At 46.0% G+C, this 142,547-nt stretch overlaps 4 protein-coding genes and 1 long non-coding RNA gene across 14 annotated transcripts; 2 read left to right on the top strand and 3 right to left on the bottom strand.

Moving 5' to 3' along the window:
- Window positions 1-20,240: 20,240 nt before the first annotated feature.
- MTURN (maturin, neural progenitor differentiation regulator homolog) lies at window positions 20,241-34,808 on the bottom strand. The gene is made up of 3 exons (XM_081882836.1): window positions 34,264-34,808; window positions 22,942-23,064; window positions 20,241-20,796 (listed from the first exon to the last, which is right to left on the bottom strand). Exons 1-3 carry the CDS (start codon window positions 34,426-34,428, stop codon window positions 20,686-20,688), a joined length of 399 nt encoding a protein of 132 aa, XP_081738962.1. The 5' UTR covers window positions 34,429-34,808; the 3' UTR covers window positions 20,241-20,685.
- A 6,819-nt stretch (window positions 34,809-41,627) lies between these two features.
- Window positions 41,628-58,690, bottom strand: EAF1 (ELL associated factor 1). The gene is made up of 6 exons (XM_081883063.1): window positions 58,556-58,690; window positions 52,903-52,997; window positions 51,438-51,574; window positions 48,679-48,848; window positions 44,942-45,160; window positions 41,628-43,890 (listed from the first exon to the last, which is right to left on the bottom strand). Exons 1-6 carry the CDS (start codon window positions 58,656-58,658, stop codon window positions 43,844-43,846), a joined length of 771 nt encoding a protein of 256 aa, XP_081739189.1. The 5' UTR covers window positions 58,659-58,690; the 3' UTR covers window positions 41,628-43,843.
- A 15-nt stretch (window positions 58,691-58,705) lies between these two features.
- On the top strand, window positions 58,706-73,691 carry METTL6 (methyltransferase 6, tRNA N3-cytidine). Of its 4 annotated transcripts, none has more exons than XM_081883059.1 (6): window positions 58,706-58,833; window positions 62,619-62,995; window positions 65,757-65,891; window positions 67,553-67,723; window positions 69,104-69,245; window positions 72,779-73,691. In XM_081883059.1, the coding sequence occupies exons 2-6, from the start codon at window positions 62,699-62,701 to the stop codon at window positions 72,781-72,783; spliced, it is 750 nt and encodes a 249-aa protein (XP_081739185.1). In that variant the 5' UTR covers window positions 58,706-58,833; window positions 62,619-62,698; the 3' UTR covers window positions 72,784-73,691. The 4 variants fall into 4 exon arrangements, with proteins under 4 accessions (XP_081739185.1, XP_081739182.1, XP_081739184.1 ...); XM_081883056.1 differs by lacking the exon at window positions 72,779-73,691 and adding an exon at window positions 70,769-71,092; XM_081883058.1 differs by lacking the exon at window positions 72,779-73,691 and adding an exon at window positions 70,601-70,752.
- Window positions 73,692-91,812: 18,121 nt separating this feature from the next.
- SH3BP5 (SH3 domain binding protein 5) lies at window positions 91,813-142,103 on the top strand. 2 transcript variants are annotated; one of them, XM_081883001.1, is made up of 9 exons: window positions 91,813-92,235; window positions 97,856-97,918; window positions 113,030-113,158; window positions 129,100-129,264; window positions 130,834-130,964; window positions 134,297-134,339; window positions 135,651-135,870; window positions 137,967-138,224; window positions 140,467-142,103. In XM_081883001.1, the coding sequence occupies exons 1-9, from the start codon at window positions 92,143-92,145 to the stop codon at window positions 140,640-140,642; spliced, it is 1,278 nt and encodes a 425-aa protein (XP_081739127.1). In that variant the 5' UTR covers window positions 91,813-92,142; the 3' UTR covers window positions 140,643-142,103. The 2 variants fall into 2 exon arrangements, with proteins under 2 accessions (XP_081739127.1, XP_081739128.1); XM_081883002.1 differs by lacking the exons at window positions 91,813-92,235; window positions 97,856-97,918 and adding an exon at window positions 112,045-112,098.
- On the bottom strand, window positions 98,192-112,062 carry LOC309353639. Of its 6 annotated transcripts, none has more exons than XR_014161953.1 (3): window positions 111,667-112,054; window positions 107,337-107,498; window positions 98,192-98,380 (listed from the first exon to the last, which is right to left on the bottom strand). It is a non-coding gene; the product is annotated as an uncharacterized lncRNA (long non-coding RNA). The 6 variants fall into 6 exon arrangements; XR_014161954.1 differs by having other exon boundaries at window positions 98,192-98,376; window positions 107,411-107,498; XR_014161955.1 differs by lacking the exon at window positions 98,192-98,380 and adding an exon at window positions 100,317-100,554 and having other exon boundaries at window positions 107,411-107,498.
- Window positions 142,104-142,547: the final 444 nt, after the last annotated feature.

Genomic DNA, 142,547 nt, shown 5'->3' with positions numbered 1-142,547 from the left:
TTCTTAAGGAAATCAGCTCTAGTGCTCACTGGAAGGACAGATCCTGAAGCTGAGGCTCCAATACTTTGGCCACCTCATGAGAAGAGAAGACTCCCTGGAAAAGACCCTGATGTTGGGAAAGATGGAGGGCAGAAGGAGAAGGGGACGACAGAGGATGAGATGGCTGGACAATGTTCTTGAAGCTACCAGCATGCGGGAGGCAGTGGAAGACAGGAGGGCCTGGAGTGCTCTGGTCCATGGGGTCACAAAGAGTTGGACACGACTAAACGACTAAACAGCAACAATGACTGTACCAGTTTGAAATTAAGCTGTTGGGGTTGGTTAAATGCACGAATAAATTTAATAGACAATGTTGTAAGTTTTATGTGAAGACCTCTAACAGATACTGTTATTTATTACATGGTGGTGCTCAGATACCGTCATGTCTTGGCTGCTGCACGTTAAGATGTCAGTTACTGACTCCTACTGCATATCAGGTGTCAAATATTTACAACATATCACCATTTGCTAGAGAGCGGTGCTGTTAAGGTCAAGGTTGCAGGTTCGATCCGCGCAAGGGACAGCTGCATATTCCTGCACGGCAAAGGGGTTGGACTACATGATCCTCAAGTCCCCTTCCAACTCCACCTATGATTCTATTTGCAACCGGTGAGGTATCAAAAGGGTTTGCTGTGAAATATTTCAAGGTGGGCAATGATTTTGTTAAATACACCACCATTGGCACTTTGCGTGTCGAGGTCCCCAAGCCACCCCCCAAATAACTCACAACGCACACTTAATTTTTGTTTAAGGTTTTGGGCATAATTTTGGCCACAACTTTATTTAAATACAAAACCGTGAGTGGTTGTTTAGGCATTGGTTAAGACTATCCGTCCCCCCGCCTGGGGACAGAACTGACTTCCAGGCACCACCGAAAGACAGTGCGGGGGAAAGCAAGTTGGGGAGAAATGGAGCTGAGTCACAGACCCTCAATTCTCATCCGCATGCTCCCCGAAGGCTTGCCGGCCCTAGTCCCATTCCAGGGATTGGACGAAAAGATGGCAAGCCCCAGGATTCCTTTAACGGAATTCCCTTTCCGCAGCAACCATGGAGGGGCAGGCCCAGCCTATCCTAACCCCTCCTCCACCAATTTATAACCAATGCCTAACCGCAACCTTACAAGTTGTGACGATTTGCTACGCAGTAGGCAAAAACCAAATGGCCCAGCCAATCAGCCAGATGGACAAAATTCCCACCAGGCCCCCGCTCCAAAGCAGACGACCCCATGACAGGCATAGCAAGGTCAAAGCAACAACCCCTTACTTTAGGGCGGGTGGGCGGGTGATCCGTTGCACACAGCAAAGAGAAAGCTCCAGGCTGCATGCAGAGTATTTAAACATTTTACCACTCCCACCAAAATTGCAACATAACTTTTACCCCAGCAACCCAGTGAACCAATCACTGCCCCAGGCCATCTTTAGAGACCCTGCCTGGTAACAGAGGGGTGGCTCAGCAGACCCCACCGCAACACGTGCTCTCCATGAAGGAGAACACGCTTTGTCCCATAATCGTTAGCAGGAGCATACTTGCTCAACAGTGTATTATTTAGAAAGAAGCCTTTGCAAAATTAAAGCTAAAATTGCACACACTTTTGGATTATCTGTTGACACATGAGCAAAGAATGTCTTTCAGTCAATGGGTAAATTTGCCCAAACACAAAATATGCTATTGAGCTAGGATGCTGTTGTCAGATTCTTCCAGGTTGTGATTGCTAACGGTATGCCAGCTGTTAAGATATTGTCAAAAGTTCCAGATCTTTGCAAGTCAAATGTGGATGCTGAATAGCAAATAAATCTTCAATGAATATTATCTATCTATCTATCTATCTATATATATATATATAATTTTTTATTAAATTTTCTTTTACAAATTAATCAACACAATCTTGTTCTCATATTTCCAATTTTTTGAACTTCCACCAGCTCCTCCACTGATAATGAATATTATCAGTTCATCTTCGGGTACCCAGAGAACATTTTCCATCAACATTCATCAGCGTACGTGGAGCAGTAGTTTGAGGAGAACACTTTTGGCAAATGAGTTTCAGCTCTAATCTGCACACGGATGGGTCAGTCTGTTGCCCTCACAACCTGTGACATCCACATCATCCCGAGATGTGTTCTGACAACCGACTCACATAGCAACATCAGTTACAGATCTAGCTATGTTACCGGAAGGCCTGCTAATCTTAAAGGAGAACTCAGACCCGGCCACTTTGTCACTAGGAGGACTTTGTATTCTGCTTTGTAAATAACTCCAAACTGAGAGACACTTTTTCATATGGAACATTGTAGAATTGTAGCATTGGAAGGGACGCCAAGGGTGATCTAGCCCAACTTCCTGCAATACTGGAACTTCAACCAGATCATACATACCAGATGGCCACCCAACCTCTGCTTAAAAACTTCCAAGGAACGGAAGTCCACCACCTCCTGAGGGAGTCTATTCCACTGCTGATCAGCTCTTGCTGTCAGAAAAGTCTTCCTTGATGTTTAGTCAATGAAATATACTCTGAGTCAAGAGTGGATTTTATGCTCTTTATTCAGCTCATAGTGGTGAGGAGGAATGGAAGTTCCCCCAGGATGTCTGCTTTATATACATTATTTACACAATGGGCCCCACGTGATTGGCTAATTCTGGGATTCTCCTGTAGGCCAATCAGGTTGCGGATTCACTTCTACCTGGAGCTGGATTGGGTGGCTCCTGTGGACCAATCATACTGCTGCATTGTTCTAGGACCAATCAGACTGCTGCATCTTGGATCCTATTGTTCTAGGAGCAATCAGACTGCTGCATTTTGGATACTCTTCAGCTCAGTACATAACAGTCAGAATCTTCTTTCACCTAACTTGAATCCATTGCTTCAGGTCCTAGCATCCAGAGCAGGAGAAAACAAGTCAGCAGTTTTAAGAAAATGATCATTTAAGGAAATGATCAAAAATAGCCTTCTTAACATTTTGTGGACATTTTGGTTGGTCCTTATGACATAAAGGCGTTGCTGAACTGCGTGTTTTGGAATGTGGGTTTTAAAATGGGTTTCTGTCGTTGTATTCTGCACTTTGGGTAATGTTCCCTGTCTGATTGCTTTCATCCCCCGATGTGTCTCTCTTGGTTTCAGTCAACCAAAGCGTGGATGTCAACTTGAGTCAATCTCCACTTGAGTTAAAGATGGTGCATTGGAACCAAGAGGCATGGAGATGAATGTCAGCAAGCATAACACATCGCTGTGTTGATGACAAGGGTTTGTCAAGGGGGGGAATGAAGGAAATTAATTCTCTTGCAACATATGGGTTTCACTAGCAGGGTGTGTGCTGTGACAGCTATTTGGGGCTGAGCTATGCTTTCTTTTCTATACCCCCACATTCACAAGCTTATGCTTAAGCAGTGGCGTAGCGTGGGTTGTCAGCACCCGGGGCAAGGCAAGTAATTTGCGCCCCCTAACCCGTGGATTTGTGCCCCCTAACCCCCAGATGTTGCGCCCGGTGCGGCCGGCCCCCCTGCACCCCCCACGCTACGCCACTGTGCTTAAGACCCAATCTAAAAATATTTAACATTTATAAAATAAATGTAAATAGCAGCAGCAGCAACAACAACAACACCACACTTCTGCAGTTTTGAAAAGGTTTCTAATTTCATGTTGAATCCAACGACTAATTGTGGGGATCTATTCCTTTCTTGAGGGACGCAGGTGGCGCTGTGGGTTAAAGCCTCAGTGCCTAGGACTTGCCGATCGAATGGTCGGCGGTTCGAATCCCTGCGGCGGGGTGCGCTCCCGCTGCTCGGTCCCAGCGCCTGCCAACCTAGCAGTTCGAAAGCACCTCCGGGTGCAAGTAGATAAATAGGGACCGCTTACCAGCGGGAAGGTAAACGGCGTTTCCGTGTGCGGCTCTGGCTCGCCAGAGCAGCGATGTCACGCTGGCCACGTGACCCGGAAGTGTCTCCGGACAGCGCTGGCCCCTGGCCTCTTAAGTGAGATGGGCGCACAACCCCAGAGTCTGTCAAGACTGGCCCGAACGGGCAGGGGTAGCTTTACCTTTTTTTTTTATTCCTTTCTTGGGGATGCAGGTGGCGCTGTGGGTTAAACCACAGAGCCTAGGACTTGCCGATCAGAAGGTCAGTGGTTCGAATCCCCACAACAGGGTGAGCTCCCGTTGCTCGGTCCCTGCTCCTGCCAACCTAGCAGTTCGAAAGCACGTCAAAGTGCAAGTAGATAAATAGGTACCGCTCCGGCGGGAAGGTAAACGGCGTTTCCGTGCACTGCTCTGGTTCGCCAGAAGCGGCTTAGTCATGCTGGCCACATGACCTGGAAGCTGTAGGCCGGCTCCCTCAGCCAATAAAGAGAGATGAGCGCCACAACCCCAGAGTTGGCGATGACTGGACCTAATGGTCAGGGGTCCCTTTACCTTTATTCCTTTCTCACTGTTCGCGTTATGAGCAAATTACAAAGTAATCCTGCATGATTTCATCCCTCCACAATGCAATAGCATGCCAATATCCACAAATACTTACAATCCAGCCTATTTTGTTGGAGCAGTTACTAACTCCTACTGCATATCAGCTGTCAAATATTCACAACATATTAACTGCATATACTACAAGTGATATTTTAAGAGGGACTGCTGTGATATATTCCGGGGGGGGGGGGCTTTGACTTTTGTTACATGCACTCCAATGAATGGTCTAGACCAGTTTGTCCTTTAGAAATCTTTTAACTGATGAATCTTAAACATCCCCATACTGTGCATTTCCATCTCATGAGTGAAATTATGCTCCTAGCTTGAGATCTAGAATGTAGGCTTAATAGGACCGACTATTTATAGATAAGTCACAGAATGGAAAAGTGGGGAAAATATTGTTGCATGCCACCCCATTCTCTGAGCAACACAAGATTCCTGGGGTTCCAGGTGCTTACCCAGGGTTCATGTTGCCTTTTGGGAACAGGCACAGAGGAGACTGTAGTGTCCTTATGATATATGGTTTATTCACACATATATACACAACCTGAGCCTACGATGGAGGGGTTCACAGCATTAACACCCCAAAGGGTCTTAATTCTCCCCAGCCTTGAATTCAAACATTGTGCTCTGCTTTACTTCTAGGTCTCATACCTGCAAACTCTGCTCTAAAAGCTCAGTCTTTGTCTTTCAAACTACTATATTTTTCACTCTATAAGACGCACCTGACCATAAGACGCACCTAGTTTTCAGAGGAGGAAAACAAGAAAAAGAATATTCTGAACGAAATAGTGGATGTATGATTTTTGTGGTTCATGCTGTGGCCACAGACATGTGATCTGATGGTGAATTTGGGGTGACCCAATGCAAAAATCCTGAGGATCCATGTGGATCCGTGCTTTGTAACCACATTTTTGCACCATTGCAGCCCCAGGAAACATTGGATATGTGATTTTTTGGGTGCAGGCTGTAACCATGGACATGCTATGTGATCTGATGGTGAATTTGGGGTGATCTAATGTAAAAATCCTGAGGATCCATGGGCTTTTACCTCCCCCCTCCCAGACAGCCTCCTTTATCTCTAGCGTCCCTTATCTCTCTTCCGATCCCACCGATCAGCTGTTTCCTTTCAACACTCTCTTCCCTCTTGTTTGCCTTAGTGTCTTTTCCTTAGCTGGAACAGTTTTTTGCTCCTCCTTTTCTTCTAATTTCTCTCCTCATTGCTTTAGTCTTTCTGTTTCCCCCCTTTGCAAGTTTGCTGTCTTTATCTCCCCCCCTCCCAGGCAGTCTCCTTTATCTCTAGCGTCCCTTATCTCTCTCCCTGATCAGCAAACGATCAGTGACTTTGTTTCAACATCCACTTTCCTCTTTTTTTAAAAAAAAAAGCATGATCTGCTTTTTGCCCCTGGGCAATTCATCTCCAGGGACCACGCATTCACTCCATAAGATGCACAGACATTTCCCCTTAATTTTAAGGAAGAAAAAAGTGCGTCTTATGGAGCAAAAAATACGGTTTCTAGGAGTTGAAGGAGGGGCTCCACACATTTCACATCTGGCACACAGCCCTCTTTCCTTTGTTCTCTTAATGGCCCACTCCCCAGACCTCAAAAGGAACCTAGCTGGCTTATATTTTAACACTTGCTGCACCCAGGGGTTCAGAAAGCTAGCCTGACTTGATTAGCTATTAACACTTGCTGGATTTGGGGGTTTAAGGGGTGTCCGGAACCCACAAACTCATAGCAACATTTTCCATACTCTGTTTCCTTTTATGTAAACTCAGATGTTGTACAAAATAATCGTAAGAGTAACATAAGCCAGCAATAAGTCCCTTTCAAGAAATAAATTCGTAATGCCGATAAATAACTTCATAAAGTACCAGGAGGAAAAAAAACTATGTTGTATATTAAACCCAGCAGTAATTCCATCAAACCCTCATTATTCCAACCCCCCACTGCCAGCTTTTATCCTCTTTAGGGACTTTTGAGAGCAATCTTGGCTTTTTGATATTTTTTTTTAATTGGCTTTTTTTTTTCAGATGTCCCAATTGCCCAAGGGTCTTCTGCTTGATATTAGCTACCGAATACATGCCAACCCCTCTTCCATTATTCTTAATTCCCAATTACGATCAGATCATATTAAAAGCGTTTTGCTCATTGAGCCAGTCGGAGGTCAAGCATCAAAGCAGAATGGCTCTGGCGTTTGAAGTGTCTTCAATTACACTCGCAGGACGACTTAGCATAAGGAAGCAGCAGAGGCTGTGCCAAAGACGTCTCGCTTCATCAAAAGCAACGCAGCAGTACATTTGTCCAAGGTGTGTGCCGCTGTGGTTTGAATGATGGTGTGTGCCACAACTGAGGTGTGTGTGGCAGTCCTTGCAGTGGAGGATACTTTGTTGTTGTTGTTGTTTAGTCGTGTCCAACTCTTCGTGACCCCATGGACCAGAGCACGCCAGGCACTACTGTCTTCCACTGCCTCCCGCAGTTTGGTCAAACTCATGCTGGTAGCTTCGAGAACACTATCCAGCCATCTCGTCCTCTGTCGTCCCCTTCTCCTTGTGCCCTCCATCTTTCCCAACATCAGGGTCTTTTCCAGGGAGTCTTCTCTTCTCATGAGGTGGCCTAAGTATTGGAGCCTCAGCTTCAGGATCTGTCCTTCCAGTGAGCACTAGGGCTGATTTCCTTAAGAATGCATAGGTCTGATCTTCTTGCTGTCCATGGGACTCTCAAGAGTCTCCTCCAGCACCATAATTCAAAGGCATCAATTCTTCGGCGATCAGCCTTCTTTATGGCCCAGCTCTTCTGGTTACAGATCTTTTGTGTTATGAAACAAACAGATAAACAAGGGAAGGTATTTATCCTCTCCACTTTCAATTCATAATCTTTTTCACAGTTTATTTACATTTAGTGAGAAACAGTTTTGTCATAGACATCTTGCAGTTGGGGGGGGAGAGAGATGGGGGTATTGTTCTTTCATTCTGTTGCCTAATAATTCTTGCAGGTGGTGCTGTGGGTTAAACCATACAGCCTAGGACTTGACGATCAGAAGGTTGGTGGTTTGAATCCCTGCGATGGGGTGAGCTCCCGTTGCTCGGTCCCTGCTCCTGCCAACCTAGCAGTTTGAAAGTATGTAAAAGTGCAAGTAGATAAATAGGTACTGCTCCGGCGGGAAGGTAAATGGCGTTTCCGTGAGCTGCTCTGGTTTGCCAGAAGTGGCTTAGTCATGCTGGCCACACGACCTGGAAGCTGTACGCCGGCTCCCTCGGCCAATAAAACGAGATGAGTGCCACAACCCCAGAGTCAGTCACAACTGGACCTAATGGTCAGGGGTCCCTTTACCTTTACCTTTATCCGTGGATATGTCCTGTGTGTGTGTGTGTGTGTTTGTGTGTGTGTGTATAGATATAGAGATAGAGATTAGGGGGTCCCAAGCTTGGTTGGTTACAAGTCTATGATTCTTTGATCTTTAAAAAAAATGTTTTCCCCCCCCTCTTTCTATACAAAGAAAGTGGGGCAGCAGCAGTAGGTGCATCTGGGGGAAGGATTATATATTACTGAACAGCAGTCCTGAAGGCTATCATCTCGAGCTGCTGGGAAACAGAGTTTGCAGCCCTCCTGAGTGGTATAATTGACAGGCGTTAAGGCTAAGTCACAGCAGGAAGAGACAGATATTGCAGGGAGAGGGCTTAGCAAGTGTCATTCCCTTCGCCCTCCTGCCATGCATTTCTCCTCTTCCCTTGCCTCCTATCATCCATTCTGATCGGCTCTCCCAGGGACCCTGCGTTTGCCCTCCTTGTCAGAGACCCAGCCCTGGGGAACAGGAACTCAAGTACCCTGTCATTCGACTGTCAAGTCCTGTATTGTTTCTGAAACGCGAAGAAGAGCCAGTGTCTTGATTTGGGCTGCTCTGGAAGCTTCAGGCACCACTAATTGGAAATCCTTCGGGTTTACCTTCGCTTTTGCTCCCCAGAAAACTGAGATCACAGGGGTGGGGAGGAGAGGCCTCAAAAGAAGCAGCTGGTCCCACTTGCCCCCCCACTTTCTGAACTGTCACTAACACATGCTGTTATTTTTCTTTCTCAACCACAGAGAAATATACTTTGCCCCCTCTGTGCCTCCTCTCCCATTATTTTTATTATTATTCTGGTGCTGCCGATGTCTGTGATGGAATGATCAGATGGTTTTCCTTGTCTAACCAGAGACCTAGTCCAGCACTTTAACCACTGCGCCTCACTGCTCCTACCTTCCAGGATTCTGTCTGGCAAATAAATAAATGATTGACAAGCTCTTGTGTGTCCCCTGCCCAAATTTATTGAACTTATTTTCAATGCTGTTGGCATATACCGTATTTTTCACTCTATAAGATGCACCAGACCACAAGACGCACCTAGTTTTTGGAGGAGGAAAACAAGGAAAAAAATACTCTCAGAAGCCAGAACAGCAAGAGTGATCACTGCACAGTGAAAGCAGCAATCCCTCTTGCTGTTCTGGCTTCTGGGATAGCTGCGCAGCCTGCATTCGCTCCATAAGACGCACACACATTTCCCCTTACTTTTTAGGAGGGAAAAAGTGAGTCTTATAGAGCAAAAAATATGGTACTGTATTTTTCGTACCATAGGGCGCACCGGACCATAGGGCGCACCCAGTTTTTAGGGGGGGAAATCAAGAAAAAAAAATCCCCCCCAGCCCCAAAGAGCAGCGTACAGGCTGCGCACAACCTCTCCCTGCCGGAGGGGTTGCGCGCGGCTATGGCACAAGCCAAGGCAGCAAGCAGGATGGATCCCGCTCGCTGTTTTGGCTTCCCCTTTAGCCCCGTGCAGCCTCTCCCTCCCGGGAGACACTGCGCAGGGCTTTCCTGGGAGGTGGAGGGATTCACCCACCTCCCGCAAAACTGGCAGAAGCTGCGCAACTCCTTTAAAGAGATCGCGGCTTCTCCTGGCTTTTCTGGGAGGTGGGAGAAGGGACTGATGCGGCCAGTCAGTCCCTTCTCCCTCCTGTGGAAAAGCCCGCCAGAGCGCACGGAGCTTGTGTGCAGCTTATGGGGGCTTTTCCCGCCTGCCTCCCCCCTGCATTCGCTCCATAAGACGCACACACATTTTCCCTTGCTTTTTAGGAGGGGAAAAGTGCGTCCTATGGTGCGAAAAATACGGTATTTCGTTTGTACTGCTTCATTTTGGCTTGCGATGGCTTCCTTCGGTGTGCTCTTAGGCTCCCTCACAGATCAGTTGGTAGCATATGAGATTCTTAATCTCAGGGTTGTGGGTTTATGCTCCACAATAGGCAAAAGATTCCTGCATTGCGGGGGGGGGTGGACTAGATGACCCTTGGGATCCCTTCCAACTCTCCTGCCACAATTCTGTGATTCTGTTCCTCCACTGCAAACCTGCCCTTCCGTTTTTCCTGCTTTCTTCAATACAGCGACAATAGTGTCTGAATCCAATGGCGAAAATGCGTCGGGCAGTTGTTACCCCTCGGCCAGGTAAAATCCAGCGCTCGATGAATCGCCAAGCGACTGGCATTGATTCCCCTGCGGTTGAATGTGGCCCGTGCCGAGTGAAAACAAGCACAGGGAGGTCCTAGGAAGCTTGATGTGAATTGCAACAGACAGTGACCCCGGTTAACAAAGAATATTGTGGCATCAAATAGCTGGGGCGAAAATTCAATGCACTTCCATGGAGTAAGCCGCCGAAAATATAGCTTATACTGACCTCTAGAGGTTGACAAGAAATGTTGGCACACAACATTTCCGTAAATGCCAGTCTGGTGGAGGTCTCCGTTCAGTTGCTGCAGAAACAGCAGTGACCTTACAAACCGGCCGCCTTATTATGAAATAAGATTTGGAAATGCATCGAACGTCACCCTGTTGAATCTCTTTGGCCTCTTGATTAAAGACCTCCATGTATGATATATTCAGTGTAGAAACAGGAGAGAGTTCATTCGTATTGCGTTCCAGATTTCTCAAATTTGGGTCTCCAGCTGTTTTCGAACTACAACTCCCATCATCCCTAGCTAGCAGGACCAGTGGTCAGGCCTGATGGGAGTTGTAGTCCAAAAACACCCAGAGACCCAAATTTGGGAAACACCAATTGGTCCTATAAGCCCAGTCTTGTCTACACCATGCTTATAGAACTGGATCCTGCCAGCGGGCCAGATCCTTATCTCCCCGCACCTGTTAGCCAAATTGGATAGGTGAGTAGGGGCCGCCCACCTGTCAGTCACCTGACACCACAATGCCACCAGGTAACCCACTTTTCCCCTCCCAGTTTGAGAAGGAACCCTGCGGGGTGTTTTTTAAAATTATTATTATTAAAGATTTTATTGTTTTACAGAAGTATGTGTAATGTCTCCCGTATTTTTTCCATGTAACATTTTTACAAATCAGTTTCTTTTGTTGAGACATTGGAGAGGGGAGGTGTGGAGGGGGGGAAGATGGGGGGGTCGGGCGGCGATGTTTCTATTTTGCTTTATGTATGTAGGGTTTGGTGTCAGCGTTGCTCGTGCAGGTTCTCTGCTGTTCATTTGTGTTCCTTTGGTGGTGAGAGAGGTTGGGGTTGGCCTCAGGTGTCCTTGTTTGTTTGTGATTGGCTGTGGTGATCTTTGTTTTCGTGAGTGAGTGGGGTGGGTGGGTGTTTTGGATCAGGTTAGCCATATTGATTCGTATGCTGTTGGTGGATTATTGTCATTGTCTTGTTGGGCTGTGTATGTGATAAAGAGGAGCCATACTGGGGTAAAGGCGTCTTCTTCTGTTTGTCTCCATGTCAGTTTCAGTTTATTGGTTAATTTTTCTAGTAGGGCCGTTTCCCACACTATTTGGTACCATTGGTCCATGCTTACTCCTGACAGGTCTCTCCAGTGTCTGGTTATGGTGTTTCTGGCTGCTGAAAGTAGGTGGGTTATGAGTTCTTTGTGGTGTTAATGGGCATCGTTGTCTTGGAAGATGTTTTGTAGGGCCAATTCTGGGGTGTTGTCTAATACTTGCTTAGTTAGTTTACATACCATATTTTTCGCTCTATAAGACGCACCAGACCATAAGACGCACCTAGTTTTTGGAGTAGGAAAACAAGAAAAAAAATATTTTGAATCCCAAAGCCAGAACAACAAGAGGGATCACTGCACAGCGAAAGCAGCGATCCCTCTTGCTGTTCTGGCTTCTGGGAAAGCTGCGCAGCCTGCATTCGCTCAATAAGATGCACACACATTTCCCCTTACTTTTTAGGAGAGGAAAAGTGAGTCTTATGGAGCAAAAAATACGGTATTTCTTGTATGGCTGTTTTCCAGAATGACCTGACTGGAAGAATCCGAGACCAGAAAGAAGAGGAATATCAGGAAGATTGGAGGAAATTCAAGGACTATTTGAATAAATATTGTAATATTAAAAATTAGAAGTTACTTGAAAGTACCGAACAGGTTTAGGATTAAATTAGGATTTATCTAAATAAATGGGATTTAGAACTAAGAAAAGTGAAGAAATTTGATTATAACTGGAATGCTGTTGTTAATAATGATATTGGAAAGCTGTTACATTTAGATACAAGGAAATTCAGAAGGGAGGGACTAGAGGAAGTCAAGTAACATGTTTATAAGGTTGGATTTTTAAATAATTAAGTTTGTGTTGTTTATCTGTTTTTTATATAGATGTACTTTTTGTTGTTGTTGTTATGGTTTGTTTTTCTGGTTGTGCAACGTTTGTTGCATTTTGTGTTATAATTGTAGAAAACTTAATAAAAAATATTGGGGGGGGGGAAACAAAAACAGAGTAAGGCATGGTGGGTTAGGCTACCCAAAGACGTCCTGGGTTACTGTGACCGAGCAAGAGAGGAGAAGCGGAGTATGGGAGGAGGAAGCAGAGGTAGGTGGGCTACTTGCAGGGATCCCATGTCTTGCACAATAATAAAAGAGCTTATGAGGCTGGGACTGTGCCAACTCCAATATTATAACAAAATTGTCAGGCTGCTTCCAGCGACTTCCATGGCTGTTTGCCTGGGAAAGTACAAAGGAAATGTTTCTTACTGTCCACTTTTTATTCAGTACTTACAGAGAGAGGCTATAGAACCCAGCCTCTTGGATAATGGCGTGGTCCCGGGTGAATCTCCACCACCCCTGTCTCTCCCGCTTCCTCACTTCTACGGGTGCTGCTAAGTGCCCTCTGTCTTAGAGCTCTTTGCTTTCCTACTTCCAAGGCTCGCCAGGTTCTGGGAGAGGTGGGGTCTGGAATGCTTTCTAAAGACGCTGTGTCCGTCAGCTGTTGCTGACCGGTGCCCGGTGCTTCCTCGTTGTCACAGTTCGTTTCATGGGCAATCGAAGTCCTGGCAGGGGATGTCAGGACAGGGGGCAAGATAGTGGGGTGGGAGCAGGAACGGGGGTCCAGAAGCCAGGAAGCCAAGAGTCCAAGGGTCAGAGAGCCGGGAGTCACGAAGCCAGGGGTCCGAGGATCAAGAAGCAAGGAGTCAAACACAGCAGAGCAGGGAATGTGCTGCTGTGGCAAAGAGCCGAAGGGAAATACTGACCTTATAGCCCTTCCTGGCTCTTGCCACCAGTGCTGTGAGGTACCAATCGGCCTCACCTGTGTGGCCGCGCATTGCCTCTCCAGAACAAACTTAGGAAGGCCCCACTCCTGCAAAGTCCTATTGGTCACAGGGCCTGGCTCCTGCAGGCACACCTGACACTCCTCCTCTTCTTTCTCAACTTTCCTCCTCATCTGCCTCTGAGCTGTGACCTCCTTCAAACCCCTGTTGTAACTGTCTTCCTCCTCCCGGGAAGGGTCAAGCTGGGGAGACAATCTCCACCATTCCTCCTCTGCCTAGTCCATGAAAATTTACATGGCAACTCTATGGGGCTGAGGACAGCTCAGCCACCACAAAGCATGCAGGGATAGGGCTGAGGTCCCCAATATTTTTTTATATTTTTTTTATTCAAAATTAAAACAAAACATATTATCCAAAAACATATCATCCTTGTTTCCCCCCCCATTTTTCCTTCCTCCCCCCACAAAACCCACCCACCCCCACCCCCGACTTCCCTCAGTTCCTGTCTTTGGTTTCTCTGAGACTGCTGTTTTCTGCATGTTACAAAGTTGTATAGATCCTCAAACTATTTAGCTGATTATTATCACTAAAAAGTTTGTGAATGTTTATTCAAAACCTGCCAAGTTCAGGAGTCCAGTTCACTTTGTTGCATCTTCAAATACTTTGTAAAGGGTCCCCATTCATCTTTAAAGTCAGAGTTATCCTTGCCCCGTAGCTTATATGTCAGTTTTGCCAGATCTGCATAGTCCGTCAATTTTTCTTGCCATGATTCTTTAGAGGTCCCCAATCTTGAGGGACCGGCCCTACCAGGCCTCCCCACAGCAGCAGCAGGCCCCACTGAGCCTCCCCACACTGGGTTTCCCCACGATAGTGGAGGGCCTTGCTGCCCTCCCCGCTGTGGCAGAGAGCCTTGTTGGGCCTTGTGACCTCCTTCCAACATGCATGACATCACACGTGTGATGTCACACACATTCAACGAACCGCTTCAATACTATGCCAAACTCAGTGGCTCTGTATAACAGCAGCTATAGGTAGGACCTTTCTCAAACTGTATAAATTTGTACATGGGGAAAAACACTGTTTGATGTTGGTCTCAAGAGCTTATCCCTCCCAACTTGAACCTTGGCCATTTAGCGCCACTAAAAAAATATGAAAATGAAGCATGCTTTGGCATGTCTGCCGAACGTGTTTCCTATGCAGAGATTATCACTGCATAGGAAAAAGTGCAACGCACAGAGATGGCTTTGAATTCTCGGAGGTGGAGAGGGGAACTGTAGCATGAAGAATCTGACAAGCACTTTGATGGCAAGTTTTTGATATTGAGCTACTTTTTTAGATTTGATGGCCAGGCAGCAGGGAGAAGGCAGTAATGGGTACGAATGCATCAATCAAAAGGGCACATCTTTTATTCAAGTTACCATTCTGGGGAGGCAATCTTTCAGATTTATAGCCCCCAAAAGAAACGCGTCTTTGAAGAAGGAAATGCAAGCGCCAACAGATGCCCTACTTTCAGCGTGGCAAATGGTTCTCTCTCCTAGCAAGAGAGGTGCTGTTGCCGTTTTCACATGCCATGGTGCTTGGATCAATATCTGCATTAACCAAGTTAAATATGGAATCTTTTGGATTTTTTTAAAATGAGACTTTTACGGCCTAATTGCAGAGCCAAGGCCTTTGACAGGCAGCGGTGTCTTTACATCATCGTCCCGTCTCAAGACACAAAGGGAATTTCGGGAAACTCCAGCCGATAATTTTATACGGCACTTCTGCCGCCTTCCGTTTGGTGCTATGAACATCAAGCCATTTTTCACACACAGACGGACAAATGTCTTCCATAAGATACACTGGCTGAGAACAGATGGCCACTTAAATGCATGCTGGCTGCTGAAAAACACACCACACGGTGCTTCTAACGCTTTGGTCTGACCATTTATTGATGGAGTTACGCTGCCTCTCCTTTGGCCCTTGTCCCCGTCGTTTCAAACTGGCAAGGTACTGGTCTCCGTTTCACCGGAGACTACAGGCAACCCATTGGGCTAGCACTGTCTGGTGGGGCAGCTTTTAAGCACCATCATGTGTGGGATATAGCCAACTGTTTCATTCTGCTTAGCCCCTGGGCTTTGGCCGGTGAGAATACTATCCAGGCTTACATACATACACTTCAGGTTACAGACTCTGCTAACCCACAAATAGTACCTCGGGTTAAGAACTTTGCTTCAGGATGAGAACTGAAATCGTGCTCCTCGAGTTAAGTATTTAATTCGTTCCGGAGGTCTGTTCTTAACCTGAAACTGTTCTTAACCTGAAGCACCACTTTAGCTAATGGGACCTCCTGCTGCCGCCGCGCAATTTCTGTTCTCATCCTGAAGCAAAGTTCTTAACCCGAGGTACTATGTCTGGGTTAGCGGAGCCTGTAACCTGAAGCGTCTGTAACCCGAGGTACCACTGTAATTACATACCTTTCTGAACATGCGGAGTTGTACAGGCCAGGAATGGTTAGCCCAGTGGGGTGGAGCTGCAGGAATAGCCTGCCAGGAGGGGGAAGACGAGGTGGGGCTGCGCGATTGTACCAGCAGCGCCAGACTGATTTCCTGTGCAGCCCTGGCCTTGTCCCTCCTGAAAATCATTGATGACGCTGCCAGGTGCCTAGGGTTGTGGCTCCTCTTCGTCAGGTGAGCTGCACTTGAAGCAGTGCGTAGGGGCAGGCCGATGCAGGACATTTTGCTTCTTCCATAGAGGGCAGACATCTGAAGGCAGCCCTGTTTAGGGAAGTTTTTAATGTTTGATGTTTTATCATATTTTTAATATTCTGTTGGGAGCTGCCCAGAGTGGCTGGGGAAACCCAGCCAAATGGGCGGGGTATAAATTATTATTATTATTATTATTATTATTATTATTATTATTATTATTATTACTACTATTATTATTATATACAAAATATATTTGGTTATTGAGAAAAAGAATATTCACATGTGTATATAGTGTTACCTTGGTTTTCGAACGTCTCGGGAAGTCGAATGAAACACCAAAACCCCAGAAGTAACTGATTCAGTTTTTGAACGCTTTTCGGAAGTTGAACGTGCTACACAGCTTCCGTATTGAGTTTTCCATAAGTAAATGCTTCTGGAAGTAAATTCTTTGGTTTTCAAACGTTTTGGAAGTCAAACTATCTTCCGGAATGGATTACTTCGGAAACCAAGGTATCACTTTATTAACATATGGTCATGTAACAGTTATTTTCTTTTAGTCTTGCTCATTTACATTTTTCTTTTTTCTCATTCTTTTATAAATGAAATTCTTCTAATAAAATACTTTTAAAAAAGACATTTTGCTTCTTGAGGCAAAGGGCAAGAGGTGCCACCTCCCTTTTAATGGTGAGTGAACTGGCAATTAACTCTTAATTCAATCCAGAAGGCAGCAAAGTAATTTAGGAGATGCTGGGCAGGCTGCATGGTTATCTCATGTTGCCTAATGATAGGACCGGCCCTGAGTAGGGGTGCGTTTATGGCAGCCTCTTCCCATCCCCTAACACCATTTGAAAGAGATCAGCTCCACCTCTGTGTGTTGCCAACGGTTTAAAAACTTTTGTCACTCCTATGTATGCCGACAGCTTTCTGCGAGAGTCACCAGAATTAAATTTCTGGTTGCTGCTGGCAACCTGAATGCTCTTTGGGGACCCTTGCCGATGAGATTAGGCATGCTATCTTTGCAGACCACAGGGTGGCTGATGGAGTCAGTGCAGCCCAACTGACTCCCAAGAACAGCATCTGGAGTCTGCAGCAAAGGCCAGCCTAGCCCTATAATGGACCAGCAGGCACCTGTGACATATGTTTTGCATCAATAAAACTATCTGATCAATTACAGGGCAGCTGGTTTTGCTATTTTTTTAAAAAAGGTTTTTATTAAGGATGGGCTCTGCTCTGCAAGCCATGGGCGATCAGGAACCATCTGTTTCTGAGGGTGAATTCACAAAACAAAATTATTTGCTCCTAGACACAAGTAGTCCTGATCTGTGTTCAGAAAGCCCCTCATTTGGGGCCCTTTCTCACCTCCTCGGCTGTTACTTGATGACTCTATATATTAAAGGTAAAGGACCCCTGGACGGTTAAGTCCAGTCAAAGGCGACCTAAGGGGTTGCAGTGCTCATCTCGCTTTCAGGCCGAGGGAATCGGTGTTTGTCCACAGACAGCTTTCTGGGTCATGTGGCCAGCATGACTAAACCGCTTCTGGCACAACGGGACACCGTGACGGAAACCAGAGCGCACGGAAACGCCGTTTACCTTCCTATCACAGCGGTACCTATTTATCTACTTGCACTGGCATGCTTTCCAACTGACAGAGCAATGGGAGCTCACTCCATCGCGGGGACTTGAACCACCAACCTTCCAATCGGCAAGCCCAAGAGGCTCAGTGGTTTAGACCACAGCACCACACATGTCCCTGCAGATTCCATATGACCTGCATGTGTGAACAACATCGGCTGAAATGAAATGGATGCTTTCCAATGGGGGCAGCTATCCAGGATTTCAACTGTCAATCATCCAATGTGTAATAATCAAAGACAAGAGAAGACTAGGCTCTCCCTTGCTGGAGGAGATAATGGGCAGTCATCTTTGCATCAAATATGGAGTTGAAGTAGAAGACTATGCACCCCCACTTCCCAACTTTATCCTTCTACGTCAGGCATGGCCAAACTTGGCCCTCCAGCTATTTTGGACAACAGTTCCCATCACCCCTGACCACTGGTCCTGTTAGCTAGGAATGATGGGAGTTGTAGACCCAAAACAGCTGGAGGACCAAGTTTGGCCATGCCTGTTCTATGTATATGGGCTCAGCTCTTTCATATAGCAGGAGGAAGTGACCCACTTTGGGCAACACCATGAAGGGAATTAGGTGAAAGTCATCTCCAGGCCATTTTTTAAAGGGTGTATTCTGCGGCATGCCATGATGTAATAACAGGGCATTAGTGGTTGATTTAGACTGGATTGCTCACACATAATTATGTTTTATTAGTTGTTCTGGGATACTTCCCCAACATTACTGCGTGACTGCCATGCAGAGGGGAACTCTTGCACCACAGTACCCTGAACCAGGACCTCCAGATGCATCGTCTCTTGAGATACAAGTCCCCGGAAAAACCAACCCCCTTTTTATACCAGGTGGGGCACAAGTTGGGAGTGAATGAGAGGCCACTGAATAAGTGAAGAAGCAGCTTCAGGCTGCTTTTAAGAGCTTGTCACTTGTCAGAAAGGGGTTCGAACTTGGAATGGGTAAAAGGATTTGGTTTAGTTGGAGGTTTTGTTAGGTTATTAACCACCCCAAGATCTATGGGTATAGGGTGGTATACAAATTTAATAAATAATAATAATAATATTAATAATGTCAAAGCACTTTTGTCGGATGAAAGATAACCCCGGCCCTGCAATTCCAGCCCAACTGGTGAACTGACCACACATCTGCTCCATATTATGGAGGAGCATTCAGACATGGGGTATAGTGCAGTAGTTTCCCTGATTCCGAACTGCCCCAAATTTCATCACTTTTCAGGTCAAGGGGGCTGCAAAGGATTTTTCTCTGGAATCAAGCAACGCAGAAATGTGTGAAACATGCACTGTATTCTGTTAAGTTTTCTGAAAGTGGCTTTTGCATTGTGTGAAAGCTCAAATATAATTTGGAAATTAACAGGAAGATGGAATAAACGGCTGTGTGAACGCAGCCCAAGACAGCATTTGTGCATCTTAATTGCGAAGCCTTTATTGCTCACTATTTTGCAGCCTGATCACATGTTGAAAGGATAAGGTTGTGTGGCATGGTCCCCAGACCACTGCCTGGAAAACAGAGTGTCTTCAAAACCAAATAAGCTGTTCTAAGCAAACTCATTCAGCGATGGATTTGTTATCTCACAGATTGGCTCCCATTGGTGATCAATTGCCTATGGCAATTAGATACAATGATCTGCGGTGGCCAATCATCTTACAGACTGATGGCTATACACTCCCACCGAAGTGATAAATGCAGTTATCAAGTGAAGAACTTCCAAGTGTGAACTTAACTGAGTGTAATGAACCACTGTTCTGAATAGACAGCATGCCACAATCATTTTGCACATAATGGAAAGAAACGGTAGAAATGTACAGATGCTGTTTCTATCTCCCGTGACTTCCAGTTAACTTTGGCTGTTAATCGTTGCTCATTTGATTAAAAAGAGTGAAGGAGAAATTAGGTATTTATGAAGGAGAAGGTAAATTTTTAAAGAATTTAGGGGATACTAGTTATCTGACTAACCATTTCCTGTGCAGGCAAATGATTAGGGAATTCCTCTCATTGCTGATTTATTGTACTGATAAATGTGGATTTGTGTCAAAATGTATTTTTAATTTATATTAATTTTTTGATAAAGCAGTATTTGGCTCAGCATCTGCTGATAATAAAATTCATAACCATAATATCTGAAAGCCTAAATATAAATCTCTATTCTGACCAACATCTGTAAATAAAGTGCTTTGGGCACTTAGGAAACCTATTATTGTTGAATTATTATTATTAGATCAATGCTGATGTGTTTTGCAAGGAATTTCCACCTAATCCAATTATCTTTGTTCAAACCTTAGGGGTTCTTCTGCATTTATCACTGCTAAAACAGCACGAATTTAGAGATGTGATTGAACTGAAGCTAAGCACTTAAGAATCTCAAGCCCAGTGCAGATGTAACATTCCCAATCTTGTATTTATGGCTAGAAGATAAGAGTGGCGGTCTTCCTCCTTCACAAATTCTCTTCTCCCTTCCTGTGGTAGTTTTAACCATGGTGCATCCTTTTGCCTGGATAAGAACTAGCCATGATGAATGGCAACCAGGGTAAATTTTAACCAGGGTTGGCAAGCCAGCCTCCAACCCTGGTTTAAAGCCAAACCATGGTCAGCACACAGCCAGATATAATACTACACCAGTGTTAAACCAAACAATGGGAAAGAGGGTGGTATCCAGGCTGAAGAGGAACAAGAGTAGGGTAAGTAGTGCTTGCTAGGTGCTTGATGATGGGCCTCAACGATATCATAGTTAAAAGTACATGTTTAAATCTTTCCCACTGAAAGCAAGGAGATTTTAAAATGCTTCATTTTGGCTCGGTTGCGCCCTTTGCTGGAACATTAACCATTCAGTACATTAACTAATAGTCTAGTTCTGTTTTTAAAATATATATATATATAATAAAAAGAGAGATCTCTAAGACTGAAAGTGCAGATTGCATTTATTCTCTGCATGGATGGTCCTCTGTAAGGTCACGCAAGTACTTAACACACCAACCAAATAGTTCCTACATTCAAATCACATTCACGTCAGTGAAATGTTAATTCTATACAAACAAATAAAAAAATGATAATAATTAAAACAAAACAAAAGACAAGTCAGCAGGAAGAAAAGAAAAACCCTAGTTCTAAGTTAACAATGGCAGAATGCTACTGAGACAACACCATAGAAACCTCACTGAAGCAGGAGTTAAATTCAGGCCACTTCTTAGCAAAGCTCATCACAGACTTTGAAAAATATTGTTGTTTTCTTTAAACTTTGGGTTTGGGAGTCAGATTTTCCAGTGTGATGCGTCATTCAAAAATGCTAATGCGGAAGCATAGCGATCCCACCTGGTAGGATAAAATATATTTCAATTCCTCTGAAAATTACTGCTGACTGACACCCATCTGCTGGTGATCGGCTTCCGCCTCTTCTTCTTCCACATCTGCATTATATTCTTCAAACGCATCATCGTCTACATCTGGAAGCCCCAATAGCTATTTATAAAGACGACAGAAATAAAATTGTGAGTGTAATACAAAAGGGCAAAACAACCAGGCAACAGCACTGATGTTCTAAGTCCAAGAACAAACTGAGGATGCGGTTATTTGCAACACCACATAAAAGCATTTAAAATTGGGTGAAAGAGTGTAGTAGCTCAGTGACTCGTGGGCCAGAGAGGGCCAATTCACACATTAGGCAGCAGTTGACTTGGTTTGTTCCTGAGATACTTATATCAATAAAATGAGCCCAGCTCCACCTCCCTGAATGAGCACACCTGTAGGATGCTGAAGTTTGTAGACACCTCTGGTTCATTTAGTTTTCACACATCTTTGGTGTTAATAATAATTTAAAATGTGCAAAGAAACCCAGGCACATAAACCTCCTTTCTTCACAGCAATGGGGGCTGCCATACCTGTTGAGGGAAATCTTCCCTTCAAGAACTTTAGATACCAGAGTTAGCTCTGCAAACCTGGAGATCTGTTGATAATACTGGGCCATTAGTCTGACTCTAATGCATTCATGCAGCCTTGTAAATAAGCCTGCAGTCATTACTAGCCTGCTAGGTGCTAGGCTGTGTCTCCAGCAGAAGTAGGAGGAGGAACTGTTATGCTAGCTTCCCAGCAGGTGAGTTCACGGTTGCTTACCAGGAGGGAGACAGGTGGAGCAGTTAGCACAGTGCAAATGCACTATATTGCTTCCTGTAGAGCTCTTGCACTGTGCTGACCTCCCTGCCGCCTTGCTCCCCATCCCAGTAAGAAACACTGACTCACCTGGTGGGAAGTTAGCCAGGAAGCCCCCTCTTCTGCATACAGCAAGGAAACGCAGCACACTTAACAATGTAGTGAAAAAGAAAGATGACATCTTTCAAGGGCTGGTGGAGAGAGGACAGATCAGAGGGTTGGATCATCAGACAACCAGCAAACCAAGTGGACTGGAGGAAGAGGAAGAGAAATCCCTCTGCCGACGCCGCCACCAGCCTGTTCACTTGTTCCGTGTGGAATTCCTGGTTGCCTGTAGCTACCAGGTAAGTTGTTAAAGGCAAGGTTGTGTTCAGAGCAGGATAAAAGGTGAATGTGACGTCCACCCTTAAATGGCACTGCTGCCCATTCACTTTTAACAAAACTAACTTCCACGTAAGTGAGTTTTGGGGTTGTGATATTTTGATCACCAGGCTGGAAGCAGCCCTATGGAGAGCATCTAATGCAAGCCCTACAATGTCAAGATTGCCTAGGGTTAAACCATAACTGAGAGATGCGCATTCGGGGCCAAGCTGGACTCCAGCTCCCATCAGCTGCAACAACATGTCAGCAACATCTTTAGGGCACCCCTGTCATACAGGATGGGTGCAACTAGGGCTCCCTCTGTGCTTCCATCCTGCGCTACTCCAGACATATGAGAAGCAGGGGAGATCACATGGCAGGGGCTGACAAGAGAATCACTTCCTGTGGCTGTGTGCACCTAGGGAAGATGCCCCTATGGAGAGTAACCACAGTTGTCCCGCTGACCTGAGGTTCCTAGTTTAGCATTACTGGAGCAGCGCAGGCAGAGAAAGACTGGGGAACCTGAAGCTCCACCTGTGGTTGTTGGACACCAAGTCCCATCAGCCTCAGCTGCCATGCCCAAAGGTCAGGGGTGATGGGAGATGAAGTCCTACAGTCTCTGGAGGGCCACTGCTTCCTCATTCTTTGGACGGAGGAGCAACACACCTGATTCTTCTTAGTGTAATGTTTTCTCAGGGGGAAAGAGCATGCTCAGTTCTCCACCCTTTTCAATTTCAGTATATCGTGAAATTTCACAACAGAGGTGCCAGGAAATAATTCTACATCAGAGTCTGCCAGCACAGCCAACTACTCTAGTTCTTTAGATGCTGCATGCTGAAAAAAATAAATAAATGTGTGTATCAATTCTCATATGGGATGGATGGGCCCTTTTGAGTTGCTTTCCGTCCCAGCTGGGAATGTCTGTTTGGAAAACGGGAGACAGAAAAAGAAAGCTCTTAAAAATAAACTTACGCTTATACACATTTATGTGTGATGATGGGAAACAATCATGGAAGCGTGTGGTGTTTGTGGTCTGGCGTGTTGAAAACAAAACCTCTTAATGCAATAAAGCCAAAGGGTAAAAAAATGGGCACTTACAGGTCTGAATGATTTGAAGACTTTTTCCAGTATTTCATGCAGTGTCTTTTTACCACAGGAGGAGATGTAGTCCTGCGCCAACTGCAGGAAAGGCAAGCAGTCCTCGCTTTCACTCCAGACGTGCTGCAAAGGCAAGCCACGACAAAGCAGGGGTTAATCGTGCTGGCAGGCAGTGAAGTTTAAAAAGCAATAAAACTGATATGGAGAGATTCTGGAGCTGTAGAGTGATCTAGAGAGAGCTGTGGGGAGGAACAGGTTAAAACCCAGGGGCCTTAACCCAATGGCAGCCCCCATCTAACTCTCTGCTGTCCAGTGGCTATGTGGTTGCATACAAATCCTCCCTCTGCCATAGACTCAGCGTTGCCACAAATGTTTGAAGGATTTCTACTCTGCTCTCCAGCCACATGGTGACTTACAAAGAGCAACAGGGAGAGGGTCACTGCCCTCAGGCTCATGACACAAAAGGAAAGGGGATGGGGAGGGGAGAGGAGAGGAGGAAAAGCAAGCTCAAGCACCAAGTCAAAGTAGCAGAATTGTTATATTGGGTGGTGCCTCCAGACTGTCAGCATTTTGGAGGAAGGAGTCAAGAGCATATCAGAATTTTAGGTTTGTGCACCTAAAATGGATTAAAGTGCTGTGTCACCCTAGCACAGGGGTGCAGAATCTCTCACCCACTGCCCAAAATTGGCTTGGCCCGGATCCCAATTTGGCCCATTTCCCCAGCCCATGTTGAAATTCCCTGGCCCTCTTCATGCTTGCTGTGTTACCCCAGAGGTGCAGAAAAAGCCACCATTGATCAGTGAAGCCGCTGCCCATCAGCTGACAGGCAGTGACTTCAAGTCTGATCAGTGGCAGCTTTTTCTGCACCTCTGGGGTAACACAGCAAGCAGGAGTTTGCACACACTTCCCCTGCGCAATGCAGAAGCTCCTGCATCAGTCCTGGACCTCCCTTCCCTCCTACGCTGGCAGCCAGGTGTCTTGGTGAGCAACGTAGCTAATGAGGAGAGCTGAGGGCCAGCACCAGAGGTTGGCACTGACAGGCACCTGCAGAAGCCACAAGTCTCAGGATATGGTCCGTGTGGAGATATATCGATCTTCCCTGATCGATGGGGCCGCGACCTCAGACAGCTTTACGATCCCAATCAATCATTTACAGCGGTCCGGCACGCTTCCGCTGCGCAATAACTCCTGCTGTCTCTTCTCAGTCACGGCTTGTAGCAGAGTAGAAGCACAGCGTGTAAAGCAGCCTAGTTTCCAGGCAAGCACACATAGACAGGTGTGTCTATTTACAGCTCTTTATTCAAACATTACAGCATTAAAGTCCGTCACTCTTGGCCGCCATTACTCTCTCTCAGATACACAGAGAGTACGTCTTTCTCCCCTCAGGATTACAGGGGAACTGAACAATACAGGGATTGTCCCGCCCAGCTTCTGTCTCCGCCCAGCTGTAAGCTGACGTCAGCAGGTGACACACACCAGGGGAATTTAACCAGATAAATTCTGAACCATAACAGTCCGCTGCCCATCCATGGAACCAGCAGTCCTGCTGCACCTCCACCTTGCTCACATGACCTCTGCGACTCCCATCATCCCAGGCTGCTGGGGACTGTGGGAGTTGTAGTTCAATGCTATATATGAGGAGCCAAGTTGAAGAACATTGCTTGCCATACAGACTGGCTTCCAAAAAAGAGGGCAAGGAAATGGGGAGTGGTGTGGTGGATGGGAACTAGCTCCTTAAGTCTTCTCACTGAAAGATCCCCAAAATTTGAAGGCAGCGTTGGGAAATGACCAGGACGTGATTGGGCAGGAATGATTCCCTCACAAAGAATCATCTTGATTTCTCCAGCTTTCTGATTATCCACCCAACATTTTACTCACATTATAATGTCCCCTCCAGTTATCACACTCAACCACCCTTTTATTCCCTATGCAACTCTCTACTTCAGATATAAATTCACATCCAATATGTCTGGGACAACACATAGCTACAGCATTGATCTAGCCACACCTGCAGTCTTTCAGAACAAAGAAGCAGAATGTTAATTAGTGCAGGCACTTAATTAGGTTACAAACTGACTTGCTGGTAGGGTTCAAAATGCAGAGGGGCTAATCAGAGCCAGTGCGGTTCAGTGGATAAGAGTGCTGGATCAGGACTCTGGAAACCAGAGTTCAAATCCCAACTCATCTGTGAAGCTCAGTGGGTGACCTTGAGCCAGTCAGTTTCTTAGCCTCACCTACTTTGCAGGGTTGTTGTAAATGTAAAGCAGGAGTTGAGAGACATGTGCACTACTTGGAAGAAGGCTAAAATGCTATTAATACCGTCTATGAAATATCTATCCATCCATCCATCTACCTACACACACACCCTCACGTTTGTGTGTCTCCATCCCTTGGAAACAGAAGGCCTGTCTTATGTAGGTCACCTCAACCTCTAACAGCCTCCTGTATCCAGGAGTAGCCCCAAGCTAAGTACCTGCTCACTTAGAGGAAGTGCAACGCTATCCAGAACAGGCAACCACCATACCTTCCAGATGAACGTGAACTACCTGTCCACAGAGCCTCCATCTTTCTAGGGTTCAAACTCAGCTGTTGGCAGATGTCAGCTAAGTTAGCTGAAAATATTGGCCCTGCCTCTGCACCAGGGTGGCAAGCCCACCATAACCAGGTCGCATGTTGTCTCCAAAAGGAGACAGATCTAAAGAGGATTAATTTCAAAGTCGTTTCTGAAAGGTTTGTTACATAAGCACATTTGCAATGAGATTCCCAATGATAAAAGCATATAGGTATAAATAGCTATTACATAAAATCTGTCCTGTATTGCCAGTATCAGCTCTATACAGTTCTATAGTCAGCAGAAGAATTGGGAAGCAGAGATTTTCCTAGACTGGAACATCTCATGTAATCTTTGCATGTCCGAGTTTGCCTCCATGAAAAATGCTGCATCATGGATGATGCTGAACAAGTCTCCCTGAGGTGCTATTTTCAGTTTCTTTAAGGATTCCTCCACCCACCCCACCAGGCACCATCTCCATTTCCATTGGTACAATCTGGAAAAAGGCTTTATCACTGGCAAATGTTTACCACTCAGTTCTGCTGATTGCATAAACTGGCTCTAGGAGGAAAGCAAGCAATTATGTGTGAAAACGAGACAAAAATCTCAAGACTATGTTTTGAACAACGTCAATATATTAACTTTTACATGTCAAGAACCCCAGATTTTAGGTCCAGGGCATCTGCACATAGAATATTTCAAAGTGGGACGAATCAGGTTACCCCTACTCTTCCTGTAAGCGTTACAGTCTAAATATATGGCACTCCCCAGGTACTTTTTCAGTTTCCAGTTTTTCACAAGGAAAAATAGGTGTCAAGCTATTTTTTATTAATACTTCATTGTGAATATTAGAACATTTAAGTTTGCCAGCTGCGACATATGAGCAAAATCAATTTCACGTCTCAAGCAAAATCCAAAGAACAGAAAGAAAATTACACAAGGATCACATCAAAGACCTAACTGAAAGCACGTTATACAAGATCATACGCAAACATTATTTAGCAGAGTACACAAACCCACACAACTATGAAATACAACAAATGCCACTCAGTCTCCACCCCTAGATTACCATGGTTTGGAGGTCAAGAAATGCCCTTTACTGTAGTCTTATTTCTTTGTTCTCCCTCTGCTCTAAAGTATTTCCATCCTATTTTTTGGAGCTAACATTCTTATGCATTTGCAATGGCATTTTTGCAAGCCATGGTTTGCTCTAACTGCAGTTTGCAACGTGGTTAGAAGTGGGTCTACAAATTATGCAATGCTAAACCATGCTTAGCTCTAAAAAGGGAAAGAAAGGGAATTCACAAAGTTGGAGGAGGGAAGGTGGAGAGGTATGAGACCCCACAGACCACCTCTGCTTTGCAAACCATGGCTAGGCAATTAGAAGACTCACACTACACTGTGCCCAAGGTGAAATAAATTAGGTAAATAAATTAGGTTCTCTATTGTACAAAAAGTTTATGAGACGCCTTAACAATGACCCATATTAAGTACCCTGAAATACCTAGAGATAGTTAGAATTCTTCATGTGGCACAGAAGCTCTGCTAGAAAACAAAATGGATCCCAAAGTGCCAACAGAAGCGGGAACTCTGTTAACATGTTGAATCAGACAAGCTTCATGCTACATTGAAGTCTTTGCCCATTGCATGTCCCAGTCTAAGCTCTCTGGCTCATCTATCACCTGGGGGACGTGTGCAAAGGGAGTTTAGCTTCATTCACGTCCAATTCACAAAGGAAAACTGTCAACCCAGTGTCAGAAAGACTTAACACTACACGGATGTAACAGGAGGCAGTTTTGCTAAGCAACCCACTGAAAACCGAACACAACTGCAACAGCAAAGTGAGAATAAAATGAGGGTTGTGAGAAAACACACACAGAACTTTTGGCCCTTTATGAGATCACTTTTCCTCTTACAAGCTGTCAGATGAAGTGTACTCTGCAAGACTACACGTCTTGTTAACTTCAGCCGACCTGAAATTTGAAATAATCAGTGGTGCATGCCTGTGTTCCATAGAAAATCTTCCTTTTCTTCTCTGAAAACAAGACCAAGACAGCTTAAAGACAACCTGGCAGCTTTAAGGTTTCTTCTCAAGCAATTCAGGGCTCATGAGTGCTGTTTTTTATCTGATTACTTATTTCTCTTAAGCCCACCTATCCAGCTTGCAGACAGCAGAGTTCTCTTCATGGATCCTAGAGCATTTGTGCAAGAACATGCTGATACCAGTGGTTCAGCACAAAGAACATGGGCTGGATACAGAGTTTATCATGTCTGAAACACAGCTATTGAAATTAACAGGACTTAAGGTAAAGAAAATGCTGTGTGAAATCAAAATTGGTGTTTTCATGAATGCCAATAACTCAGCTGTATAGTCTATATTGTACAAAAGCTTTAACTGCCAGTGGAAAAGGTAAGGGGGGGACCTAGACACTTGAGGGGAATCAAACTGAAAATTGGGTGGTACATGATAACCTTTCATAACTTCTGTGACCCAACAGCAGGGTCAGAATCTTCCACCTGCCTCTCAGAAATGTGTGTGGCTGGATATGAACTCCAAACATTATTGGCCATTGGCTAGAAAACTACAGCTGCCAAGACCTAAGCAACACATGAGGCTTGTAATGTGCTATTAATTTTTATTGCGAATCTGTAAAATGATTTCCAACACCCCTGCTTCTGTTGCAATGCTGGCGTTTGATGGTAGACACCTAGTCCGTGTTTTCTTTTGGTTATTATTATTATTCATTTCATTTCTATACCGCTTTATATTTTTGGTTGGTGTTCTATGCTTGATCCTGTTAGTTTTATATTTTGTTTGTATACTTAACTACTGAAACTTATTATTATTCACAAGGCAGTGTTTCTATATCAACTCTCATGTTGCAAATGCACACTTAAAAATGCAAACAAACAAAGCCACACTCTGCTGTTGTTGTCTGGAAGCACTAATGTGATGCAGCTAACTACCCAGCCAAGGGCAGGAATAGCAGAGTTGGGCCAGCAACAATCACTATCCCATCTTGGCAGGGCGAAGAATGAAATTCTCAAATGGAAACACTTGGGATGGGAGGGTCAATAGCAACACCCGTCTACATTTTCACAAGCCATGGTTTATGAAGGGCCAAAGTCCCAATGACACCAGTGAGCAAGAAGACAGATCTAGCATGGAGAGAATGAGTGATATAAACATGCAAGTGTGCATAGGACCCAAGATGCTGCAAGAATGGAATGTTTTAGAGCAGGCATGTCCAGTTCCCAAGAGACTGCGATCTACTCCAAGTCTTTAAAAAAACTGACAGTGATCTACCCATTGTCACTGGAGGGAGGAGGATCGTGGGTGGGGTGGGTGGATTGCCCAGAGTTGCTGAGCTTTTTCTTAAGGAGAATTGTACAGAGTTTTTAAGCTTTTCCACCCATAACTTTTTGTACACGATAAGGATCCCGTGGTCTACTGGTTGGACATACCTGTTTTAGAGGGTAAGGTAAAGGTACCCCTGACCGTACGGGTCAGTCTTGCCAGACTCTAGGGTTGTGCGCTCATCTCACTCTATAGGCCGGGAGCCAGCGCTGTCCGCAGACACTTCCGGGTTACGTGGCCAGCGTGACAAGCTGCATCTGGCGAGCCAGCGCAGCACACGGAACGCCGTTTACCTTCCCGCTGGTAAGCGGTCCCTATTTATCTACTTGCATCCGAGGGTGCTTTCGAACTGCTAGGTTGGCAGGCGCTGGGACCGAATGACGGGAGCGCACCCCACCGCAGGGATTCGAACCACCGACCATGCGATCGTTTTAGAGGGTACTTGTGCTAAAAACAGCATCTGATCTAGTTTGGCACATACAATGCTTCAGGGACGAAGAGGAATAGCTCTTCATGGCTTCAACATGTACAGAATGGTCGTGTGAATTGGCAACGAGACATAAGCCTTCAAATCCATGTCTTTAAGGCACAAAGCAGCCCAGATGTCGTTCTAGCCACTCAGTTGATTATTTTATTGTAAGACTGTTAATCAACCAAATATTTATTTGGCCTGGCTGCTGTTGTGGGGTTTGTTTGTTTGTTTGTTTGTTTTTGCTTCCAGTTGCCAGAAAAGCAACAGGCAAGGTTGGTTTTCCACCCTTCAGGCAGTTAAAAACACACAACAAAACTATATAACTTGGAAAGGATGAGACAGGTTTTGTGTGAACTCCTTTGGACCTTCCAAAACCACGACATCACCCTTAGATTCACAAAACTCCCATTAGGCTTTCACCCAACTCCAACAAGGCCCACACTTAGCTCTGCCCCCTAATCCCAAAGGTCCACTTAGTGGTTGAACCTTCCCAGGAACCACAACTTTTTATATCAAAATCTGGCAACCCTAGCCAAATATGGAGCCCTAGTTCTTAAGGAAAACAACTGTAGGCTGCTTTCCGTTAAGCAGATCCAATGTTTCAAAACTTTCAAATGAACTTTACTAGACAGAACTGCATTATCATAGCAGTAACCTTTTCGCCTGCTCTCCATTTATACCCTGCAAAAGCCCTGGCAAAGTGCCTAGTGTCATTGAGAACGCTGTCCTGGGGCCAGTTATTATTATTATTATTAAAAAAAAAAAAAATATTATCCATTTACATCTATGAGTAATTCCTCTCTTTGGGAATTCAGAAAAAAGTCTAGAAACTAGGCTGTGATAATTGGCAAAGTCTCCAATTACACTAAAAAGCCAAGGGCAGGCGTGCGAGAGACCTCCCATCTCAGACTGTCACAAGAACATAGGAAGTTAGTTTCTACTGAATCAGACCATTGGTCCATCTAGCCCCATATTGTCCACACTGACTGGCAGAGGCTTTCCAGGGTTTCAGGCAAGCGGACTCTCCCAGAGCTATCTGGAGATGCCAGAAATCAAACCTGGGACTTTCTGCATGCAAGACTGATGCTCTACCATGAGCTACAACCTTTCCCCAACTGTGCTGTACTGTACAATGTTCCACAGAACTGGCCCAAGACCAACACTACACCATGCTAGTTCTCTGAGTCTCAAGCTCTCTTTTAATTATTTTGGCCTTTTCCACAAAGGGGCTTTCAATGATCAGCTTGTCGCGAAAAGAAATTGCAATGAGGTGCAGCACGGCTTCTGAGTCATGGGCATACTTACAGAGTGGCAAGCCCTATTCCCCCACGGGAATGTACTTAAGACAGCAAGGCTTTTCCAGTGAAATTTATGTGGCCCACCTTAAGCCCATGGGAGATGATGAGCTAGAAATAAAAACCCAGTAATTCCCCTTAATAGATTAGATGCAGACTTAAGCCATGCTCCGAGTAGGCCCATTGAAATCAAGGAGACTTGCATTAGCCATTGCTAAATTAAGGCCTAGTGAGTTCAATGGGTCTCTTCTATACACAACTGAGTCTGGCGCCACCAACTCAAAGGGCCACATTCATGCCATACATTTAAGGCACTATGACGCCACTTTAAACAGTCATGGCTTCCCCCAATGAATTCTGGGAGCTGTCATTTGTTAAGGGCGCTGGGAGTTGTTAGGAGACCCCTAGTCCCCTCCCAGAGTTCCCTGTAAAGAGGGATTTATTGTAAAATGACTTGGAGAACTGTAGTTCTGTGAGGGGAATAGGGGGTCCTAAGTTCAGCACTCATAACTGGCTACAGCTCCCAGAATTCTCTGGGGGGGAGCCCTGACAGTATCACAGTGCTTTAAATGTATGGTGTGATTGTGGTCCTAGTGAAGGCCCATTCATTATTTCTGCCAGGAAAAACATAAGAAGCCACCACCTGCCTGGATTCTGCTGCAGCCAAGAGGCTGCCAAAAGGGAAGAAGAAGCAGCGGAATCCCCTCAGAAAAGAATTTTCTCTAGATCCTCCAGAGTAACAAATTTAAGATATTCGTCTCAGGAAGCCCCTTGTGGAACTAAATGATACAAGGTTGCCCCTTGGGGAGAGGGCAGTTATCCTACTGACTCCATTTTATCACAACACATTCTCCACTGGATAGGGTGATAGCAATGCACCCATGCTATTAGCCAAACTTCTGATGGAGGTGAAATGGGGCAGACCTACACTTTGCTGCCCCATCCTTTGGTACCTGCCTTCTGAGAGAAAAACAGCAGATTCTGGGAAGAGGTTTTGAATATGCTACCTACAGGGCTGGCTCTTGATTTCAAACCACCATCACTCAACTTATTCCTTTCTATTACTTCTGTGGACAAACACCGGCTCCCTCAGCCCGAAGCAAGATTGAGCGCCGCACCCCAGACTGGACTTCACCATCCAGCAATCCTTTACCTATTGCCTTTTAATTCTGGCCAACCTGCCAGTGACCACAGGAAGCAGACTCCATTTTGCATATGATCTGGAAAGGACGATGCTTCCAGCAATAGGAATCCTAAGGATTGGATTCTCTGCCCTTTCCCTCCTACATCATCATCCCACGCACCCACAGTTTCTATTCTTCCTGTTTAGTAGCAGTAAGTGACCCCGTCCTTGCTTACATTGCTGCAACCCCAGGCCTGCTAGGAGGTCTTTTCCTCTAGCAAGCCATGCACAGAGCGATGCTTGCAATTTTCCCCCAGCCCACCCCCCAGGGTAAATGCAAGGCAGGAACAACATGGGAACTGTACCCTTCAAGGCCTGGCGTTTCCTCTGGGTGAGAAGGATGCACAACGCTTTCAGAAAAAGGAGTACCTTGAGCTTCACTATCAGATCTCTGGAGCGTCAACGCTCTGAAAGATGGAGATGCCCTCAACAGATCACGTGAGATCCGCCAAACACAGCCCAGCCACGGGACTCAAGACTCCTGGTTTGCTGACCAGTTCCTATAGGTAAATTCCAGAATTGTCTAAGATGAAAGGGGAACCGCCTGACCTCATACCTAGGTTACACATTGCTAAGAGGAGAGACACTCTGCACAAGCTCAGAGGTGCTCTTCTCTTGTTTACAACAGAAGATCAGTTTCTGAGCTCTGGGCACAGTCCTGTGCCTAAGATTTCAGGTTAAAACTGCAGAGTGGAAGGAAAGGAGGACCTTTTTCTGCCTCCCCACTTCCAGCTACTCTCTGAAGACTGGAGATGAAACCCTCTTAAGAATATTAGAGGAGTGGACAGGGAAAGGACTGGACCATGTGAAAAACAAACACAGTATTTTTGCTGCAGTTCATTCATTTTCAGCTTTGTATTCTTATTATTAAAAAAGCACACCTAGACGTTCCATTGTTGCGCCCGTAACCTTGGTTTCAGGTGCCACTGGGCTCCTAGTTTTCATAGCTCCATTTCTAACACAGCCCTTGGGGTCCCTTCCAATGCTACAATTCCATGATTCTAGGAGGGGAGAATAACAACGCAGGTTTCCTTGAGCTCCTTGGAGGAAAATACTGGCTGGAATTGAAATAAATAAACATAAGGCCTAGGGGTCAAAAGAAGCCCCAATGTTTTAATTGTTCTGCTGCCTGGGGGGTTCCTTTGGGAGCAAGGATGAGATATAAAAATAAATTAAACAAGGGGCCAGTGCTTGCCAGAATAAAAGGATGCACACCTTGAGGCAGATGATGCCAGCTCTGAGACTCCTTCCAGGTGGGGAAATCCATCACTCCCAGGCAAAGGAGCCAATGTTAACCTCCTGGCCCAGGCGAAGATAATGTGAGGCGCAAATGCACTTGGTGACCAAAGTCCCCCCCCCCACACACCTCCAAAAGCAGATGAAATTCCAAGTGCTGTGAGTGTGGATGGCCAGACTGGAACCATGAGGAAGGCTGAAAAGGCTGAAAGGCCCAGAAGGGCCAAGACCCCCTTTTCTCTCTCTGTGCCCCCCCCACCTCACTATCAGGGGTGCCAACTTGAATTAAATATTGGAAGCGCAGGGAAGCCCCGCCCTACATAACTGATCCCATGACACCACTCTAATAGCAATGCCCATCAACAATATTTCAGATATTATTTTTTTTGGGGGGGGGAGCAAAGACACCTCAGCCCTATGGTTTCCAACATGGGGCACACGCCCCACAGGGGGGACAATTTGATTTGCGTTTTTTGGCGGGGGGAATTTGAGAATGAGTTATTAACAGTGAACGGCCTTTTAGGCTTCCTCCATGTGAACAATTCACTTCTTGAACAGTGGCGTAGCGTGGGTTGTCAGCACCCGGGGCAAGGCAAGTAATTTGTGCCCCCTAACCCGTGGATTTGCACCCCCTAACCCCCAGATGTTGCACCCGGTGCGGCCGCCCTCCCTGCACCCCCCACGCTACGCCACTGTTTTTGAATAAAAAGAATTATATGGGGGGGGAACGCATCAGGATTTTAGAGATGCTTAGGTGGGGCATGGCCCCCCAAAAGGTTGCCTCTGCCCCTATGTGTCTTGGCTCCTGTGCCCACTCTTAAGAAAGAATCCCCACCAAAAGGTGAAAATAAAATAATAATAATAATAATAATAATTTTTTGTTATTATTATTGTTATTATTAGCAGTAGTATTAGAAAAAATCTCCCCTAAAGAAAAAAAGAGACACAGCAGGGGAAAGAAACAGAAAGGGTCTCCCTGGTCTCCCCCCCCCCCATTATTTTTTGTGCGTCTTAGGGGTCAACTCCATGGGGCTCGCGAGGGGGGGGGCTCCCAAAGGGGAAAAAAAAAGTTGACGTCCGTGGCCATTCAAAGCGTGTCGCGTCACCTGATGGGGCGGGGCTGGCCTGGCCTGCCCCCCCCCACCTCAATATTTTATTCCAGTTGTGGGTGGGGGAGGGGGGAAAGGACACCCCCTGAGGGGGGGGTCGTCGCCTGCGTCTACTTACGAAGCTGTCCCCCCCGCATCCGTTGTCCGGGCACAGCACGTAGAAGGAGACGCCCGGGTCGGCGTAGAAATCCATCCTGCGCTCCGTCTCCTCGGTGGCGATGAGCTCGAAGGGGGTGCGCGAGCACCATTTGTCCGCCGCGTCCGCCAGCTGCTGGAAAGCCATCGCCTCAGGCCGCCGCCGCCTCAGGCCGTGTGTGGGGCTGACGGGACCCGCTTCCTCCTCCTCCTCCTCCTCCTCGGGGTTTACTCGGCCGGAGCTGCTCCTCCCTCAGGCGCTGCTGCTGCGGCCGCCGGGCTTCGCATTCCCGGTTTACATGCTGAGGGGACGACGGCCGCTTTTCCCACCCGCCACCCGCCCTCTCTTCTTCTTCTTCTTCTTCTTCTTCCTTTCCCGCCTCAGCAGCCCGGCATAGGGGCTCCTCGCTCGCTCCGCCTCGGCCGGATGCGGCCGGATCCTGCTGGATCTCGAGGAGAATGAGCCGCCCGCTCGCCCCTCTCGGGTTCGGAGCCTCGGCGGTGCGCACGCGCAAAGGCGCAGATAGCGGGGAATAACGGGAACGAACGGCCGTTCGCGGCGGCGGCGGCGACGCGAGACGCGGCGGATGACTTTCGCCGCCTGAAACGGGAGACGCCCTCAGAATATCGCGCAGGGCGGCAGCCCAGGGGAAGGCGGGGCAGCCCCGATCCTGCAGAAACGCCGCGGTGGTTTTCCAGCCGCGCTCCGAATTCTGCTAAGGCAGGGGCTGAAAATAATCCAGAGGAGAGCGGAACAGCAAAAATCCCAGGCCTAGGTCACTTTTTGTTTCAGCCGTGTGTGTGTGTGTATGTAGAGAGAGAGAGGTGTGTGTGTGTGTGTGTGTGTGTGTGTATTTTGATCTATAGGTCAATTTGTTTCAGCCATACATATACATACACACACACACACACACACATATATATGCAGTATGTATGTATGATTGTGTGTGTGTGTGTGTGTGTGTGTGTGTAGAGAGAGAGATTTGTGTGTGTGTGTGTATTGATCTATAGGTCAATTTGTTTCAGCTATACATATACATATATACATACTGCATATATATATATATATATATATATATATATATATATATATATATATATATGCAGTATGTATGTATGAGTGTCTGTGTGTATACATATATATATATATAGAGAGAGAGAGAGATTGTGTGTGTGTGTGTGTGTGTGTATTGATCTATAGGTCAATTTGTTTCAGCCATACATATACATACACACACACACACACACACACATATATATATATATATATATATGCTTTCGTAGATTTTCACGGGTACAGCTAATGACACATTAGCTGGGAATAAATAGGGACACAGTAGGGACGGGGGTGGCACTGTGGGTAAAACCTCAGTGCCTAGGACTTGCCGACCATATGGTCGGCAGTTCGAATCCCCAAGGCAGGGCGAGCTCCCGTCGTTCGGTCCCAGCTCCTGCCCACCTAGCAGTTTGAAAGCACCCCTAAGTGCAAGTAGATAAATAGGTACCGCTTTCTAGCGGGAAGGTAAACGGCGTTTCCGTGTGCTGCGCTGGTGCAGACTCGCCGGAGCAGCTTCGTCACGCTGGCCACAGGACCCGGAAGTGTCTCCGGATAGCGCTGGCCCCCGGCCTCTTAAGTGAGATGGGCGCACAACCCTAGAGTCGGACACGACTGGCCCGTACGGGCAGGGGTACCTTTACCTTAATGACACATTAGGGACGCGGGTGGTGCTGTGGGTTAAACTACAGAGCCTAGGGCTTGCCGATCAGAAGGTTGGCGGTTTGAATCCCCACGACGGGGTGAGCTCCCGTTGCTCGGTCCCAGCTCCTGCCAACCTAGCAGTTCAAAAGCAGGTCAAAGTGCAAGTAGATAAATAGGTACCGCTCTGGCAGGAAGGTAAACTGCGTTTCTGTGTGCTGCTCTGGTTCACCAGAAGTGGCTTAGTCATGCTGGCCACATGACCCGGAAGCTGTACGCCGGCTCCCTCAGCCAGTAAAGCGAGATGAGCGCCGCAACCCCAGAGTCGGCCACGACTGGACCTAATGGTCAGGGGTCCCTTTACCTTTACCTCTGCCGGAAGCAGTATGAGCTCCACCCTGATGAAAGAATGTGTTAAAATGCGCAGTGCCCCGTGTTGGCTGGCCAAGATCCTCACAGTTCTAGAAGTGTGTAGGTGCACATGTGTGCAGAACTTAAAATAAAAATTGAAGTAGTAAGATGTGCTAGTTAGGACACTTAGCTAATTTACTCCAACACCAAACTGCTCTTACAGCTGACAAGGAGCCATTTAGGCGCCAGTGCGCAGTGTTGCTTTCAGTTGCCCCCACAAAATTCCGGCCGAGAAAGGGCCAATTTACAGACCAGCAGGTTGGGAAGCAAAGCACTTCAGGAATAAATTGACTAGGTTAATTTGGCATTGGCTTCCTTGGAAGTTTTCAAGAAAAATCTGGACAGCCAGCATGCTTTTAGGACATGGCATGATTCATGACAAAGACTATTCCTAGTTCATTCGGTGAGTTGTGTCCAACCTTGATGCACGATAAATTCTATTATATTTCTGGGATTTGCAAAAGGCACGACCCAACAATATATTCAGCTGACACAGGAACCTAGAAGCTTCCACAGTCCAGACTATCAGTTCTCTGTGCTTCCATAGTTTCTTTGACCAGGACCTCTCTAACGATACTTGAGTCCAGATTCTTTCTTTTTAAAAGCTTTTTATCTATACATTTCATTAGTTTTACCATCCATTTAATATTTCAAAATTTGACTTTCTTCCCCCTCTTCCTGCAGCTCCTTAAATTTATTTTTTAATATCTTCTGCATATCCAAATTCATTTAACTTACTCATTTAATTATCATCTTTAAATATATACTCTTATAAAACGGCAGGTTGTTACAATAATCCTGCTAATCTTTTTACCTGTTTACAATTTATCCTTTTTTCCTCATTGTCTCTTCAGTGTTGGCCCCAGGGGAAAACTTTCCAAAGGAAAGGTGTTTGGATCCTGCTCCCACTCATTTTCCGAGTCTTGCAATTGTCTTTAAAAAAAAAAATTATGGTTTTCAGGTTTATATATTTCAATAATTTAAATCCTGCCAATCTTCTTATCTGTTTACAATTTGTCCGTAAATGTTCCATAAACCATTTCCATTCTTTTATAACGAAGTTTGTTATCTTGATTTCTTATTTTTCTGGTAAGTTTCGCCATTTCTGCACATTCCATACGTTTTTGTATCCATTCTTCCTTTACTGGGACTTTTGCTTCTTTCCGTTTTGGGGCAAGGAACATTCTTGCTGCTGTAGTCGCATACATGAAGAAATTTCCATACAATTTAGGTAGTTCTATCCCTGTAATAAAAAGGATGCGGGTGGTGCTGTGGGTTAAACCACAGAGCCTAGGACTTGCCGCTCAGAAGGTCGGCGGTTTGAATCCCCGCAGCGGGGTGAGCTCCCATTGCTCGGTCCCTGCTCCTGCCAACGTAACAGTTCGAAACCATGTCAAAGTGCAAGTAGATAAATAGGTACCGCTCTGGTGGGAAGGTAAACAGTGTTTCCGTGCACAGCTCTGGTTCTCCAGAAGCGGCTTAGTCATGCTGGCCACATGACCTGTACGCCTGCTCCGTCGGCCAATAAAGCGAGATGAGCGCCACAACCTCAGAGTCGGTCATGACTGGACCTAATGGTCAGGGGTCCCTTTACCTTTACTTATCCCTGTAATTCCCAAAGGAAAAGCTTCTGGGTTTGGGTTTTTTTATAAAAGTTATTTTGAACATCCTTTTCACAACATTCAGATTCTCATGGGCACATCAGAAACAACCCAAGGTACCTCTGGGCTAGCAACTTCGAACTATGTATATATGTATGTTTGTACCTGCTATATATATTGGATTTTTCTGTCTGTCTGTCTGTCTGTCCATCCATTAGTTCTCTACAGATTTGGCTGCCTCTAGAGATATTGCTGCTAACGTGGAATAAGAGTTCCTGAGGTGGGGGCAGCGGTCTTTGCTGATGCTCAGGCCCCCTCCGCCATTTTGAATCAAGATGGCAGACTAAAGCATCACTTTGCCTGGGGGGGGGGTGAGTGGGCATAACTCACTTGGAAGGATATATAGGCCAGTAGCCTATATTTCCGCACTTTGCTGCACATTTTGCGAGTTTAAATCCCACAAGATTCTCTCGCCATTTAGTACTTGCATTTGCACATTGCCGGGGATGCGCCATTTGGTGTGGCACATCTACAGTTCCCTTATTCGTTTATGGCAACTGTTGCCATTATCCTCACGGGGCAGTGAGCCCGACAGTGCCTTGTGCAAAAAGGAAGCAGTGGGCCAGACAACTCGATGGGGCATCGTAGGGGACGTTCCCCTGGTGCTATGGATGTCATTTGGGGTGACCCAATGCTTATTTTATGGTGCACAACTCCCTCATTCATAATTACAGACTGAGGTCATTGCACAGTAATGTGCTTTGCGCTAAAACAACACCCAGAGTAGGATGGTATCCCATCTCATGCATGGTGATGTATGAAATAGGGTATTATAATTTGTATTTTGAGGGACGCGGGTGGCGCTGTGGGTAAAACCTCAGTGCCTAGGACCTGCTGATCGCATGGTCAGCGGTTTGAATCCCTGCGGCGGGGTGCGCTCCCATTGTTTGGTCCCAGTGCCTGCCAACCTAGCAGTTCGAAAGCACCTTCGGGTGCAAGTAGATAAACAGGGACCGCTTACCAGTGGGAAGGTAAACGGCGTTCCGTGTGCTGCGCTGGCTCGCCAGATGCAGCTTGTCACGCTGGCCACGTGACCCGCAAGTGTCTGCGGACAGCGCTGGCTCCCAGCCTATAGAGTGAGATGAGCGGACAACCCTAGAGTCTGGCAAGACTGGCCCATACGGGCAGGGGTACCTTTACCTTTACCTTAATTTGTATTTTGAGGTGTAGGGTCAAGTAAACTACCGTATTTAGCCTATTCATAGAGTCATAGAAAGTTTATAGAGTTGGAAGGGGCCATAAGGGTCATCTAGTCCAACCCGCTGCAAAGCAGGAATCTTCTTGCCCGACGTGGGGCTCAAACCCATGATCTTAAGAGTCTCGTGTCTTTACTGATTGAGCTATCCAGGTGTTCATACAGCTCTTTCTTGAATAAGGAACTGGCACCCAACTTTAGCAGCAAAGAAAACTGAAAAGAATGATAGCTGCAACCTATTTTCCAGGTATAGATATGGGTGGGGGAATCACATTCAACCTTATTCAGCACTCTTGGTATCAATATACCATTTTTGATGGTGTGTGCCTTTTCCCACACGGGAGCCGCAGAAAGAATGTAGTTGGTCAGTGGAGCCGTGGAATCAAAAAGGTTGAAAACCTCTTATGTAAGAGATGTGTGACAGCTCATTAGTCAGTCTTTGAGTCTTGTGAAGTGAGTTGGGAGTTTGTGCTATGTCTTTGAACTGCTGGAGCAACAGAAAAGAATCTACTTGCATATATCTGTATCTGCAAAGACTACAAGCTGTATGTATATAATCAGTGTCCGGAACTGTATTACTGAAGCCTGATCTTCTGCAGCAGTAAACGATTTAGGACCTTAAGCTGCCTCTGTTTGGTGACTGGAACGAGCGGCAACTTCCGCTATGTGGGTATCTCCTCTCAGAGAGAGGGGTAGCTAGATTTCTGGGAGTGATCAGAGTCCTTAAAAACAATGTATCCCAAATATACTGACACCAGTGGCCTTCATTCTATGAAAACCAAATCCAGTTATGTGTTGGCTGGCACCCTTGAGATCCCTTGCCGCTTGGGAGTGTGGTGTGCATGCAGCAATATATTAGAAATATGCGAATTGTTTGGGATGGACAAGTGGGGAAGCTTCTTGTTACTCAGAAATAAGCACACAACTTGCATGGCTGAAGTTCATTTTTTATTTAAATAACACTTTAAAAAGAAAAAAAAACCCTACAAAATTTTACAAGGCATATATATATATATATATATTATTTACATATAAATGTAAACCTACTATGTCTAAACTAATGATGCAGATAAATCTGAGGCACAAACTGCATCAAAAATATTAGATCATACATCTGAGTTCAGTCCCGTTCCTATTTTATTCCAGTAACATTTGAAATAGTTCTCAATTCTCTACATAGTCCTGCCTGCTAACTCAGTTGGCCAACACGTGGCTTATGAGAAGCATTAGGAATCTATTCAATACAACAGCCTTTGTGCACAAGGTGTGGACCATAAAATCTCTGGAAGTCCCTCAGTCTTTCCAGCTTTGGGAGTACAGTCGTTTCAATTCCTTCAGATTACTAGATGCCATTACCAAATCCTACGCCTTGCAGCAGAATCCATATCTAAGCCAACTTGGCCACGAGCCCAGCCAAGTTGAATCTTTCTTACTTCCATGTGAGTGCACACAGGACTGCAGCCTCAATTTGTTTGCTTTTTTATTTTTCTTCTGTTAGTCACAAAGAGGGACAAAAGCTTTGCAAGACACTCTGAAGTACACCTAAGGTTTCATCTCAAGCAGTGGCTGCATATTTTCAAGTCTATCTTTTTGCAGGCCACAAACTAGAAGCTAACAAAGCAAGGTTCTGCCACATAGCACCCTCCACTTCTAGTACCTAAGTTTCTAATTTCTGCAGAAATTGCGGTACATGCACATTCCAAAAACATATGAATGCTTTTTTTCTGCCCTCTTTTCTCAAATGCATAAGAAAGCCAAACGTGTGAACAGTGCTCATCTTCCTCCTAGTGGATTTAATTTGTTTTATAGTTGCGTACAGTGGCGTAGCGTGGGAGGTGCAGGGGGGGGCCGGCCGCACCGGGCGCAACATCTGGGGGTTAGGGTTAGGGGGCGCAAATCCATGGGTTAGGGGGCGCAAATCCACGGGTTAGGGGGCACAAATTACTTGCCTTGCCCCGGGTGCTGACAACCCACGCTGTGCCACTGGTTGCGTAACATTTTAAAGCGATGCATCCATCTTCCTCCAATTCACATCACTTTTGAAAGATTACAAGAAAGGCATTCAAAAGAACGACTTGCAACCCAATCCCACCCCTGGTTGTAGCTGCAACAAAGGTTATAGCGTCTTTCCACGCGAGGCAAGAAGGACAACCCTAGACAGTTCTGCTCTCCTTGTCTCTCAAAATCTCTCCTACCTATTAGCAATACGATCAGCCTACTGATTCTCACAATAGGGGCTTCCTGCCTTGCTTTGAGAGAATGTTTAGGGACTCGCCTATTCAAAGACGGAGGTGGCTGAATTGGAGATGCAACATTTCTGGAAATTTTGAGGCCCTGGGCAAAAGCAGAAATGGAAGGAATGTGGAATGAAACATACACGATACTTTCCTATCAAACCCAAACTTACTTTACTGCTTTAACAAGATAAAATGTGTCGTTTAGAATGTAGTTAGCATCTAAAATGGTACTGCTTAACACATTTTTAAATTCGAACAGCAATCCTATGCACGTTAACTCAAAAGGAAGACCCACTCTTTGAGCAGAGCTTACTCCCAGGTACACAGCCTCAAAAGTATAAATAGCTTACAGTGCAATCCTAAATGATATAGTTCTACTGAGGAGTAAGCCCCAGTGAGTTCAATGAGTTGTAGTATCTATCGCCAAGCTAGAACAAAGGTTGCCAGATGTGGCAAGCAGCAATTCACAAGGAACCCAAGCCCCAAGTGCTCCTCTTGTGTAGATGGCAACAGCCTCTAGGCACAACTTCAGCACAACAGTACCCTCCCCACCTGTGATTTCTAGCAACAGGGATTCAGAAGTATGCTACCTCCAACAATGAAGACAGCCATTGACTACTGGGCACCTGGCTTCTGATAATGCCAAAGCTAAGTCTGGATAAATCAGAAAAGCTTTATACAATTAGTTTTCTGCTTTTCACTGCAACCGCTGTACCATTTGCAAGGCAACTCTTCTGCACAATGCGTGCCACTTATTAGGAACAAATACACAAAGGATTGTGTCCACTGTTCTCTGTTAAACCACACAGACCGGCAGGTGGAACTTTGGAGAGGCTAAATCTGGTATGCTATGGGTAGTTCTTGTTCTGGGGGATTCTATGCTTCTCATTTTGAAAAGTTATGGGTCTCAGCAATCCAGGAATTTCACCAAATGGGGCAAGTTTCCAACACAAGTATCACTTCTATAAGTGGGAATTAAAGTCCCCCACATGTGTACAGATCTGTTTCGCTATACAGTATGTTCACATAACATAAAGCACTGAATAGGAATGGGATTTCCTTAAAATCTCAATATCAAGTTTATGTGCACAGATTTTCCCCCCTTCTAATTTTCATCTTGCTCTTTAATCTTGATGGGGTTAGCTTCCCCCACCCCTGCGCCGGTCCTGCTAAAAATGCCACCAATTATTTCCCATTATATGCATTATTATATGTATATTCACTCCAGATTTCCTAAGGCAAGCAGCACATAAACAAGTACATACAATGATGCATACAACCATATGAAATACATATGCATTAATTTACTTAGATAATTATGATGAAGTGTACTGAAGCATAGAGATTGATGCTTTTATGTACATCACACTTTGATATACCTTTTTTTGGAATATTATTAGTTGGGCTTGGCTTGGGCATAAGTGGGTGCTTAAGGCAAGAGGCAGTCCAAGACGAGCAAAACTGAATGGGGTTGAAACTGCCCAAATCAGTGTATAAAACCATTCAAATACATTCCTCCATTCTTAGTGCTGAGTGGTGTGGGTTTCTACAGTGCATATTGGCCAGCAGACCTATGTGTGATGGGGCACAGGTATGTGGAATTTCTTACATGGAAGTAATAAAAGGCATTGTTAGGTTTCCTATTTGTACAGTCGCAAAAACTTAATCGGCATACGATCTCTCAGCAGTAGTAAGAAAGCCTTACAAGTGAGTCCACAAGTTATTAGCCTATGCATAGTTCTACTAAACTCTCTGCCTACACATACCTCTATCAATCACTTGTGTCATACTGAGAACCTCAAAAGGAAAAAAACAAAGAAAAAACATCCCAGTTCTTTAAATTCCCTTGCCTGGGTGAAATTTGTATTCATCACAGGTGACAAGACTACTGACAATTAACGCCTGCCTTAATGCTATTTGACATCTTTGCATACAAATGCTTGAAATTTGTACTCCACTTCCTATTTTGTTTTTAAAATGGTAAACCTGAGTTACATCTACCCCAGAGAGAACTTTTGCTTTATCTTATTGGGGTACACAGCCTTTCCTAACAACAAGAATCATACTGGAGTACACCAAAATTACAGAGCGTCAGCACGTTAAGAGCACAGGTCACTGAATTAAGACTGGTATATTCACATCCATTAAAAAACTTTCAAAAAGATATACACAACATACACAATTTATACATAAATAAACAGAGTATAAGCCTTGCTTCAGGAATATTTGTTGCCCCCTTCACCTTCAAATGCCACTTACAGCTGTGTCCTGTGAGCTGGCTTCTATCCTTGCATCATTCTTACTCCTCAGGAGATTGACATCTTCACGTATTTGCAACGGAAAACCAATGGAGAAACCTCATTCTAATCATCACTGTCACTTCCAGATTCACTCAACTGCAAGTCATTCCCTGTATTTAAAAAGAGGAAGTTACAATTACTTGTTGGCTGTGATCTACCCTGAAAAATTGCTGTATTTGACCTCAAATACACTGGGGAGAAAAATAGGGCGTTAAGCTGAAACACACTAATTCTAGATCATAAATATATTTATTTTAATGAAATTTATGTACAGGGCTGCCACTGTCGTTGACCTCTGCTCAGCATTCACTGGCTTAAGATTCACTAGGAGTCTGGAGGTGGCAGTGACTCATCTGCCCTGCAAACTGGTAGCTTTCAATCTACTTGGCTATTGGCTTCGTGTAGCGTTTAACATTTAAAAAAGAATAAGCTCATTTGTCTCATCGCAGACTTGGCCCAGCAGATGACAGACTGGAACAGCAGCACCCATTTTCTTCAGCAATTGCTGGCACCAGTTTCATTCACAGCTGGAAGAATTTAGACCGAGTTTGCTTTGAGGCCAAATTGTGAAATCATATCACTATTTGCAGAGAGGGGCCATGAAATCTATGTTAATTCTTAGTTATTATTAAGCATTTCCTTATTTATTTATTTTTAAAGCAGCACTTGGGCACCGTAAAAGAGGCAGGAAGCAGTCTGGTTATTTCTATCCACTCACACCCCTAATATGCAGCTCAGTAAAGTCAATGGGTTGCCACGGGACTTCTGAACTAAGCCTCTTTACAATGTGAATGAATGAAACAGAAACAAACCTGATTTTGTTAAACCCCAAAGACCTCCATCTGTGTAGATCATGCTTGACCACTTGCTGAATGATCTGCATTCAATTGTGGGCTAAATACAGACCCATACATGTAACTGAGCCAGACACCATGTTTTATTTAAAAAACAGAAATGCTAGCTTCAGGAGAGAGCAATTTAAAAAGAAAGAAGGAAATTATGAGAAAGGAAAGGACTGGGTACCACATCTCCTTCTCTCTCAAAGCCGCTTTTAAAAGCCAGCACTGTGTCTCAGTTACACACCTGTGTATCTAATGTGTATTTAGACCCTTAGAAAGTGCATGTGATATAATAAATACATGCAGAAGACAAGAAACTTACTGAGAGTGCTCATGAGCTGATTGCTTCCTTGTGGCCTGCTGGTTCCGTTGGCAACAGAGTTCTTGTTGTTACCCGGCTGGGAAGGGGAAGGGTGTGCAACGTCATTCCCATCGCTGCTCGAGGTTTCATCATCGCTCCCAGAAGAGCTCTCTGAATCAGACGAGCTGCTTCCGCTGCTGCTACTCATCTGCTCAATTATTTCAACCTCGGCTCTCAACTCTGGAACAAAGGGACGTTTGCAAGGAGGTCAATAAAGGATTCCACGGGCCGTTGACACAGACAGCCCAACCAAACCATAGCAGAACGTTGAGATCTGCCCCCCAAAATCTAAAAGCATCTTAGATGTTGTGAAGATCTGGTGCAGAATGTGGCTGCCAGCATTTTGCCTTGCACCGAAGGACTTGCATATGTCACAACCGTTATTTCAGCAGTACGTTTGCTGCCTATTTGCTTCCAGGCCCAATTTTAGATGTTTATCTTACTTTAAGCCATTAAGAACCAAATACCTGAGGGAGTGCCTCTTCCCATATCAGGCAGCTCCTGTCTGAAGATTTTCTGTAAAGGCCTTTCTCCAAATACAGTGGTGCCTCGCAAGACGAAAATAATCCGTTCCGCGAGTCTCTTCGTCTAGCGGTTTTTTCGTCTTGCGAAGCAACCCTATTAGCGGATTAGCGCTATTAGCGGATTAGCAGCTATTAAAGGCTTAGCGGCTAAAAGGCTATTAGCGGTTTAGTGGCTTAGAAAAAGGGGGGGAAAGTGAAAAAAATCGCAAGACTCACAAGACGTTTTCGTCTTGCGAAGCAAGCCCATAGGGAAATTCGTCTTGCGAAGCGCATCGAAAAACGGAAAACCCTTTCGTCTAGTGGGTTTTTCATCTTGCGAGGCATTCGTCTTGCGGGGCACCACTCTACTGACTTTAGCAGAGATATGGTATGAGTTAGCAGAGGGCCTTTTCTGTGGTGACTCCCTGACTCTGGAATGCCCTCCCTAAACAGACATTGCATTTTTTTCAGCACAATGCTAGCTGTTTCCTGTTTGCCCATGCACTTTTGATGACATGGTATACACAGAAGTCCAAGTGAACCGCATGAGGCTTACTCTCAGGTAAGAGAGGCTAAGACCATTTGGATCCCTTCCAGTCGGGATTCATGGGACAGAAACTGCCTTGGTCGCACTGGTCGATGATCTCCGGCAGGCTAGGGACAAAGGTGAAAGCTGTTTCCTAGTTCTGCTGGATCTCTCAGCGGATTTTGATACCATCGACCATAACATCCTTCTGGACTGTCTAGAGGGGGTGGGAAATGGGGGCACTGTTATACAGTGGTTCCGCTCCTTCCTCCTGGGCCATGTTCAGAAAGTGGGGGCGGGGGGAAATGAGTGTTCAGACCCCTGGGCTCTCACTTATGGGGTGCCTTAGGGTTCTGTCCTCTCCCCCATGCTTTTCAACATCTACACGCAGCTGCTGGGAGAGATCATCAGGGGGTTTGGGCTGGGTGTTCATCAGTACGCGGATGATACCCAGCTCTACCTCTCTCTCAAATCAGAACCAGTGAAGGCCTGTGTGAGTGTCTGGAGTCCTGTGTGTCTGGAGGCGGTTGGAGGATGGATGGCAGCTAACAGATTGAGGTTGAATCCTGACAAGACAGAAGTACCGTTTTTGAGGGACAGGAGGCGGGCAGGTGTGGAGGACTCCCTGGTCCTGAATGGGGTAACTGTGCCCCTGAAGGACCAGGTGCGCAGCCTGGGAGTCATTTTGGACTCACAGCTGTCCATGGAGGCGCAGGTCAATTCTGTGTCCAGGGCAGCTGTTTACTAGCTCTATCTGGTACGCGGGCTGAGACCCTATCTGCCCGCGGACTGTCTCGCCAGAGTGGTGCATGCTCTAGTTATCTCTCGCTTGGACTACTGCAATGTGCTCTATGTGGGGCTACCTTTGAAGGTGCCCAGGAAACTACAATTAATCCAGAATGCAGCAGCTAGACTGGTGACTGGGAGCGGCCACCAAGACCACCTACATTGGCTCTCAGTACGTTTCCGAGCACAATTCAAAGTGTTGGTGCTGACCTTTAAAGCCCTAAACGGCCTCGGTCCTGTATACCTGAAGGAGCGTCTCCACCTCCATCGTTCTGCCCGAGGGCCTTCTGGCAGTTCTCTCGCTGCGAGAAGCCAAGTTACAGGGAACCAGGCAGAGGGCCTTCTCGGTAGTGGCACCCACCCTGTGGAACGCCCTCCCATCAGATGTCAAAGAGAAGAACAACTACAAGACTTTTAGAAGACATCTGAAGGCAGCCATGTTTAGGGAAGCTTTTAATGTTTAACAGACCACTGTATTTTAATATTTTGTTGGAAGCCGCCCAGAGTGGCTGAGGAAACCCAGCCAGATGGGCGGGGTATAATTAATAAATTATTGTTATTACTATTATTATAAGATTGCTGCCTTCAGGATTACTGCCTTAGTCATAATGTTTAATTAACCTGCTTGTGCTGTAAATTGTTTATACAAATCTTATTTATTAGCTTTATTTTTGTATTTATGTATATATGTAAAGGTTTTATTTACACCTTTGCACACTACCTTGGAATCTTTTTAATGAAGAGCAGTTAACAAAAAAATGCATTTTTTTAAAAAAAATGTAGGGATATACCAGAATATGGTAGTCTGCCAACCACTGATTAGAAAAAATATATTAGAAAAGAAATGTATTACACATGATAGCTCTTTCCCTTCACTGCAAAAAGATGGACTAGGCAAGTATTTCAAGTCACATTTCTACAGGTTTCTAACAGATCTGTCGACTACTTACCTAATTGTTTTACTCTGACAAATACTCCAGTGTATCAGGGAATTTGAATTCTTATGTAATGGGGAGTCTAAAATAGGATTAAATACTTTTTCCACTGTCTGCAGTTCAAATAAGAGTGAACTGTATTTTGTTTTGCTCTGAGCACTTAAACTGGCTTACTAAGAAGGGCTTGTCTTTGGAAATGCCAACTGACCCAAAATACTAATGAGACTTAGATTTTACCACGGCCTAGCCACTAGTTTCACACTGACAATATTTGTTCATAGATAGGCAAATCAGTAACAGAAGCTTCATTGCGCAGCTAGATATTTTGGGTGAAACCAGTACAATAAATTAGCATTTTTTTTTTTAAACCTCTGAAATATAGGTGACGTATCATGACAACAGCATAAAATTTTATTTGGAAGGCTACTATTTAGGGGCAAACATACAGCGATCGTTTTACTGTCAATATTCTACCAAGCTTTTGAGTTTTGCAAGACTTTTTATACCTTCTTTCAGACACAACTGAAGTTCAGTGCCTTTTCAACTTTTTGCAGAATTAACTTTACACGAAGCGTATTTTAAAAAGCTAGATGATCATTTTTAAACCAGTGCCGAACAGGTAACCCAATTATTCTCTCGACAAACAGAAGAGAAATCACTGGGCCCACCTTCACCTACTTTATGCAAGGACTTCAAAGTTCTGTAGACTAAGAAATGCAACTTTGGCCTGGCCACTTTAGAGCGAGGCCCTCTGCCGCCAATTTTTAGCTGAAAAGCAATTGCTGCGGTAAGTTCTACTGTGGATGCCGTCACATTATTCAGGGTGAGAAACAAATCAATTTCCACAAATCTGTCTGAAATGGGACGCAAAGAATAAGGAAAACTGGATTCACAGCAAATCCACTGAGAATTCTCAAGTATTTTTACCGTGAAGTTACAAAACTATACCTCTCTTAATGTCATCCAGCTGAGGCTCCGGGGAAGGATTGTCTTTCAGTGGGGAGGTCTTGGGACCCACTGCTGGTTTTGTAGGAGCTCTGAACTGGGTAGAAGAAGGTTGTGAGGCTCGGGCCGATTGCTGTTCTATCCGCGCCTGGATTTTGCTGCTGCCTTCAGCTCTGAAAGAGGATTTTGAGCACACAGATACAATGACACCTCAAACACAACACCTATGCATCTTCTCAACTCCCTCTCTCCCCCTCCCCCTCTTCCACCCTTTCCAAAATGTCTGAAAAACCCCAAATTCTATCAGGATGGTGTAAAACCAGTAACTGTACGATCCAAGCAAATTTCAGACCTGTATATATGTCAGCACTTTCAGGGAGAGAATGAGACCTAAGCACTTGCTCAAATCTACCAAGGAAATAAATGGTCCTTTTAAAAGTGAAGAGACAAAACGAAACACTGTCCAGATGTAACATTTGCATCTACTAATTTCTAAAGGCCCCCCTATCTACAGAATGGACCAAATTCAAATATGTAGCAATAGCAAATGACATGGCTCTTTTTTAGACTGTACCACTTTGAGGATTGTATATATCACAGGTAGGCAACTTGCAGCCCACGCTTCATTTTTAAAAAATTGACTTAAAAAAATCATACACACAGCAAAACGAAGAAGCCTAAATTAACATTGCCTTCTACCGCTAAGAAATAATAATGAAAATATTAAAAATACATTTACTACCCCTTTTGAACTTCTATTCTGGTTACAATATATTACTACTCTATAAGAATCTATTATATCCTTTGCTGTCCCATATTTTATTTCCCAAATTCAACCTAACCCTCCCCCCCCCACTGCTTCCCTTCACCTGTGTGATATCTTCCCATCCTAACATTTTTTCTAGTTGCTTTAATAAAATAGAATAACATGAAAACTGTTAAATTATAATGACTTCTTTTGTCCTTACACGCTTAACAATTGCCTATTAAGAGTTCTGCTTTAACACCATATTTCTTCATGTATTCCCCTATGCATTCCCATTCTGTATAGAATTTTTGATTGGAGCAGCCCCTGATTGCTGCAGTCATTTTTGCCATCTCGGCAAACTCACAAATCTTAACTTGCCATTCAGTCATTTGTGGTATTTTTTCTGTTTTCCAAGATTTTGCCATAAGTATTCTTGCGCCTGCGGTTATATACAAAAATATATTCCTTTTGTCCTTGGGTATGTTGTTTGTTAATAAACTCAATAAATATGGCACTGGTTTTTTTTTTAAATAGAGCTCCAGCCCACACTTCATTTTCTGTAGCCCTCAACACCTGAAGCTGATCAATTCCCGTATCTGATCAGAATTCCTCCCTCCCTGTTCTTTTCTTGGCTTTTGAAGTGTGCTCCCTACCTTCTACAGTATTTCATTTCAGAACAAAGCTGCAGGTTTTTTTAATTGATTAGTAAAAACTGATTTTAAAAAACCCATCTTCCCTGGTTGTACGCCTTGGGGAAAATAGCTTTTTCCACCGCTGTCTATTAATTGGTAGGCTTCTGCCATGTGTGTGTGTCACACTAAAGTAAGAAAGGAATTACTTTCATTTGTTTTCCAGAACAGTACAGTGGTACGTCAGGTTACATACTCTTCAGGTTATATACGCTTCAGGTTATACACTCTGCTAACCCAGAAATAGTGCTTCAGGTTAAGCACTTTGCTTCAGGATGAGAACAGAAATCGTGCTCCGGCGGTTCGGGAGCAGCGGGAGGCCCCATTAGCTAAAGTGGTGCTTCAGGTTAAGAACAGTTTCAGGTTAAGAACGGACCTCTGGAACGAATTAAGTTCTTAACCCGAGGTACCACTGTAACTGCATTGGATCTCATATGGACTATACATTTAAAGCAGTATCATACCACTTCAAAGTCAAGGCTTTCCTCAAAGAATCCTAGTTTGTTAAGAGTGCTGACAGATGTTAGACCCCTATTCCCCTCACACAGCTACAGTTCCCAGAGTGGTTTCATAGTCAATTGATCTTCCCAGGAAACCCTTGAGAGCTGTACCTCCATGAGGAGAATAGGGGTCTCCTAACAACTCGGAGAATTGATGCTTTTGAATTATGGTGCTGGAGTAGACTCTTGAGAGTCCCATGGACTGCAAGAAGCTCAAACCTCTCCATTCTGAAGGAAATCAGCCCTGAGTGCTCACTGGAAGGACAGATCCTGAAGCTGAGGCTCCAATACTTTGGCCACCTCATGAGAAGAGAAGACTCCCTGGACGACAGAGGACGAGATGGTTGGACAGTGTTCTCGAAGCTACAAACATGAGTTTGACCAAACTGCGGGAGGCAGTGGAAGACAGGAGGGCCTGGCGTGCTCTGGTCCATGGGGTCGCGAAGAGTCGGACACGACTAAACGACTAAACAACAACAACAACTCGGAGCACCCTTAACAAACTGCCTACCTCTAGAGCAGAGGAGTGTTTTCCAGGTTTAAAATTTCCTTGTACATGTCAGAAACCAGGGTTCTTGCCTTCTCTCTGAGATGCTGGTGTTCCATTTTATTTATATATGCATTTTATTTATATGCCACTAAATAACAAACAAGCACCATGTATATACTGTAATATATACTCATCAAAATATTATAGTAAAAAAAGAAAAGAAATCGTAGCCAAGGGTTTGAAATATGCCACCTGCAGTGTGAGATAGGGCTATGCTGTGTCTTGTTTTCTCCAAATTAGAAGCGGCCCTGTGGGTTTGTGCCAACCGTTTTTACCTTGTCTTCTTGACTTGAATGCTGCTGCTTAGCTTTTCAAGCACATATTCCCCAGTATCGTGATTGATAATAAGTACGCAGTCCTTCTGGTATGGTCTTTTATTTCCTTTGAACACCGTCATTGGAGGAGTAGAACCCTGGTTGTCCAGAAAAGCAGAGATTACCCTGAAGTCCGAACAAGTGCCCAAGCTCATGCCAAGAAAAACTGACCCCTTAACGAAAATGCCATATCTAGTCACTCATCTTCAAGGCTGCATTTGAATGCTTTAATAGGCTACCTCTGAATACGTGGTCACTGAACTGCACTCCAACAGTTTGCCTTTACAGTGGTACCTCGGGTTAAGTACTTAATTCGTTCCGGAGGTCCGTTCTTAACCTGAAACTGTTCTTAACCTGAAGCACCACTTTAGCTAATGGGGCCTCCTGTTGCTGCCGCGCCGCTGGAGCACGATTTCTGTTCTCATCCTGAAGCAAAGCTCTTAACCTGAAGCACTATTTCTGGGTTAGCAGAGCCTGTAACCTGAAGCGTATGTAACCCAAGGTACCACTGTATAGATGTAAGGGAAAACAAATGCCTGCATATTTAACATCTCCCTCTTTATGCTTCTTTGCAAAATGTGCAGTCTTTTTGTTTCAGGCTTCAGGATACTTCTTGATAGTACAGCAAGGAGTCAAAGAGAAAATAGAGCTCTAGCAATGCCTATAGGTAGAACTATCACCTGAAGCAATTCATATATAAGATCAGTATATCCTTTATATCCAGTGGTGATCTGCATTTTTAAAGGCAATGACCTAAGCACATACAGTGGTACCTCAGGTTACATACGCTTCAGGTTATAGACTCTGCTAACCCAGAAATATTACCTTGGGTTAAGAACTTTGCTTCAGGATGTTAACAGAAATCATGCAGCGGTGGCAGCGGGAGGCCCCATTAGCTAAAGTGGTACCTCAGGTTAAGGACAGTTTCAGGTTAAGAACAGACCTCCAGAACGAATTAAGTTCTTAACCCGAGGTACCACTGTATATGTAAAAGAACATTCTATAAAACTCAGTCAGAAGAGACTTTCAAATGCAGGTTCCAGGCATACGCTGAAGTTTACCTGGAACTACAATAATAAACATAGGCTATGAAAGAAGGGGTCCACAATTGTAGAACTAAAATCTAAATAGAAAGAGGCTACCTGGGGAGGGGAGGGGAATAGAAACGTGTGCGCATGCACACACACACACACACAATTTTAGAATAGATATATACTCACATCCCAGACACACTACATTATTGGTCTTAGATAAGGCGACACAGAACAGGTAAAGTTAGCATCTTCTATTAAATCACCACTAGCTGTTACCAGGTTCTTTTGAAAAATGCATACAGTCTTCTTCTTGGCCACAAATTCAATAGTTCAGAGCAAAAAAGCATAGCTGGGGGAAGGAGGAGCAAAAATGGGACACACAGTAAACTTACTGGGATGTGTGGTAATGTAATTGTGACTTCGTCTCCTTTGCCAACTTGAAGCTCCCCTTCACAAGATGTATCAATAGATGCTGGTTTGAAGTCATCTAGAGAGAAAAATAGTTAGCATTAAATATCTATTGGACTTTAAAGGTTTCCTGATTAACATCCATCTGCGACAAATTCACTCCCTCTTTGCTATTACTGATGAAATGTATTATTGTGGTGGATATAAAGGGAATAAGGGAACCGTGAAGGTTAGCTTAAAAGCTTTAGAAAACACCAACAGTTACTGCATCAGAATATTTTATTTTGTTAAAAGCTTCCCCTTCCCCAGTCATTTTGCATAATCTACAAAGCTCCCTTTTGCTGGTGCCCCAAGAAACTTTTAATTCTCCACCCACCCAGCAGCAAATAATCATGTTGTAACACACTTTTAAATAAACCTTCCAAACTTCAAAAGTAGCTTTTCAAGCATCCTGTCTGCTGTTAAAGAAATAAAATAGTCCCTGTCTCTTTCAACAGTAATGTGATATGCTAGGAAGCTTCAATTACTTAATTTATTCACATCAAAAAGTTGCTACTGTAACAGAACCAGTAAAAAAAAGTGGGGGAATAGCCCTACCTACTTACTTTGGGCAACCAACAAGTGGTCCAAACCAAGCAGGCAAATTACAACCTGCTGCATGTTTCACGGCTGGAAAAAGATGTATCCATTATCAATCTCTGCATTATTTTGGAAATGCTGTTAAAAACCTGCTAGCAAGATTCCTCTGGCTAAGAAAAATAGTATTTTATAACTGACAAAGACTCTGTGCTTTTTAACATCTGCTTGTAGGGTTCCCAACTTAAATGAAAGGCAAAGGCCTGGCCTGTACCTCTAACACAGCTTGATGTGCAGAAATCATCAGCTGAAGCATTTCACGGTATGGAAAAAACGCGATGCCCTGATCTTTGCAACCTACTGTTAACAGCAGAAAAAGTTGGCAACCCCTGGTTGCTCACTGTGTCTCCTATTAAGGACACATACCCTATTGTCTGCAGAAATAGCTGGCAACCTTCCCAAGAATTCATCATGGGGCACAGAGGAGAATAAATAGGCTTTGACCACAGGCAATTGGCCCAATCCGAATCTGTCCCTGATTGTGCATAGAAAGGGTTGCCAGCTTCTTAACTTGCTCCTGTCTCGGCCCATTTAACAACTGTTTGATTCCATAGCAATTAGTCAGGGGTTGTCTTCAGTTCCAGGACATAGGAAGCTTTCCCTCATGGTGTCTGCATCTCAAACTTTGAAGGAACGGTTATAGGAAGGGTTTGTGTTCTAGCCATGCTATGGCCAACAAACAATATGTGTAAAAAGAGTAAGAAAGACAGTTAACTCTGCCCCCAGCAAGAAGTAGGGACTACCAGTTTGTTGCCCCTGTGACCATGGGCGTAACCAGGATATATGTTTTGGGGGGACAGGACACCCACCTGTCATCAACTTCTGTCTAACTCTGTCTAGCAGTGTTTCCCCAAATTGGGTCTCCAGCAGTTTTTGGACTACAACTCCCATTATCCCTAGCTAGCAGGACCAGTGGTCAGGGATGGTGGGAATTGTAGTTCAAAAACAGTAGGAGACCCAAGTTTGGGAAAAACTAGTCTAGCAGCTTTGGAACAAAATGTCTCAAGAGTTGTTGCAAATCACTTTCTTTTGACCCCAAGTGCTCTAAGAAAAAGCTGCCAAAATCCTTCTACAATTTCTATTTTTAGTTAAGTATATTTATTTATTTCCTGGATGCCTGTGACCCTAACACACACACATACAGAAATTTAGCAGGCGAGTATTTCTCCTGCCGCTGCATCTCCTTAATACTAAGAATAATTTTATTATTTATACTCTGACCATCTGGCTGGGTTTCCTCAGTCACTCTGGGTGGCTTACAGCATATACAGTAAAACATAGTAAAACATCAAACATTAAAAGCTTCCCAATACAGGGCTGCCTTCAGATGTCTTCTAAAAGTTATGTAGTTCCTTATGGAGAAAAGCTTCTCTTGATGCTTTTCTGGCTGAGCAGCTGCTCTTAAGAGCACAGAAAGACCCGGACCAGTTAAGAAACAGAACAGAACAGAAATACTGACAACTGAAAACAGGGAGAGGGAGGAGGAGATGCTGTGATTGTTTTTCTGAACTCCCAAAATCACTTTATGGTGCAATCCTGCAAATGCCTAGTACTGAGAAGGTCAACCCCACCAAATTCAGTGGATTATTTATATTATTGTTGTTGTTGGGACGACCCCACCAAATTCAGTGGATTATTTATATTGTTGTTGTTACTGTACGACCCCGCCAAATTTAGTGGATTGCTGTTGTTGTTTGACCCCACCAAATTCTGGGTATTATTTACCGTATTTTTCGCACCATAGGACGCACTTTTCCCCCTCCAAAAATGAAGGGGAAATGTGCGTGCGTCCTATGGTGCGAATGCAGGCTTTCGCTGAAGCTGGAGAGCGAGAGGGGTCGGTGCGCACCGACCCCTCTTGCTCTCCAGGCTTCAGGAGAGCCCCACCGCCAGCCCCACAAGCTCGGGGGACAGCGGGGAGGCGGAACGCCGCCATCCCGCTGTCCCCCGACTTGGTTAGAAGGCTGGCGGGGGGAAGAAGCCTGCTCCTCCCCGTCGCCAGCCCCACAAACTCGGGAGACAGCGGGAGAGGCGCAGCGCACCCTTCCCGCTGCCCCCCGACTTGGCTAGAAGGCTGGCGGGGGGGAGAAGCCTGCTCCTCCCCGTCGCCAGCCCCACAAACTCGGGAGACAGCGGGAGAGGCGTAGCGCGCCCTTCCCGCTGCCCCTGACTTGGCTAGAAGGCTGGCGGGGGGGGGGAGAAGCCTGCTCCTCCCCGTCGCCAGCCCCGCAAACTCGGGAGACAGCGGGAGAGGCGCAGCGCGCCCTCCCGCTGTCTCCCGACATGGTTTGGAGGCTGGCGGAGGGCTTCCTCCTCCCCCAGCCCCACAAGCTCCCAGAGCGATGCCAAAACTGCGCGCAGCTTCGGCATGGCTCTTGGTCCCGTTCTGGGGGAGGGGGAAGCTCGGGCTTCCCCCGCCCCAGCCCCGCGTCTCCAGCCGGGAGACGGTCGCGGGGGGCTGCTTTAGCCCCGCGCGTGCTCTCCCGGCTGGAGAGGTGACGCTCGGCTATGGAGGCTCCTGCCATAGGCGCGCGTCACCTCTCCAGCCGGGAGAGGGTCGCGGGGCTAAAGCAGCCCCCCGCGACCCTCTCCCGGCTGGAGAGGTGACGCGCGCATATGGCAGGAGCATCCATAGGCGCGCGTCACCTCTCCAGCCGGGAGAGCACGCACGGGTCTAAAGCAGCCCCCCACGACCCTCTCCCGGCTGGAGAGGTGACGCGCGCCTATGGCCGCTGCTCCCTGACCTGCTCTTTGGGGCTGGTGGTGGGCTTCCCCCGCCAGCCCCAAAGAGCAGGTCGAAAGGAACCTGAAGCCTGGAGAGCGAGAGGGGTCGGTGCGCACCGACCCCCTCGCTCTCCAGGCTTCCAAGGTAGCCGCCTGAACGTACCTTAAACGGCACCTTGTTTTAGAGCGGGAAAACAAAATGGGGAAATTTCTCCCACTCTCTGCGCAGCGCCTCCTGCCGCTTCGCTGAAGGGGCGCTGGGCAGAGAGCAGAAGAATTTTTTTCCCTTGTTCTCCCCCCTCTAAAACAAGGTGCGTCCTATTGTCCGGTGCGTCCTATGGTGCGAAAAATACGGTATATTGCTGCTATTACTACTACTACTACTACCACACCACCTTGAAACGCCCTCCCTTCTGATGTCAAGGAAACAACTATCTGACTTCTAGAAGGCAACTGAAAGCAACCCTGTTTGGGGACGTTTTCAAGGAAGGAAGTTTCTATTACATTTTTAGATATGTTGCAAGCCGCCCAGAGTGGCTGGGGAAATGCAATATAAATAACAAAATTATTAGTAATTATTATAATAATTATCATCAGTATACCGAGGGCCGGATTTAGGTTTGATGAGGCCCTAAGCTACTGACGGTAATGGGGCCCTTTATATGTCCAGCTGTCCTTTGTCAACAATAAATTGTCGCTGTTTTTTGTGTTGAATATATGCAATGTGGTAATTTATGGACCTAATAGGTATCTTTAAAGCCCTATATGGCCTAGGACCCACATACCTACGGGACGGCTTCTCCTGGTATGCCCCGCAAATGACAACATTTTGGAGGTCCCAAGTCGCAAAGTGGTTAGATTGGTCTCAACTAGGGCCAGGGCTTTTTACTGCCCCGACCTGGTGGAACTCTCTGCCACAAGAGACTAGGGCCCTGTGGGACTTGACATCTTTCCGCAGGGTCTGCAAGACATAAGTCTGACCCTTATGTTTCCCTCCCCTTATGGTTTTGATCTATGGGCTACTATTAAAACGAGGCTGCATTTTAAATTGTATTTTAACCTGTATTTTAAATTGGGTTGTCCCCCCCCCCATTATGTTTTTATTGTAATTTTATTGGTGTTAGCCGCCCTGAGCCTGGCTCTGGCGAGGGAGGGCGGGGTATAAATATTATTATTACAGTCATACCTTGGGCTGAATATGCTTCATGTTGAGTGCATTCGAGTTGCGCTCTGCGGCAACCCGGAGCGCGTTACTTCCGGGTTTCGCTGCTTGCGCATGCGCTCAAAATGACATCATGCGCATACGCGGAAGCGGCAAAAAGCGACGCGTGCGTGCGCAGACGTGCCGTTGCTAGTTATGTTTGCTTCTGGATGTAAACGGGGCTCCAGAACGGATCCCATTCGCATCCCAATGTACCACTGCATTATCATCATCATCATAAAGCCATTTGCCCATGTTGCCATGCAACCAGTCCATGCAGAATGTGGGGACCCTATATATAGAAATGAGCAAACCAGTGATGATTTAGGGAGCAGGCGGGGCTCATTACTGAGTATACCGGCCTATACCCTCGACCCTCAGCCCCCTCCACAATTGGGTTGTCCCCTCCTTAATTAACAGTGTAATCTCACTGTACACAAGTTGTACAAGTGACAATAAAGCATTTTCAAATTATGTTTTTATTGTAATTTTATTGGTGTTAGCAGCCCTGAGCTGGCCGGGGAGGGCGGAGTATAAATAAAAATTATTATTATTATTATTATTAAGCCATTTGCACATGTTGCCATGCAACCAGTCCTTGCAGAATGTGGGGACCCTATATATAAAAATGACCAGTGATATTTTAGGGACCAGGCTAGCAGGCGGGGTCCATTACTTATATCATAGGAGCCTACACAACACAAAACACTGTTGCTGTATATAGGTTTTATTTTATTTTATGTTTATCTTATATTTTGGAAATGTACATCCAGGGTGTTTTTTTTCCCTTTAATTTTTTGGGGGGCCCGCAAGAGAGGGGCCCCCCAAGCTATAGCTTGTTTTGCTTATACATAAATCCGGCACTGAGTATACCGACCCTCGACGTCCTCCATTAGGACGAAGCCCCCCTGGCCCGTCCTGAGGGAAGGAAGGGCGGCCATTCCCCCTCAGGCTCCCGCTGGCTTCGCGGGGCTTGCTCGCGAGTAGGCCTCCTTTCCCCCTCAGGAGCCGCTTCCCTCGGGCCCCGGGGGCTTTGGGCGACCATCCCTCCCTCCCCCCGGCGCCCCCTTACTCACAGCGGATGGTGTGGAAGGAGGCCTTGGGGTGCCTCTCGAAGCTCTCGCCCAGCTGCAGCGGGTGCTCGTCCTTGTCCAGCAGCGGGTTCGCCGAGCCGTTCATGGCCGCCGAGCGAAAAAGCAAGCGCGGCGGCTCCTTCGCCGGCAACAACGACGACCAAGGCCCGCCCGGGCCCTTGCGCTGCTTCTCCTCCTGCTCTCCCTCTTCCGGGCTGCCAGGAGGCGGCGGCGGCGGCGTGTGACCTGGAAAGCGCTCCGCGCCTGAGGGGAGAAAGAAGGTAGGCCTCAGCCGCCGCTAGGCCCAGCACAGGCCGCGCTCCCTCGTGGCCGCCGAAGCCCCCGAGAGACGCTTAGCAGGGAGGGGAAAGGGAGGGACGCGGCCTCTGAGCATGTCCAGAGCGCCGGGGACTTCGGAAATTATTATTTTACGCCCTTACGGCCCGGGGAGAAACGCGTCCTCTGAGCACGTCCAGAGCGCCGCAGACTTAGGAAATTATTCTTATTACTTTGCGCCCTTACGGCTCGGGGAGGGACGCGGCCTCTGAGCACGTCCAGAGCGCCGCAGACTTAAGAAATTATTCTTATTATTTTCCGCCCTTACGGTCCGGGGAGAAACGCGGCCTCTGAGCATGTCCAGAATGCCCCAGACTTAGGAAATTATTCTTATTATTTTACACCCTTACGGTCCGGGGAGAAACGCGGCCTCTGAGCATGTCCAGAATGCCCCAGATTTAGGAAATTATTCTTATTATTTTGTGCCCTTACGGCTCGGGGAGAAACGCGTCCTCTGAGCACGTCCAGAGCGCCGCAGACTTAGGAAATTATTCTTATTATTTTGCGCCCTTATGGCTTGGGGAGGAACGCGGCCTCTGAGCATGTCCAGAGCGCCACGGGCTTCAGAAATTATTCTTATTATTTTGCGCCTTACGGCTTGGGGAGGAACGCGGCCTCTGAGCACGTCCAGAGCGCCGCAGACTTAGGAAATTATTCTTATTATTTTGCGCCCTTAAGGCTCGGGGAGAAACGCGGCCTCTGAGCATGTCAAGAATGCCCCAGACTTAGGAAATTATTCTTATTATTTTGTGCCCTTACGGCTCGGGAGAAACGCGGCCTCTGAGCATGTCCAGAGCGCCACGGGCTTCAGAAATTATTCTTATTATTTTGCGCCTTACGGCTTGGGGAGGAACGCGGCCTCTGAGCACGTCCAGAGCGCCGCAGACTTAGGAAATTATTCTTATTATTTTGCGCCCTTAAGGCTCGGGGAGAAACGCGGCCTCTGAGCATGTCAAGAATGCCCCAGACTTAGGAAATTATTCTTATTATTTTGTGCCCTTACGGCTCGGGAGAAACGCGGCCTCTGATCATGTCCAGAATGCCCCAGACTTAGGAAATTATTCTTATTATTTTGTGCCCTTACGGCTCGGGGAGAAACGCGTCCTCTGAGCATGTCCAGAATGCCCCAGACTTAGGAAATTATTCTTATTATTTTGCGCCCTTACGGCTCGGGAGAAACGCGGCCTCTGATCATGTCCAGAATGCCCCAGACTTAGGAAATTATTCTTATTATTTTGTGCCCTTACGGCTCGGGAGAAACGCGGCCTCTGATCATGTCCAGAATGCCCCAGACTTAGGAAATTATTCTTATTATTTTGTGCCCTTACGGCTCGGGGAGAAACGCGTCCTCTGAGCACGTCCAGAGCGCCGCAGACTTAGGAAATTATTCTTATTATTTTGCGCCCTTACGGCTCGGGGAGGGACGCGGCCTCTGAGCATGTCCAGAATGCCCCAGACTTAGGAAATTATTCTTACTATTTTGCGCCCTTACGGCTCGGGGAATTTTGCAGCCTCTGAGCATGTCCAGAGTGCCACAGGTTTCAGAAATTATTATATTGCGCCCTTACAGCTCTGTGCCCTTTTACGGGGGGGGAACGCCCGCAGCGCTATTTGGACCCCTGAGGGTAGGTTGGTGGGTGGCACTCAACACCCAAGGAGATGGGGGGGGGGGGTAAAAACGCAATACTGTAATGAAGCTGCCTAATTGGGCCCCCTGTCATGGGTGCTTTAGTTGAAATGCCTGCCTTGCTGCGGGTCAGACTAGATGACCCTTCGGGATCCCTTCCAACTCTACGATTCAGTGATTCGGTAGCCGCGCCGAGGGTAGCAGCTTGGGATTGAAATAGGGATGTGTTTTCCTGTGAAGTGGGCTGTAATTGGGGAATGGGTCTAGGAGACCACTGTAAGCAGATGAAAACATTAGCAGGATTTTAACAACACTTGTAACGTAGCGAATATCATGGGCAATTTGGAAAGATACAAACTAGGCGTTATGAAATAATATGCAGTTGAGAGGGTGTACAATAGGACCCATGGAGTGGAAGGTGGGAAGTCAAGAGATTTGGTGGAATCTCGAAATGTGGATGTAATTTGGATTGCTATAAACTTAATACTTGCAAAACCAAATAAAAATTACTGTAAAAAAAGAGAAGAAATTGGGGGATGAGGAAGGCTCCGCAAGTGAGCTTCATGTGCCCACCCCCAACAGGGATGTGTTTTCCTGTGAAGTGGAACAATAGGCAGTTGATCGGGGCCAAGTCGGGACCATGGATCCACCTAGCTTTGTGTTTCCAGCTGTTTTTTCAGACTACAACTCCCATCATCCCTAGCTAGCAGGACCAGTGGTCAGAGATGATGGGAGTTGTAGTCTGACAACAGCTGGAGAGCCAAGTTTGAGAAATACTGGAAAGGAATGGAGAACCTGCAAGGCTCCAGATGTTTTGGATTCCGGCTCCCTCCCAGCAGCCCTGTCAGTGGGGAGTTGGAGTCTGGCAACATCTGGAGGGCCACAGGTTTCAGACCCCTATCCTAGACCAGGGGTTCCCAAGCTATGGTCTGTTTCATTCAGGTGGTCCATGGCTTTGCAGTTGAAGACAGGCAACAGCACATCCACGGCATTAAAAACACATATTGTTTTTTAATTATTTTATTTTTATTGCTTTTGTTTTTTTGCATTGTATTTTATTGTGCTACAGTTTGTGGAATGCAACTTGCAAATGCTATAAAATGCAAGATAGCTATAAGGAGCAAAAGTAGCAATCAAAATACAATTTAAAAAACTCACCCTGTGCAGCGCAGCTGCTGCAGCAAACAGACAGAGAAATTGTTAAGTAGTTTGCTAAGACCCTCTTTGAAGGAAAGAAATCTTTAAACACACTGCGGCTAGCCAGCTCCCTCTGGTGTTACTGTAAAATACGCATGCCTGCCCACCAAATCCTAAAAACTTGTTATCTCATTTGCTGCCATAACTGCTTTGTGGCTCTGATGGACTCCTTCAATGTACTCTTCCCTTTGCATTCCTAGAGCAAGGGGAAAAAATATTTTATCATATGGCCTGCTTGTTGTAGTAGTAGTAGAAAAGAGAGCATCTTCCAGGTGTGTCAAGCACCTTGATCTTCAGTTTCACATGAAAGTTGGGAAACTACATTCAGATGATAGGAAAACAGTGAGATTATATGGGTATTTGGAAATGAATTCTGGGACCTTGATGCCCTTTCCCATTTAGAATTGGCATTAGGTTTGGTGGTGTGATCCAGACATATGCAAACATACACTAACTCAGGGTGGAAGCGGCTGGAAAATGTTTACAATATATATGTCTGTGGCATGGATTAACCTTCAAACATAATAATAATAATAATAATAATAATAATAATAATAATAATAATAATAATTTTTAAAAATTACTTATACCCTGCCAATCTGGCCAGGTCTCCCCAGCCACTGTGGGCAGCTCCCAAAAGAATATTAAAAACATGATAAAACGTCAGACATTAAAAACTTCCCTAAACAGGGCTGCCTTCAGATGTCTTCTAAAAGTTGTACACCAATCTATCCTGTTAGGGATTGATTTCTTCTTGTACCTTGGTAGGGTTTTCGGAGCTTGTTCATTCTGTCTAAAAAAGAATTCAACTAGGGAAACAACACATTTCAAGGGCCCCTTTATTGTTTTGTAACATGTCCAGCGAAAGATGAAAAATGCTAACCTTGTCCTTATTGTCCTTCTCAGTCTAGTTCTTTTCTGAATGGAGAATTGCGGTAGTTGAAGAATAAAGCAACTCTGAATCTTCAGGGTCCTCCTTAATTAAGATGACCGACTCCAGGTTTCAGCAAGGTGAATCACCTGTTGCTCAGCTTGATGTGACCATCTCAGCTTGTGAAGACGGGGCATTCCAAAAGAGAGGGCACAAAGCAAGAATTCTTAGCCCCGAAGAAGCCGAAAAACTGGCCAGAGAACAGGTCTTTGTCTCTGACTTCAAACAACAGAAACTAGAGAAGGAAGCACAGAAGAACTGGGATCTGTTTTACAAAAGGAACAGCACCAACTTTTTCAAGGACAGGCACTGGACAACCAGAGAGTTTGAAGAATTAAAAGCATGCCGTGAAGTGAGTGTCATTATGCATGCTAGAGCATCAGAGGGAAACCAAGAGCTATAGTAGAAATGTGGGGGTTTTTTTGTGAACTGGAAAGCCCTAGCCAATCTTTGTTCCATCTTAATTTATGTAAAATTTTCCATGAATGCAATAGGTACATAGATGCACCTTGCTGTTTCCATGATGCTGCCTGGGCAGTTACTATGGTAAAACTTGATTTGGCAACTCCTCAGATATTTTTTGCTGATGCCAGTCGGTTACTTAGCGTGCAAAGGTCCTGCTCACATAAACAGAACTTCCCATTTCTGCGGAAATTGTACATTGCAATCCTTTGCACAAATGCTTCATTCAGCTCCAATGACCTCCTTGCTCTAGATGGTTGTGGTGTATTTTATTTAATCAGAATTACATAATATGTCATCTAACAAATCCTAGACATTTACACTGGAGTCCCTGCAATGATTGCAGGATAAGTCAGTATTAGAATTACTCCCCGCCCAAAAAAGAAATCAGGACAACAATAGTATTCCAGATGCCTCCAGTATAGATTAGTGAAGGACCTGGGAGGATCTGATGTTGACACTAAGTAGGGATAAATCTGGTTAGTGCTTCGATGGGGGACTGCTGGGAATCACAGTATTACTGTAGGAGACATAGCTGCCCATTTTACCCCCACAGAGGTGGTTTGGAACCTAATTTGCTTGGAAGATTGTATCTGTTGGGCAATGAAGACAGGATGATGATGATGATGATGATGATGATGATGATGATGATGATGATTTTATACCCTGCCCAACTGGCTGGGTTTCCCCAGCCACGCTGGGCTGCTTACAGCAGATAAAATATATAATGCATCACAACAAATGGCAATCTGGGGGAAACCCAGATTCCTGTTAGCTCTGATTGAGCACTAAAGAACAGTTTTCCCCCCAAGAGGGTGGCGGTAGCAGCAGCCACCTGCATCCCAGTAGTATTTATAACCTGCCCTTAATTGGATATTTCTATTACAGAGGAGGGGATAATACTGCTCTGTAAACAATAAAAAAAATACACAAAGTAAATATAACAATGTGTAAAAAATACAGAATCTGTAAAAACAGGTCCAGTGTATAACATAAACATATAGAATCATAGAATCATAGAGTTGGAAGAGACTACAAGGGCCATCGAGTCCAACCCCCTGCCAAGCAGGAAACACCATCAGAGCACTCCTGACATATGGCTGTCAAGCCTCTGCTTAAAGACCTCCAAAGAAGGAGACTCCACCACACTTCTTGGCAGCAAATTCCACTGTCAAACAGCTCTTACTGTCAGGAAGTTCTTCCTAATGTTTAGGTGGAATCTTCTTTCTTGTAGTTTGGAACCATTGCTCCGTGTCCTCTTCTCTGGAGCAGCAGAAAACAACCTTTCTCCCTCCTCTATGTGACATCCTTTTATATATTTGAACATGGCTATCATATCACCCCTTAACCTCCTCTTCTCCAGGCAAAACATGCCCAGCTCCCTTAGCCGTTCCTCATAAGGCATCGTTTCCAGGCCTTTGACCATTTTGGTTGCCCTCCTCTGGACACGTTCCAGTTTGTCAGTGTCCTTCTTGAACTGTGGTGCCCAGAACTGGACACGGTACTCCAGGTGAGGTCTGACCAGAGCAGAATACAGTGGCACTATTACTTCCCTTGATCTAGATGCTATACTCCTATTGATGCAGCCCAGAATTGCATTGGCTTTTTTAGCTGCTACGTCACACTGTTGGCTCATGTCAAGTTTGTGGTCAACCAAGACTCCTAGATCCTTTTCACATGTTCTGCTCTCAAGCCAGGTGTCACCCATCTTGTATTTGTGCCTCTCATTTTTTTTGCCCAAGTGCAATACTTTACATTTCTCCCTGTTAAAATTCATCTTGTTTGTTTTGGCCCAGTTCTCTAATCTGTCAAGGTCGTTTTGAAGTGTGATCCTGTCCTCTGGGGTGTTAGCCACCCCTCCCAGTTTGGTGTCATCTGCAAATTTGATCAGGATGCCCTTGAGTCCATCATCCAAGTCGTTGATAAAGATGTTGAATAAGACCGGGCCCAAGACAGAACCCTGTGGCACCCCACTAGTCACTCTTCTCCAGGATGAAGAGGAACCATTGATGAGCACCCTTTGGGTTCGGTCAGTCAGCCCGTTACAAATCCACTGAGTGGTAGCATAGTCAAGACCGCATTTTACCACCTTCTTTACAAGAATATCATGGGGCACCTTGTCAAATGCCTTGCTGAAATCAAGGTAGGCTACATCCACTGCGTTCCCTTCATCATATGAGCAACTCTATCACAAAATAAGCACTCTCCCTTGGTCTGGCACATAAAGAGGGCCCACTCTGCACCAACAGACTCTTACTCTGTTGACCTATGAACAACTTAACGCCTTTCACCCCTGCTGTCCAACCAAAACAGGCTGTCATCCTGAATAGCTGCCCATAAGCATCTGCAAGAACAACCTTGTACCCTGTTTGTCCACAGTAGCAACACACCAAAAACACACACACAAAAATGAAGCACACAAAAGAGGATTGTGCCCTCATGGAGACCCCAAAGCAATAACTACAATGAAGAGAGGTGTCCCTTTCTTGGCTCTGTCTTTATTGTAAACGAATGATTTCCAGGGTGATAAAACTTAGCACTGCAATGTGAATAATATGCTTGGACCTTGTTTCTGAAAACATTGCGGCTTTTTAATGATGCATTTCGCTCTGAAAAGATACATCAAATGCGATTGTTTCTCTCCCAAACAGTTTGAGGATCAGAAACTCACCATCCTTGAAGCGGGCTGTGGTGTCGGGAATTGTTTGTTTCCACTTTTAGAAGAGGATTTGAATATCTTTGCTTATGCCTGTGATTTCTCTCCCCGAGCTGTGGAATATGTAAAGGTTGGTGAAATGTTTGTCTTACTCTCCCCCCCCCCCGCCCCACGCAAGAGACCGGTGCCTAAATGCTCTTTGAAAAGGGAAAATAGTATTTCCCTATTTTTAAAAAGTGAATGATAAAAGAAATGAGGAAAAAGAGGAGGATAGATTGTGCCAAAAATTAGGGGTACCTACATATGCTGTGTAGGCTTTAATACACAGCTGTTCCCAATTATTCATTTACACATTTGGTTAGCCCGACATAACAATTTCTGGAGAGTTATTGCTCCACCAGGCTAACCGAATAAAGCTTTTAACTCTTCCCACCCTTGTATTTGATTACATGATCAGTGATGAATACTTAACTCTTGAATGCTACAGTGTATGGCATTGAGTCCCAGTCATGGTTTCCTTTATTTCCTATTTCATGTTGAGATCAGCAGGCACAAACACTCCATTAAAAGTCTGTTGTTCAGTTGGAATGTGTACGCGCTGTGTAAAAAAGTAGGTGTCATATGACTGAAAATATTAAATCAGAGGCTTGAAAAGAAATCAGTCACCTTCTGTGCAGAGAGACAGGTTAGCCTGGGTAGCCCAAGAGGACAAAACTCTTGCACCTTTAGTAGCTGTGTAAAAGAGAAATTTCAGCAGGTGCAGCAAAAATGGAAGTCTGAAAATCTTCACAACTACAACATCAAGTTTTCCATGGTCAACTTTGGTTAAGGCTGGCGTAGCAATAGTCTCCCTTGTTTTAGCCACATAAGTTTCTGCAACCATAATCAGTACATACCAGAATGTGCTAACATAAACAGAAGAAAAATATACATTCCTATGCTCTTACCGTACTGCATATGTTGACTTACCTTAACTCATGTATATCTGTGACATTATAAGGATTACATAAATTCCTTTCTAATATGAAAATGTCAGGAAAGAGATTGTTGCCAGGTTTTGGGGTGCAGACATATCTTCCAATAATTTCAAAAACCGGGGGCAAAGATTCTATCTATCCTTTTTTATTATGGTTTTTAAAGAAAAAGTATTTTTGAATTTTGAAGATTTATAACAAGTCAGTCTAGCATATTTGAAGACAGGTTTTCAAAAGATTAATTTATTAAAAGTGACTTGTCCAAGATATTGACCATGACCTCAAAAGGCTGATGGTATGATAACTCCATGAACAGTACGGGATTTTCTTGACTATTCTTGCCACAGTGATTCTGACCCCTGGTAAGGCTAGTTATTGAGTTCAAAAGCAGTTAGTTCTCAAACGTTTTGGCTCCCGAATGCTGCAAACCCGGAAGTGACTGTTCCTGTTTGCAAACTATTTATGGAAGTTGAACGTCTGACGGGCCTTCCGTGGCTTCTGATTGGTGACAGGAGCTTCCTGCCGCCAATCAGAAGCCGCGCTTTGGTTTCCGAACGTTTTGGAAGTCAAACGGACTTCCCGAATGGATTCCGTTTGACTTCCAAGGTACGACTGTATTATACTATAATATACTAGCTAAAATCATGATTTAGTGACATGTTTGTGGCATATCTGTGCCACAAAGGGATAGAAATGATTGTTCTCTTGCTGTTTCATGCTTTCCTGGGGTGCTTTTCAAAAAGTCTTCATTTCAGCAAGTGAAATCGGAGCATTTGATTGCAAATGTTTCTCAGAAAAAAACCTTTTCACTTCATAGCAAAACCCTTTATATGATGCCCAGAGATGTAAAGCATTCCAGTGTGACCTTACCAAAGATGATATTTTGGAAAATGTGCCGTCAGATTCCGTGGATGTTGTGACCTTAATATTTGTGCTGTCTGCTGTTCATCCTGAGAAGATGCATCTGGTTTTGCACAATCTTTATAAAGTAAGTAAGCTTGCATTTTAATCAATCTACCATAAAATCATCAAACATGTCTGCTCCAAAAAGTTGCCACATGTTTGCACGCTGTGGGCCCCTTCCTCCAAAATACATTGGTGCCCAAGTGAGCTAATGAGAAATACGGACATGGGGTAGCTTTGTCAGGGCTGTGTGTACCTTCACTAAAAAGTCTAGGCAGTTCAAAAGCCCTAATTGTTTAATTTCAGCTATGCTAGTCACTGAGGAAAGGCAACAAGATATGCAGGGCACCAAATGTCTTGTGTTTCACTGGGGTCCAATCCAATTTCTATAATCCTTTACAGTGGTACCTTGGTACTCGAATGGCTTGGCTTCCAAACGCCGCAAACCTGGATGTAATCGTTCCTGTTTGTGAATGTTTTTCAGAAGCCGAACGTCCAACGTGGTTTTCGCTTGAGTGCAGGAAGATCCTGCAGCCAATCGGAAGCCGCACCTTCGTTTTCGGGCGGTTTTGGGAGTTGAAGAGACTCCCGGAAAGGATTAAGTTTGAGAACCAAGGTACCACTGTACTTGGATAAAACCAGTTTCTTTTTTCTAAAAAAAAGTTTAGGGGTACTCTCATTTTGACACAAGAAAACCACCATTTTATAATTCAAATCAAGGAAAATAAATACAGTCAGTAAATGAACAAAAGTACAAAGACTCACAAAATGTTTAGGGGTATGCATACCCCTGCGTCCTCCCAGGAAAAAAAAGCACTGGATAAAACTATGATTGGAGCATTCAGAGAAAAGTTTTTTTCCAAGTACCTTTGTCAGGGAACTGCCATCGGAGCCAGAGGCGGAGGGAAGGCTCCAGAGGGATGCCGGAGAGGGTCCCAGCAGGCAGAGAGGCAGCCCATCTGCTGGGGAAGGAAATCAGCGTAACACCAGTGGAGAAGGGGGGCAGATGGGGGAATCGGACAGGAGGCTCCAGGACTCTTCACCGGAGACCAGCGGAGAGAGCACGGGTGCTCCGCTGCCCACACCCTCCCTGCGCAGAAGACTTCCGCGCAGGGAGAGTAGGAGGAGACTAGGCGTCAAAGAACTTATTTGCTGGAAGAAGTTCAAGAAACGCCCACTGACGGATTCTGCCAGCGATTGAGACAGCCACGAAGTGAAGGGCTGTCCAGACAGAAAGGGTTCAACCAGGTAACTTGGCCAGGAGTGACGGCAACTTACGCACAAGCAACCCCTATAACCATTACAACCTTGTAATAGTAGGAATAAAATGACCAGTGCGTTTGATGTGCTGTAAAAATATATCTGAAACAGCTGAGCCTCATGACACACAATATTCCATTTTTAGATGTAGCGCCATGTTTCTGTTTTATAATGTCAATTTTATTTTTTGTTACTTATTTGTCAGGTGTTAAAACCAGGCAAATGTGTGCTGTTCAGAGATTATGGCCTCTATGATCATGCTATGCTGCGGTTTAAGTCTTCTAACAAGCTTGGAGAAAACTTCTATGTCAGACAGGATGGAACCAGGTCATACTTTTTCACAGATGGTGAGTCTTTCGGCTTTGTTTACACTTTGCTTCCCAGAACTATTGCATTTTTATCCCAGTTACTTTATGAATCGCTTCCGGTGAAACATCTCAAAGCGATTAACAATAAAAATGTAATCAAAACAAATACAAAAACCATTAAAAAAACTAATACAAGCTGGGTTTAAAATCTCCACTTGTATGGTCTTGTGGCATTCCCTTAAGTATAAATCATGGGATTCAGTAGTCATTTCACATTGGTACTGTGCATGGGGCTTTATTGTGCTTCTCTAATTACTTTTCACTATTCCTAAATTCTCTTGAGTCCCCCCCCCCCCATTTTACATCAAACAATAAAATAATTTTTCATCAAATTTCAGTACCCCATTTTGACCTCCCTCCCTTTCTGCAGTTACCTATCTTTATATGTAATACATTTGTAGCATCTCCAAGTTAAACCTAGTTATTATTTGTCCAGAACAATCAAAATTAGTTTTATATCACTGCACATCTTTGCATTAATCCTGCTAATGATTTGATCGGTTTACAATCATTTTTAAAATATCCAATATACGATTTCCATTCCAAATTAAAAACTCTTTCATCTTGATTTCTTATTCTTCCGGTAAGTTTACCATTTCTGCAAATTCCAACAGTTTTTGCTGCCATTCTTCTTTAGTCTATCTTCTTTCCATCTTTGGGCTAAAATCATTTGGGCTGCCATTGTCGCATACATAAATAAGTTTTTATATTGTTTGGGTATCTCTAGTCCTACTATTCCTAAAAGAAAAGCCTCTGGTTTCTTAAAAAAGGTTATCTTAAACATTTTTTCAACTCATTGTATATCATTTCCCAGTAGGCTTTTAGCTTCTTACAGGTCCACTGCATATGAAAAAGGTACCTTCTTTTTCTTTACACTTCCAGCATACATTCAATTCAGATTTATACATTTTGCTAATCTGTTATCTGTCGGGTACCATCAAGTTCTCTGAGTCTTGGTGATGTGAGTTAGAGGAGAGCGTTGCAGCAAAACCCCACCAGAGCAAAATATTAACCTTCAAACTGTACACAGATACTGGGGTTCCAGTGATGCAGATATAATGAGGTACACGACCAAATAAATATTGTAGAACTGCTGCTTATGCATAAAAGGCCTTAAATCTAGATCTGATTGATGATAAGGTATCCTTACAATTTTGGGGAGGCTACTTACCAAATATGGATTACAGTTTTGTCCGCTTTAAAGTTCAACCAGTCAAGTAGGAAAGAACAACAAACTTAATCACGACAATTGTGATTTCTTCAGCAAATGAAGTCTAGGGGCTGATGCTTGAGAACTTCCCCAACGCTCTTTCTTTTGACTTTTGAAGTCTTAGTTGCCTGCTGCAAACCCTTCTCGTTACCTGGGGCTTCTAATTCTATTAAAATGCAAAGGCTCTGGGCAGGGCTGGGCTGAAAAGAGGAGCCTGCGTAGTTATACACTGCCATCTCACGTTCGCACTTCCACCTACACTGGATGACTGCTTTATCTTTCTTCTCTTCAGATTTCTTGGCTGAACTTTTCCTATCCGTGGGGTATGAGCAGGTGGTCAATGAATACGTGCTGCGAGAGACGGTGAACAAGAAGGAAGGCCTGTCCGTGCCGAGGGTTTTTCTCCAAAGCAAATTTCGGAAGCCTCAAAGGGAGACGTGATTTTTGCTCACGGGCACCTGGACTATTTTAAGTTGGCATTTGGATGTTTCACAGAAGTGGCCTCCCTTAGGTGTTATACCAGGGTGATTGACTCTGTGCTTGCCAAAGCTGCTGTCCTGTTTTCTTCGCTGCAGGTGAATGGCCCGCGGAATAAAGGAACCGATGTGAGCAGCCAGTACGTCTTGCCATGACTCAGGTTCTCCATCGTAAAGCAAATACATTTATTTTTTTAATCTTGGCATTAGATGGCGCCGTACACCAAGTTTCTGTATCATCAGTCCAGGCATCCTCTTGAACAATTAGACTTGCCTTTCCCCCTGTAAACTGTGCCACTTAAAAAGAATAAGAAATAAGAGGTGGAGGGGAAAGGGTAACGTTCCTGAGCACCACCTGCAGGAGAGCAAGTCAAAACTCCCCTAAATTGTGTCTCTGCTTGTGATTGTTCCCTTGCTCAGGCTGATTAAATGTGTCTGTCCCTGAAGCAGTTTAGTGAGGAAGTCCTGTTTTTAGATGGGAAATCTGACGTTTCATTTTGTAATGTTAAAGGAACCCTGACCATTAGGTCCAGTCGTGACCGACTCTGGGGTTGCGCGCTCATCTCGCTCTATAGGCCGAGGGAGCCGGCGTTTGTCCGCAGACAGCTTCCGGGTCATGTGGCCAGCATGACTAAGCCGCTTCTGGCGAACCAGAGCAGCACACGGAAACGCCTTTTACCTTCCCGCCGGAGCGGTCCCTATTTATCTTCTTGCACATGACGTGCTTTCGAACTGCTAGGTTGGCAGGAGCAGGGACCGAGCAACGGGAGCTCACCCTGTCACGGGGATTCGAACTGCCGACCTTCTGATTGGCAAGTCCTAGGCTCTGTGGTTTAACCCACAGCGCCACCCGTGTCCCTTTTGTTCCTTAGTGCTGTCTTTTGACAGCATAGCAAACGGAGGTGCTAGCCACTGCAAGCACTTCAGTTTTCTATTAGAGAGATCTAAGAACTATTTTAAAAAGTGTTGGAGAAAGGGAATGTGTAACTCTTGGTGAGTCCTGACTGAACAAATTAAGCAATGCCAGTCCTAGGGACATAGGAACTATCTACCTTGTAATCAAAGATATCTCTGCAAAGACATTTCCCCAGAATTTTTCTATTTTCTATTTTTGAACACTCCCACCACATATGGCTTTATGTCCCAAACTCTCTGCAACACATAGGAGAGTTGTTGGGTCTTATACAATACAAGCTAGACATCTGAAAAACCAACCATGTGTGATTTTTGAGGGCACTTTCTCTTGTCATTGTCAAAATTTATACAGGGCTTTGATCCACAGTCCATTCCATGCCTCTTCTGAAGGGGAGGTTTTGTTGTTGTTGTTGTTGTTGTTAATTACAGTGGTACCTCGGGTTACATACGCTTCAGGTTACAGACTCCGCTAACCCAGAAATATTACCTCGGGTTAAGAACTTTGCTTCAGGATGAGAACAGAAATCGTGCTCTGGCAGCGTGGTAGCAGTGGGAGGCCCCATTAGCTAAAGTGCTTCAGATTAATAACAGTTTCAGGTTAAGAACAGACCTCCAGAATGAATTAAGTACTTTACCTGAGCTACCACTGTATTATCATTAACACAACTGAATTATGTAGAATTCTAAGGTTATTAGTCTGCAGCAGGTATTCAGGTCATCAAGGCTAGTTCATTTCTTTAAGATACCACATTTATGGTGTTCTTCCTAAAGCAGTATAAGACAACGTTCATTCCCATTCTCAGCAATTGGATCAAAGCATTTCCCTAGATATTGGGAGGGATAGACAAAAAGCACTGGGCTCCTGTTTCTAGCGGCAACCTTGCATTTGTTGTCATCCTGCCTGGTTGCAGAGTAAACTACATCACAAGAGTATTGTGACATCAGCAGTGCCATCCCAGGCAGACTTTGGAGCAGATGGCCAGGACCCCACCCCACGGGCAGGCGTCCCCCTTGAGGTGGTGAGAAGGCTACAAACAGCATTCTGCTTGACGGTTGAGTTGGTATGGCAGCTAGTGAGATATTGGGCAAGGCCAGCAATCACGTATTCACTTGTAATGGTATAAAATACCACTAAATAGGCATATAGGAACAGCAGGTAGTTGCAGCCCAATCTGTCTTGTGTTTAGGAAACATTGCACCTAGGCGACACACTTTAAACCTAGATTGCTGTTCATTTAAAAACGCTGGTACCATTAATATAAATTCAACAATGTAAATAAGTTTTGATGGATGTAACAATGGATTACTGAATGGTTTAGTTTATGTAAAATATGCAGGGATATAGGGTAAGCAAAATGACCACCGAAAAGGGTAAGTCATTGATTTAAGGTTGTTTAAATGAATCTTTTGAAATGTAATTTAGAAAATTTAATTTAAAAAATATATACAAATAAGCCTAGATTGCATTCCAGGGAAGGTGTCTCGATCAAGTTGCAATGGATATATATATATTTTTTATTGTCACGGTTTTTTAATTCTCCCCCACTGAACTCGGCAGTATCTAATCTCACCAGGATAGAAAACTGTACCGAGCGCTTGATGAACAACTGAACTAGCTGTGCACACCTGGGTACCAATTAAGCATGAGTCGTTGGTGTGAAAGCAGGAAAGAAAAGGACGGCAAATGAGTAAGGAGGTGAGACCACCCATTAAAACGGAATCTAAAATATAAGCCTTTCACACAACTTTAGCCTTACAAAGAAACCAATTGGGGAACGGAAGGCCTCTGCCTGTCATGAAAGTTCTTGGCTTCTTAGGATAAAGGCAAAACACCGTATTTTTCGCTCTATAAGACGCACCAGACCACAAGACGCACCTAGGTTTTGGAGGAGGAAAACAAGAAAAAAAATATTCTGAATCTCAGAAGCCAGAACAGCAAGAGGGATCGCTGCGCAGTGAAAGCAGCAATCCCTCTTGCTGTTCTGGCTTCTGGGATAGCTGCACAGCCTGCATTCGCTCCGTAAGACGCACACACATTTCCCCTTTCTTTTTAGGAGGGAAAAAGTGAGTCTTATAGAGCAAAAAATATGGTAACTAAAGAAATAAGGAATTTGTTTGGTAAAGACACCTGTTTAGGAGTACACACGTACCTTGGAAATCTAATGGAATCCATTCCGGAAGTCTGTTCGACTTCCAAAATTTTCAGAAACCAAAGCGTGGCTTTTGAATGGCTGCAGGAATCCAATAAAGGTATTTGATTTGATTTGACTGTGCTTTTAGCAGAACCTGCTCAGTTTTTGCTAATGCTTGCAGAACATTTTCTACACTACCCAGTGGCCAGTGTTCTCCCCTGCCTGCCACATCATGCCAATGTTATTGATTAAACGTCTCTTGGTTGGGACTCAGTGGAGGAAATGAGCCCTGGTGCTACCAAGCTGGTCACATGCCCCAGATAGTTGCGTGCCTGTCAGGGTTTCAGGGAGAGAAGAGCAGATGGGGGAGGAGACAGAGAGCGAGGGGGAAGAATCCCAGAGAGATGAGGAGGAGGATGACGATGCCCAAAGGTCGTCCATGAGTCTGACCAGTGAGTCAGAGGACTCCCAAAAGGGGGCCCCCCTGGTCAGACCAAAGGGGGGCCAAGGGGGAAGCAGTGAGGAGCAGGGGAGCGAAGGGAGAAGCCCCAGTGGGAGTTGGACACAGGAGCCGGCTTCTCAGCCGGAACGGAGTGAAGGGGGTGGAGTTACCAGTGTGTCAGAGGGAGCAGAGCAAGAAGGAGACAGGGGAAGGAGATCGGAGCAGGGCGCTCAGCCGGAAGGGGTGGAGAGCAGCACCGGGAGCAGTGTAGCGGTCGAGAAAAAGGTCAGAAGCAACGTACGCGCGCCAAGTTCAAATGTAGAGGCGCGCGGAAGTGAGGAGAGCCCTGGGGAGGAGCCCGGCCCCAAAGCGAGAAGGAGGGGGGCAGAGGCGTCAGAGGATTCAGCCTCGGGCGAGTCCCGGCGAGGGGGAACCCAGGGGGGCAGAAAGACCCTGCGGAAAAGGAAGGAGAGGAAGAGGTGGTCCAGCACAAGCCTCTTAAATTGGTGCCGAGGCGGTACGGATTCAGAGGGGACTTCAGCGGTCTAACGTTACAGACGTAGAGTCACAAAGATGGAATGTAAACGCAACCATGATCTTCAATAAAGACTTTCTGTAAATAAACCGGATCGGAGTTGGGTCTCTTGTGAGCTGGGACCAGACGGGTGGCTCTGACAGTGCCAAATTCAGAAACAGGCAGGAATTGTGGGGGTGTTTCAGTATCAAGTGGGCCACAGCAAGGAGGGAGAATAATGCTAAAAGCCAAGTCTCTAAAGGCAGTAGAAGTGAAACCAAAGATTGACAGAAACTGAGAGACTATTAACACTCGCTTGGGGAAAGCACGCTGTGGTTTTTTAGACATGGGTTTCCCCTGCAGCATTTGTGTTTTTCTTCCTCAAACGCAGACCTCCAAGTGCCCCTATTTTCCAGGCACAGTCCCTGGATTTACAGAAGCTGTCTTATTAGGCATGTGACTGCATGTAGAGGTAGCCTACTGAACAAAGATGCAAGTTTACATTAGTTTCCCTTCCCACTTTTGCCTTGCATTTCCCTGTCCCACCCCAGAATGTGGCCCTTGGGGTGATCCAGATTAGCCAACTCTCGGTGTTATGTTGGAGGGGATGCCAGGAAACAGGGAACGATGTTCACATGTGGTGGAGGTGTAAATATGTACAATTTTTTTGGCAAAGGGTGTTTTAAGGAGATAACAGAAACCACTGGGTTAAAGCTGACCGAAAGTTCAGAGGTAGCATTATTATCAATTTACGATGGCGTGGAAGGTTCACAGGCTATGAAGGACTTGCTCACAAATTTATTGACAGCTGCACAAATTATGATAGCTAGGAAGTGGAAGGGGCAAGCAGAATATAAAATGGAAGAATGGTATAAAGAGGTGTGGGATACAGCTATTAATGATAAATTAATGGGTGCCATTAAGGTAAGATGGGGAACACGCAGGAGAAATATGGAGGGTGTTTGTAGAATTTGTACTGTTAATAATAATAATAATAATAATAATAATAATAATAATAATAACTTATTTATACCCTGCCCATCTGGCTGAGTTTCCACAGCCACTCTGGGCGGCTCCCAATCAAGTGTTAAAAACAATACAGCATTAAATATTAAAAACTTCCCTAAACAGGGCTGCCTTCAGATGTCTTTTAAAAATAAGATAGCTGCTTATTTCTTTGACATCTGATGGGAGGGCGTTCCACAGTGTAGGCACCACTACTGAGAAGGCCCTCTGTCTGGTTCCCTGTAACTTCACTTCTCGGAATGAGGGAAGCGCCAGAAGGCCCTCAGCGCTGGATCTCAGTGTCTGTGCTGAATGATGGGAGTGGAGACGCTCCTTCAGGTATACAGGACCGAGGAGTTAAAACGGAAAGGGGTCAAACCATCGCAAGAGGTGTTGAAATTTTAGTTACAATGGAATGGTCTCAGTGGTGGTGTGCACATTTTCATTCTTATTTATGATTATTACTTTGTAAAAAAATGTATAAAATATAAATGTATAAAATATAAATAAAAGAATGAATGGGGTGGGGGAGATTTGCCAACTTCTGAAGTATAGGGAGGTGTAAAAGTGTTGGGGTGTTATGATGCAGGTGATCCGAGCCAACAGATGGAAAATAAAGCTTTTGCAGAGCTGGGCTTGTGGTGGAGAAGAGAAAGAGGTAATGCAAATTGGCGGGTGTACCGGAACCAGGTGCTTCCCAAGTATCAAGGTTAGGTTGGTAGTCAATGAGGATGCATCTGGCAAGCTGGCAAGAGGAGGAAGAGGGACGGGCAGCCCCCCCAGGACCTACTCTGAGCAGGCAAGAGAACGAAGACCTCCTCCCCAAAGTCTTGTCCAACTTCTCTAGCTCTATCTCATCATTTGTCTGACCTTGTTATTATAAGGAAATTGCTCCCTTTCCCTTATGGGCTATTCTAGAGCCCATATAGCTTCCTTAAGTGGGTTCCCTATCGGTAGGAGAAAATAACAGAGGCCAGCCAGAGCATATTGAGAAGCAAAGCAGCTAGTAAGCCTGATCTTTATTCAAGGAACTATTGCAACAGGGTCCCCACTCACCACACACAGGAGAGAGGAGAACCCTGAACAATGGTGCACAAGCCATGCAAAAGTTTTGAAATTGCCCAAGCTGTAGCCCAAGACCACTCCCCAATCCTCATACATACATCACAGAAGGAGATAGTCTACAGCAGAAATCCTGTTTGCCAGGATACCCGATAATGGTCACCGATTGCATTACCTGGCCATTCTTTTGTGATGGTTCCTGAATCCACTCTCAACTGAATAAAGAGCATGAAATCCACTTTGGCCACCTCATGAGAAGAGAAGACTCCCTGGAAAAGACCCTGATGTTGGGAAAGATGGAGGGCACAAGGAGAAGGGGATGACAGAGGACAAGATGGTTGGACAGTGTTCTCGAAGCTACCAGCATGAGTCTGACCAAACTGTGGGGGGGGGGCAGTGGAAGACAGGAGGGCCTGGCGTGCTCTGGTCCATGGGGTCACGAAGCGTTGGACACGACTAAACAACAACAACAACTGTCTGGAACTCCTGCTATGTCATAAAGGGTCCAGTGATAGCTGATTCAAAGACATTGAACCATCTTAAAAGGAACCCCAGGCAAGCTCCTTCAGAATAAGCACCACTGACCTTGCCTGAGTGCAACTAGCTGTATAGGACATAGAAAATATAAGTGGAACGTGCAACAAAATGCTGCAGTATGGCATATTCCTGGGGCTCCCAGACACAACCTTTTACAAGCTGCCTTCTTCCATTCCTCTCCCTTTCCCCTAGAGATACTTAACATTCAATAGGCCTGCTCATTCCTCATCAGGCTGTGTTTTTTTGGGGGGGGAGCTTGTCCCCTTATATTGCCCCAAAGTTTTGTACTTCTCTAAACTTTTTGTTCCTTAAAAGGTAAAGGGACCCCTGACCATTAGGTCCAGTCGTGACTGACTCTGGGGTCGCTTTACTGGCCAAGGGAGCCGGCGTACAGCTTCCGGGTCATGTGGCCAGCATGACTAAGCCGCTTCTGGCAAACCAGAGCAGCACATGGAAACGCCGTTTACCTTCCCGCCAGAGTGGTACTTATTTATCTACTTGCACTTTGACGTGCTTTCAAACTGCTAGGTTGGCAGGAGCAGGGACCGAGCAACGGGAGCTCACCCCATCGCAGGGATTTGAACCACCGACCTTCTGATTGGCAAGTCCTAGGCTCTGTGGTTTAACCCACAGTGCCACCTGTGTCCCTTTTGTTCCTTAGTGCTGTCTTTTGACAGCATAGCAAACAGAGGTGCTAGCCACTGCAAGCACTTCAGTTTTCTATTAGAGAGATCTAAGAACTATTTTAAAAAAACTGACTGAAGTGTTGGACAAAGGGAATGTGTAACTCTCAGCTACACAGCATTTTAAAACAGGCCATTAACGTTTAAACAAAATTAAGCAAGGAAGGTTCCCCATTCGCTTATCTTTAACAAACACCGGAATAGTTACTGGCAGCTGAATGTCAGAGGGAAACAAACCTTGGAATCAGAATTGCTTTATATGTTTTGTTTTTCTGCTACGGAAAGTGCTGTCTCATGGAAAAAAAGCAGAGAGGTTGACACCTTTCCCCCCTCCCCCCAGTCATTTTTATTTCTTTATTCTTTAAAAATAATAATTCTTAATTGATTTTACAGATATAGAATTATAACAATACCAATTACATATCCATATTTAGAGATTTCTCTGAATCTCTGGACTTCCCTCCATGGGTCCTATTGTTATCCTTTTCAACTGCATATTATTTCATAGCCCATATTTTATATCTCTCCATTTTGTCCGTAATATTTGCTACCTTGCAAGTGCTATTGCAATCCTGCCAATGTTTTCATCTGCTTACAGTTAGTCTCCTAAATAAATTATATTTTCCCCCATTCTTTATTGAAGTTTTGGTCTTCTTGGTTCCTAAACTTTCCGGTCAGTTTGGCATTTCGGCGTACTCCAACAGCTTAGTTTGCCATTCTTCTCTGGTAGGGACTTTGTCTTCTTTCCATCTCTGGGTAGTAGCATCCGTGCGGCTGTTGCCTACGTAAAAACTCTTCTCTGATCCTTTGGAATATCGGTACCTACAATTCCTAATAAAAAAGTTTCTGTTTTTTTAACAAAAGTTATTTTAAACATTTTTTTCAATTCATTATATATCATTTCCTAGAAGGCTTTTATTACCTTACACGTCCACCACATATGGTGGAAGGTACCTTCTTTTTCTTTACATTTCCAGCATCTCCAGTAGTTTTTCTGATCTTATTGGGGCTCAGATGCCTGGCCCCGAAGTCATTCCCATCCTACTCGTTGGAAACTTGAAATGAACACGCATGTCAGTTTCAACGATGTGCACATTAGCTGCTTAAAACACTGTGAGATCATTCTCTCCCACTGCGTTTTGAGTCGCCAGAAGGGTGGAATGGGGATGTCTTTGACCAGGCATAGGCAAACTCGGCCCTCCAGATGGTTTGAGACTACAATTCCCATCATCCTTCACCACTGGTCCTGTTAGCTAGGGATGATGGGAGTTGTAGTCCCAAAACATCTGGAGGGCCGAGTTTGCCTATGCCTGCCTTTGACCGATTTGGTTTCCACATGCCAACAACCCCCCTCCCCTTCCTCCTGCCCATGAAGCTGTCACCTGTTTCTCCCAGCAAGGGTAAGGGATGTTTATCCCTAAAAAAGGTTTGTTTAGCACAGCTGACAGCAGGCAGAATTTGCAGTCTGCGCCATCCCACCCATTCTCTCACATGTGTGTGCAAACGCACAGTGGACGAGGAAGCAATTCCCAGAGGCTCAGTCCAGAACTCAAGTGTGGTCCAGTATATGCTGAGAGCCAGATGATATTGAGGGCTGCATAAAATTGGGACAAGGGCCACACACAACCGCAGGTCCTCATCCCAACTCTGCAGGCAAATCTGTCCCTAGTACAGTGGTACCTCGGGTTACATACGCTTCAGGTTACATACTGTCAGGGTTTCTGGGAGAGAGGAGGAGATGACAGAGGAGACGGAGAGCGAGTGGGAGGAGGGGCAGAAGGATGAGGAAGAAGATGACGGAATTCTGAGGGAATCCACGAGTCTGAGCAGCGAGTCAGAGGATTCTCAAAAGGGGGTTACCTTAATCAAGCAAAGGGGAGGAGAAGGGAGAAGCGGAGAGGAGCCCAGTGGAAGACAGAGGAAGCAAGAGACGTCTCAGCCGGAACGGAGTAAAGGGGGTGGAGTCGTCAGCCTCTCGGAGGGAGCAGGATTAGGAGAGAACAGAGAGAGGGGGTTGGAGCAGGGTGTTCAGCCGGAAAGGGTGGAGAGCAGAGCAGGGGGTGGTGTAGCGGTCGAAAGAAAGGTCAGCAGCAACGTACGCGCGCCAAGTTCAAACGTAGAGGCGCGCGGAAGTGGAGAGAGCTCAGGGGAGGAGCCCGGCCCTAAAGCCAGAAAGAGGGGGGAAGAGGCGGCAGAGGATTCAGCCTCAGGCGAGTCACGGAGAGAGGGAACCCAGGGGGGCAGGAAGACCCTGCGGAAAAGAAAGGAGAGGAAGAGGTGGTCTAGAGCCAGGCTATTAAGTTGGTGCGGAAGAGGGGAGGAGTCAGAGGGGACTTCAGCGGTCTAACGTGGCAGACGTACGGCCACAATGCTGAACTGTATGAGAAGCAGAAATCTTCAATAAACTTTTCCTGTAAATAAGCTGCAACGGAGTGAGGTCTCTTGTGAGCTGGGACCAGACCTGGGTGGCCGTGACAGTAAGTCCCCTCTCTCAAAGCAAAAATTTTTTTTTGCGAAGCTCACGAACGGGAGCAGCCATGAGCGCTGAGGAGCAGCTGGTTGCATTGCGGAATCAGGTTACCGCTCTCACATCGGCAGTCATTGCTTCGCAGAAGAAGAATGACGACTTGGAGAAGACGTGCCAGGATTTGCAGGCAAGGTGGGAGCGCGCGGACAAGGCGGGGGCCCCAGGATCCAGAGCGGAGGGCATTGCGCTTGGACGGAGGGGGGGTGCCCTAGTTCCGCATTTTAATGGCAACTTGCAAGACTATCCCAATTTCAGAGCGGACGTTGTATATGCACTGCACTTACTCCGTCACGATTTTAAAGATGAGGAGGAGAGAGTGGGGTTCATTGTTTCGCACCTGCATGGGGAGGCCAGGGCTTGGCTACGCAATTTGTGGCGCGAAGATGGACCGGCCCGTCGCGATTCAACTGCGTTCATCAAAGCGATGGATTCTTGTTTTCAGTCCTCTGTGGATGTGGACATTGCGCGCCGTCAAATGCACGGGCTGAGGCAGGGGAAAGCGACTGTGCGCCAATACCACTCTAAATTTTTTGCATTGCTCACCGCCTTAGATTGGCCAAAGGACAGTAAACCGGTCAGAGATCTTTTTTGGGAGGGATTGAGCCCCCCCATCAAGGATGAGATCGCTAGGGGGGACAGACCCCAGACCCTAGAAGACGTGGTGCAACGGGCTTTAGCTCTTGGAATTCGACATGAGGGGCGTCCGTGGCATGAGGAGGACGGGCCCCAAGCGCGTGCGCAAGCAAGGACTCTCCCTTTTGGGCACAGGGACTTCAGCCGTGCGCACCCCTCGCCAATGGGGAAGGACAGAGAGGAGCCAATGGAGATTGGTGGTGCTAGGGCTCAGAAGCCATCCCAGAGCCCTGTCCCTGGTGCAGCCAAAGCGAAGCCTCCTAGAGGAACCAGGAAGTGTTACATCTGTGACAGTGCGCACCATATGGCGAAAGAGTGCCCCCAGAGGCTCCAGAAGCACACTGCAGCGCTGGCAACTGTAACAGCAGAGGTGCAACCAGGGGAGCAGCTTCAGGGAAACGACAGTGCCTGGCTGGAAGCAGAGCTACTGGGGCTCAGCCAGGCGGATCTGTAGACAAGCCCCCAGCATCACTGCAGAGCGTGGACCCTTTGCCTCCCAAACCGGCAGTTCTGCTCACAGCAACACTCCAGTTGCCTGATGGGAGACTCCTCGAGGTTCCAATAACGATCGATTCGGGAAGCAACGCCGACTTCATGGGACTGCAGTTCGTTAAGCAGCACAACATGGCGCTCCTGCCTGCAACGACGCCTCTGAACGTGGTCACGGTGGACGGCAGGAAGTTGCTGGGGGGGCAAGTGGTGCAGCAAACCCCTCCCATGATGATGCAGATTGGCAACCATCGAGAGCTTATTAGTTTCAATGTCACCCACTTATCGGACACACCCATCGTGTTAGGCATGAGTTGGCTGGAGAGGCACAGTCCCGCGGTTGCGTGGTACCAGAGGCAGATCAACTTTTGTTCATCGTATTGTGCTCAGCATTGCTTTCAGACCGATCAGGGAGGAGAAGCTGAGCAGCCATTGCATCTGGGTATGGTGCAAACAGTGCCTCACAAGTACCAGGACTTCTTGGAGGTTTTCTGTGAGAAGGAAGCTGACAAGTTGCCGCCTCATAGACCTTACGACTGCGCGATTGATTTAGTGCCAGGGGCGCAATTGCCTGCTGCCAAGCTGTACTCCATGTCGGAGGACGAAATGCAAGAGCTTCGGGAGTTCATAGACCATAACCTCAAGCGCGGTTTCATCCAGGAATCTAAAGCAGCGGGAGGCAGCCCTGTTTTCTTTGTGAAGAAGAAGGACACGCCCCAAAAAAGGCTTATAGTGGATTACAGGTTCATCAACAGCTTGACTAAGCCCAAAGCTTTCCCCATGCCCAAGATTGACGACCTTTTAGCGACCGTCAGGAGGGGCAAGATTTTCACCAAGCTGGACCTACGTGGAGCTTACAATCTCATCCGCATCCGGAAAGGAGATGAGTGGAAGACCGCCATGTTCACCCCTCTGGGCACATACGAATACAGAGTCATGCCTTTCGGCCTCCAAAATGGCAGCCACGTTTTTCAAGCATTTATGCACCACGTGCTAGCAGGTCTCCTCTACAAAAAGTGTGTCTGCTTTCTCGACGATATCCTGATTTTCTCGGAATCGCCGGAGGATCACGATAAGGACGTGAGGGAGGTCCTGCAGAGGCTGAAGGAACACAGGCTGTACGCCAAGTTGGAAAAGTGCCAGTTTGATGTCAGAGAGGTTGATTTCCTTGGCTACAAGTTGTCCGACGAGGGACTGGCCATGGACAGGGCTAAGGTTCAAGCGCTGTTGGACTGGAAAAGCCCTCGAAATCGGAAAGAGGTCCAGAGGTTCATCGGCTTTGCCAATTTTTACCGCAAGTTTATTAAAGGTTTTGCGAACGCGACGGCGGCGATCACTGACACCCTCAGTTCCAAGAAGAAGAAGTTCGTCTGGACCGAACAAGCGGAGCGGTCCTTCCGGACGCTTAAGGGTCTTTTCGCCTCCGAAGAGCAGCTGCTCCACGTGAATCCCGGCAGACCCATGCGGGTAGAGACCGATGCGTCGGATAGAGCGGTTGGGGCCGTTCTTTTGCAAGAGGATTCACAAGGCAACTGGCGACCGGGTGCGTTCTACTCCCGGAAGCTCAGCAAGACGGAGCGCAATTATACCATATGGGACAGAGAGTTGTTGGCCATTCATGCAGCTTTCAAAGCGTGGCGACACTTCTTAATAGGAGCCAAGCACACGGTGCAGGTCCGCACGGATCACAAGAACTTAGAGTATTGGCGGACGGCTAAGTTGCAGACCCAGCGACACATGCGCTGGGCGGAGTTCTTTGCGGACTTCGACTTCAAAATAGAATACATCCCAGGAGACTCCAATGTTATTGCAGACGCGCTGTCCCGAAAGCCGCAATACTTGGAGGAAGCAGCTCCAATCGCAGCAAAGCACATTTTCGCACCGCAGGCGTGGACGTGCGCTACCATCGCAGTCGACCTGGACGCGGTGCGACGCGCGTTGCAAAGGGATCAGTTTGCACAGTCTAAGATGGAGGAGCTACGCGGAGGGTCGCGACACAACGATGAGTTTCAATTACAAGATGGACTTTTGACTCGTAAGGGTGCCCTTTACGTGCCCACCGACGATCTTCGAGCCAAGGTTCTGCAACAGTTGCATGACGCCCCTAGTGCAGGCCATTTCGGCAAAGAAAAGACGATGGAGTTGGTGGCTAGAGACTTTTGGTGGCCCCAGATGAGAGGAGAGGTGGCGGACTACGTCGCCAGGTGTGATATCTGCCAGAGGTCCAAACCAGTGCACCAGAAGCAGGCGGGATTGCTAGAACCGCTGGAGACACCGCAGCAACCATGGGAGAGGGTAGCGTTGGACTTTGTTACAGACCTGCCCAGCTCCAGAGGTAAGACGGCGGTGTTAGTGGTGGTGGACTTGTTCACCAAGATGGCGCACTTCATCCCTTGTGCCAAGGTGGCGACGGCAGAACAGACCGCAAAGCTCTTCATCGATCACGTCTTCAGAGTGCATGGACTTCCGCAGTCCGTCTTGTCCGACAGGGGGCGCCAGTTTGTTTCCACTTTCTGGCGAAAGCTTCTGGGCATCTTGCACGTCAAAATCAACCTGACATCGGCGAGGCATCCACAAACCAACGGTCAAGCGGAGAGGGTCAACGCGATCATGCAGCAGTACCTGCGGTGCTACGCCAACCAGCGACCTGCGGCGTGGGTGGACTATCTGCCGATGGCTGAATTCGCCTACAACAACACGAAACACGCTTCCACCGGGGTGACGCCTTTCTTCGCGAACAATGGCCGTCATCCCAGAACCTTCCCGAGATTTGCGGCACCAGGAGGGGGGGGGCCTCAAGATGCCGACCAGTTTGCAGCGGAGTTGCAAGAGGTGCACGAGGAGCTGCGGAGACATTTGGAGCTGGCAAAACAGGCGTATAAGGTGCAGGCCGATAAGCACAGGAGGGCGGGAGAGGACATCCAGGTTGGGGACTGGGTGTGGTTAGCAGCCCACGCGATGCCGGCCAGGTCATTGGCCAAGAAGAAGTTAGGACACAGGCAGCTAGGGCCATATCAAGTTGAGGCTAAGATCAATCCGGTGGCTTTTCGTATAGCCCTTCCGGAAGGTTCCAGGGTGCACCCGGTCTTTCATAGGTCGGTGCTCACTCCCTACAAAACCCCACACAGGTTTCAAGAGTCAGGAGCACCCCCAGAGCCACGTAGGAGGGCGCCTGAGAGGGGGGAATCGCCAAGACCAGAACCTCTTAACGAGGTCACAGAGATACTGGACTCGAGATGGGGGGAGGAGGGAGTTGAATATTTTCTCGCCAGGGAGGGCACACCAGCCGCTGCTAATAGTTGGGTGCCAGGCTACGAGTTAGACGAACCCCTTTTGAAAGAAGAGTTCCATGCACTTTTCCCACATAGACCCATGCCAGCTGAGTACTTTGATGACTGGCTTTTCACACCCACATTGTCAGATAGCACGTTCAGGGGTTTCTCTTCCCCCGAGGAAAGAACACCAGAATCAAGCCCGCCCAGGGGATCGTGCTCGGGGGTGGACACGGAAACCCCTTATTGGTGGGAGGAGCAGCCAGAGGAGGAATGGCGTAAGAGGTGGCTGATAGGTCCTTGGCGGGCAGCACCGGAGGAAGTAGCGATGGAAGCAGAGACTGAGAAGCATTTGGGGGAAGAACCCGACTTCGAATACACTTACACGGAACTGCCAGCAGAGAACATTGACGTAGACGACCTGTATCCTGAGCCTACCCCCGAAGAGCCGCAGTTTCCACAACCGGTCCCCGGCGAGCGGGAGGGGGGAAGGGGGGGCTTCGAGGGGGGGATGGATGTCAGGGTTTCTGGGAGAGAGGAGGAGATGACAGAGGAGACGGAGAGCGAGTGGGAGGAGGGGCAGAAGGATGAGGAAGAAGATGACGGAATTCTGAGGGAATCCACGAGTCTGAGCAGCGAGTCAGAGGATTCTCAAAAGGGGGTTACCTTAATCAAGCAAAGGGGAGGAGAAGGGAGAAGCGGAGAGGAGCCCAGTGGAAGACAGAGGAAGCAAGAGACGTCTCAGCCGGAACGGAGTAAAGGGGGTGGAGTCGTCAGCCTCTCGGAGGGAGCAGGATTAGGAGAGAACAGAGAGAGGGGGTTGGAGCAGGGTGTTCAGCCGGAAAGGGTGGAGAGCAGAGCAGGGGGTGGTGTAGCGGTCGAAAGAAAGGTCAGCAGCAACGTACGCGCGCCAAGTTCAAACGTAGAGGCGCGCGGAAGTGGAGAGAGCTCAGGGGAGGAGCCCGGCCCTAAAGCCAGAAAGAGGGGGGAAGAGGCGGCAGAGGATTCAGCCTCAGGCGAGTCACGGAGAGAGGGAACCCAGGGGGGCAGGAAGACCCTGCGGAAAAGAAAGGAGAGGAAGAGGTGGTCTAGAGCCAGGCTATTAAGTTGGTGCGGAAGAGGGGAGGAGTCAGAGGGGACTTCAGCGGTCTAACGTGGCAGACGTACGGCCACAATGCTGAACTGTATGAGAAGCAGAAATCTTCAATAAACTTTTCCTGTAAATAAGCTGCAACGGAGTGAGGTCTCTTGTGAGCTGGGACCAGACCTGGGTGGCCGTGACACATACGCTTCAGGTTACAGACTTTGCTAACCCAGAAATAGTACCTTGGGTTAAGAACTTTGCTTCAGGATGAGAAGAGAAATCGTGTGGTGGCAGCGCGGCAGCAGCGGGAGGCTTCAGGTTAAGAACAGTTTCAGGTTAAGTACGGACCTCCGGAACGAATTAAGTACTTAACCTGAGGTACCACTGTACAACATTTCCTTATTTCTGATTACAGTGGTACCTCAGAAGTCAAATGGAATCTGTTCCAGAAGTCCGTTCAACTTCTAAAAGGTTCGGAAACCAAGACGAGGCTTCTGATTGGCTTCAGGAAGCTCCTGCAGCCAACTGGAAGCCGCAGAAGCCCTGTCAGACGTTCGGGTTCCAAATAAGGTTTGCAAACTTCTGGGTTGGTGGCGTCCAGGAGCCAAATGTTTGACTCGTAAGGTGTTTGACTTCTGAGGTACGACTGTACTGCCCAAACCAAGTCAAATGGAACAGCTATTTTCTGCAGTTTGCTTACATTGGACTATGGAGAAAAGACCTCCCAGTCCTGTAGGTTGAGAGTAGCTGGTGTAATGGCTACAAATGTTATTGGGAGTACAGTTTCCATTTGCCAGTGGTTGGGATGATGGATGTTGGAGTCCAACAATATATAGCAGTGTGTTGGCAACCTCTGCTTTTTAGGTTTGCATTTGGAACTAAACTCCACCACCTAGTTCAGCAGTATTTTGTCCCAAAGGCTGCAAGCTTGTTTACTTTTCCACCGGTCTCCATTGTTTGCAATCTTGAGCTGCTTTATCGGGGAAGCCTGTTATCGGGGCGGGGGGGGGGGGAGGATAGTGTATATGATCCCTTGTTTTCGGTTCTGCCTGTCAATGGCTTACTGGGCAAAGATAAGCTACAGCGACATTGTTTTGGAATGTGCTGAAGAAGTTAAACACTAGATGCAGCAGTTTTCAGCGTGCTTCTGGTGCCATGCGGTGTTAAGCAAAGCTGGAAACCTGCTTACACACTGCTCGCGAACATTTCCACACCCTCCAAGCTTTCTCCGATTAAATTTGGGACGTCCTAAGGAAAAGCAGGGATGCGGGTGGTGCTGTGGGTTAAACCACAGAGCCTAGGACTTGCCGAACAGAAGGTCGGCGGTTTGAATACCTATGATGGGGTAAGCTCCCGTTGCTCGGTCCCTGCTCCTGCCCACCTAGCAGTTCGAAAGCACATCAAAGTGCAAGTAGATAAATAGGTACCGCTCTGCCTGGAAGATAAACGGCGTTTCCGTGCGCTGCTCTGGTTCGCCAGAAGCAGCTTAGTCATGCTGGCCACATGACCCGGAAGCTGTATGCTGGCTCCCTCGGCCAGTAAAGCGAGATGAGCACCGCAACCCCAGAGTCGGCCACGACTGGACCTAATGGTCAGGGGTCCCTTTACCTTTACCTATTACAGAAATAGATGGAGGAGCTCTAAAGGGGAGAACCCAGAAACAGCCCCGTGAGGGCTGTGTTCAGTAGGCACAGAATGCTGAATTTTGATGGAACGGCTCACAGTTTTGAAGAATATTCTTCCGCTTTGAATGGTCCATGTCACCATTAAGAAAAAGAATTTCCGCCTGCTGTTATAATTGTTCTTTCTGTGAAATGGATGTTTTATATTTATGAAAAAATAACGTGGTTGTGACCAAGTTGCAACAATTAAGGCTGCACAGAAAAAAAGCATTTTGGTTCCCGAAATTCATTCTGATTGTGCAGATAAAACATATCTGACCGAATTCTACAGGATGTGGTAATAGTGTGTGAAAACAGTCCAGGTCCCAGGCAGGCACCTCCAGGTGGTGATGATGTCTGGCCCCATCCTGGCTCCCAGGCATCTTCACTTGGTTGCTAGTGGCCAATAGCCAGGTGCAAAATGCGCCTGGCGCCTGGCTAATTTCTAACACTGCTATAGGCACATACTAGATTTTGATGATTGCTGCCAGTGCTTTTTTCCTTTAAAAACGTTTAGGGGTACTCTCATTTTGACTCCAAAAAATCACCATTTTATAGTTCAAATCAGGGAAAATAAATACAGGGAATGGACAAAAGTACAAATATTCACCAAATGTTATGGGGTATGCTTCCCCCCAGAAAAAAAGCACCGATTGCTGCTATCATCCCTGTCTGCAACAACCCTAGCTACTCGTTTCAGAGCTAACGCTGATCAGACATTAACTGTTGGCTTTCCTTTCTCTGTGGGATTTAAATGCCGATTTAAGGAGGGAGCCGGTGGCGACATATCAAGGTTAGCTCACTGCGTTGCTGCCTATTAATGGCACACCGGCTAACGGGGTTTATTCTCACACATGCTGGGTGTGTTGAGGGGCCTTTGAAACCCAACCCCCCCCCCCAGGCAGAACCTTTCGCTCTTGGACTGAGCTGCGGCGACTGAAACGCACAAAGCAGCTCCAGCATCTGCTCCTCCAGCGTCCAGGCTTGCCCTTGACTGAGTCACCAAGGTCGGCGGAGGCGCTTCTTGCACACACGCTGCTTCTGCCACCCTGAAGCCATCCAGCTGTTTCCTAGCACCCGAAGCCACCATCATCCTGGTGCAGCTTGTGACTTCACAATCGGCGTTGTGCACATCTGCAGCTTGGCTGCAAAGGGAGAGAGGTCTGCTGTGGGCCTTTCTGAAAGCTCAGGGTTAGGATGAGCAAAGAAAGAGGAAGATAATAAACCACAAGATTATTACCAAGTGGAGAGAGAGAGAGAGCGGAAGCAGTAGCAGCAACAGCAACAAAAGCCTGGCTTTGCTTGCTCCCATTCTTATCAGAGGTTTGAGATCTAGAAATGGTTTGGGTCCTTTTAGACTCTGGACTTGGTGGTCTTTCAGCCTGTGGTGTTTGGTGGTCAGCCGTTCTGCTGAGTAGGTCCCTAGATCTCTTCCTCCAAGTCCTGCCCTGATGGTGAGGCTGCCCCTTCTCAGTGCAAGGAGCTAAGCAGAGACTGTTCCGCTTATTGCAGGGTGCAGGGAGAGGATGATTAAAGGGACAGAGACCGAGGTCAGCCCAGTTCAACAGCTGGCAATCAATCCTATTCAGTAACCACATAACACCGGTCCTGAAAGACCTACATTGGCTCCCAGTACGTTTCCGAGCACAATTCAAAGTGTTGGTGCTGAACTGTAAAGCCCTAAAAGGCCTCAGCCCAGTATACTTGAAGGAACATCTCCACTCACATCGTTGTGCCCGGACACTGAGCTCCAGCACTGAGGGCCTTTTGGCAGTTCCCTCACTGCAAAAGTGAGGTTACAGGGAACCAGGCAGAGGGCCTTCTTGGTGGTGGCGCCTGTCCTGTGGAACACCCTCCCATCAGATGTCAAAGACATAAACAACTATTTGACTTTTAGAAGACATCTGAAGGTAGCCGTTCTTTGGGGAAGTTTTTAATGTTTGATATTTTATCACTATTATTATTATTATTATTATTATTATTATTATTATTATTATATTGGGAGCCACCCAGAGTGGCTGAGGAAACCCAGCCAGACGGGCAGGATATAAATAATAATAATCATTATTTCCTACAGTCATACCTTGGTTTTCAAACAGCTTAGTTCTCGAACGCTTTGTCTCCCGAACACCGCAAACCTGGAAATGAGTGTTCTGGCTTGCGAACTATTTTTGGAAGCCGAACGTCTGACAGGCCTTCTGTGGCTTCCAATTGGCTGCAGGAGGTTCCTGCAGCCAATCAGAAGCCGCAATTTGGTTTTTGAATGTTTTGAAAGTTGAACGGATTCCATTTGACTTCCAAGGTACGACTGTATATGCAGCAAAAGCACACCACTTTCCTCAAAAGAATGCCGGGAGCTGTAGTTTGCCCTGCACGGAGCTACTATTCCCAGCCCCCTTAATGAAGGACAGTTCCTGGGATTCTTTGACAAAAAGCTGTGTGCTTTAAATGTATGATGAGGATGAGGTGTTTAGAAGGCATCCTGTCAGCTGCTGTGCCCAGAGGATGGAAACACAGTGAAATTTCCGGCAATGTATCCTGTCCAGCCAGCCTGAACTGAAGATGGGTTTGTCTAAGGCAGGGAAGACACCTGTGTCCCTGAGTAAGCCAAATAGGCGGTTTGGCAGTACGTTGGCCTGACCTTGAAGTCACTGATTCAACACGCTGTGAACTGGTCACGATGTTCCCACTCTTCATTCAAAACTTCCTAGCAGTCATGCACTGAAAGATGAATCCAAACTTCTGGCATTTAGTCGCTTGCATTGAAACGCTGCTTGCATTTAAGAAGCAGCATCATTGATTTAACCCGCAGCTTATTTCTCCCCCGTGGTACAGGCAAGGGGAACCTGTGGCCTTCCCAAACATTGCTGGACCACAACCCCAGCATCCCTGACAATTGCCCGCCTGGGCGGTGCTGTGTCACAGAAGTGTGCTGGTAGGTAATCGCACAGTTCAGAGTTAATGCTTTATTAGCAAAAGCACAACCTTCACAAACTTGGTTGAGTGCCTCAGCTTCAGGATCTGTCCTTCCAGTGAGCACTCAGGGCTGATTTCCTTCAGAATGGATACGTTTGATCTTCTTGCAGTCCATGGGACTCTCAAGAGTCTCCTCCAGCACCATAATTCAAAAGCATCAATTCTTCGGCGATCAGCCTTCTTGATGGTCCAGCTCTCATTTCCATACATCACTACTGGGAAAACCATAGCTTTAACTATGCGGCAAAGTGATGTCTCTGCTTTTTAAGATGCTGTCTAGGTTTGTCATAGCTTTTCTCCCAAGAAGCAGTCTTTTAATTTCGTGACTGCTGTCACCATCTGCAGTGATCATGGAGCCCAAGAAAGTAAAATCTCTCACTGCCTCCATTTCTTCCCCTTCTATTTGCCAGGAGGTGATGGGCCCCGTGGCCATGATCTTCGTTTTTTTGATGTTGAGCTTCAGACCATATTTTGTGCTCTCCTCTTTCACCCTCATTAAAAGGTTCTTTAATTCCTCCTCACTTTTTGCCTTCGAGGTTGTGTCATCTGCATATCTGAGGTCACTAAAGGGTATACACTTATACAAGCAACACTTGCAAAAAGTCTCCTACTTGTGTTGCATCCCCGTTGTCGTGGATGTGCCTCTCCCTGGAAATAAATCCACCATAACCAGGTGTTTAAGGTGCGTGCCTTTATCTCCTTAGTAGATTGCTGCAAATTACATCACACACACAATATCCCAGGAACATTAAAAGCAGCAAAGACTCTTCTGTGAAGCTTGACCTATTTTCAAACCCCACCACCACACCTGTTCCTATTTCCTTTTAATATAACAGAAGGGGAGGAAATGCTGAGCTGGGAGGGAGACTGCAAAGTGGATGATGGATTTCTTTTTTTAAAAAAGCAGGGCCTCTGATTTAGCAGCGTCGGAAGGAGGCGGACCATGCCTGGGTGTCAGCGAGCGCCGCTTGGCGACGGCAGCCGCTGATGCTGCAAGCCAGGGGGCGAGGCGCGTTTCCTTTCCTCTCCGCCTAACGGAGCGGCGGCTGGCGACAAGCGAGGCGCGCAAAGCGCAGGCGGCGAGGGGGGCTTCTGCTGTGGCTGCAAACTCCCCTTCTCCTTCCTCCGGAGGATACCGAAGACCCTCGGCAGGGAAGGAAAAAGAAAGCCACAACAGCTGCAGCTCAGAAGGATCAGCCAGATCCCCCCTTCTTGGGCATAGAAGGCTCCCCCACCCACCCACGTCGCCACCAACAACATGGATCCTGCAACCCGGAGGACCAAGGCGGAGGACGCCGAGCAGCTCCCGCAGCAGCCGGAAGAAGAGGAAGAAGTGGATCCCAGGATCCAGGTAATGGCCAGGAGGGAGGAGGTTCGGGATCGTTTTCTTGGGGATCCGATTTAGCCCCCCCCCACCTCCCACCGCTCACTCACGCCCCTTCGCGGGGAGCGCACATGGTGGGCGCATCGACGGGGGGAAATCGGCGTGCGCATTTTGGAGAGGTTGCAGGGCCGGGCGCCTTTTATTGGGAAAGTGTGCGTGCGTGGCGCTCGCTTGCGCCTCTCCAGCCGATTCTCCTCTCTCCCCCCACCCCCAAAAGCCGCGTGTAAATTCCTGAAAAAAGGGGAGGGGGCGTTGCCTGCCGCCATGCGCTCCCCCCACCCTTGGGTGCTTCATTAGGTTTCTGCCAGGGTCCTTCTGCAGGCGACAAAGCCAAGGGGGTCCCCCGATCTCTCCTTTGCAATTTTGCAAAGGGTGCTTTTGGGGAGAGAGGAGCCGCCTCTCCTCGTCGCCTTCCCTCTTCTCCCTTTTTCTAAAAAGCAGCAGCAGCAGCGACGTGCAAGCGGCGAGAAAAACCCACACCCTGTTCTGGTGGCGGTCTCTCTCTTTGGCTCGGTCGTTGTCAGAGGGTCAGGCTCCTTGGGTTTTGGGTTTGTTTTTTTAGGATGCCGTGCCAAAGGCAAGGGATCTGGCTCCGGGCGAGCGCTGGAGAGGAAGGGATGAGGGTGGAGAGGGGCTCTCGCCCAGGGATGCCACAGGCCGGAGCAGCTTGCGCTAGAGCGCTTTTGAAGGTCGTGGTGGCGTCTTGCAAGAGAGAAAGGCGGGGGAGAAGAGAGCGCTACCTTAGACTGGCTCAGTATCCCTACACTGTCTGGCAGCCACTGTCCGGGGTTCAGCCCCACGGGGAGATGCCAGATTTCGAACCTGGAGCCTTCCGAATGCCAAGCGGATGCTGTGCCGCTGAACTAAGCCTCGCGTCCCCCATGTTGTTGTTATAATAATAATAATTTATTATTTATACCCTGCCCATCTGGCTGGGTTTCCCCAGCCACTCTGGGCGGCTTCCAACAGAACACTAAGATACAATAACCTATTAAACATTAAAAGCTTCCCTAAACAGAGCTGTCTTCAGATGTCTTCTAAAAGTTTGGTAGTTATTTTTCTCTTTGACATCTGGTGGGAGGGTGTTCCACAGGGCGGGTGCCACCATCGAGAAGGCCCTCTGCCTGGTTCCCTGTAACCTCATTTCTCCCAGCGAGGGAACCGCCAGAAGGCCCTCGGCGCTGGACCTCAGTGTTCGGGCAGAACAATGGAGGTGGTTTTTTGTTGTTTGTTTATTTATGTACCACCTTTATCTTCCAATGATCTCAAGGTGATGTACACGGTTCTCCTCCTACCCATTTCATCCACACAGCAACCCTGTCAGGTAGGCCAGGCGAAGAGCTTCATGGCCGTGTATGGATTCGAACCCCGCTCTCTCAGGACCTAGTCCAACACTTTATAGCCATCACACCACACTGGCTCCCTATAGTTTTAAAACCATTGACCACATTCCTGGCTGATATTAGCAACAGAATTGAGCAACTGCAACCTTGTTCGCAAACCACGAGCTCCAATGGTCTCTGTTTTACCAGGGTCAATCAAATGTGCAATCTTGCTTGGACACTAGCTTCAGCTAGCGTTAGATGCTGAGATAACTGGTTACAACCAGAAGTGCATTAGTGCTTTGACGAAGATCCTGCTCTCAGTTTCAGTTACTGCCCCTCTCTGCTCTACCGGTTCACAAATAGCGTCCCCTGCTTTAAATGTCCCACGCACCTGCAGTACAGGAAAAGACAGTTCCTTGTCTCATCTCATCCAACAAGCAAGCTGCTTTGAAAAGCTTCAGCTGTGAAAGTGGCCTATGGCTAAAATTATAAATATATAACATCCCTGTCAATTTCACTGTTTAGGTTTTCTTCTTCTCCAAATTAAGATATGGTGGAACCTCGGGTTACATACGCTTCAGGTTACATATGCTTCAGGTTCCAGACTCTGCTAACCCAGAAATAGTACCTCAGGTTAAGAACTTTGTTTCAGGATGAGAACAGAAATCGTGCTCCGGCGGCCCGGTGGCAGCAGGAGGCCCCATTAACTAAAATGGTGCTTCAGGTTAAGAACAGTTTCAGGTTAAGAACAGACCTCCAGAACGAATTAAGTATGTAACCAGAGGTACCACTGTACAATTATGTGCACTGTTTTCATGTTTTGTCCGTAGAGACAAGAAAAAACCCTACGCCCATGAATATGACAATTCCTTTCTCTTGTCGGTTGTTTTTGCAGGGGTGAACGGGGTCATGGCATCATAAAATTATAGAGTTGGAAAGGACCACACAGGTTGTCTAGTCTTATTCCCTGCAATGCAGGAGTTTTTCATCCAAGGTGGGGTTTGAACCCACGGCCCTGAGCTTAAAAGTCTTGTGTGCTACCAACTGAGCTATCCCAGCAGAGAAACTGTTTTCTTTCCCTCCCTCTCCTATGACAGGTTCTGCAGATGTCCCCATCAGGAGAGAGGAGTAGCTGAGCAGTATTGTCCCTGCCAGCAGGGACCAAAGAGATATTTCCATTCATTTTTAACACATGAAACAGTTCTTAAAAAATTCTCAGTCTCAGCAAATCAGTTGGGGAGCAAAATGATGGGTGGAGAGTCAGAAAGGGTCTTTAGCTAAACAGGTAATTTGAGAAATGAATGCAGCTGTCTGCCTTCATTCCTACATAGCCACCAGTTGAGCTCAAAACCCGATCGAAGTGTGTTTAAAATGGCCTTTGTGCCTTTCCCATGCATGCATACCGACAGTCAGAGAGATGCTGCCAGATGTTTGAAATGTCATGTTGTTAAGCTGATACGTGAGGCAGAAAGTCCCTGGCTCAGATGTCTCCTGGCTCAAATGCCAGGAGGTGAGCTGTCTGCAAAATGAGGACCAAACATGCTCTGGGCTCTCCTGCCGCCAACAGAAACAAACACATAAAGAACCTATCGCACAAAAACTCTGCACATACGGCATGCAAAAGAATGAAAGACCATTATCCCCAGCGTTTGAAATTAGCCAGGCGCTAGGCGCATTTTGCGACTGGGGATTGAGAGAATGGGAGCGCTTTGAGAAGTCTTGTCGCCAGGGCAGATTTGATTTAAATCAAATCGATTGAAATCATGATTTAAATCAGTAGTCAGTAAGACTTGATTTAAATCTTTTTTTTCTTTTTCTAGAAAGACTTATTCTTGCTGGCATAATCGTAATATTTACAACCAGATGAAGGTTTCATTTTTGGAATAATAAATTTTCAGAGTAGTTTTTACAGTTGTATCAAAAACTGCTGATTGGGTAGTACTATTAGAAATACATATAGACTGATAATTATGAAATTATTGTGTTGTTTAATAGTTTAACTGTTTATATTTGGACAACTTTTCTGCTGTACTTTATTGGAAGGAGAAAAACAATCATTTCCTTAATAACAATTTAAACAATTTATTTAACTGAAACAATAACATAGCATGTGTATCCATGTTTGTTAACTGATGTGGTTGAACAAGTTTGTTTTTTAAAAAACAACAACAACCACCTTCGATTGAGTTTTAGCACACATGAAAAACTTAAACAAATCCTTATTTCCTGATAATAGCCTTTGGACTATAATGTAACTTAAATAGAAAACTATCTTTAGAAAGGTTTCCCCGCCAAAAGCATTTTTTTTAAAAAATCCAATTTTTAAAAAAATCAAATTTAAATTAAAAAATAAATAAATTTATATTAAAAAAAGATCTGATTTTTTAATTTCCCCCCCAAAAAGAATAATTGATTTTTATCCACCCTGCTTGTCGCCATGTATGGCGTCTGAGACTCAATAATAAAATGGCTGGCACTGAGAACACAGGAGGGGAAGTGTCTCCCTGCCCGATTCCAAAGCACATAATCTTTTCTATCCTAGTTTCTACCACTGATTATCCCCTCTTCCTTCCCCCCATCTCTCCCCACAAGGCCTCTGACAGCAGTGTCTCCCACCGGTACAAATTGAAAGCACAGACATTATATATGTATTATGTACCATTTTTATTCTTGAAAATCTTTCGAAAGAAACAAAAAGACTGCTATCTTATCTGGCAGCTCATTTGTCAGCACTACTGTCTCAAATGTATGCAAAGCAGGGGACCGTTGTTAAGAGCCCATATAAATACTAAGTATTCCTGGGTCGAAATATTGGACCTGCTGGAGAGACCCGGGTTCAAATCTCCACACAGCCGTGAACCTTGGGCCAGGCATACACTCTGAAGTCTTAGCAACCTCACAGGGTTGTTTTAAGGATAATAAAATGATATTTTTTTGGGGGGGGGGAGGGAGAATCATGTATGCCACTCCGAGCTCTGTGGAGAAGGAATGGGATAAACCTGAATAGTGGACGCTTGGGTTGCGAATGTGATCTGTGCGGGAGGCACGTTCGCAACCCGCTGTGCATGCGCGGGCCGCGATTTGGCGTTTCTGCGCATGTGCAAAGCGCGATTTAGTGCTTCTGCGCATGCGCAAAGTGTGATTTAGTGCTTCTGCGCATGTGCAAAGAGCGATTTAGTGCTTCTGCGCATGCGCAAAGTGCAATTTAGTGCTTCTGCACATGCACACGCACCGAAACCCGGAAGTAACCCGTTCCGGTACTTCTGGGTTCGGCGTGGTGCGCATCCCGAAAACACGCAACCTGAAGCGTCTGTAACCCGAGGTATGACTGTAATTAAATACTTTAGTTCTTAATTTTAGCAGGGTTAAGGTAAAGGTACCCCTGCTTGTACGGGCCAGTCGTGTCCGACTCTAGGGTTGTGCGCTCATCTCACTTAAGAGGCCGGGGGCCAGCGCTATCCGGAGACACTTCCGGGTCCTGTGGCCAGCGTGACAAAGCTGCAGCTGGCAAGCCAGCACCAGCGCAGCACACGGAAACGCTGTTTACCTTCCCGCTAGAAAGCGGTACCTATTTATCTACTTGCACTTAGGGGTGCTTTCAAACTGCTAGGTGGGCAGGAGCTGGGACCGAACGACGGGAGCTCACCCCGCCGCGGGGATTCGAACCGCCAGCCATAGATCGGCAAGTCCTAGGCACTGAGGTTTTACCCACAGCGCCACCCGCGTCCCTTTTAGCAGGGTTAGAAGAAAGGAAAAGGCGGTGAGGAATGGATACCTGGAATCTTAAACATAGGGGAAGAAAATCCTTTTCATTCTCTCAAATTTGGATCTTGCCTGTCGTTAAGCGATGGTTTAGGCCTCTTTGGCTAAGCACTGTTTGTTCTTCCTTAGATGCACTTTCTTGCCCTTCTGGGAGGAGTTCGGTTCCCGATTTGCACTCATGACTTGCAAGTCATAAAGAGGAACAGCTTTGGAATTGAACTAGAATAACTCTTGAAAACGTAACCCTCCGTTGCAGTCTTCAAAAGGTGTCCGAAGCCTCTCCCTCTTCCCTGTCCCCAAATCCGCCTCACCACAGAGGCCCCGGCGCCATAAATTTCGGCCTCGCAGTTAAAATACCTTCTACCCTTCCGTTTCCATTTCACATTCCAGCTGAGGCCCCTCTCCTCGGAATGCCAGATGACACTTAATAACCCGAGTCCATCCCAGCTCTGCCGGTGTCGTATTTCTCAACATGTGTTGTTTTTTTGGCTTTCTTCCAGGGGGAACTAGAAAAGTTGAATCAATCCACAGATGCTATCAATCGGAGAGAAACAGAGCTTGAGGTACCATTTTTTTTAATGCTTTCCTGCTTTGTACGAACATACATTCTACTCGGAGATCTTGTATATCCATTTTTAAGGTTGTTATTATTGTTGGTTTTTTTTAGAGAATGGTATTTGTTTGGTTTTTTTGTCTTGGCCACTTTAAAAAAACAAAGCACACCCACCCACCAGAGAAACGGCAAAATAAAAATAAAATGTCTGTGTGGACTAAGTCGGCAGACGAAGAGAAAGTAGGTCACACTTCTCCTGCTCAGACACTGAAATTGAACGACATTACTTTGTACAGTGCTTTCAATTTCATTAGTCCTGTGATATCCTGCACCAAGGGATAAGGAGTGTAGCAATCAAAGTGGTAATTAATCCTACATGTAGGTATGCAAACAGTGCTTTTGAATTTGGTTGGGCTCCCTCCTTCTCTCTCTCGCCCTCCTGTAGCGCTTCCGCGGGATCCTGAGATACTGCCTCAAAATTAAAGAAAGACTTATTATTTCTGCCAGATTTATATACAGCTTAATCAAAAACAGGGACGTGGGTGGCGCTGTGGGTTAAACCACAGAGCCTAGGGCTTGCCAATCAGAAGGTTGGCGGTTCAAATCCCTGGGACGGGGTGAGCTCCCGTTGCTCGGTCCCTGCTCCTGTCAACCTAGCAGTTCGAAAGCACGTCAAAGTGCAAGTAGATAAATAGGTGGGAAGGTAAACGGCGTTTCCGTGTGCTGCTCTGGTTTGCCAGAAGCGGCTTAGTCATGCTGGCCACATGACCCGGAAGCTGTACGCTGGCTCCCTTGGCCAGTAAAGCGAGATGAGCGCCGCAACCCCAGAGTCGGTCATGACCGGACCTAATGGTCAGGGGTCCCTTTACCTTTTTAATCGAAAACAACCTGGAAAATGCCATAAAAGTCAACGGGTTTTAAAAACAGGAAGGCAAAATGAAAATATCAAAACGATCGTTAAAATGGATAGTTTTAAAATACGGATAGGCTGGATACAATTTCGCATCTGGATAGGCTCGCTTGATTTTCTTTTTTTTAAAGAAGGTATCGAAAAAAGGACGGAAGTGCCTGCCTAATATTTATGGGTGCAGCCACACCAAAAGGTGGATTTCTCACAAAAGCAGAACGCATACCTGTAAAAATCCCAGTTCCGCAAGCACATAGTCTCAAAATGGATATGCTTGCGCCTCACAGCTTTGCTCACTGACTGTCAAAATGAGGAAAGGTTGCCGCAACAGATAGAAAGCCGAAAATATAGTAGTATACGTTAAGTACCCTCAGAAAGGTTTGAAAAGGGGGCATTTGTCTCTCTCCTTGTGGCAGCCGAGCACAGAACAAACAAGCCACAGAGTGGACCAGAATGTTGGACTGTGGGAATATTTCTCCTCTGCTACCATTTTACAGATCGGGAGAGGATGAGCCACGCATTTGACAGAACTGAAGGAGTATTGGTCATCAACCTTAGTGCCCTTTAGCAATCCTTGCATTGTTCTGCATGCAAAATGGACGGGGCCAGCCCTACCATTAGACAGAGTGAGTGTCATGAGAGGGCAGCAAGTTGTTAATTACGGGACTTGGCCGTTACTGCCAGGGAAAGGGGAAGCTTGTGGGATTTTTCTGCCTCGGGTGCCAAAATATGTTGGTCGGCCTTGAGTACTCTGTGCCTCGACTTGAGGGAAAGGGCTGTGTGACATTTGCTGCTCTGCCTCGGGTAGCAAAATGTCTGAGAATTGAAGCGCTAACCTACTTCAGTCTGGCTGATCTCATTCCTGCAAGCTACGCTTTCCGTTTTTTGGAGCACAGAACTGAATCCAGATGTGGCTCTCCAGATGTTGGCAAACTACAGCTCCCATCAACCCCCGTCGGCAGAGTGCAGCTCCCCATACCCGGGTTAAATTCATGCATCTTTCTGCTAGGATCGGTGTTATGAAGTGAATCTTAAGGCAGGGATGGGGAGCTTCAAGCCCTCCAGATGTTTGCAACTCCCACCATCCCCGGTTATTAGCTTTGCTGACTTTGGCTGATGGGTAGCGCGTGGGGCTCTTAATCTCAGGGTCATGGGTTTGAGCCCCACATTAGGCAAAAAGATTCCTGCATTGTAGGATCTTTGGACTTGATGACCCATGTGGTCTTTCCAACTCTGCAATTCTATGACTCTATGAGGTGTTGTCCAACAACAACTGGAGGACCAATGTCTTAAATGATTTTTCTTGCTTCAGCTGCTGTTTAGAAATAACTGTTCACGAGATGTTCAGTATCGTGCTGCATATGAAACAACAATAACAACAATATCAATTTACATACCATTATCAGAAGATCCCAGGGCAGTGTACAACATTAAAAACACATTACAGAACACCAATGATAAAAAAATAGTAAAAACATAATAAAATGCATGCTGACTGAAAGCAGGTAATAGCATTTTGTCTTGTGGGGTGGAGAGAGGCAGCAATCATGTAGATTTTTTTTCTTTTTCCCTTTTGTTCTGTGCTCCCGTTTGTCCAATATCCTGGATTTGTTGTTCCCTAGGCCATTTTGAAAGAAACAACATAGCGCTTACATGAATGCTCCTTTCTTGTCGCCTGGACTTTTAAACTTTAGCTCCCTACCTCCAGCCGATGGTAACTGATGTTGTCAGTCAGGGACCTGGCAAAGTAGAAGAGGCTATTCTGGGCAGATGTCGCCAGTTCGGAGAAGAGGTCTCTTAATAAGTCCTCTGGGCACCGATCTCCGCAAACAAAGGGCAATTGAGGACACGGCTGTCTGTAATTTATGAATGTTGGGGGGTGTTTTTGAGGCGGTGGGTCCCAGATGAGAATTGCACGAAAGCACTAATTTGCCCCTCTCTAATGTATGCCAGTGTGGGACACGGGTGGTGCTGTGGGTTAAACCACAGAGCCTAGGACTTGCCGATCAGAAGGTCGGCGGTTTGAATCCCTGCAACGGGGTGAGCTCCTGTTGCTCGGTCCCTGCTCCTGCCAACCTAACAGTTCGAAAGCACATCAAAGTGCAAGTAGATAAATAGGTACCACTCCGGCAGGAAGGTAAACGGCGTTTCTGTGTGCTGCTCTGGTTCGCCAGAAGTGGCTTAGTCATGCTGTACGCTGGCTCCCTCGGCCAATAAAGCAAGATGAGCGCCACAACCCCAGAGTCGTCTGCAACTGGACCTAATGGTCAGGGGTCCCTTTAATGTATGCCGGTAATTTGGTCAGTAGCGCCCTGGTGGGAAGGTAGAATAGCTAAAGGATGCATCCTTTGTACAGTGGAACCTCGGAAGCCCAATGCCTGTAAAGTCGAACGTTTCGGCTTCCAAATGATCGAAAACCAGAAGTGATTGTTCTGGTTTTCGAATGATTTTTGGAACGTCCAGTGCAGCTTCCGATTGGCTGCAGGACGCTCCTGCAGCCAATTGGAAGCTGCACCTTGGAAATAGAACAGAATTCCGGAACGGATTCCGTTCGACTTACAAGGTATGTCTGTACTGCTTTGCTGCTGTTTATACCCTGGTTACCAACCTTTCGAAGCCCAAGGACATAGTTGGGGTTTTTTTGCGGGCGCAGTGGGAAACCTCCCTCCCTCAAACCAGCCCTTCTCCCAGAGGCTGAAAGAGGCAGAGAGAGCATGCACGCTCACCCTTTTTCCAACGTAAAAGTTCGGTTCCGTTGAATTACTCTGAGCTTTAAAAAGCACATTCTGCTGAAAGAGGAAGTGGGAAGCAGTGGCACTTTTCCAGCTTCCTCTTTCAGCTCCACGTACTTTCCAAGGGAGAAAATGGTAACCACTGTCTCCACCTTGTCCTTGGGGTCTATGTGATGGTGGTTCTGAGGCCTTGTGTGTGCCAAGGGAAGATCACAAGGGCACCATGCCACCCACAGGTACCACCTTGTTTAGCTAGGCGTTCCTTTGCATCCTTTGCTATGGCATGAGAGATACGGAAGAGGTGGACCGATCTCTCCACGTCCTGATCTTTGCAGAGCCATCATTATTCTAGGTCTGCATGAATTGTGATCCATCGGGCTGCATGCTTGATAAACCTGGCTTTGACGTCTGCAACTATTGGTTAAGAGTTGTGGGCTAGGGTGACTCTGGTTCAAATCCCCACTCAGCCATGAAATTCAGGGAACAATGGAACAATGTTTCACATGTGGTGGGAATGCCGACCTGTTAAACAATTATGGAATGAAATTTATGAAGAAATCAAAAATATGTTCAAAATACCTTTCAGTAAAAAACCGGAGGCATTCCTTTTAGGTATAATCACAAATGATATTCCCGACAATCAAAGGAAAGTATTCCTTTATGCAACGACAGCTGCCAGGATGCTTATAGCAAAAAACTGAAAAGGGAGAAAAATTCCATCAGTGAAAGAATGGCAAATTAAATTTTGTGAATACATAAATCTGGCAAGACTCACAGCATTCATAAGGGGACAATCGGACCAGAAATTATTAAAAGAATGGGATGTGCTAAAGAGTATATGAAAAAACATTGTTCTGGAGTAAGCATATCGGTATGTAATGAATGATGCTTTACAGGGTTAAAGAAAAAGAAAAATGGTGTAAAAAAAGTACAAAGATGGAAGTAATCTACATTAGACACAACAATACAGTAAGAGTAAGAATTTTGACGTCTTAGAACAAAGGAAGGAAGTCAATATGTGTATATGTATGTATTGACTAGATTAGAATGATGATACGGTTTTATTTGTTAGATGTATGCTTGTTTTGTCTTGTTTTTTGTTTTGTTTTCCTTTTTGTATGTTCTGCTTTTCTTTCTTGTTTGTATAGTATTATTTTGGATTCAATGTTTGTATTTTTTGTTATGATTTTGCATTGAAAATAAAATAATTTTAAAAAGAAAAGAAAGAAATTCAGGGTGCTCTTTGAACAGCTGCACTCTCTCTCAGCCTAACCTACCTCCAAGGGTTGTCGCGAGGGGTGTTAGAAGCTCAGATATATAAGCCAGGCTCCTTAAGCCAGGGTTGCAGTTGCCAAATCAGAACAACATGTTGCCGTTTTTGGGACAGGTTGCTTGAAAGTCACATTTTTTCCAATACGACTTTTGGGTTCCTGAAATGAATTCTGATGGTGCAGATAAAATATAATGGATAGAATTCCACAGGATGTGTTGATGGTTAGTGTGAAAACAGTCGAACGTTTTCGAGGATCCCCAGGAATGCGTCTCCAGATGGTGGGAGGCATCCTGCACCATCCTGGCATCTTCACCTGGTTGCAAGTGGGTGATAGGTAAAGGTAAAGGGACCCCTGACCATTAGGTCCAGTCGTGACCGACTCTGGGGTTGTGGGCTCATCTCGCTTTATTGGCCGAGGGAGCCAGCGTACAGCTTCCGGGTCATGTGGCCAGCATGACTAAGCCGCTTCTGGCGAACCAGAGCAGCGCACAGAAATGCCGTTTACCTTCTCGCCGGAGCGGTACCTATTTATCTACTTGCACTTTGACGTGCTTTTGAACTGCTAGGTTGGCAGGAGCAGGGACTGAGCAACGGGCGCTCACCCCGTCGCAGGGATTCAAACCGCCGACCTTCTGATCCGGAAGTCCTAGGCTCTGTGGTTTAACCCACAGCGCCACCTGCGTCCCTTAAGTGGGTGATAGCCAGCTGCAAAATGCGCCTGGAGAATTTTGAGTGCTGGTCGCGAGGATAAAATGCTGCTAGGGTAGGAGAACCACGAGTGCCGTTATGATGTCCTTCAAAGAAAGGCGGAATATATAAATCCCTGCATTTGGGAGACCACAGTACAAGAATGACAAGTCCTGTTAGGTCTGGGGAATTGCGAGATGTGCAGGCCTTCCTCATTTCTACGTCCCTCAATGCCTGCCATAGGCTACTCTGTGGCAACTTCCAGCACTTCCCAGCGCATGCGCAGTTGTTGTGAGCTTCTGCCGCTGTGTGCTGGACGCCACTTTCGGTGTGCTACAGCTCGCTTGCACATTGAAGATGATTTGAGATCCTGTATCAAAATCATTGGCTGTGCAGAACCGACAGTCGCGGCAGTATAGATACTGGTTTGCTTGTTTTTCTTACGTATTTTGTGTTTTGGTATTTCAGTGCTGTGAATTGCCCTGAGATCTACGGATGAGGGGCTGTATACAAATTTCATAAATAATGGTAGCAATTTACGTGGAGGAAATGTATGTTTTCCTGTTAAAAAAAACAAAGGTTTGCCTAGCAGCCTGCAAAGTCAATATCTTTGGCAGCCTCGGTTCTGCAAGACGATAAATAGCATCCTGTATCCTCTCTGCCCAATTGTTTATGGCCCCCTGGAGCGCTGGCTGCTCCTCCGATGACTTGGAAGCCTGCTGCGCGTTGCTGCGGTGGTCTCAGCAAGGTAGAGAGCAAATGGCTTGAAAGGCACTGGGCTATTGATGGTTTTGTATAAATTAATCTATTGCTTCTTAATGAGCCTTTGATTGGGCTTGGTTAAAATCCATAACTCCGTTGGCACAAAGTGCAGAGCCCAGCGCTAATGCTGCAGCCAAGGATTATGGAGGTCCTCCGAGGGATTTTTAATGTGCGGCTTTGTCTGGTGTTCCTGCTCCTGATTGAAGCCTTTGTGAAGGGAACTCTTCGCTAATACTGTTTTAAGACCAGCGAGCGCTGCTTTGCCACATCAGCAGTGCTCTGGCTTTGTGTGTGTGGACAGGATGGCTTTTTGATATGAAAGATCTCCCCTCTGACAGTCAGCCCTGTTGCAAACGGGGTGTGGGGGTCTCTCCACCCCTTTTTAGGCCGGCCCCGGCAGGCTGGTAAAAAAAATAAAACAGCAGGGTAGTAACTTGAGTGCTTATTTGCAAAGCTCAAAACGGAGAGCAAAGCTTGTTGTTTAGTCGTTTAGTTGTGTCCGACTCTTCGTGACGCCATGGACCAGAGCACGCCAGGCACTCCTGTCTTCCACTGCCTCCCGCAGTTTGGTCAAACTCATGCTGGAAGCTTCGAGAACACTGTCCAACCATCAGGTCCTCTGTCATCCCCTTCTCCTTGTGCCCTCCATCTTTCCCAACATCAGGGTCTTTTCCAGGGAGTCTTCTCTTCTCATGAGGTGGCCAAAGTACTGGAGCCTCAGCTTCAGGATCTGTCCTTCCAGTGAGCACTCAGGGCTGATTTCCTTAAGAATGGAGAGGTTTGATCTTCTTGCAGTCCATGGGACTCTCAAGAGTCTCCTCCAGCACCATAATTCAAAAGCATCAATTCTTCGGTGATCAGCCTTCTTGATGGTCCAGCTCGCACTTCCATAGCATGACATGAATTGTGCATAAGCAGTTGATGCTGGTGGTTAAACATTTGTATAGCTTGGAAGGGAAAGCAGGGCTGGGAACTCCACCCAACCCCTTAGCCCTGGGAGGTCAAACTTCCATTGGCACCAGTGCAAGTTTTCCCTTCCAAGAATTTATTTTGGGGAGGGTCATTGGGACCACGAAGAGGGGAAAGGGTTAACTTGCCTGCACTCCATCCTGATGCTGGTTCAGAGCAAACACAGTGTTCTCGTTTAGTGATGCTTTGAACGTGAGCTGTGGCCCATATCTACGTATTCCTTTGCTGTACTTGAGAGCATAAAGTTCACAGGCACTGCTTGTAAATGCTGATCTCCGAGAACTAAGACTTAGTAATGAAGCTGTGTGTGTTTGGTGAGGGGAGGAGAGGAGAGCAGGAAATGATTATTGCTCATGCATGCATACTGAATTGGGAATAGGAAGGGTCACAGTGTGCACTTACACATAAATATATTAGTAATCTGCAATTCAGTTGATGCTATGTATCATGCGTTTGACCTCCCAAGTTTTATATTATCCTGTTCAGGGTTAGAATCATTGAGTGGGAAGGAACCACGATGGCCTTCTGGTCCAAGCCTTTGCAATGCAGTGGTATGACAAGGTTAAAGCACACAAAACATTTAAAAACCATATTGTCAGAAGAGCATTGTTTAATGTCTGGACAAGATATAAAGATTTACTTGAAAATAAAACCCCAAGGTGGTTATCACCGATGGAAGCGAAGGCTCAGAAAAAGCTCAATATGGAGGCCAAATGGCCAAAATATTGGGAGATTTTGGAACAGGAGGGTGACAAACTGAAACTGCAGAGTTTTGAGAAATTAAAAGATAAAGTGCGAGATTGGCTTCATTATTATCAAATAAGGGAGGCTTACAATTTGGACAAAAAAATCGGTTTCCAGGTGGAAAAATCAAAATTGGAAATAGAACTGCTAGATCCCAAAACTAAGATTTTATCAAGAATGTATAACTTGCTGTTGAAATGGAATATGCAGGATGAAACGGTTAAATCTGCTATGATTAAATGGGCACAGGATGTTGGACATAACATAATGTTTGCTGACTGGGAACAGTAAAATTAATGAATGTTAAAATGATGTTGGATTGAAATGAAATGGCTTTAGCAACAAAGCTAAAAAGAATATGTAAAAATGGATTGATAATTAGATGAAGATACGAAGTTTTAGTATGTTAAGACATAGAATTAAGATAAAAACAAAGAGGGAAAGGATTTGCTGAATTAACTATGTGAACTGGAATACAAAAAAGGGAGGTGTGAGGAGGTCAGGAAACAAGTAAATGAAATATAAGACACGAAAAGATTGATTTGTTTTTTATTGTTTTTTTATGTATTTTGTATTTTTCTTTGTATTTTTGTATTTCTTTTTCTTTTTCTTTTTATCTTTTCTTATTCTGTAATTTTCTTTTGTCTGTAAATATCATTAAAAAAAAACACCCAAACCTTTGCAATGCAGGACTCTCTCCCCCCAAATTTTTTTTTAACATTTGATTTTAAAAAGTATAAACATACAACATAAAATAGTTCCGAATCCAAATATAGAGATTACCCTGAATCTCCTGACTTCCCCCCATCCCTTCCCTGGGTCCTAACGGGATTACTATTTACAACTGCGTATCAATACTTCTCCGAATTTTTCATCCTAAATTATCCCTACTTTCCATTACTTTACAAGTGTGGTTAAAATCCTGCTAACAGTGGACTTGTAAATACCGTATTTTTCGCTCTATAAGACGCACCAGACCACAAGACTGTTTTTGGAGGAGGAAAACAAGAAAAAAAATATTCTGAATCTCAGAAGCCAGACCATAAAGAGGGATTGCTACGCAGTGAAAGCAGCAATCCCTCTTGCTGTTCTGGCTTCTGGGATAGTTATGCAGCCTGCATTCGCTCCATAAGACGCACACACATTTCCCCTTACTTTTTAGGAGGGAAAAAGTGAGTCTTATAGAGCAAAAAATTCGATAAATTACAAACTTTCCCCATTCCTTATTAAAGTTCTTCTCTTCTTGATTTCTGAGCTTTCCAGTTAATTTTGCCATTTCGGCATAGTCCATCAACTTTGTTTGCCATTCACAATGCAACAACACCCATTCACTGTTCTTAACATATCAACACACCAGTTAAAATGGAATCCTTTAAAAGCTGACTGCAGTAAACGAAACTGACTGAGGACCACATATCCCCAATTAACTGGTTTTTCAATTGGGCTGATCCACTCACTTGTCCCACCGTCCGTGACCTTGTAGTTTGAACCAGAATTTGCTGCAAGGTGGGCCAGCCTGGAAACAAAAGGAAAGGGGGCGGAATTAGATTATTTGTTCTGCATTTAAGAAAACAGAATGCTGCACACAATGGTGATGAAGGAAGGAAGGAAATATTTAATGACCCATTGAGGTAGGGCAGCTGGCCAAGCGCTGGGAGGCCTGCAGCAGAGCAGCTGGGAGCGACGGCAGAAGGACTGGAGCTTTGAGCCGATGAATAAGGCGCTTTGGCCAGAGTATGTCAAGGCTCTTCCAATTGTGGGGCCGATGTAACCTAACAACCACCCACTATGGTTCATGTTCCTGGCAGTGTGGTGTGAGCATAACTGTCAAGCGTCCCTTATTTGGCGGGACAGTCCCTTATCCAGGCTCCATGTCCCGCTGCTGTCCCTTATTGATGATGTCCCTTAAATTTCCCGGGTTTCAAAGGAAGCAGCTCCTCTCCCTCCCTCCCTGCCGGCCAGAGAGGAGGGAGGCTCCAACTGTGTTGCTTGGCTGCGTTGCTCAGCCAATAAGGAGTTTAAGAACGACTGGGGGGTGGAGCTTGCATGTCTTGTGCAGATCAAATCGGCCGCGTTGCCTAGAGACTCGCCTTTGCTCAGCGCTTCCCAGAGGAGAGGCGACGGTGGTTTTCCTTGCTGCGTCCCCTTTGCCGGGTTGCTGCGCTGTGGGAACCACCACTTGAGGCTTCGTTTGGCTGCTGGTTGACTAAAATCCCTTATTTTGGCTGCTGATCCCTTATTTTCGAGGCTGCTGGCCTCTTATTTTCAAATCTGTAAGTTGACAGCTATGGGCGTGAGGCAGAATTTGAGACTTTCCCTTGCGCGGTTTAGAACAGCTGCCTCTGTGATTGGGGAAGTTGTTGAAAAATCACTGGAGAAGTTGAGAATCGTGTGAATGCGTCACAAACGTTAGCAACATAGGGAGCTGCTTTATGCAGAATCCATCTAGTTCAATATTGTCCACACTGGCTGGCAGCATGGTTTGAGGCAGTGTCCTTCCAAGGAGATGCCCACAGCCCACCCGTTCTCTCTGGTCTTGCCAGTGGCGTACCATGGGTTGCCGGTGCCCGGGGCCATGCAGAGGAAAAGACAAGAGTGTGAATGCACATTCAGCTGCCTGACGGTGTCCGTGTCACCCAGGAGATGGCAGCCACAGAGATAAGAAAAGAAGAGTCATTCCATTGCCTGGAGAGGTCACTTCCTGGGTCGCATGCAGCAGCCGTTTTCAATGGAGCCCAGTGACAAAGGCACACTGAGCTGTATTGAGGCAGCACTGGGTGCTGAAATATTGCACCCCTAACAATTTTGTGCCCGGGGCAATCGCCCCTGTGCCCCCCGACTAGGCCACTGGAGAATCTATATCAGACAGTGGCATTTCAAATTTCTCAGTGGTAATTCTGAGAAAGCCCCTGGGAGAGGATTTTCAGACTCTCTGAAGAGTCTCTAACATGAAGATGCTCAAAATTCCAAAGGGAGACTCCAATGAGACGTTGGAATTTATTTGCAGACTTGATGTGATCATTTCTAAGCTCAACATAGACTAGGGCGTGGCTGCAGAAAGCCATTATCCTTCTTAAAGGGGTCCATGTACACGTCTGGTGCCTTCCAGATGTTTTGGACGACAACTCCCATCAGCCCCAGTCAGCAGAGCTTTGCCAGTTCATCTTACATTGGGAATAAGTTACCCTTTGGAGTTGCACAGTTGGGAAAGTGGCTGTGTGAATGTTTTTTTTTGGGAGACCCAAAGCCTGACGTCTTGAAACAGGAATATTGGCCTTACTCTATTTAAACATTTAAAGTAAAGGTAAAGGGACCCCTGACCATTAGGTCCAGTCGTGACCGACTCTGGGGTTGTGGCGCTCATCTCGTTTTATTGGCCGAGGGAACCGGCGTACAGCTTCTGGGTCATGTGGCCAGCATGACTAAGCCGCTTCTGGCAAACCAGAGCAGTGCACGGAAACGCCATTTACCTTCCCGCCAGAGCGGTACCTATTTATCTACTTGTACTTCGTGCTTTCAAACTGCTAGGTTGGCAGGAACAGGGACCGAGCAACGGGAGCTCACCCCGTTGCGGGGATTTGAACCGCCGACCTTCTGATCGGCAAGTCCTAGGCTCTGTGGTTTAACCCACAGCGCCACCTGCGTCCTGATTTAAACATTTAGTGCTGTATTAATAAAGCCAATTGCAAGCTAGGGCCTACTCAGCTTCAAAGCCGGCTTATATTACAGTCAACAATTTATTCCTTTCTACTGGGGTAATGGGCTGTCAACAGAATCCCAATCCCTGCCTTGTGGGTTGTCAAGAGGATAATGCAGCTTCTCCACTATATGAACCCCGGGAAGAGAATAAATTTCACTCCCATGCTTGCCTGCCATAGAGCTGAGAATTGAGCACTGTGTATCTGAAAACCTGTCATCCTGTGAAGGGCGGGAGAATCATATTTGTCTGACTTTCAGGCTTGGAATTCAAAATTTGGGATATCTGGAGGGGTGTGTGGATGGGTGTAGCATTTGCTTTGCTGCTGCTGCTTTAAATCACTGTATGGTTTAAAAGGGCCTTGAAATCTGTCTGGTTTCTCTTTCTTGAGACAGCATGTTACATCCATCACGAAAGGAAGTCATACTGGTATACTGGGGATGGAATTATCAGCCGGTTTTTGCTGCTCAAAAATCCTTTTCTCCCCCAAGAGCAGGTTTTGTTTGTCCTTGTCTATTGATGTATATTAAATACAGACTAGTACTTGAAATTATTGGAAAAACGAAAGTGCTTTTAATACACTCAAGTCTTTAATTTCACAGAACGCCCCATCTTATTTAATAGGATTAAGCTGCTCACAGTAGGGTTATGCCTAGCCACCAACGCTCCAGAAAGTACATATTATGCTCCTCCTGTCTTGTTTTCCTGTCCTATTTTTGCAGCTGCTCAATTATAAAAGCTGATGTCATCCTAGCACGTAGTTCTTAAAGAGAGTCAGAAATAAGCTTTTAGAGACGTCGGTTATAATTAAAACGTTTGCTTCACCAGTAAATGAAACCTTGTGCTGTTAATTATCATCCTTTTCTGGCTTGCTGTTGGGATGTTAGACTGTTTGTGTGTGTGTTAATCCTTGCAAGGAATTGTAGAGTTGGAAAGAACCACAAAGATAATCTATTCCAACCCCCTGCAATGCAGGAATCTTTTGCCCAATGTGGGATTCAAACCCACAACCCTGAGATAAAGATTCTACATGCTCTGTCAACTGAGCTATCCCTCAGAAGAAATGGTTGCTCTATAAAGATGGAGTTAGATAGACAACAGCTCCGTGCCGCTTAGTGGACGATGCCATTGGAGAGAGATTTCTGGGGTCCCCTACTTTGCCACCTGTGTCAGTCAGAACTTCTTTTCTGGTATTTATAGCACAGATTATGGAAAGATGTTGCTAACAAATACATAGTAAAAGGTAAAGTCCCCCTGGATGGTTAAGTCCAACCAAAGGCAAGTATGGGGTTGCGGCGCTCACATCACTTTCAGGCCGGCGTTTGTCCACAGACAGCTTTCTGGGTCATGTGGCCAGCATGGCTAAACTGCTTCTGGCGCAACGGGACACTGTGACGGAAGCCAGAGCACACGGAAACGCCGTTTACCTTCCCGCCACAGCAGTACCTATTTATCTACTTGCATTGGTGTGCTTTCGAACTGCTAGGTTGGCAGGAGCTGGGACAGAGCAACGGGAGCTCACCCCACTGTTGGGATTCGAACCGCCAACCTGCTGATTGGCAAGCCCAAGAGGCTCAGTGGTTTAGGCCACAGCACCACCCACACCCTAATTAGATAGATAAAAGGTAAAGGTACCCCTGCCCGTACGGGCCAGTCGTGTCCGACTCTGGGGTTGCGCGCCCATCTCGCTTAAGAGGCCGGGGGCCAGCGCTGTCCGAAGACACTTCCGGGTCACGTGGCCAGCGTGACAAGCTGCATCTGGCGAGCCAGCGCAGCACACGGAAACGCCGTTTACCTTCCTGCTAGTAAGCGGTTGGCAGGCGCTGGGACCGAGCAACGGGAGCGCACCCCGCCGCGGGGATTCGAACCACCGACCTGATGATCGGCAAGTCCTAGGCACTGAGGTTTTACCCACAGCGCCACCCGCGTCCCAATTAGATAGATAGCTAGATAGTAAGTACAAAGTATATAACTATTATAACCTCACCACTTGTGCCATGCAGTGGTGCAGCGTATTTAGATCATGTCATGAACAGCCCAGTCATTCTTACCATACTGACACAACTGGGCTTCCTGCTCCCTGGTGAATCATGCAGCCAGCACCTTCCTGTGCCAGGCAAAACTTTGGGTGGAGTGAATGGGGAACTTGAGAATGATGTAGTGTAGTCAAGCACTGATTTCCCTAGATATTGGGAGGGATAGACACAAAGCACTGGGCTCCTGTTTCTAGCGGCAACCTTGCATTTGTTGTCATCCTGCCTGGTAGCAGACTAAACTACATCACAAGAGTATTGTGACATCAGCAGTGCCATCCCAGCCAGACTTTGGAGCAGATGGTCAGGACCCCACCCCACGGGCAGGCGTCCCCCTTGAGGTGGTGAGAAGGCTACAAACAGCATTCTGCTTGACGGTTGAGTTGGTATGGCAGCTAGTGATATACGGGGCAAGGCCAGCAATCGCATATTCCCTTGTAATGGTATAAAATATCACTAAATAGGCATATAGGAACGGCAGGTTGTTGCAGCCCAATCTGTCTTGTGTTTAGGAAACATTGCACCGAGGCGACACACTTTAAACCTACATTGCTGTTCATTTAAAAACGCTGGTAGCGTTAAGATAAATTCAACAATGTAAATATATTTTGATGGATGTAACAATGGATTACAGAATGGTTTAGTTTATGTAAAATATGCAGGGATGTCGCAAAATGAACCACTGAAAGAGAAGAAGGGAAGTCATTGATTTATGGTTGTTTAAATGAATATTTTGAAATGTAATTCAGAAAATGTAATTAAAAAATTATATACAAATAAGCCTAGATTGCATTCCGTTGAAGGTGACACAATCAAGTTACAATGGAGATATATATATATATATGTATGTATTCTTTTTCGTTACAAAACTAATAGTCCCCAAACAAATATATGGTCACAGCTGAAAGGACATTATCAGTTAGCGCTAAGGGGGAAAAGGGCCCCAGAATCACTCTGAAATTTCTAAAAGTTGAAAAAAACCACCCTGCAAAAACCATTTGTTTGTTTTTTTGAGGAATACAGAAATTCATGTCCGATTTTTTTTAAAACTTGAGAGGGTTTGACCTCTGTTCAAATCTAGTTGGCATCGCCGGCAAAAGTTGGTAGATATTATATACACATATTGGACATTTATCTAAGGCTTTCACTGTTGCAGTGATCTTTATTTACTCTCCAGAAGCGGCACACGTTTTCTTATTTACTCCAACAGCCGTGATTCTCAAGGTTCCTCCATGTTGTTCAGGATGGGCAGGCTTAGTGAATTACAACTCCGAGAATCGTCTCCTGACACCTTTTTGCTTCTCTTCGCTGTTTTAGGATGCGCGCCAGAAATTCCGCTCCATCCTGGTTGAGGCTACAATAAAACTCGACGAGCTAGTGAAGAAGATTGGGAAAGCTGTCGAAGACTCGAAACCCTACTGGGAAGCTCGGAGGGTTGCCAGGCAGGTAAGCCGAAAAGCCTTCGCTATTAAGCAGGGAGGGTGTGACTAGCCACACAGAGTACACTTTAGCCAGCTTTGGAGCATGGTTGGCAGCTTCATATACTGTGATTGTTCATATACTGCAATTGTTCTCCGCTGGCTTTGGTCCCGGCTTGTATTAAGGGCGTGATCTTGGCTTATTCTCTCGGTTTGCGGAGCCAGAATTCCCCGGTTTGGACAGAACGAAGAACTGGTTGCATACAAGCCAGAAACTTTGAGCCAAAGTTGAAGGCTTGGCCCCAATGCTCGTTCCTAGCTTTATAAACCATAGTGAATGATCATCCAGATCTGCCCACCAAACTGATACTTTGGTTCTCAAACAGCTTGGCTCCCGAACAAATCAGTTCCCGAACACCGCAAACCTGGAAGTAAATGTTCCAGCTTGCAAATGTTTTCTGGAAGCCAAACGTCCAGTGTGGCTTCTGTTTGAGTGCAGGAAGCTCCTGCAGCCAATCGGAAGCCGTGCCTTCATTTTCGAATGGTTTCGGGAGTCGAATGGACTCCTGGAACGGATTAAGTTTGAGAACCAAAGTACCACTGTACTTAGATAAAACCAGTGCTTTTTTCATTAAAAAAATGTTTAGGGATACTCTCATTTTGACTCAAGAAAATCACAATTTTATAGTTCAAATTGGGAAAAATAAATACAGTAAATGGACAAAAGTGCAAAGATTCACAAAAATGTTTAGGGGTATGGTTTTTGAATGGTTTCGGGAGTCGGAACAGATTCCTAGAACAGATTAGGTTCGAGAACCAAAGTATCCCCGCGACAAAGATGCTGTTTATATTGTGCGATGTGTAAGCATTTGACGAATATCATTGTGGATGTTTCAACTGTGCGTAATGGTCGCGGGACTGATGACACCGCTTTTCTCCTTCTGTACCCTCTCTGGCTGCTTGTAAATATCACCCACGCACAACTAAACTCTGAAAGGACTTGCTCTGTTCTCTTTCCCCGTCCCCACTAATAATGATCTGTCAGATCCTTCCAAAAACCTATCTGCGTTCCTGTGATTCCCAGCAATTGCGTCACAGCACAACTAATTACTGGTCTTGGGATTTCCATCTCTTTGTTCTGATTTTTAAAATTTCGGATGCTCAGAAGCCCGAATTGCAAATCGATTTTAAAAAGCACGTGGGTGTGTTGTAATTTGAAGACGTTTGGGCGTTGCTTACTCACGGGCTTTTGGGGTTGTTATGGAAACCGATGGCAAGCTAAAATATGGAGGAGTTTCTCTCTTGCACCTTCTCTTTCTGTGGTTTTGAACCAAAAAGGAGAACAAAAAATTCCGGTGGCATTGCTTTAAAGTGACTGTTTGTGGCTTTGGGTGTGAAGACAGTTGTGACTGGACATGGCTGTGTGGCTGCTTTGTGATCATCATATTGTGACACGCTGACTGTTTTTAAATATCATAATAGTGACTGAGACGGCTTTCTTTTCTTATCATACCCCCCTTGATCCAGTTTTGATTTTATGACCAGGCTAGACTCAATGGTGCATTGAATGGAACAATGATATTCAATGGTGCAATTGTAGTTAATGCCCTCGGTTCGTTCTGCTGTAATGATTAGGGAAAAAGCACTCCATTCTCAGGCCTTTCACTTTTGTGAGACATGGGGCCAGCTCTCATGACCCCACATTCTGGAATTATTTGCAATGTGTGCTCATTTCTCTTAGGAGCAGGGAGCGATGAAGCAGTCAGGTGGCCGCGTCACAGTGGAATTTAAGCCTTGATTATTACTAATGGGAAGGTGAGTTGGGATCTGGGCTTGTAGTCCGAGACAGGTGGCTCTTTCTATAAACCGTCAGCTGGCTTGACAAAGCTGAATTGGGAGGGAGCCCTTCAAAGTCATCTTCTTACCAGCTTATAAATTGCTTTTCATGCTTGTTTAAAGGATCCTAGTTTAAAGGATCAGCCTCTTGAAAGTGATTAGGCTTGTTGACAACCCAAACATACTTGTCAGCAATTCATGTTTGTAGCTTACTCTGAAGCACTGTTTGTGCAGAGTGCAGCTTGCAAAAAAAAAAAAAAAAAAAGAGGGTCAGACTAGATGTCCCTTGGGATCCCTTCCAACTCTACACTTCTATGAAAAAGACTTGTGTGGCTAAGGGGGAATAATGAGCTGCTGCTGCAAAAAAAGGTAAAGGTAAAGAGGACCCCTGGACGGTTAAGTCCAGTCAAAGGCGACTATGGGGTTGCGGCACTCATCTCGCTTTCAGGCTGAAGGAGCCGGCGTTTGTTCACAGACTTCTGTCTGGGTTATGTGGCCAACAGGACAAAGCCGCTTATGGCGCAACAGAACACTGTGACAGAAGCCAGAGCGCATGGAAATACTGTTTACCTTCATGCCACATTGGGACCTATTTATCTACTTGCACTGGTGTGTTTTCAAACTGCTAGGTTGGCAGGAGCTGGGACAAAGCAATGGCAGCTCACTCTGTCGCGGGGATTCGAACAGGCGACCTTCCGATTGGCAAGCCCAAGAGCCTCAGTGGTTTAGAGCACAGCACATTGTTCCCACCACACACACACACACACACAAACACAAACACACACACGTAGTAAACCCAGCCTGTGTTGGCTATCCCTTTGCTAATTCCGGAGCTGCTCTTTGACTTCGTTGCACTTTTCGGATGTTATGTGACTGCGTGGAGAAGGGTGTGGAGCGGAATTGCACACAATTCAAGTTACAAGAAAGGCAATTCTGACTAGACATCAGGAAGAACTTTCTGACAGTAAGAGTTGTTTGACGGTGGAATGGTCTCCCTCGGGAGGTTGTGGGTTCTCTTGCTTTAAGGTTTCTAAGCAGAGTTTGGGTGACTATCTGTCATGGATGCTTTAGCTGAGATTCCTGCATTCCAGGGGATTGGACTATAGTGGTACCTCGGATTACAGATGCTTCAGGTTACAGACGCTTCAGGTTACAGACTCCGCTAACCCAGAAATAGTACCTTGGGTTAAGAACTTTGTTTCAGGATGAGAACAGAAATCGCTCGGCGACGGCAGTGGGAGGCCCCATTAGCTAAAGTGTTAGGTAAAGACAGTTTCAGGTTAAGAACAGACCTCCAGAACGAATTAAGTTCTTAACCCAAGGTACCACTGTATATGGTCCTTGGGCAATTCTATGATTCTAAGTGTAGAAATTGAAATTGTTCCATGATTCTACATCCAACATTCATGTGTCCATAATAAGCCCCCCCACATATATAACTGAACACAACAGAACATCTGTTGGGTGTCCTGAAAAACCAGAAATTCTGATTACATTCAAAAGTGATTCCAGCTCTGATTTTAAAAACTATTCTCAACAAAAAAGATCCACATGTTAAAAGCAGATCCGGTCTAAAGTTACATCCATACCATGCATTTAAAGCAGGTGGGTCCCTCCAAACAATCCTGGGAACTGTAGTGTGTTAAGAGTGCTGGGAATTGTAGGTTTGCAAGAGGTAAATTATAGTTCCCAGGATTCCTTTGGAGGAAGTCATTTCCTTTAAACATACAGTCAGTCGATCGTTTGAATCACCAGTGCCATCTTCAGAGTCGTTAAAATTTCACTTTTTGCTTTTTTGGAACTTGCGGTAAACTACGCGACTGTACAGATTTGCCCTGGCTTGCAAAAACACTTCTTGGCAAGAGCTGCGAGGAAGGATGAGTTCTGAGAACAAAAATCCTATGTCTGTGAAAATGGGGCAGAGTTGGATTCATGTTTGGCCGGCCGCCACGGAGTCGGTGACAAGCGAAAGAGCTGGCGTAGTTCAGCACAATAACTGGCTGACCTCTTCTGCTGACGCAGTCGTGCTTGGTAATCGTCGTTAGCTCAAGGAAGTTTCTTTGTCCAGAAGAGAGAACCTTAGAGACTCAAAATATTTCTGTGTTTCTATAGGAAGATCAAAATCCACTGGAAGGTGGTGTAGCAAAGCGGCTCTGCTGTGAAGTGCATATAATTGTTGAAAATGTTCTATTATTATTATTATTATTATTTTATTGAGTTTATATACCGCCCTATACCCGGAGATCTCAGGGCAGTTCATAGAAAAGATCACAACATATATAATCAGGATAAAAACAACAACCCAATAACACCCCCCCTGAAAAGAGCCACATTTTTAAAGGACATAGGATGTCAATCAAATCAACCAAAGGCCTGGTTAAAAAGGAACATTTTTGCCTGGCGCCTAAAGGTGTGTAATGCAGGCACCAGGCGAACTTCCCTGGGGAGAGCATTCCACAGATGGGCAGCCACTGCAGAGAAGGCCCTGTTCTTGTGTTGCCTCCCTCTGCACCTCTTGAGGAGGAGGCACACAAAGGAGGGCCTCAGAAGATGATCTCAGGGTCCAGGTAGGTTCATATGGAAAGAGGCGGTCCTTGAGGTATTGCAGTCCTGAGCCGTTTAAGGCTTTATACTTCAGCACTTTGAATTGGGTCTGGAAACTAATTGGTAGCCAGTGCAGTTGGACCAGAATTGGTGTAATATGCTCAAACCGTCTTGCTCTGGTGAGCAACCTGGCTGCTGAATTCTGCACTAGCTGAAGTTTCCGAACGGTCTTCAGAGGCAGTCCTACCTATAACACATTGCAGTAGTCTAACCTTGAAGTTACCAGAGCTTAGACAACAGTAGTAAGGCTATCCCTGTCCAGATAGGGGCGTAGCTGGGCAACCAGCTGAAGCTGATGGAAGGCACTCCGGGCCACTGAGGCCACCTGAGCCTTGAGTGACAGCAAAGGATCTAGGAGTACCCTCAAGCTACGAACCTGCTCCTTCAGAGGAAGTGTAGCCCACCAAGAGCAGGCAATCTCTTACCCATCCCGTCTAGGGAACCACCCACTAACAGAGCCTCAGTCTTATCTAGTTTGAGCTTCATTTTGTTGGCTCTCATCCAGGCCATTACTGAGGCAAGACACTATAAATGCAGTTTCTCGCATTGTTGCATATATATATATATATACACACACACATCATATTTTTCCGTGTATAAGACGCCTCCACGTATAAGACGACCCCTAATTTTTTTTACCCTAAATTAAGAAATTAAGTTGTTTAGCCTTTTTGGAGAGTGGGGGAGGTCACTTCCACCAATCGCTCACCTGCCTGCCCGCCACTGCCGATCGCTTGCCACAGCTACTGCCGATCGCACACCTCGCCGCAGCCGCCACCACCAGCCCACCCGCCCACTTGCCGCAGCCCCCAATCGCCTGCTCGCCTTGCCACAGCTGCCAATCGCCTGCCCAGTTGCCGCAGCCAATCACCAACAGCCCTTGCCACAGCCACCAATCACCCGCCCATTCACCGCTGCCAATCTCCTGCTTGCTGCTGCCATTAATCGCACGTCCCCCCCCCTGCATTCACTATTGATGTACAGTGGTACCTCTGGATGCGAACGGGATCCGTTCCGGAGCCGCGTTCACATCCTGAAGCGAATGCAACCCGCATTTGCGCGGGTTGCGATTTGCTGCTTCCGCACATGCGCGTGACGTCATTTTGAGTGTCTGCGCATGCGCGAGCGGCAAAACCTGGAAGTAACGCGCTCCATTACTTCCGGGTTGCCGTGGAGCGTAACCTGAAAACGCTTAGCCTGAAGCACATTTAACCCGAGGTATGACACCCAATTTTTGCCTTTTCTTTTTGCAAAAAGCCTCGCCTTATATACGGAAAAATACGGTATAAAGTCTGGGAGGTGTCTCTGCAGCTCTTGCCAATGTGAGATAGAACCAGGCTTGTTTCTTCAGTCTCCTGCTGCTGCTGATTCTAACGTCGGTTGTGATGCAGAGCCCCCTGGAAGCTAGCAGTGCCTCCATCTTGACCCTTTCGCTCCCATGACCCCGTGTGATTTATTAGCCCCTTAGGGCCTGCACTTCATTGCGGCCTTTCACTTCCGAGATCACTTCATTTTCGTTGAGAAACATCATTAAATCTTCGGTGCCCTTTGCTTTCACCATCTTGAGCAAACTGCGGGAGCGTGACATCAAGCTTGCACAACAGAGCTTGCTTTGATACTGGGTATCTGCTCCAACGGGACATTGTGATGATTCAGTAATATATACTTATATATAATGAAAAAGGAACAGAAAGTTAGGAGCAAGCGTGTTAGTTTGATTAGTTGGAAAAATTTCAGCTCACGTTGCTTGATGTTGTACGGACATGTGTGATTGCTTATGATCCAAGTGAATATTCTGAGCGAATGTATTGAATTTGGACCTTCCCAAAAACGAGGAGGATTGGCAATGAAAAACGCAGAGTTAGCGGGTCTAACGAGTAAAATAAAAGAAGATCAAGTATATAAAGAGGAATGGATTTTTGTGTGTGGAGTATTTGGAAATCAACTGTAAACATGTGAAAACGTTAGTAGGATTGAGGTAAATTCAACAGTATAACACATAACAAAGGAATAATAAAGGAATAAGGGAGTTAAATGGATATACAGTGGTGCCCCGCAAGACGAACGCCTCGCAAGACGAAAAACCCGCTAGACGAAAGGGTTTTCCGTTTTGGAGGCGCTTCGCAAAACGAATTTCCCTATGGGGTTGCTTCGCAAGACGAAAAAAACTTGCATCCCCCCGCAGGTTTTTTCCGCTTTTTCTGCCCTTTTCTTAAGCCGCTAAGCCGCTTATCAGCTGTTCCGCTGATAAGCCGCTTAACAGCTGATCCCTGGAAGCCGCTTGACAGCTGTAGCGCTAATCCGCTAAGCTGTCAATGGGCTTGCTTCGCAAGACGAAAAAACCGCTAGATGAAGAGAATCGCAGAACGAATTCTTTTCGTCTGGCGAGGCACCACTGTATAACAGTATGCGGGATGGGAGGGAAGGAACCAGGGAAGGGGAAGCCGTGAATGATTGGTTTATTTTAAAGAAAGATATGAATGCGGAAGTGTTTATTTTAATGTGAACGTGGTTTTGAAAAATGTAACACTGAAAATATATATATATATATATATGAATGAGAGAGAATATGAGAGAATTTGGAAAACTAGTTGATTGATCTATGGACTAAAGCACTGATTAAAAGCAAACTTGGAGAGGCCGGGGCTTGAACCTGGGACCTTGTGCATGGAAGGCATGCGCTCGACCACTGAGCCGCAGCTAATAAAGTTCTAGATTGATTTTACATGGAAGTGTAGGCTGGATGTCACTTGGAGGCCAGGACTGATGCAGGCCTGAGACGTCTGACAAAACCAGGCCGTTTGCCTTGTTTTTGAAACTGTATCCGCCTAGGGAGACTGTTTGGGTGACTGGGTTTAATTGGATTTATGCACAGTGTTGAATTCTAGGAAGAATGGAAGCATGGCCTGCTTTTAAAAAGCTGCTGGAGGAAGCGAAATGATTTCCTGTCCCCCAAACTCTGGAACCAGAGAAGTGGTGTTGCTTTTCTAAGGCAGGATGTTGCCTTGGTATGGTAAAGGAAATATTTCACACCAGCCACCGGAGTGATTTGTAGAGTTGCCAAAGCACGACTTCGCTCATTAGGTTTCCCCCCTGAGCAGCCAGTTATGATTTTTAATTTTTTTATTTCAGCCTCTGACAGGTTTGCTATCGTAGGCTGTGAGCTGTTCTGCATAAGCCGCTCGCTGCTAGGGGTGAAAATGATCATACTGTTGCTCTCTGGCTGTTAAAAAAAACCACACTGCCCTAAACAGGCTTTTGCCCAGCCCTAAACAGGTTTACTCTGCAGTAAGGGCCACAGTTTGACTTCCTGGCAAGCAGATTGCAACATGTGGGAACTGTCCTGCACGTTTGCTGCACAATATAACTTTGAAATTCTGGTTTTTCCAAATGCAAACATCCACATAGTAAAGGTGCGTGGAGGCTGGTTGCCCTTGGCATTTAGTGGTTCCAAGTGGTAATACACCTGGCGGAGCGGGGCCCCCAGATTGGGGCCAGGCAGGGGTGTGGGGCCTTCGGGTTGTTGTTTTTTAATAAAAAAAATGTCTCTTTAAGTTTAGCGACTATGCGCCATGTGGCTGCCATGTCCCATGCAGCTTTTAATGCCTTCTGTTTCTTCGGCCAATCCCCATCCCGTCTTGTGCTTATTAGACTATACCTCTTTTTTTAAAGTTCTAGTCCCCAGGATAACTTTCATTTTGACCCTGTGCCCAAGATAAAAAGGACCCCTGACCATTAGGTCCAGTCGTGACCGACTCTGGGGTTGCGGCGCTCATCTTGCTTTACTGGCCGAGGGAGCGTGTTACAGCTTCCGGGTCATGTGGCCAGCATGGCTAAGCCGCTTCTGGTGAACTAGAGCAGCGCACAGAAACACTGTTTACCTTCCCGCCGGAGCGGTACCTATTGATCTACTTGCACTTTGATGTGCTTTCGAACTGCTAGGTGGGCAGGAGCAGGGACCAAGCAATGGGAGCTCACCCTGTTGCGGGGATTCGAACTGCCGACCTTCTGATCGGCAAGTCCTAGGCTCTGTGGTTTAACCCACAGTGCCACCCGCGTCCCTCACTGTGTCCAAGATAGGGCTGGGCAATTACCTGGTTTTCAACATCACGATATATCATCAGCTGAACATTGTGATATACTGATTTATCATGATGTCTGAAATAAAGATGCAACTTTGTAGAGGCGAACGGTAGGGCTGCATGTTTTGAAATAAGGATGGAGTTGGTTTTCAATTTTGTGATGCATCACCAGCTAAATATTGCTAGGTTTTTCCTACATTGTGAATTTTGCATAGTGCGCACGCACACACATTATGATTCACAATATATTGCCAGGTCAAAAACTATGAAATCACAATATGGACTTGAAACCGGTTTTGAACGCTACATCGCCCAGCCATCGCCCAAGAATCCAGCTATATAACGGTCTGATTCCTGGGCTCTGAATCCTGTTTTCCATATCCCTCATTCATCTTTGAAGAGCCTGCTTTTTCCTCATGCTTGTGATAGGATTCCCAAATGTGAATAGAACAAGGGAGGAATAGAACAAGGGAGGCGTTCCTAGTGCGTTCCGACACTTCTTTTTCTAGAAAAATAGCACTGGGTGGACCTTTAAGCCTGACACAGTCTCTGTGCATCTGCCAGTAATGCTAAGCACATAACATATTCCTGCTTTTTTGCAGTGTGTGTGTTGAGAGAGTAAAAGATAATTTAACACAAATATTTCTTTTTTGTGGGCAAGGGAGAGTCCAAATGCCTATTTCTGCAGATGGGGTCATGTTGATAAGTCCGAGTTTTGCCACAGAAATGATTAATGTGCGCTGTGTCGTCTGCTGGAACTTAAAATATTCCTTCCCGGCCTGTGGCTTTAAAGCGGATAGCCTTTGCCTGCTGTCAGTTGTGATAAGGCTTGCATAAGTAACCTATGAACTCTTGTTTGTGGGAAAGGCTGCCTTGGGCAATTTCAGCTTGAATGCTGCTCTGGTGTGGCTGTTTGGTTTGGACAAGTTAGGCTTCCGCTATTCTGTTGTGACAGAGTGGCAGGGCTTTAAAAATTGTTTAATTTTTTGAAAGAGCTTTAAGTGTTTTGAGATGAATAGTATTATAGTGCATTTTCCAAAAGACTCATTGCTTCTGGGGCTCTTAGGATACTTTTCATGTAAAGGGAGATCACAATTTATGTGACAGTTGCATTTGCAGTGGTTGCGTACAAAGGCAGTCAGAACAATCCCTGGAACCATCCCCTCCACATCCAAGATCTTGTAAGATCGGGGCCATCTTGGAGCCTGTGGGATCTCTTGACTGCCCTGCAAGATCTTGCAAGAACCTCTATGGCAGTGTTTCCCACCACTGGTGGGCAACCCCCTTACCCGCTTGTGATTGGCCAAGCAGATAGCCAGCCACTCAGGATTTTTATTTTATTTTAAAGATTCTTTTCTTCACTTCTCACTTCCCTCTGTGGCCCCCTAGCCTTGTGCTGTGGCCTCCCATTTACATGATTTTCACCTGTGGCCCCTTTGGAATATCCTGGGGGGCCCCAATTGGGAAACACTGCTCTAGAGCACTGTAAGCAAGGGTCTCCTGTTTCCTATCTGTTTTTTTTTTGGTGGTGATCCACATAAAGCTGTGATCTCATCATCATTATAAAACAAATATCACCATCCTGCCCATCTGACTGGGTTGTCCCAGTCACTCTGGGTGGCTTCCAACAGAATATAAAGAACACATGATGCACCCGACATTCCAATTTTATCCTGACTTGTTTTTAAGAGGTGATTTAATTATTGTTTGATTTGTATCAGTGTTTATATTTGATGTTAGCCGCCCTCGGCCGGGGAGGGCGGGATACAAATAAACGTTGTTGTTGTTATTGTTGTTGTTATTATTATTATTATTATTACTTCTACTACTACTACTTCCAGATACAGCTCTTCTGCTTAGCTGCTTAAGGAAGCTGGAGAGGCCAGCCAGATGGAGACATCAGTTGCCAACCTGGCAACCAGAGCTCTCTGTGTGGTTGTGATTGGACCCTGCCCCAGTCACAAAACGCGCCTGGCTAATTTCGAACACTGGTTCAGTGACACATTTGATACCATAGAGAGATGGTTAAGGCTTTCTGAATTCTGATTTACTGCCTTGGGGATGGGGTTCCTTCTCTTGGCTTCCTTTGTCACTTACTGTATTTTTGCTCTATAAGACGCACCCAACCATAAGAGGCACCAGGTTTTAGAGGAGGAGAACAAGAAAAAAAAATATTCTCTCCGTCTCTGCGCAGCACCCCTTCAGCAAAGCGGCAGGAGAAGCGGAGCCCCTTCCATTTCTCCTCCCGCTTCGCTGAAGGGGCGCTGCGCAGAAAGGGAATGCTGCGCCAGCACCTCTCCAGCGAAGCGAAGCAAGGAGAGCGAGAGGGATCGGTGCACACCAATCCCTCTTGCTCTCCTGGCTTCAGTGAAAGCTGCGCAGCCTGCATTCGTTCCATAAGACTCACACACATTTCCCCTTACTTTTTAGGAGGGGGGAAGTGCGTCTTATAGAGCGAAAAATACGGTATATGTTGAAATAGTTTCTGCGGAAGTGCCACAAAGATTTCTTGGGAAGTTGCTGGTTTGAGAGTCCTCGATGCCAGCTTTGAGGATGATGGAAGGAACGAGCTTGCTACTTTTTTGGGTGTGGGGCATGACTTGTGTTTTGCATCCCGGTACAATGACTGAACCGTATCTTGCTTGAACCGTAATAGGGAGAGGGAGAGAAAGGCTTCTTATAAAGTCGTCCTTTGTTGGGCTGTTGCTTGTGGTCTTTGTGTGCGCGAATAATGGAAGTTCTCTTTGTGATCTCAAGTGATTCCACACACACGGACACACACACACGCGCCTCCTGGAACTGTTTTAGGATCACATTTCTAATTGTTTTTCTTTGAGGAAAGGGTGGCAGAAGAAAGGAAAGCAGGTTTCCGCATGTGGACCACCCACACTAGAATGGCATTGGCCTCAATGTCTTCTGTACAGTTCTCCTTAAAAATGACCTTGGTTGTTCTGGGCCAAAGCACAAACTGTGGGTTCATTTTGAATTTATGAAAATGATTTCAGAAATCATTTTACGTTGTTATCCAGTAGAACTCATGAGTCCTTTGGCTTACCTGGGGTCAGACCAGTGTGAGAAACACGGGTGGAAAAGCTAGGAGCCAAATGGTTTCTGGGACTTGGGTTGTGGGTGCCAAAACAGAATGTCTAGTCGCCCCCAGTGGGGCGTTCAGCAACACTTTTTATTTATTATTTTGATAAGCATGAATTAATAAGCAATTCACATAAGCGACACATTGCTAACATCACATTTTTAGCAGAAATTGTTAATACATGTTTAGTTTGGCGTTTACAATAAAAATATCGGCACCATACATCAGTTTTCAAGGCGCAGGTTACAGCAACAGCCAAGGCGACATTTTTCCACCTTCGCCGCATCAAGCAGTTGGTCCCTTACCTTTCCCGCCCCGACCTGGCCACAGTGATCCATGCGACGGTCTCCTCCAGGCTTGACTACTGTAATTCGCTCTACGCGGGGCTGCCCTTGAAACTGTCTCAGAAACTCCAGCAGGTGCAGAATGCTGCAGCGAGGCTCCTCACATGGTCTCTGCCATGGGAGCATATTCACCCAGTGCTTTTCTAGATGCACTGGCTCCTGGTGGATTCCAGGGTCAGAGTTAAGGTCTGGTTTTGACCTTTAAAGCCCTTCACGGCCTAGGAACCGCCTCTCCCGGTTAGCCCCACGGAGAGCCTCAAGGTCCGTAAATAGCAACACCCTAGAGGTCCCAGGACCTAAGGAAGTTAGATTAGCCTCAACCAGAGCCAGGGCCTTTTCAACACTGGCTCCAGCCTGGTGGAACGCTCTGCCTCATGAGATCAGGGCCCTGCCGGATCTGATTTCTTTCCGCAGGGCCTGTAAGACAGAGTTATTCCACCTGGCCTTTGGCTCGGAGTCAATTTGATTCCCTCCCTCTCTTTCTTTTTCCTTTCTCCTCCTGGGATGAGACTGCGTTTTAATGTTGTATTTTAATCTTGTTTTTAATCTTGTGTTCATTCAACTTGTTTTTATTATTGCTTGTTAGCCTCCTTGAGCCCAGCCTTGGCTGGGGAGGGCGGGGTATAAATGAAATTATTTGTTGTTGTTGTTGTTATTTGTTGTTTTGTTGTTGTTAATTATTGTTTGTTGTTGTTATTATTAAAATGCTCTATTCTTTACATACTCTTAACATATTGTCTGTCCTGAACGTATACTTCAAGGCTTCAAAGCACATACATTTCAGTAATCCTTGAGTGTCAGCCAGATGGGATAAAATGGCGCCCAAACTTTTTGAGGTGCTGGCAAACGGAGAATCCTTAGGCGCAAAATGCGCCTGGCGCCCTGCTAATTTCAAACCTTGGGTCAGACTCCTGTTTTATTGCTGGGCCCTATATTTGGTACAGGTCAGGCGTTTTTTAAACATGACATTAATACCCCACCTTTCCTCCACGAAGCTCAAGGATTATATTCTTGATTCTCCACCTCCTGCTCTTATAACATACCAGGTATGTTAGACTGAGACCTCTGAGTGGCCTGAGTTCATTCAGTGAGCTGTGTGGGATTTAGATCCTGGTTTCCCAAGTCTTCATTCAGCGCTCTAACCACTATGTCACACTCCCTGGCTGTGCCACTCTTAGTTCCTTGAACAGTAACATTCTCGAAAGATTTCACAAAAAGAAGAAAACTCCTGTCGTAAAGTAGGCCATCAGAACTCGATGCTGCAGGAAATAAATAGTTCATGCTGTGTGCGCTGGGAGTTTTGCCGGAGCATCTCAAACGACAACATGAAAAAGCACTTAGAGAAGACAACTTTGAATGGTTGTGTCGTGTAATATATTTTAAAGACAGAGGTGAAAACAGGACTTTTCAGTACCTGGACAGCTTCTCCTTCTCCTTTGGCAATCACTCATAGACGAGTAAGATTGTCTTCCATAAACAGGGTTTTAAAAGTGAGTCCGTAAGTGACTGTGGAGGCCAATTCTGGATCCACACGTCCTTCCACAGTGGGGACATAGGTTTTCGGGTGGGAGCTGATCACGGGGAGGATTTGCCAAGCATGTCTTCATCTTAGCATAATTCTCCTGGCGATTGGGCAGGCGATTGGCGGCTGCGGCAAGTGGGCAGCTAGGCTGTTGGTGGCAGCGAATGGGCAGATAATTGGCGGCTGCGGCGGGGTATGCGATTGGCAGTGGCTGTGGCAAGCGATTGGCAGTGGCAGGCAGGTGGGTGAGCGATTGGTGGAAGTGACCACACCCCAAAAAAGCTAAACAACTTAATTTCTTAATTTCTGGTTAAAAGAATAGGGGTCATATTACACATGGGGGCGTCTTATACACGGAAAAATATGGTAAATTCAAATGGCCTGGCTTTTACTTATAAAGTAGGATAACCAACACTGCGTAGGTTGGCAAGTCCCACCACCTATGACAAACCAGCTCATAAGTGCACAACCAATGGCTGTTTAAGGATTTTACAATGATAATCATTCCAGACTGGGCTGGTGGGCTGTTTAAATATGTTATGTAGCCAAAGGCATTTGGGAGGAGTAACATACATTTATTCCTTGCAAGCAAGCAGCTGGCAGGGAAGCTTAGAAACGCCAAGGCTGCGTTAAGCTGATGCAAGCTGGCCTGTTCAGCTGGAGCTCTTTAGCAGTGAATCTGCCTGATATTTTATTTGCTAAATAATGCGCAGCTTTTCTAAATGTTTTCTAATGCCTCTGACTTCTGCCAGCGCTTAACGATCTCGGGGTAAAGCGCCAAAAGCCATCCGAATGCAGAAAAGAGGTTTAGAAAAGTATTTGTGAATTTTAACAAGGGGAGGAAAAAGGAATTAAAATGAAGAAAGGAGGAGAGAGAAGAAGAAAAAAATTCCTTTCCCTCATCATGTACAGATTAGGGCTGAGTGATAAATTGATACATCGTCAAAAAACAGTTTGAAGTCCATATCATGATATTGGTTTCATAATTTTTTAACCTGCCAATATATTGCAAATCACGATGTGTGTGTGCTATGCAAAATTCATGGTGCAAGAAAAACAGCGAAGCCAGCCAATACCTCTACAGAGGCCCATCCTTATTTTAGACATTGCATATAACAGTATATCACAATGTTTAGTGGGTGACATACCGCAAGGTTGAAAACCAGATATTGCCCAGCCCTAAAATACTAAGAAGGGACGCAGGTGGCGCTGTGGTTTAAACCAATGAGCCTCTTAGGCTTGCCGATCAGAAGGTCGGCGGTTCGAATCCCTGCGACGGGGTGAGCTCCCGTTGCTCGGTTCCTGCTCCTGCCAACCTAGCAGTTTGAAAGCACGTCAGAGTGCAAGTAGATAAATAGGTACCGCTCCAGCGGGAAGGTAAACGGTGTTTCTGTGTGCTGCTCTGGTTCGCCAGAAGTGGCAAGTCATGCTGGCCACATGACCTGGAAAAACAGTCTGCGGACAGGTAAATCAAATTAGAAGTTGCCCACTAATGGCATTTAAGGAGACCATTCATTGGAGGGCAAGCTGAAATCAAAAACAAGATGGGGAATCATTAGGCAAAACTGAAACCCGGCAATTATCCATTTCTTCCCCCACGCCCACCCCCGCCGCACAAACTGGCACACAACTTTGGCACTGGTTTGGAATCAATCGGGCAAGGTTAGGTTTGGGGGGCATTAAATCGTGACCCTGATTTGATTTGTCAATTACTCAGTTTGGGAGGCAGCACAAAAGCAGGGTTTGCGGCACAAAAAGGCTCAAATCTTGCACAAAACTTTGGTATCAGGTTTTTTTTGGGGGGGGCACCTGAAATTTCAGGATCACAGGTTAATTGAGCTCCAGAAATGAATGTTTCTCTCCATAAGGTTCCATGCGTCGGTGGAGGGTCAAAACCACATTTGATTGTCTTGTTGTTGTTTAGTCGTGTCCGACTCTTTGTGACCCCATGGACCAGAGCACGCCAGGCACTCCTGTCTTCCACTGCCTCCCACAGTTTGGTCAAACTCATGCTGGTAGCTTCAAGAACACTGTCCAACCATCTCGTCCTCTGTCGTCCCCTTCTCCTTGTGCCCTCCATCTTTCCCAACATCAGGGTCATTTCCAGGGAGTCTTCTCTTCTCATGAGGTGGCCAAAGTACTGGAGCCTCAGCTTCAGGATCTGTCCTTCCAGTGAGCACTCAGGGCTGATTTCCTTCAGAATGGATGCGTTTGATCTTCTTGCAGTCCATGGGACTCTCAAGAGTCTCCTCCAGCACCAGAATTCAAAAGCATCACTTCTTTGGCGATCGGCCTTCTTTACGGTCTAGCTCTCACTTCCATACATCACTACTAGGAAAACCATAGCTTTAACTATACAGATCTTTGTTGGCAAGGGGATGTCTTAACAAAGTCAATGAAAGGATACCGTTTTGTATCTGATCTTCCCTTCTTTTGTACGTGTTGAAATCCGTTTGTGCTAAATCCCTGCCTCTCTCTCACACATTTTAGGCACAGTTGGAAGCTCAGAAAGCAACCCAGGATTTTCAGAGAGCTACGGAGGTCCTCCGAGCTGCGAAAGAGACCATTTCCCTTGCTGAGCAGAGGCTGCTGGAAGATGACAAGCGTCAGTTTGATTCTGCCTGGCAGGAGATGCTCAACCACGCCACTCAGAGGGTAAGATCTGTTGCTGGCATGCCTCGGAAAAGCTGTTCCATTCCTGTGCCTCTGCTGCCTTGGAGAACGGGGAAGCTAAAAATTATTGGATACTTTGGGCAGGCAGATGGAGTTGATCACTGTGCAGAATGTTGGGTGGCGTGCATTTTGCAGCTGGCTCTTGCAAGCAGGGAAGAAGACACACAAATCATTTGCACTGTTGCATTTTCCAGCTTCTACTACGAAGTGGGATGAGTCTTGCTGTGAGTGTAGGTCAGAACGTTGTGTAGCTAAAGAAACTGAGCCAACAAAAAAGAAATGGCAAGACAAACTGTTAGAGTATATTGAACTGGCTAGATTAACAGGCAATTAGAGATCACACTAGGGGACTCGGGTGGCGCTGTGGGTTAAACCACAGAGCCTAGGACTTGCCGATCAGAAGGTCGGCGGTTCGAATCACCGCCACAGGGTGAGCTTCCCATGACTTGCCTGCCATAGAACTGAGAATTGAGTGCTGTGTATCTGAAAACCTGTCATCCTGTGAAGGGCAGGAGAATCGTCTTCGTCTGACTTTCAGGCCTGGAATTCAAAATTTGGGATATCTGGAGGGGTGTGTGGATGGGTGTAGCATTTGCTTTGTTGTTGCTGCTTTAAATCACTGTATGGTTTAAAAAGGGACGCGGGTGGCACTGTGGGTTAAACCACAGAGCCTAGGACTTGCCGATCAGAAGGTCGGCGGTTCGAATCCCCGCCACGGGGTGAGCTCCCGTTGTTCGGTCCCTGCTCCTGCCAACCTAGCAGTTCAAAAGCACATCAAAAGTGCAAGTAGATAGGCGTTTCCGTGCGCTGCTCTGGTTTGCCAGAAGCGGCTTAGTCATGCTGGCCACATGACCCGGAAGCTGTATGCCGGCTCCCTCGGCCAGTAAAGTGAGATAAGCGCCCCAACCCCAGAGTCGGCCACGACTGGACCTAATGGTCAGGGGTCCCTTTACCTTTTAAGTGCCATAACAAGTGCTCAGAAGCGGAACTGTTGTCTCTTTATGACCCTCATCCATTTGTTTCCATACTGAAAATTTAGTCAGATGGCCAATAATATGTTCCTAATATTTATACATATTCTCGCTCGCTCATATGTGTAAGGTACCTGCCTATAACCACCTTCACATACTAAAGAATTCTTGCTAAGCCTTTACAGCAGGGGTCGGCAACCCAAGGTATGTGGGCCACAAACGGCCCACGGGGGTCGTTTTACTGACCCACGAGCCGCCCACCTGGCAAGTCCCTGCACGCTGTGCTAAACTGACACAAGGCGGCACGGGGACTCGCCAAGCGGCACCAGAAATCGCGCATGCGCAGGTGCTGGAAACTGCGTCTGTGAATATGCAGTGAACTGGCCCAGGCAAGGTGAGCCTTGCCGACCCCTGATTTACAGCTTCCATTTGCAGATCTTGGTGGCAATTGCTACCCTTGGTATCCTTGACTGAGAACATGCAGAAACAGTGTCCTTTGAAAAACATACCCGAGCTATGCATCGTAACAGGCCTGCAGCTGCTTCAACTCAAAACTGCTGTTTCTCCCCCCTCTGTCCAGGTCATGGAAGCAGAGCAGACAAAAACCCGAAGTGAGCTGGTGCACAAGGAGACGGCTGCCAAATACAACGCAGCCATGGGCAGGATGAAACAGCTGGAGAAGAAGCTCAAAAGGACCATAAATAAATCCAAGTACGTGAACATGTTTGCAGTGCGTCCACTGGGCCAATTTTGCATGTGCATGGATTGACGTTTGTCTGCACAGGCTCTAGGACAGGGTTTCCCAGTCTTGGGTCTCCAGCTGTTTTGGGACTACAATTCCCATCCTTCCTGACCACTGGTCCTCCTCCTTAAGGATCATTGGAGTTGTAGTCCAGCAACAGCTGGAGACCCAAGTTTGGGAAACTGTGCTCTCTGGGGTGATGTGAAACTCCTAGGTTTTTGATTTAGGGCAGCTCTTTTCAAGAGCAGGTTGTTGTTTTTTGATAATTTTTATTGATTTTAACATATAAATTATAAAATGTACCACAAAACCTATCACTTATACAATCTTTTTAGACTTCCATCAGCACCTCTGATGATCCACCATTTTATCTACTTCTTATACATTTCTTAACTTTATATTGCCTTTAAATCTCTTAACAAATTATCCTTCCCCTTATCCATTTTTGCAATACTTCCAACAATACTCCTCACAAAACTTCTTGCAAACCTACAAACGTCGTCTGATCTTCACAAATACTTTTCAAATAGTCCATAAATTTACTCCAGTCTTCTGTGAATTTCTGGTCCCGCCAGTTTCGACTTCTTCCTGTTAGTTTGTCTAGTTCTGCATAGTCCATTAATTTCATCCTCCATTCTTCAATTGTCAGCAATTCTTCTTGCTTCCATTTTTGGGCCAATAATATTCTTGTTGCTTTTCAAGAGCAGTGTTAGGGGATGGTCCACAGAGACCCCAAACATGCACTCGGCCCTAGATTTCCAACCTCTTATCTCTACTCCCCCCCCCTTACTTCTTATATTTTGACAAAGTAATAATCATACATAAGAATAAAAATGTGCAGCCACCACCAAGACCATTCCATTGTAACTATCCAACCTCCCAAAATTTCAACACCTCTTGCGATGGTTTGACCCCTTTCTGTTTTAACAGTACAAATTCTACAAACACCCGCCATATTTCCTTAAAATCATTCCTCCTGCATGTTCCATGACACCCATTAATTTATCATCAATAGCTGTATCCCACACCTCTTTATACCATTCTTCCATTTTATATTCTGCTTGCCCCTTCCACTTCCTAGCTATCATAATTCGTGCAGCTATCAATAAATTTGTGAGCAAGTCCTTCCAAGCCTGTGATTTCTGTTAGCTCCTTAAACACCCTTTGCCCCCCCAAAAATTGTACATATTTACACCCCCACCACATGTGAACATATTTCCTGGTTTCCTGACATCCCCTCCAACATAACACCAACTATTCCTTGTTTATTTGATTTCATCTGACTGGTGCTAAATACCATCTCCAAACTTAATTTATAATAATTTCTCCCCACCTCTGAAACTTTTTGTTTTGCTTTCCCTCTGAAACCTGGCCAAAATTTGCATGTCTACATATAAAAAGAAGCACCTGCACATTTTATGTGTGTTGTGGGTCTGTGCCTTGAGCCTAGCAACGCCCCAGGCTCTTTTTATATCTGCAAACCCTCACTTGGGCGTTTCAGTTATCAAGTGTCCAACACACATCTGTACCGCAAGGCAGGACCATGCGACCTAGGCAAATAAGATATGCAGGTTTGAAGCAAGTGTGTCTTAATGGCGAATACCGTATATACTCAAGTATAAGCATTTTTTATGCTGAAAAAGCCCCCCTCGGCTTATACTCGAGTGAAGCGTGCGGCAGTGTCCTTTCAAATGATTTCTCATGAACAACCTCCACAGAACTTTGAAGAGAAGCTTTTCATTTTCCATGCCTCTTAAAATGGCAAAATGGATTTTGGAAGTACAGTGGCACCTCGGGTTAAGTACTTAATTTGTTCCGGAGGTCTGTACTTAACCTGAAACTGTTCTTAACCTGAAGCACCACTTTAGCTAATGGGGCCTCCCGCTGCGCCGCTGGAGCATGATTTCTGTTCTCATCCTGAAGCAAAGTTCTTAACCCGAGGTAATATTTCTGGGTTAGCGGAGTCTGTAAGCTGAAGCATATGTAACCTGAAGCGTATGTAACCCGAGGTACCACTGTATCAGGCAACAGGTCCCTCAGCAGTTAATTGATAACAAAATGCAGTAGCCGTCTAGGGACTGGCTCCTATGTGGGCTGCGGAACACCTCATAATTAGCTCATTTTCACTGCCTACACCAGGCTGTGTGCATGTCTCTTCTTTCTTAATGTTCTTTCAATCTGCGAATGAGACAGAATCCAAGGTTTTTCCCCCTAATAGTAAAAGAGGCTGGATTCACGGAAGAAACAAGGCAGCAACTTCTCTTTGTGTAGAAACTGTACCAGACGTTGTTTCAGACTGCAGACCTTGCTTTTCCGTTTTTAAACCTGTTTTCACTTGACTGTGTAGCTCCTCGCCAGCACAACTTGTTACATAATCCTTGCCTAATTTACCAGTAGCCGCTGCGTTTCCCACCCTAGGCTTATACTCGAGTGAATAAGTTTTCCCAGTTTTTTTGTGGTAAAATTAGGTGCCTCGGCTTATATTCAGGTCGGCTTATACTCAAGTATATACAGTAAATGTTATTCTAGAGGAGGGACTGCAGATTGGCTCTCAATAATCCAGGTAAGCAAGCCAGTCCTATTAGACCTCATATACTTCCTCTCGGTATATGATGGTGTGTCAAAGCAAGTGTAATCCCACCCTTTCCGGTGCTTTGTCCTGTCCTTTTCCTGTCCCTCATCCCAGTATTTCTCAAACTTGTTGGACTACAACTCCCATCATCCCTATTTAGCAGAACCAGTAGTCAGGGATGATGGGAGTTGTGGTCCAACAACAGCTGGGGGGCCCAAATTTGCGAAACACTGCACTCATCCCCCCAAAAATATGACCGTCTGGAGAAAGCAGGTTTGTTGTGCAAGTCCAATCACCTATAGTTTTGCTACCCGAATTTGCCAATATGCGATGGAACCGGATTTTTTCCCCAGCTAGAACTCACCAAAACTCAGTTCTGGCCCCTCTCAGGTGGACACCATTGCCATTATAAGAGAACAAGGGAGGTGTTCCTGGTGAATTCCAGCACCTCTTTTTCTAGAAAAAGAGCACTGGCTGGAACCCTACCACAAAATAGCAACTGTTTTGTAGAACTGACTGGGAATTCAGGAGCTGTCCCCATTGCGTGTGGACACCAAGCACAGGGGCTGGAGCCAGTCTTCCCACCCAAGCGTTGATTGCTTCTAGAACATTCTCCGCAAAGCCTTGCACAAGCGTGGAGCTGAGATCTTTCTCCATCCTTCTCTGTGGATTGTTCTACCAAGAATGATAAAATCCATTCTCTCCTCCCTCTCTGTGTTCTCCTTACAGGCCTTACTTCGAACTCAAGGCAAAGTATTATGTACAATTAGAGGTATGTATCAAATACATCTTCCAGGAGTGACTGGCAATCTGTCGCAGATCTGTTGCAAATCACGACTGCAGTTGCTGCGTTTCAGTGAAAAAAACTTGTCTGTATCTTTAATCATGTCCTATCGTAGGGATAATAATAATAATGATAACAACAATAATAATCTTGTTTGGATTTAACTACAAAGATGATGGTTGGGAAACGTCATGCAAAATCAGGGGCCCTATTCAGGCTTTCAAAACCCTTGTATAATTTAAAACTCTAAATGGGGGGAGAGAAGTTGTAGCATCTGATTTATTGATTGATTTTACTTACACAGTGGTATCTCAGTTTACGAACTTAATCCGTTCCGGAAGTCTGTTCTTAAACCAAAACCGTTCTTAAACCGAGGTGCCCTTTCCCTAATGAGGCCTCCCGCTGCCGGTGCGCCTCCTACCGTTCAGATTCCGTTCTTAAACTGAGGTAAAGTTCGCAAACCGGGACACTACTTCCGGTTTTGTGGAGACCGTAAACCGAATTGTTCGTAAACAGGACTGTTCTTAAACCGAGGTACCACTGTATGCGCCCAAAGCGGCTTACCAGCAAACATTTGAAATATCTTCGCGGTGGCAGTTGCAGAAGAGGGTTCTACAATTCCATTCCTATATGCCGGGTTGATGGTGTTGGAATACAGTTCCCATCAGGATCAGCTGCCATGGTCTGGGTTGGGGGTTAATGGGAGTTGGAGTCCACCAATCAGGAGGGCCACAGGTTCCCCATCACTGGAGTGGATGAAGTTCTTTAGCTGGACTTTAATCTTCTTCTTTGGCGATCACTCATAGCCGAGTAAGATGGTCTTCCATAAGCACAGTTTTAACAGTGGGTTCGTAAGTGACTGTGGAGGCCAATTCTGGATCCACACGTCCTTCCACAGTGGGGACATAGTTTTCTGGGCAGGAGTTGATCATGGTCAGGGTTTGCCAAGTGTCCCTTCCTTGTAGCATGTTTTCCCCTTGCGTCCTGAGTTTGAGCGTCTTCAAAGCCCATGACACCTTTGGTAATCCTGATCTCCAATTGGAGCGCTCGCAGGCCAGCGTTTCCCAGTTGTCAGTGTTCATACTACATTTTTAAAGATTTGCCTTGAGAGAGTCTTTCAACCTCTTTTGTTGACCACCAGCATTACGCTTTCCATATTTAAGTTTGGAATAGGGTAGTTGCTTTGGAAGACGATTAAGAGGCATCCGAAGAACATGACCAGTCTGACGAAGTTGATGTTGAAGAATCATCGCTTCAATATTTCTGCACTTAACATGTCTCTTCCACTTGTTTCATTAGCAATTGAAGAAGACCGTAGACGATCTGCAAGCAAAGTTGGCGTTGGCCAAAGGCGAATACAAGACAGCTTTGAAAAACTTGGAGATGATCTCCGACGAGATCCATGAAAGGCGGCGAGCCTCATCCATGGGTCCCAGGGGATGTGGCGTGGGGGCTGAAGGCAACAACACGTCGGCAGAAAACCTTTCCGGGTGCAAATTAGAGCCGGATAATATCTCCAGTAAGTAGAAGGAAATAGCTGTAGAGTTTGCTCCCTGTCAAAGACAACTATTCCACAATGACCTTGTGGCGCTTTGTGCAATTTGGTTCTATCCACTGGCTCGGTGTGGACATTGGGGTAAACCATGGTTTAGCACGATAAGAACAAGCTTCACTGACTCTAAGGTTTGCTTGCTTCGTCCTCCTCCGGTGTGGCTGCAAGGAGTTTGGGAGCTTCCTCTTCCAGTTTGGATTAACTGCAGCTTGTTGTGTCATCCAAACACTACAAATTGTGATTGTTTGTTTGAAACAAGCCGGCTTCAGACCATGGGTTATGAAGCTGCCCTGTTCAAGCCAGCCATAGCTAACCTTAACCATAGTTTAGTGTGCAGATGACACACTAAAATGTGGTTTGTGGAAACTGGAAGAAAAAGCTTCTGAATTCTTCCTTACCACCATGACAGAGAAGAGGGGAAGCAGGAGGTATGAGTACTGCAGCAGCAACTAAATTATGGTTTAGCCTAATACACAAATGTGGCCGTGGAGAGCTAGTGTGGTGTTGGGATTAAGAGTGTCAGACCAGGATAAGGGAAACCTGGGTTCAAATCCCCACCCAGCTGTTACCCTCTTTTTGCAGCTTAATTTACCTCTCAGGCTTGTTGTGAAGATAAAAGACGGGATAAACGTGTAATAAAGAAAAACAAAATATATGCGAGCTAGATGTTGTTGCATTCAAACTCCATAAGTTCTCTGCCTCAAAAACTTTTATGAAGCACAGAACAACACATTGCGGTCTGAGAAGATTGTACCCCGGGATACAACATAGGGTTTCTTCTCTGGGACAGAGATTGAAACAACATTGAATACTGAACACTCGGGAAGGTCATTAATTAATTGCGAAATTCTGAACTTCTTGCAAAAGCTTGGAAACATTGATTGCCTTGTCTCTGAAACTTTAATCAGTCAGTTTTTGTACCGTTCTGTGGACCTTGGGGCCAGTAGAGATTCTTATAGCAAGCTTGAAGCTGTCTCTCTATGTGTGATTTGTGTTCATAAATGATTCGATTTTAAGCACCAATTTTTGTAAGAAATAACAAATAATGTTGCAACACTCATTTGAAGGGTTCTGGTTTGGTGTTTTCTTTTTTTAATTGTGTTAGCTTTTCTCTACTTTGGCTGTGATTCTTGCTTACGCTGAATTTCCGTTATCCCTTTAACCATGTAAAAAAAATATATTGTATTAGTCAGTTAAAAATCCTTGCCTGAAATACAGTTTGAGCCTAGGCCAGCGGTTCATCCACCCTGACCAGGCGACCTCAGAGCACCTTCTCTTGCTATGTTTTGTATTGGAGAGTTACTAGAAGACAAAATACATACTTGTGGCAGAACAGTGTTGTTTGTAGGTCACCACAGCAACTAAACACAGCACGGAAAGCTCTGTAGCGTTGACCCTGAAGGACCCACATCTGTTAAAGCCAGCCGCTTTCCCTTTTAAAATAATGGAAATGGCAACTGGGAAGGGATTGAACCTGCTGTGTTCAGATGAATCACCGACTTGTCTTGGGATATGAACTATTGTTCCCACCCAAACTCGTATTTATCGTTAATAAATAATATTCCCCATTGTGAAGCCTGTGGCTTGCCTCCCGCAGTTTGGTCAAACTCATGCTGGTAGCTTTGAGGACACTATCCAACCATCTCGTCCTCCGTCGTCCCCTTCTCCTTGTGCCCTCCATCTTTCCCAACATCAGGGTTTTTCCAGGGAGTCTTCTCTTCTCGTGAGGTGGCCAAAGTATTGGAGCCTCAGCTTCAGGATCTGTCCTTCCAGTGAGCACTCCGGGCTGATTTACTTAAGAATGGATAGTTTTGATCTTCTTGCAGTCCACGGGACTCTTAAGAGTCTCCTCCAGCACCATATTTCAAAAGCATCAATTCTTCGGCGATTAGCCTTGACTGGGTAGACTTCAGAAAACCAGCGTCCGTGTACTGTTTGTAACTATTGCCCTTGAGAGGACAGGGCCATAAACAAGAGGTGCAGGCAGATGGAGGACTTGGAAGAGAAATCCTCCTTCTAATCAGATTTTGCTCTCTGACTTCTTTTGCTCTCTGATTTTGCAGTGGCTTCGGAAGTATTTGAGGACGACACCTGCAACAGCCTTGTGTCCGAAGACGACTCTGAGACCCAGTCCGTATCCAGTTTCAGCTCTGGCCCGACAAGCCCTTTTGAGACGCCATCTCAGTTTCTCCCCGTGGCACGGCCTAGGAGCCTGGATCTCTCCAGCCCCATCTCGCTGTCTGAATTTGGCATCTTTCCTCTACTAGGACCTCGCAGTGAATGCAGCGGGGCTTCCTCTCCTGAATGTGAAATTGAAAGGGGTAAGCTGGACCAGGCTAGGGATTATTAGGAAAGGGATCAACAGGCTTGAAGGTCTGGGGGGGTGGGTTTGTTCATTTCTCCCCATCTTTCCCCCCTGCAAATGGAGCATGTGTAACCAAGTGCATCTATGAGACATTCAAAGCTGGGACGCGGGTGGCGCTGTGGGTTAAACCACAGAGCCTAGGACTTGCCGATCAGAAGGTCGGTGGTTCGAATCCCCACAACGGGGTGAGCTCCCATTGCTCAGTCCCTGCTCCTGCCAACCTAGCAGTTCGAAAGCACGTCAAAGTGCAAGTAGATAAATAGGTACCGCTCCGGCAGGAAGGTAAACGGCGCTGCTCTGGTTCACCAGAAGCAGCTTAGTCATGCTGGCCACATGACCCGGAAGCTGTATGCTGGCTCCCTCAGCCAATAAAGCGAGATGAGCGCCGCAACCCCAGAGTCAGCCCTTTACCTTTACCTTTAAGCATCTTCTAACCCACATAAATAGGGTGGGACCAAAGCCCAGCCTTCATCTGCCCTTAAAATTTCTAATAATACTTTTATAATTTATACCCTACCCATCTGGCTGGTATTCTCAAAGCTCTCACCCTTCAGCTTTCTGGCTGTCGTGCTGCAAAGTACATCATGCTTAGCCAGGAACAAGTTTAATCTGTAACTTTCACCCTTCCCTACACTTGAAGTGTGCAATCATTCTGCGAATGATTCCTGCTTCCTGAAGCAGGAAGTTCATGCCAGGCTGAAGGAAAATTCCAGAGTTTCCAGTTCCAAAGGTGACAGACCAGTCTTGCACAGCGAGGGGTTTCTGATGAGCGTAGAGCATTTTTCACCCAAAGACGATAGTGCTTGTATCTTAAAATACCGTATTTTTCGCCCCATAGGGCGCACCTAGTTTTTTTGGGGGGAATAAAGAAAAAAATTATTCCCCCCCCCCAACAGGCTGCTCTCCGCAAGCCATGGGAAGGCTCCCGCGGCTTGCGCAGAGCTACCCGAAGCCCAGGGTGCGAATGCTCAGCGCGCCCCAGGCTTTGGGATGCAGGCAGCTCTCCGCAAGCCGTGGGAGCCCGGTGGGAACTCCTGCGGGCTCCCAAGGCTTGTGGATAGCTTCCTGAAGCCTGGAGAGCGAGAGGGGTCAGTGCGCACTGACCCCTCTTGCTCTCCAGGCTTCAGCGAAAGCCTACATTCGCCCCATAGGACACACACACATTTCCTCTTCATTTTTGGAGGGGAAAAAGTGCGTCCTATAGGGTGAAAAATACGTTAAGTCACCAAAAATCGGCAGCAAAGAGTCAAAGCTAACAGCTGTAAATCAAGCTCATGGGATGGTGGTTGACGGGTTTATTGTTGCTTGAAGAAATGGAAAGGAATACCAATGTGTTTTTTTAAAAACAGAAAACAAAATGTGTGCTACCAGTCCTAGGGGAGAATAGTGCGAGAGATGTAGGAGACTGTGGGTATTACGACTCAATCTTACAGCTGTGTAGCTGTGTATGTGTGTGTGTGTACACACACACACACACACACACACACACACACACACACACTCTCTCTATAGAGACCATGCTGTTGCTTTCAGAGAACCTTCAGCTAAAAGGTTAACAGTATTATGTTATAATAAGGTAAAGGGAACCCTGACCATTAGGTCCAGTCGTGGCCGACTCTGGGGTTGGAGCGCTCATCCCGCTTTATTGGCCGAGGGAGCCGGCGTACAGCTTCCAGTTCATGTGGCCAGCATGACTAAGCCGCTTCTGGCAAACCAGAGCAGCGCACGGAAAGGCCGTTTACCTTCCCGCCGGAGCGGTACCTATTTATCTACTTGCACTTTGACGTGCTTTCGAATTGCTAGGTGGGCAGGAGCAGGGACTGAGCAACGGGAGCTCACCCCGTCGCAGGGATTCGAACCGCCGACCTTCTGATCGGCAAGTCCTAGGCTCTGTGGCTTAACCCACAGCGCCACCCGCGTCCCCTATCCTTTGAGCAGACCCACTCAAATTAATGGAGATGACTAAATGAAGACCATTAATTTAAGTGGATCGACTTGTGAGTAGAATGTAGGTGGGTACAACCCTTATTCCCCAGCATCTCGAGGTAGGGGTTGGAGATCCATGGCCAATCAGCATAGACAGTACTGAGCCAGCTGGACCAATGGTCTGACTCGATACAAGGCATCTTCCTAGGTTCTGTAAAACCCACCTCGTTCCATGATTCACGCTGCTGAACCTTTCCATCTCGTCTTCGCAGGGGACAGAGCAGAAGGGGCAGAGAACAAGGCGCTTGACAAAGCAAACAAGAACCGGAACAGCAACTCCTCTTCTAGTGGCCCTACGTTGGACAACCGGATGAAGCAGCTGTCCCTCCAGTGCCTGAAAGTCAAAGATGGGATCTGCGCAGACAGAAAAGTAGTACAGATCAGCTGAGGTTGACGTCCCCTCGGAGCGAAGGAGGAAGCTATCGATTAATTTATACAAACTTCTCTTCTGCCTGCCAGAAGAACCTTGTGCCAATAACTATTTAATACATGCCAAATCTTTTAAGCATTTACTCTGTAGGAAACTGCACTGAGAGTTCCATCGGCGTTGAGGGCTGAGGCATGCGTTTCGGCATTTTTATTTTACAAATGCAAGCAAAATCTTTCGCCGTGACGGAAACCGGTCACAAACATCCGCTGTGCTTGTCGGACTTCGCAGCCTTTGCAAGACACTCTGGTAGCAGTTTTGGCAGGAGCAATAACTAGTTGCGTTCCGCTTATGGAGTTCTGTGCCAGTCGGGAAACGGAAGACCGAAGCAAACTTTTAGGAGGAGCAGCCAGTGTCCATTTTGTAGGCAATGCCCGTTTTTTGAGCCGAGCTGCTGTTTGGACCAGCGGCCTAGCCTTCTACTTTAAACATTTATATTTATATTTTGGATTATAAAATGATACTGTTGCATGTGACCCGAGTCTAGAAACCTTCCCTGAGTCTCTAGACCTCATATACGATTAAAAAGTATACCTCAAGGGTAACATAAATATGTTGTTAATATTGATGCACAGGCCCTTTCTTAGTGTACCATTTTCCGGAGAGGATGTCCCAATTATTACGGATCCAGTAAGAAAAATGAAATGTACATCGGAGCTGTTACAGACGACTTTCTCTGGCATGGCTGGTGTCCGTTGCTAGGTAGGAGCAGGAAAATATTATTTTTACACCTTGGGCCTACCAAGATGGAAGGGGGAGTTGTCCTGCATGAACAGATGGTCTATTTGCCAGTTAGGGGTTTAAGGGGGTGAGTGAGTACTTCTAAATATCGCTGTAGGTAGTCATGTTATAGGGTTTGTAGAGTAATTAAAGAACTTATAAATTTAGCATCCCTCGAGGGAAAAGAAGTCGAGTGAGATTGGGAAGGGTGTCAAAGCATGTTCAGCGACAGCTGTTACGCAGTAGAGATGTCGGGTAGTTAAGCTAATAAGAGGTAGTTAAAATCATAGGACTTTTCTTTTGGTAGTTAGCATTTCTGAAACTGACATATGCCATTGCTAATAAAACTTACTCGTTTCCTTGGCTGCTCAGTCCTCAGATTTTCTGTTCCTTAGCTTAGTTCTGTTGTGGTTTTTTTGTCCCCAACTACAGTTTCGTGTAGCTATTCTGAAAACAAATGTACAGTATATATATACCCTTCGCACTACAGTGAATGTTCCTTTCACTCTTCAGTTTTATTTTCGTGTGCAGTATGGTTCTGTTGAAAGTGCTTAAAATTCTTTTAGGGAAGCCTTTACAAATTTGTTCCCCTCAATATACAGACAACTTCCATTTGTGCGTTTGGCTTATGTTTCGACTGAGGAAATGAACTCTGCGAGTGCCAAATGGAACGGTCAATAATAAAGCGAAAACTAAACAGTTGTCGTGTGTGTTTTCTTTTTTTTCTCTGATGCACGGCAAGATTCAAGCTTGGAAGTCAGAGCGAAGGGGTACAATTGTTCGTCCCATTTGTGGCACAGTGATAAATAGTAAAAAGAAAACCACCAAAAGCTCTGGATTTAATATTATTGTGTGCACCGTAGACTCTTCCCTTGAGCACCCAAGTTGCAGGATTAAAAAGCATTTCAGCCATTTAAAAATAAATATATATCCCAGACAGTCCCCTGTCCTCAGGCTCACTATGTTAAAGAGACATGACACAAAAGGAAAAGCGGTTAGGAGGGAGGAAATAAAAAACCAGCTCAGCCACAAATGCTTCATCACACAAATGCTGTCAGTGGAAAAAAGGGACAAGTGCGATGCTGTAGGATTCTGTCCTGGGCCCGTCACTGTTCCAACATCTAAAAAATGACTTGGATGAAGGAA

This window comes from Podarcis melisellensis, assembly GCF_964234715.1.
Source record: "Podarcis melisellensis genome assembly, chromosome: 12".
Taxonomy (NCBI): Eukaryota; Metazoa; Chordata; class Lepidosauria; order Squamata; family Lacertidae; genus Podarcis; species Podarcis melisellensis.
This window is presented reverse-complemented; position numbering and strand designations above follow the sequence as displayed.

Coding starts and splice junctions, on each gene's coding strand:
- SH3BP5 (XM_081883001.1), top strand. CDS start 92,143: ATGGATCCTGCAACCCGGAGGACCAAGGCGGAGGACGCCGAGCAGCTC. Junction 129,265..130,833: donor TCAACCACGCCACTCAGAGG/GTAAGATCTGTT, acceptor CCCTCTGTCCAG/GTCATGGAAGCAGAGCAGAC. Junction 134,340..135,650: donor AGTATTATGTACAATTAGAG/GTATGTATCAAA, acceptor TTGTTTCATTAG/CAATTGAAGAAGACCGTAGA.
- EAF1 (XM_081883063.1), bottom strand. CDS start 58,658: ATGAACGGCTCGGCGAACCCGCTGCTGGACAAGGACGAGCACCCGCTG. Junction 48,849..51,437: donor ATTCAAGTCAAGAAGACAAG/GTAAAAACGGTT, acceptor ATCCTCTTTCAG/AGCTGAAGGCAGCAGCAAAA. Junction 45,161..48,678: donor GCTGGATGACATTAAGAGAG/GTATAGTTTTGT, acceptor CCTTTGTTCCAG/AGTTGAGAGCCGAGGTTGAA.
- METTL6 (XM_081883056.1), top strand. CDS start 62,699: ATGACCGACTCCAGGTTTCAGCAAGGTGAATCACCTGTTGCTCAGCTT. Junction 62,996..65,756: donor AATTAAAAGCATGCCGTGAA/GTGAGTGTCATT, acceptor TCTCCCAAACAG/TTTGAGGATCAGAAACTCAC. Junction 67,724..69,103: donor TTTTGCACAATCTTTATAAA/GTAAGTAAGCTT, acceptor CTTATTTGTCAG/GTGTTAAAACCAGGCAAATG.
- MTURN (XM_081882836.1), bottom strand. CDS start 34,428: ATGGCTTTCCAGCAGCTGGCGGACGCGGCGGACAAATGGTGCTCGCGC. Junction 23,065..34,263: donor GATGCGGGGGGGACAGCTTC/GTAAGTAGACGC, acceptor TTGCCTTTGCAG/CACGTCTGGAGTGAAAGCGA. Junction 20,797..22,941: donor TCTTCAAATCATTCAGACCT/GTAAGTGCCCAT, acceptor CTTTATAAATAG/CTATTGGGGCTTCCAGATGT.